This window comes from Phascolarctos cinereus, unplaced genomic scaffold, assembly GCF_003287225.1.
Source record: "Phascolarctos cinereus isolate Bilbo 61053 unplaced genomic scaffold, phaCin_HiC Scaffold_726;HRSCAF=1367, whole genome shotgun sequence".
NCBI classification, from domain to species: domain Eukaryota; kingdom Metazoa; phylum Chordata; class Mammalia; order Diprotodontia; family Phascolarctidae; genus Phascolarctos; species Phascolarctos cinereus.
This window is the reverse complement of record NW_027556098.1, coordinates 40,160,555-40,268,915: the sequence shown is the minus strand read 5'-3', so window position 1 is coordinate 40,268,915 and position 108,361 is coordinate 40,160,555. Positions and strand designations below refer to the sequence as shown.

Sequence of the window (108,361 nt, the reverse complement as noted above, 5' to 3'; positions counted from 1 at the left end):
TTGATTATGTTGTTAATAAAAATGTTTAGTATTTCTGACCTTCCACATCTTTTCGTGAAATTTTTATTCCCCAAAACGTGCTAAATTTTTGTAAAGGTACCATTCAGGGCTGACAAATATGTATATTCCTTTCTACTCCTATTCAAGAAAGTTATCATCTCTTAGTTTGTCTAAAGTTTTATTTAGGTCCTTTGCTTCTTTCTTGTTTGTGTTTTTGTTACATTTGTCTAGATATGAAAGGACTACAGCAAAGTCCTCTATCATTATTGTTTAACTATTTCTCCACGCAATACTGTTAAATATTTCCTTTAACTATTTAGATGATGTGCCATTTGCACTCTCTCTCTCTCTCTCTCTCTCTCTCTCTCTCTCTCTCTCTCCATATATACACACACATATGCATATATGTGTATATCTATACATATAGATGTATATATATATATATTCCATATTTATATTGATTTGTTGTCTATGATGCTTTTAAATTTAAAGTAGTTTTCCTGCATATTTCTTTTTAACATGTCTATTTTTACTCTAGCCTTATCTGACATTGTAAATATCTCAGCTTTTTTTAGTCTACCTGAAGCATTTTAAAATTTTTTGTTCCAGTCCCTTATTTTGACTCTTTTATCCCCTTTCATTTTATGGGTGAATTTCCCCACTTATGTCCGTGATTAGGATTATTAATGTTGTATTTTCCCTCATTCTGCAACCTTTCTTTCATGTTTGTATAGTCTTCATTATATACATCGCTATTGTATGAGATAGTGAAATCCCTCCCTAACTTCCTCCTTACCTCACTCATATATTACCCTTTCTCTAACTTTTTCTCTTTTCCTAAGACCATTCAAAGAGGACAAAACCACCAATGCATGCTCTCTAGAGCTTCTTTAATTTTCTCCATGGCCAAAAAAGACATTAAGGATTCTGAGAGAACACTTGTTTCTTCTTCCACTACAATTCAGCACTATGTAGTCCTTTTATATTGATATATTATCAAATACATATTATATATCAAATATGTTTACATTTCTATATTTCTCTTGACTTCTGTGTTTGCATTTCAAAATCTCTACTCAGTTCTCAATTTTCAAATAGGAATGTTCAGGAGTCCTCTATTTCATTAATAATGCATTTACTAACCAGTAGAATTATACTAAAATTTAATATCTAAGTTATTCTTTAATATTTAATTTAATTTAATTTAACCTTTTGGAATATTGTATTTCAAGCTTTCCATTTCACTAAAGTACCAGCTGCCAAGTCTTGTGTGATCCAGACTGTGGTTCCTTGCTGATTTGCCTTTTTTTTTTTTTGGTCTGCTTTTAGCATTTTTTTTTACCTAACAGATCGGGATTTTGGCTATAACATTCCTAAGAGTATTTATTTTAGGATTTCTTTGAGGAGATGACAATTGGATTCTTTCTATTTTCATCTTGCCTTCTGGTTCTAATAGATCTGGGCAGCTTTCTTTCATGATTTATTGAAATATGATATACAGGGGTGTTTTGTCATGGTTTTCAGGTAGTTGGACAATTTTTAGATTCTCTCTCTTTGTCCTATTTTCCAGGTAAATCTTTTTTTTAATATATACATATTGTGTATACTTCTATTTTTCAATCTTTTGATTTCATTTTCACACTTCTTATATTGTGGAGTGATTGCCTTTGGCCTTTTATTTTTAGCAAATTCAATTCTAGGATAAGGGTTACCATTGTCTATAATTTTCCTCACCATTCTTTCCTTCTTGGTTGTCCTTTCCTGTAACATTAAATTTATATTTCCTTTAACATTACATTTCTTAGGGGCAGCTAGTGGTGCAGTGGATAGAGCACCAGCCCTGAAGTCAGGAGGACCTGAGTTCAAATCCAGCCTCAGACCAAACACTTGACACTTACTAGCTGTGTGATCCTGGGCAAGTCACTTAACCCCAATTGCCTAAAAAGAAAAAACCAACAACAACAACATTACAAATCTTACACGAATAAAGTGGTTTGCAAATCATGAAGCATCATACAAGTGCCAGCTATTATATCCTACTTCATTTTTTCCAGGTACTATTCTAATTCTTGTGGCCAGTAGATTCTTTTCTCTGAAGCTCTATTTAGATTTCTTATGGAATTACTCTATTCTTCTGAGTTTACCTCTTGGGCCTTTTTCAGACCCTGGTATTTCTTCATTTTCTTTGATTTATTGATATCTTCGGCCATACTTTCTGGCTAGGATTCTGTGCTTGGGTTCGAGTCCATTCCCTCTCATATTCTTTTTTTTGGGGGGGGGAGGAGGCTAGGCAATGGGGTTAAGTGATTTGCCCGGGATCACACAGCTAGTAAATATCTGAGGCCAGATTTGAACTCTGGTCTTCCTGATTCCAGGGTCTATGGTCTATTCACTGTACCAGCTAGCTGCGCCCCTTCTCATACTCTTGAATGGTGTGTGAGACTAGGCTTCTCCTAATATAATCCTTCAGTTTTGGCTTCATATCCCAATGGCTTAAATTAGGCTTTAGCTTTGACTACTCCTCTGTTTCTCTTTGCACAACTTTTAATCCACAACTGGCTAGTTTCCCTTCTATGATCATGACAGACACCTAGCAAACATTGCTGTTCATGCAGGCCTCCTGATTTGCATTTTATGTTTTCCTAGCCCTTTTTCCTGTTGTGACTCTACTTGTGTCTTGGCCTTGTGTTGTTTGGGCACCAGGCTGGCTGGGTCCTGTGTTGCCTGGGTCTGAGCTGTGCTACCTGGGCCTTGGTATTAAGATACTAGAGCAATGGTATGACCCTGTCTCCTTTTGTGCCTCAGGAAAGAGTACTTCTGGGCAATGTGCTGCCTGAGAACTGCTCTGTCCTTATCTTCTGCCATGGCTAATGTTAGGCTGCCTGAATGATGCTGTAACCCTGTCTATGGATGGGTATTTGTCTGGCCCTCATTCCTGCCTAGGTCCTGCCTTGTTTACATCCACCTATCCTGGTTTGTTGCATTCAGAACTTCTACAGGAATGTTGCAGTCTTTTTACATAATCCTGGATTGGCTGGAGGAGCTAATAGCTGTTTCTTTTTTGTTTCCTATATCATTGTTCCTTTTCATGCATTTTTAGAGTTTTATTGGGGTGTTTTTAAGGAATTTGGACTCCCCTAATTCCTAAGATGTTGTTATCTTACTACACTTCCTTAGCCAGTATTTATCAGATTGCCTTCATAATTCCATAGGTCATAAGATGAAGGAAACAATGAGGAGAAATACTTTTCTGCACCTAATTCCCATTAACAGGGGTAAATGGGTTATTGGGGTAGAAATGATGGGAACATTGGAGGTTAGCAACCATTCCATCATAGGATCTGTGGGGAAGAAAGGAGAGGAAATGTGAGCCCAGTCTAACATTCACCTTAGATTTTAAGAAAGCAGATTTCAAATAGTTCAAAGGAAAGAAAGGTCAGATAGAAGATTCTCAATAATGAAATTCTGAAGAAACAAAGGGAAGCAATTCCGATGAGGAGAAAAAGGGGGATTTATATGAAAAGAGCAATTTGTATGCCAGCCAACCAATTTAGATTTTTGTAAGAAATGTACATTGTGTTGATCAGAGTTCTTATGTCTTTTAGAATAGTTCAGTATTAACAATATAGTCTTAACATTATAGTATAAATTGTTCTCCTGGTTCCTTTTGTCTCACTCTGCATCAGTTCTTATAAGCCTTCCCAGGTTTATCTAAATTTGTCTTTTTATTTTATTTCTTACATTCAACAGTATTCCATTATGTCCACATACTATAATTCATTTAGCTATTCTCCCATCCATGTACACACCTCTTAACTTACAAATTTTTGCCATCACAAAAATAGCTGCTATAATTTTTTTTTACATATATGACTTTTTCCCTCTTTGATCTATTTAAGGTATGTGATGAATGCTGCTTTCCTCATTATAGAGAGATGATGGACTAATGTACAGAATGAGATGCATTTTAGGATGTGGCCAATATAGGATTTTTTTGCTTGATAATGTTTATATGTTAAAATGGTTTTGAATTTCTTTTTCTCTCCAATGGGAGTAGGTGAGAGGTGTCACTGGATCATAAAATATATCAGGGGGTATGAGGTGGAAGGCTAAAAAGATGGGAAAGTAATCAGGTTAAAAAGGGCTTTGAACAACAAAGGATTTTATATTTGATCCTGGAAGTGATAGGAAGCTACTGGAGTTTATTGAGTAGAGGTGGGGGGTAATATGATCAAGTCTTCACTTTAGGAAGATCACTTTGACAGCTGAGTGGAGAATGGACTGGTTTGGGGATAGACTTCTAATAGGAAAAGCAACTAGTAGGATATTGCAGTAGTCCAGGCATGAGGAGATGAGAGCCTGTACCAGGGTGGTGGCAGTGTCAGAGGAGAGAAGGAAGAATATTCTGAGATGTTGTGAAGGTAGAAATGATGGACCTTCACAAAGATTAGACATGATGGGATCAGAGGAAATCAAGGATGACACCTATTTGGGAGTCTGGATGAATGGGAAAATGATGGTGCTCTTAACAGGAATGGAGAAATTTGTAAGAGGAGAAGGTTTGGGAAGAAAGATAATGAGTTCAGTTTTGGGCATGTCAAATTTAATGTATCTATGGAATATCCAGTTCAAGATGTCCAAGAGGCAGGTGGAAATGTGTGACTGAAGGTCAGTAGAAAGGTTAGGGCTAGAATCTTGGGCTATTTTAAGAAAGGTATAGCTTCCAGTAGGGAGGCAATAGTATTATATTCTTCCCACTTCAGATATCTTCTGTACTGAAATTCTGAGTACCATTATTTAAGAAGGGAATTGATAAATTGGATAGAATCCAGAGCACACCAACCAGGACAGTGAAGGGCCTCAAGTCTATAATACATGAGGATCAACTGAAGGGACTTAGAATTTGTAGCTTAAACACTTGGAGGGACAGGAAGATTTTTTCAAGTATTTGAAGAACTATCATGTGCATGAGTGATTAGATTTGTTCTGTCTGGTCCCAAAAGGCTGAACCAGCAGCAATGGGTGATAGTTACAAACAGACAAATTTATGTTCAATGTCAGGAAAAACTTCCTAATAATTAGAGCTGTTCAAAAATTGAATGGGCTGCCTACAGAGATGGTGGGTTCCTCCTCTTGCTTGGAAACTATCAAGCAGAGGCTGGACAACTACATGCTGGATATCTCATATTGGGGATTCTTTTGGTATATGTATTAGATGAGTTGGCCACTGTGATTCCTTCAAGCTCTTGGCCCTCTCCAAAGATTGAGTTCTTGGTCTCTACTTGGACCATTACTTCTATTTCCTTCCCACAAGTAATCTGGACTTGCTCCTAAATCCCTTGGATCTGAAGGTCAGATTTTGCCTTATTTTTCTGGAGCTTGGACCACTTTTTGTGGTTTCCATGTCACGCCATCATGCCTCTCAACCCTTTCCGGTTCCCATTTATATGTTATGTTCCATTACTATGTAAGTTCCTTGACTGCCTTACTAGCTTGTCTTTGCATCCTTAGCATTCAGCATAGTCTGGCATGTAGTAAATGCTTTGAAAGTGCTTTATTTATCTATCATCTATATCTTTATCTCAATTTCTGTGATTCTATGATTCTGTTTGAGGTGGATGGGAAGATGATAATGGAAAACAGAAAGATGGCAGAATTATTCAACTCATATTTCTGTTTACTCTGCCAAGAAGAGTTATCTTTGGGTCTGAAGAGACAGAACAAAATGATTATTAGGGTGTTACAATCCAAAATAAGTAAACAAAAAATAAAAGGAGAATACCTACATGCCTGTATATTTTTAAGCCACCACCTCCCAAAGTATGGGAAGAGCTAGTAGATATGCTGGTCTACAAACAATGATCTTTAAAAGAGAATTTATTATGAACTTAGTAACCAGCAACAAAAATTAACAAACATATGAAATAAAGATTAAAATCTTCTACTTATCATGTAATAGAGTAGAATCAAATGAACTAACGAGCAACAAATAAACAAAAAATACTTTATTGAGTGTTCTTTTCCATGGCTGCCTGATATTTTGTTACCTTGGTTCATAGTCAATCACTCAAAAAGCATTTATTATGTACCTACTATATCCCAAGCCCTGTGCTAAGTAGTGAAGTCTCCCCTACCTCCTACTCCCTGTTCATCACATTTGGCTCCAGTCCTTACAACTTTAAATGATAATTTATTTCCCTATTTTCCACCTGTTGGACGTAAGGCTGTTTCTAATGTTTAGCTTTTGTAAATAGGGCAGCTGTGAATATTTAATCAATCTAAATACAAAGGGGAGATCATGGTAGCATTGCTAGGTTACTAGAATAGGTTTCTTTTGCTAACCACACATGCTCAATTGAAGCTGTCTCTGCTAAGCCATTAGTCATACATACATGTCCCCCCACTTCTCCTTGGGAAGTTAGTTTCTTTCGGAGTTGCATAAAAACTCTATGAAAATAACAAGCCCTCCAAGTCTCCCATATTGAAAACTGCTATTTAATCCCAGTCTAGTGACTTTCTGAGTTTATTATTTCTCTCACACAAGGGACAGAACAGGCTTAAGGATATCTGCTATCATTGGTCCTAGATGTTTCTATGAGACTTATGAAAGTCCCACAGCAATCTCCACTTTGTTTATATCAGCTCCAGTCCCAAGTGCAGCTCTGATGGACAAAATATCTCTCATCTCTAAAAGGGAACTTCCACATTAAGTAAAATACAACAAAGAACTTAAAGTTTTGCTAGCCAAAAAGTTTCATCATATTTAGTGAAAGTGAACATTTAGGAAAAGACTGAATTTTCAATTCCTCTCCAACCTACTGACTTTCAAACAGCCTAGTAGGAAGTTAATATGAGTCAATAACCCAAGAGACATTCAACACCTCTCTACAGAGAGAAGAAGAGGGAAAAGGATGAGGATAGGGTAACAGTATCTCTTCCCACTCACCTGCCTGCCCCCGCCCCTCAAGCATGATTCAGCAATATAGATCTCTCCCAGGTCACTCTCCAGAACATCCCTGTTGATTGAGTCAGTATCATTATTCTGCTTGTGCTGGCTTGGCCCTGGTAGCTGGTAAGAGCTCCTCTCAACAATCACTGCTAATGATTCTTTTCCACAGGCCCTTTCAAGGTCAGAACAGGCCCTAAAACTTGGGAATTTGGATAATTGTTGACTAGTCTTCTCCCCCAAATTTCTCTGGCTCCTGTGATCATGAACAAAGACAGGTTGAATAAAGATGGGTCCTTTTTTCCCTTTAAAATTACTTATATGGGAAACAGTATTTATAGCCAGTGTTTCTGATAAAGGCCTTATTTCTTAAATATATAGAGAACTGCATCAAATTTATAAGATTACAAATCATTCCTCAATTGATAAATGGTCAAACGATATGAACAGGCAGTTTTCAGAAACATATGAACAGATATGAACAGGAAGAATTTAAAACTATCTATAGTCATAGAAAAAAATGCTCTAAATCATTATTGATTAGAGAAACACACATTAAAACAACTCTGAGGTACCACCTCACAACTTTAAGATTGGCTAACATGTCAGAAAAGGAAAATGATAAATGTTGGAGAAGATGTGGGAAAATTGGGACACTAATGCGTTGTTGGAGGAGTTGTGAACTGACCCAACCATTCTGGAGAGTAATTTGGTACTATGCCCAAAGGGCAATCAAACTGTGCTTGTCCTTTAATCCAGTAATACCACTACTAGGTCTGTATTCAAAAAGATTGCAAAAGAGGGGAAAGGACCTACAAAAATATTTATTGCAGCTCTTTTTGTGGTGGCAAGGAATTGGAAATTGAGGGAATGTCCATCAATTGGAGAATGACTGAACAAGTTGTGGCATATGAATGGAATGGAATACTATTATATTGTGAGAGATGATCTCTCAGAAGTGAAGCCTCCTCAGGGGATCAATAGTTCTTGTTAATATTTCTTGATTGTTGCTTTCAAAACCCTCCCCCTGCTCAGACCCTGTTTTTTTTTTAATGCTTAGCAGAAAGAATAGCCCTGCCCCCAACCTGAACTGCTTGCCCTTTAAAAAGCTTCCTGCCTTTTCTTTTCTCTGGGATAAGGGGGAAGGGGGTTAGGGAGGGGAAATTGCAGTAAATTTAGGTTTCCTAGGAATTACCTAACTTATGTGAATTCGGCCTTAAACCCCCTCCTGATCACCACACCACTGCTATGTCAGCATTAGGTTTACTAAATAAGGATATGTATGTTTGGATTGGCTATACCCTGTTTTCTTGTTCTTTGTCTTTGAATTTTCACACCTATAATGTAAGCCTGCCTGCCCAGCCAATGGGAGTAAGGGATAGTGGTGGGTGGAGGTTTTTTGCTTTAGGGTATATAATCTCATTTTGCTTTCTGTGCCTAGCCTCTCTCCTGCTGGAAGCCTACCAGAGGAGCAGACATCCCTTCTCTCAAGATTGTAATAAAAAAGTAACTTTTGCTTCCACCTTGAGAAGTCTCTGAGTTTAATAGTTTAATACTATAAGAAATGACGAGCAGGCAGATTTCAGAAAAACCTGGAAAGACTTACATGTCCTAATGCTAAGTGAAGCGAGCAGAAGCAGGAAAACATTGTATATAGTAACAGCAACATTGTGCGATAATCAACTAGAGACCTAGCTCTTCTCGGCAATTCCAAAATACTTATGATGGAGAAAGAACTATGGAGTCTGAATGCACATCAAAGCATACCATTTTCTCTCTCTCTTTTCTTTTCATTTTTGTTTCTTCTTTCTTGTGGTTTTTCCCTTTGGTTCTAATTCTTCTTTACAACATGACTAATGTAGAAATATGTTTAATATGATTGTACATGTTTGGCCTATATCAGATTGCATACCATCTTAGGGAGAGGGAAATGGAGGAAGGGGTAGAAAATTTAGAACTCAAAATCTTATAAAAGTGATTATTGAAAACTAAAAAGAAATAAAAATTTTCAAAAATAAAATAAAATGGAAAAAAAAAGACTCATGAAGGAAAGTGCTATCCAAATCCATAGAAGGAACTAATGGTGTCTCAATACTGATTGAAGCACACTATTTTCATTTTTTTCCTGTGTATTTTTTTCCTTTTTATCTGTTTCTTCTTTCACAACATGACTAATGTGGGAACGTAATTAATATATACATACATGTATATATAATATATACAGACATATGGTTGCTGTCTTGGGGAGGGGAGAGAGGGAGAAAAATTTGGAACTCAAAATCTTATAAAAATTAATATTGAAAGCTATCTTACATGTAATTGAAAAAATACTATTTACATTTAAAAAAAAAAAAGATTGCTGATAGGATAAAGTCCTCCTATCTTATTGTTTCTGTGACCTTGGTTAAATTGTGTAACTTTTCCGGGCCACAGTTTCTTCATCTGAAAAGTGAAGGTATTAAACTAGATGGACTCTGAGGTCCTTTCCTACTCTCTTTATATGACCCTATGAATACTCATTTATATTTAAAAAAATTTTAAATGGGAGTAAATGTACATTCCCTTAACATAAAAAATAGTTCCTATCTAAAACCAAAAGCTAATAGTATCTCTAAAGGATAAATGTTATAGGCTTATCCAATAAGATCAGGGTTAAAGCAAGTATATCACTATTATTGTTTTATATAATTCTAGAACTGCTATGGCAATAACAAAAATAATAGTACTTTAAGGTTTGCAAAACAATTTTATTTTTAGGCAATTGGGGTTAAGTGACTTTCCCAGGGTCACACAGCTAGTAAGTGTCAAGTGTTTGGTCTGAGGCCAGATTTGAACTCAGGTCCTCCTGACTTCAGGGCCAGTGTTCTATCCACAACATCACCTAGCCGCCCCAAAACAATTTTAAAATATCATTCCATTTTATCCTCACAACAGTCCTGAGAGACAGGCACTATCATTTCCGCATCTTACAAATGAGAACACTGAAGCTGATACAAGTTATGTGACTCGCCCAGCTATTAAGTGTCAGAGGCCAAATTTGAACACAAGTCTTCCTGACTCTGGGCCGGTGTTCTATCACCTGTGCCCTTTAGCTGCCTCTAGAAAGAAACTGAGGAAAGTAAGCAAAAGCACAGCAGAAACAAAAAGCATTTGCTTTTTTGCAGCTGATAACGATGGTTTACTTAAAGAATCCTAGAGTTTCAATTAAAAATTGAACCAATTAACAAGTCCAGTAAAGTAGCGGAACAAAAAATAGACCCCCAAAAGCATTACTCTTCCTATACATCATCATGAAAACCCAGTAGAGAGAAAAATTACTACAGAATGGATGAAATATCTAGAAATCCTCTTACGAATACATACGCAGAAAGGATATAAACTCTTCATAGAAATAAAGTATTATGAAGGATCGGCCGATGGGAGCTTAGTCCTTTGATGATTCAGTGTGCTCTGTCTGCTGCCTAGTTACAAATGGGGTGGGTTTGGGGGATGGTGAAATACTTCAAAAGCCTGTTTCTAAGAATATGGAATGGAAGGCCCTTTCCTCAACTTCAGAGCCCACACAGGTATTCTTTCACTGTTTCCTGTTTACTAAGCAGTGGGGCCTTATTGGCTACCAACCATCTGCATACAAAAAACTCCAATGAAAGAACTTATTTTCTCTCCCTGGCAGTTTCCAAGTGAGGAAAGAGCCGTTCTAAGTATCTAGATGAGGAAAGGGGCAGCTACTTAGACTAATTCCCTACTCTGAAAGCCACATGGACCTGCTATTTCTTCTGTTTCCATTGTGTTTATTCTTTTCTGCTCTTAGGGAGAATAATGAAGACAGAATGACCTTGTAAGCTTTAAAAGATTGGAAGAACCAAAGATTCAATAATGGGAGTCCATGGCAGAGACCACCATAATTGCTATAGCTGAGTCAGGTAAGGAACCAATCTCAAGAAGCAACATGTGTGACCTAGCCCAACACTAAATCAAATTGGAAGTCAAGACTCTGTCCTGGAAACAAGAGTGTTATGCTACATTCTGAAGTAAACTTCATGGCAGTAATATTTGTAGCAAACACTGTAAGTTTGAGTCTATTCTCTCCGGGAACAAAGGTGGTAGAAGTGAGAGTGTGCCTCAAAGGGGTAATATTTTTATATTATGGTTCTTGCTATACATTTTAGTAAATATCCTTTTGTAAAAGCAAATTGATGTTAATTGCTTATTGAATATATCAAGACGATATTAACCAGTTAAATGATCGTGGAGAACTGGCTGGCACTGGCAAATGTTATTGGAGCAGTAATCACTGGCATTTGATATGAGGAGAACATATTACAAGGGGGGAGGGGGGAGAAAAGCATTCAATAAACTCCATGGTTCCTCGGGAAACCACTAGAATCCTGAGGGGAGATAGAGCAATAGCCTTGCTCTAGGGACTTAGCCTACCATTTGGAGTTGGGAGAGTGAGCTCACAGCCTACGTGTATTTAAAAAAAGAGAGATATTTAAATCATCACGAAGATATTAATTGTGCATGGCTAGACTGTTCCAGTATAAAAAAATACTACATAAATCAGTTTGTAGATTTGTTCCAGTACCAATCAAATGGCCTTATTATTTAATAGGACTAGAAAAAAAATTTTTTTAATTAAATGGGAAAAACAAAGTGTTAAAAATTTTAAGAGAAATAATGGAGACAAAGTATCAATGAAGGTAGTTTACATTGTATCTCAATAGAATAGGTTAGATAACTTCCAATCAGGTCTTTTCTCTTCCAACAGACCTTTTCTTTTTTGTACTTGATACAATTTCTTTACCAGAAAAAGAATATAACAAGGTAAGGTAATTAGCAATGTGGATAGAGCCCCTTAGTCTCATTCTAGAGTTAACTTCTTTTTAAAAAAATGTCCTTTTATTATTATGAACTTGACATACATCAACAAATGTGAGCATTTCTTTATATAAAGAACACAAAAAAATTATACATGAAACTATCATGTACAACTTGTTTTTTAAGGTATTTTAAAATCTAATATTCTGCTTATTTTGCCCCCTGGGGCAAGACAGATCAAAATAATCCCTTCTCCCACACAGAACTCTTCTAAGGCTTGAGGACAGCAAGTCTTCCACATCAATAATAACATTTTTTATTAAGTGCTTACTATATTCCAAGCACTGTACTATAAATTCCACTACAATTCCAAAAATATTTATTAAATACAACAGAGAAAAGAGCAGTTTTGATAAATGCTGGGGAGATAAAAATTAAATGCAACTTCTATACTCATAGACTGATAATCTCTAAAATTGTATATAATAATATTTACATATGTATATATAAGAATACTGTCATATGCATAAAAAACATGTGAGGTAAGAGAAAGAAAAAGATCATGCTTTGGTGGGAGATTCTTTCCTCAGAGATTTCTGTAGAACTGGGCCCCATTTTTTTTCTGAAGTTAATATGAGCATTTGTTTGTATTCCTAAAATATTATGCTTTACAATTACCTGGTAACTAGTTCTGTAAGCCTTTTAAATTGTATTAAAATACTTAAATGCATACCTATGTTCTCAAGAAGCTCCCTACCCCCCTCCATTTATATGCTGCATTTTACCAAGAAGTCTTCTTGCCAGAAAGCACTTAGACACCCCCAAGAAAATTTAGTGGCATGAGCTGAAAAGTGATTTTGATAAAGACAGGAATTTTAAAGTGCCTCATCCCTTAGAGGCCTATGAAACTAGACCAGACAGAGAACCAGAGAATATTTCTCTGCAGAAAATCTTATTCTCTAGGAGTGGGGCAAAAAATGCGGATAGTTACTATGGATATAATTCCTCCTTATTTAAAAAAATTTTGCAACAGCAAAAATAGTTTATATTTAATTGTACATAAAGGCAAATGGGGAATTCATCATCACTTATAAATGTTTTGGGGGGCTTTTTAAACTAATTGTTGTACTGAGCACTCATATAATTGAGTGTTTAGTGTGATGTGTTAGTTTTAAAAGATTCAGAATTGCATAGTGTAAACCCGTGTAGATAATGGAAGAGGGAAAAGGTTTAATGTAGAACTAAGTTTTGACTTTTCACCTATGGTTTTGGTGCAATTATTATGCATCATTATGGTTTGTACTTTATATGACTCTAGGTACATTTGTAATCTATTTATTAAAAATATATGACAGTCTGATGAGTTCCTATTAGTTATGTTATTTGGGTTTTTTAAGCCCAAGCATATAAAATCAAATATCACTTCCATTTCTTCTCACTCTATTTGCCAGGAAGTAATGGGATAAATTGCCTGATCTTAGGTTTTTTTTTCTATTTTAAGCTTCAAGATAGCTTTTACACTCTCCTATCTCACCCTCATCAAGAGGCTTCTTAATTCCTCTTCCCTTTCTTCCATCAGGGTGTTATTGTCTCTTTATCTGAGATTGTTGATATTTTTCCTGGCAGCCTTAATGCTGGCTTTTGATTCATCTAGCTTGACATTTCATATGATGTACTCTGCATGTAAGTGAAATAGATAAGGGGACAATATACAGCCTTGTCTTCCTTTTGCAATCAAATCAATTAGTTGTTCCATGTTTGGTTCTAACTGTTGCTTGTTGACCCACAAACAAGTTCCTTAGGAGACAAGTAAGATGATCTAGTACTCCCATCTCTTTGATGACTTACCACATTTTGTTGTGCTCAACACAGTCAAAGGCTTTAGTGTAGTCAATGAAGCAGAAGTAGATGTGTTTTTCTGAAATTCCCTGTCTTTCTCCATAATCCAGCAAACATTGGCAATTTGGTCTACAGTTCCTCTGCCTCTTTGAAAAACAGCTACACTGAGGCAGCTAGGTGGCCCAGTGGATAGAGCACCAGCCTTGGAGTCAGGAGGACCTGAGTTCAAATCCAGCCTCAGACACTTGAACTTACTAGCTGTGTGACCCTGGGCAAGTCACTTAACCCCATTGCCTAGCCAAAGGGAAAAAGAAAAGAAAAAGAAAAACAGCCCACACTTCTGGTGATTCTCAGTTCACACACTGCTAAAGCCTAACTTGCTGAATCTTAAGCAAAACCTTACTGGCATGTGAAATAAGCACAGTTGTTCAGTAATTTGAACATCCTTTGGCATTATCCATCTTTAGGATTTGGATATAAAGCGGTCTTTTCTAATCCAGTGGCCACTGTTGAATTTCTTTTATTATTCTATAATTAATATTTCTAGCACTATTATGGCACTAGAAATAATGAGTGATGGTGGGTATTCTTTCTTTAACCCTGATCTTATTGGAATGCTAACTAATTTTCTATGTTATATATATTATATGCTCTTGGATTTAGGCAAATATTATTTACTATATTAAAGTGAAGGTCCAAGACACATGAGTAAAAGGAAATAGTACAGCTCATCTCTCTTTCTCCTTCCACCACTAAACAACCCAATTCACTCCTCACCATAGATAAGCAATAAATACAACCTAGATCTTTAAAGGAAGACTGTGCAAGTGAAAAGCTTCCTGAAAAAAAATCTCAAGAAAAATTTTAAAAACACCCTGAAAGATGAAAGAAAAGGTGAAAGACAATGTTTGAACAAAAAAACCCTAAGTTGTAAGAAAAAAGCCTCAGTGGGAAGAAGTCTCCCTTGCAACAAAAATGAAAGTGGTTGGTAGAATTGTGAACTGATCCAACCATTTTGGAGACCATTTTGGAACTATGCCCAAAAGGCTAAAAAATGTACATACCAGCAAATACCTTTTTTCTAGGGCTGTATCACAAAGAGATCATAAAAATGGGGAAAGGACCCACATGTACAGAAATATTCATAGCAGCTCTTTCTGTGGTGGCAAAGAACTGGAAATTTAGGGAACGCTCATCAATTGGGGAATGCCTGAACAAGTTGCAGTATATGAATGTAATTGAATACTATTGTACTATAAGAAATGATGAGCAGGTCAACTTCAGAAAAACCTGGAAAGACTTACATATCCTAATGCTAAGTGAAGTGAGAACATTATACATAGTAACAGCCACACTTTGGTATGACTAATTTTGATAGACTTAGCTCTTCTCAGCAATGCAAAGATCTAAGACATCTCCAAGACTCACAATGGAAAATGCAATCCACATCCAGAGAAAGACTATGGCGTCTGAATGCAGATCAAATGATACTGTAGAGTTCCACTTCTGGGAGCCAAGATGGCAGAGTAAGAAGTAAGTCGCTCTTACCATCCTTTATTAACCTCTGAAAGCCCATAAATTATTGCCTGAGGAAAAACCCTGGAACAGCTGGACGGGGTGCAGCAGTCCAGTAGCCCAGGTAGCTTGAGGGATTAATGGGAAAGGTCCCTTTTGCCTGGGGGAGGGGGAGCAGTACAGAATGAGAAGTGTCCAGCAAGCTAGCTGAAAGCCACACCTCAGCATACCAGGTGGAGATCCTGAACCCTAGGTGGTGGAGCAGGCAAACACTAACACCAGGACCCCTGAGTGCCTCAGTACAGAGAGGGGAACCACAGGAAATCATCTCAGAAAACCAACATGTGCCATGGCATTCTATGCCAACTCACTCCTAAATCATCTATACTCTAAAGGAAACTTGGACTCCATCCTTCTTTCTTTGATAGGTCAGCCCTTTGCCTTGTCTTACTGGGAACCAGGCTTCTACACTGTTACCACTTCCTGCAGTCTCCATGCCATGATATCCCATAGTCTTTCCTCCTTCCCTCTTCCCTTCTACTAATTTCCAGCATCCCTTTATTTGCTGCCTTCTATAATTAGAATGAAAGCTGTCATAGGTTAGAGACAGTGCTATTTGCTTTTATTTATATCTTCAGTGCTCAGCATGATGCCAAGAACATTGTACATGCTTAATAAATGCTCTATCAATATAACCCAAAATAATTACAAAAGACGAAATCCTAAAAACTAAGTGTATAGGCAAAAGAGATAAATTGGAAAACTAAGAAATGGTAGAACTAATAAAACTAAAAACCTGTTCTTTGGGGGGAGGGACTAAAAAATTCAAAAAAGCTTTAGTTGTTTTTTTTAAAAAGATGACAGAAAAATAAATTAACAAAATAAAAAATGGACAAGATTAAATTACAGCAGAGAATAAATGAAAGAATTATCAGAATTTATTATATGTAGTTTTTTTAAAAAACTACCAATAAACCCTAAGAATCCAAAAGAAATAGAGGATCATCTACAAAAACATAAACTACATCTATAAAAACAATATGGATCTTAAATAATTGAATTTCAGAATTGAACTATATGTAAAGGAACTACTACTACAGGTGAGGCAGAGAGATACCTGTGGCAGATAGATTTAAGAATTTTATCAAATTATTAAAGAATAATCAATATCTATACTACATAAATTATTCTTAAAAATTGAGAAATAAAACATTCTTTGAAACTTTTTAATAAGATCAATACAGTTTTAACAGCAACCCAAGGAAGGCTAATGCAAAGGAAAAGAACTATAGATCAATATATTTAATGAATATTGATTTGAAAATTTTAAACAAAATCCTGGCAAAAAAAAAAGGCTACAGCCATTCATCTAAAAATTATTTCTTCTGACAAGTTGAACTTACACCAAAGATAGTTCAACATTTGGAAAATAATTAACACAATTAACTATATTTTTAAAAAACAGTGAAAAACATGATTATAACTATAATTGATGCCCCCAAAAACCCTTTTTTATACACAATACTTATTTAAACTAAACACCCTACAAAACATAGGAAAAGAAGGTCTTATTTTAATGTAATAAGTAGTATATATCTAAATCCAAAAGTTCGTAGTATTGTATGCAGTAGAAAATGCTAGAAGCTTTCCCAATAACTATAGCAATAAAGCAAAGATAAACATGAAAACATAAATTAGTTGAAGAAGAAATCTCTATATGAACAAGAATTGTGGGGAAATGGCAAAGATAAAATTTAGGTCAACATATTACATTATATAACACAACAATCTCAAAATATATATCTTATATGAGTGTTAGAGACCATACCATTAAAAATAACAAAACTAGATCAGGCACTTTTCATAGGAGATGAATGTTTAAACTAAAAAGGGAGAAGTGATCACAAAAAGATAAAAGAGATCATTTTAGTTATATGAAATTGGAAAACATTTGAAAGAAACAAAATTAATGCAACTAAAATCAGAAGGAAAGCATTCAATTAGGAAAATTCTGTGGATCAAACGTCTCTGAAAATAGTCTGATAACTAAGCTATGTAGGTAACTATCAAAAATGTATAAGACTGAAAGCTATTCCCCAATAGATGGGATATGAAGCAACAGTTACCATAAAATACAAGTTATTAAACAACAATAATGTGAAAGAATGTCTACATCACTAATAAAGGGCAGGTAGGTGGTGCAGTAGAGAAAGCACCAGCCCTGGAGTCAGGAGGACTTGAGTTTAAATCTGGCCTCAGATGCTTATTAGCTATGTGACCCTGGGCAAGTCACAACCTGATTGCCTCAAAAAAAATCACTAATAAAAAAAAAAGTACATCAAAAAATTCCCAATTTTCACTCAGCAAACTGGCAAAACTGGCAGAAAATTGGCATGGTCCGTGTTGGATGGAGTTTTAAGAAGTAGAGCACACTAATGTGATTTGGTCCAACTATTCTAAGAAAGTTTTTGGAATGTAACTAAAATGCTTACACCATTTCACCTAGAAATTCCCCTTTCAAGCATATGCTCAAGTAAGATAAATTACAAAAAGAAAAAAAAAACATTGACTAACATATTTTTAACAATTCTTTTTGTAGTGGCAAAGAACTGGAAACATGTAGTTACCCATCTATTGGACAAAAGCCAAAGAAGTAATACATAAATGAAATGGACTATTGTTGCACTGTAAGATGTAATGAATATGTTGAAATCAGAGAAAGAAAAAACTTAAATTCACTGAAGGAGAAATATGAACCAGGAAAATGAGATACATGATAGAAATATAAACAATACAACAAAAATTGTGATATTTAATTACCAGATTTGGCTCCAAAGAAGAAATATTAGAAGATACTTCTCCTACCCATCCTTCTTCTTTGCAAAGGTGAGAGACTATGGGTGTAGAATACTACATAAGATACCAGAAATTTTGATGTACTCATTATTTTTTCAGAACTATTTTTTCTCATTTTGATTCTTTGTTGCAAAATATGATTCTATTGAGGGTGGGGGTGGAAATCTTTTGGAAAATTTAAACGATATAAAAACAAAAAAGTTCTATAAAATTAATTTTTAAAATAATATTGTTCACTATTATTAACCAAGATAACAGAATTTAAAATTGAAAATTACATTAGGTCTTAACTCCAAAATCAGTCGAAAAGATATTTTTCTTCACATATACTTCAGGTTTTCTAGCTATGCCTGTACCTCAGGTCCTACCTCAGTTCCTAATTATCCCAATATTATCTCTATAAGCAGGCACCAGACCAGATCTCTTTGTCTTAAATTCCAATTTTATTCAAGCACTGACAGACTGCTTTTTATCTGGCCACTGATTTCTACATCTACTCAGTCACTTTCATAATCAGAAAAACAAATGAACAAACATATTATAAGGCACTACTTATCAAAACTATTTGGTACTGGCTAAGAAATTTTTTAAAAAATAGGTGGATCCATTAAACAGAGTACACTTTCAACACACAGAAGTAAATTATTATAGTAACTGTGTATTTGACAAATGTAAAGATTTAATCTTTTGGGATAAGAATACACTATTTGGTAAATATTGTTGGAAAAACTGGAAAACAGTCTGGCAGAAATTTGGTATAGACAAATATCTTATGCCATTCACCAAGAAAAGGTCAAAATGGATGCATGGCCTAGATATAGAGATATCATAAGAAAATTAGAAGAACAATGAACACATTACCTGTCAGATTTATGGATAGAAGACTTTATGAATAAACAAGAGATAGAGAGCATTGTGAAATGTAGAATAGATAATTTTGATTACATCAAATTAAAAAGGTTTTATACAAATAAAACCAATGTAGCCAAGATTAAAAGGAAAGCAGAAAATTGGGAAAAATCTATACAGACGGTTTCTCAGATAAAGGTTACATATCTCAAAGACATAGAGAATTCAGTCAAATCTATAAGAGTACGAGTCATTCATTTAAGAATGTAAGTCATTCCCCAGTTGATAAATGGTCAAAGGATATGAACAAGCAGTTTTTAAATGAAAAAAAATCAAAACTATATATAGTCATATGAAAAATCACTATTGATTAGAAAATTGTGAATTAAAACAATTTTGAGATATCGTCTCTCACCCTATCAGATTGGCTTAAAATGATAGAAGAGGAAAATGACAAATGATGGAGATGATGTGGAAAAATTGGGACACTAATACAGTGTTGATAGAACTATGAATGAATACGACCATTTTGGAGAGCAATCTGTAATCATGCCCAAATAGTTACAAAACTGTGACCCAACAATACCATTATTAGGTCTGTTTCAGGGTGATCACGGAAAAAGGAAAAGAGCTGGTGCAACTAGGTGGTGCAGTGGATAGAGCACTGGCCCTGGAGTCAGGAGGACCTGAGTTCAAATCTGGCATCAGACACATAACACTTACTAGCTGTGTGACTCTGGGCAAGTCACTTAACCCCAATTGCCAAACCAAAAAAAAAAAAAAGGAAAAGAACCCATATATTCTAAAATATTTATGGCAGCTCTTTTTGTGGTGGCAAAGAACTGGAAATGGAGCTGGCCATCAATTAGGGAACTGCTAAACAAATTGTAGTATATGATTATGATGGAATACTACTGTGCTATAAGAAATGATGAGCTAGTTGATTTTAGAAAAACATGGAAAGACTTGCATGAAATAATGAAGAATGAAATTAGTAAAACCAAGAGAATGTTGTATACAATAACAGCAATATTGTTTGAAGAACAACTGTGAATGACCAAGTTATGCTGAGTATTATAAATACTCCAATCAACTTAAAAAGGACCTAGCTATCCACCTCCAGAGAAAAAACTAATAAATAAAAGTATGTGTAGTATGGTTTTACATATAATTATGTATCTGTGTGAAATGATGGCCTTCTCTAGTGCAGGGTGAAGAGGGAGGGTGACAGTTCAGAGCTTAAAATGTAACCAAAAAAATAAATTAAATTAAAACCAAACAGACAAGAATTTATGTGTTGTTTTGGGCACTACAGAAATTCAGGCTTCTGGGAAATATGGATTTTATTCTTCTTCCTTGGTCTTCCCTTGGTTGGTCCCCAGACGGAACTAATTATGGAGTGAAAGTGAGAGTATTTCATGACACAAGTGGAAGCCCCTTGGGGCAGTCAGTCAGTCAATGAACATTTATTCACTGTCTACTATGGTGGCAGGCATTGTGCTAAGTGGTAGGGAGAGAAAAAACTAATGGAGGAGAGAACAAGCAAACAAATATGTACAAACAAGCTATATATAGGATAAATAGGAAATAATTAAGAGAGGAAGGTCTTAGAATCAAGAAGAGTTAGGAAAGGCTTCTTATAAAATATGGGATTTTTGTTGGGACTTTAAAGAAGCCAGGAAAGCCAGTAGGTGGAGATGAGGAGGTAGAGCATTCTAGGTATGCGAGCAGCCATAGGAAAAGCTGAGAGCTGAGAGATGGATTGTCTTCTTGAAACAGAGAGGGCAGTGTCATTGGCTCAGAGTACATGATGAGCAGTAAAAAGTAAGATGACTGGAATGTTAGGAGGGGGCTAGGTTATGAAGGGTTTTGAACATGAGATGATTTTGATCCTAGAGGTAATAGGGAGCCACTGGAGTTTATTGAGTGGGGTAATGATATAGTAGGACCTATGCTTTTAGAAAACCACTTTGGTGGCTGAATGGAAGATGGATTAGAGTGGCCAACTTTTGCCATTATCTCTACAATAAGGTGCCTTCCGAAGAATGAACCTTGAGTTCCTGAGGGTGAGACCCTTATTTTTTGTCTAGTATCTTTCCACCAGTCATCAGAAAAAAACAAAAAACAAAAAATCTGAAGGCAAAAAGGATTTGTTTAATGCAACAAAGTTCACGTACACTGGTGGTGCACTTACTGCTCGAAATCCCAAACTATCAGCTCTTATTTGACTGTGGCCCAGCTTACCAGGCATGTATCAGAAAAAGCATTCATTCCTTCTATGGCTGTCCTCCTAGCTTTGGAGTCATGTGGCATAAGAAGCAGAGCCTTTCATTCATCTTGGGACTTCTTCATCAACAGTGTTAGCTAGTGCTGCTACTTGTAGGCAGCATCCAACTTACTGTATGTTCACAACTGCACCGTAATTCTACACAGACAGTGGGAGGCCAAGTCTCTTACTCTACTAGTAAATACAGCAATTTTCAAGTCACCATTAGCCTCCTGTTACAGAACTGCTACTAAATCTTTCAAGCTAGCATAGGCAGGTGGCACAAAGGAGCTGGATCATTGTCTGCATAGGCCAACATTAGTGTAAACATGAAGCACCTGACCAAGTCATTAAAACCTTGTACAAAAACAAGATTACCAAGTCATTTAACAATTGCTGTATAGTTCCTTAAAATTTTGTTATAATTGCTACTTAAACCTCTAGAACTCCTTAATTCTCAAAGGCTCTTTACATATAGCCAGCTGAGAAGTACTTCTACTTTTCTAGTAAGGGCTCACTCCTTGCTGAGATGCAACCCACATACTCTGGCAAAGCTGGTAATGGTCAATTGATAACCTCAGACTAGTTTCTTCTACCTGATTAACACTTTCATCAGTTTTTCCTAATTATTTTCTAATATCATTCCAAAGATAATTAGATAATCGAGATATACCAACATTTGCATGTCATTCATATCTCCAACTACTTTCTCCACAAGCCATAGAAGTGACAGGTAGGTTCTCCCAAGACGTCTAGGGGCATACTGTCACACTGGTAAAATCTAGCTAAGCAGAGCTAAATTTCTTGTCTTTCTCTACTACTAGAATCTGGTAGGACTGAGTTCCAGTTAAAATGTTGACATGGAAGGATGAGGAGTCCAACTCTCCCATACCTATGGCAGCAAATATATTAAAAGAACTCCAGATAAAGTGATGATAAAGAAAATCAAAGAGAAGCAAAAAAAAAAAAAAAGCTCTTCTACCTATTCCTAAACTACCCAAGAAGATAACCAGAAGGTGGAATAGGGTAAGTGAGGTATTGCACTCGGGGAACCAGTGCAAGTATTGGTGAATGGGACAGAAAAACTGAAAATTCTTTGGCCAATGTTTGTAAAGCTGCCATGCACAATTGAGAAATGTGAAATTTCCCTTCCATTTCCATTCAGTGATCAGAAATCTATCATATCTCACTTTTCTAAAATTCTATTCTGGTCATTAAATTCTTTCCTAATTTTTTTTTAAAGATTTGTCTGTGTCTTAAAAGTACACATTGAAGTCCCCAACTATTGTAGTTTTGCTTTTTACTTATCCCTAGAACTATATTAACTTTTCCTTTTGATTTAATTATTCCATTTGGTGAAACATATACATATATACATATTGTGTGCATATGTGTATGTATTTGTGTGTGTGTAAAGTATTGATGTTATTTCATTATATATGGTGGTTTAAGCATAATGTAGTTTCCCTTTTTATTTCTTTTAACTGTGTCTTTTTTTAGTGTTGCTTTTTCTTTTTCTTTTCTTTTTTTTTAAGGCAATTGGGGTTAAGTGACTTGCCCAGGGTCACACAGCTAGTTCACCTAACTGCCCCAGTGTTGCTTTTTCTAACATTACTATTGCTTCCCTTGCTTTTAAAATTTAGCTCAAACATAATAAATTCTGGCCATCCTTATTGAACAGTTTCCTCAGTTATAGCTAAAAAAATATCATTTTGTTAACTATCAGATCTTGTGCAAGTGTTTAATTTCATTCCAATATCAAACCTGAGATACCAGATCAGCCTGGTCAGCCCTGGACTGCAACAGTTAGTGACAGCAGTTTTGGAATGGAATGATCTTCCTGAAGTGGAAGATGTATGGTACATAGGAAGGTGAGCTCTGGGTAGCCTCCATACTTCTGGTATTGCTTCTGGTGATACCTCAGATGATGCTTCCTGTGAGGTACTTCTCATTATCTCTGGGAGATTAGAGAGTAGATCATCTGTAACCATTAAGTGACTAAAGACAGATGTGAAGATTTTCTGTGTCTTAAAGAACTGTACCCTTAAGGTAACTACAGTAAACTTTCTTTTATTGAATGTAAACAATTTTTGTATTTGTGAATGATAGTTATCTCTAGACTTATAATTCTGAGCTATCTGGTCTGGTAATATAAAACTTATCTAAGTTCTTCTAAGGAATTTCCTCAGAATTTAAACCATTAAGGAAGCATCTAATTTTGGGGATAGGAAGTTTTGTTCTTGTTTTTCACTAGGAGAAAAAAGGCAAACACTAAAGAATGAAACCTGCCCTGATCTTGCTGGAACTGTATGGTTTTGTATTGCTAATGACCATCACCTAATTATGTCTGGAAACCCTCATTCAGGGTCCATCCATAAGGGCCAAGACCTGCAGTTGAGACCAAAGATGACATCAAAAAGGTAATTGTAGCCATCAAGAAAGTGCAGAAATGGGAGAAGTGGATAACTGTGTATGACACATCCCTGTGGATATTTGAATAGATCACAGTAAAGAGAAGGAAAAATCCAAATAAAGCTATTCCAAGATTTAAGAGAACGTTCTGTAATTTAAAATTGTTTCTTGGTGATTTAAATGAATTATTTTTATCTTTTTGATCTTATCATTAGATTTATGTGTAAATGAAGAAACAACTATTGAATGGCTTTTGGGAAAAATATAAATGCAGCTGAATAAATAATCTTCAATTTTGGGATGATATGATGTAACCAACAGTAAAAAAAAATGTGTTTCAAGGCAGAGGTAGTGTGTGATAATAGGGTATCTCCCAGCCTGGGACCACTCATGTATGGCTAGCCCCAGATGAGATGTCATATACTAGGATATGGCATAGCCAGCCTGTTAGGATATGGTCTCTGCCTGTGGCTCAATAATTTGAGGATTATATAAAAATTGTGATGAAGGAACCTCTTGGGATTGTTTACACAGCATTTGAGAGGCCATTGGGAATTGTGCCATGAGAATTTTGTTCCACCTTTTTAAACCAAGGCATGAGAATACACTTTAGAGAACAGCGATTCTCTATAGGATTCCTGAGACCTTTCTGGAATTAGAGGTATGGACAAATACACCACAGTTACATGGTAAGAGGGGGAGTTGCTCCTACTTTAAAAGAAAGGTAGCTTCTATTCTTGGTCCAGAACTGTGAACTGCATCTCTCTCTCTCTCTCTCTCTCTCTCTCTCTCTCTCTCTCTCTCTCTCTCTCTCTCTCTCTCTCTCTCCCCACACACACACATACAGGTAAATGTATATATTTAAAAACATATGCAAATATATATATTCATCTTAGAATTTTGTAGTGATGATTTCCCACTCACTCTTCCTCCTTTCCTCTTCAGGATAGTCCTCTATTATTCCTGTTTTTTCCTTCTAACATTCTAACATTTCCTTATAAATTCTTTCCTTCCTTCTAATTAAAATAGAACAAAACCACCCAGAAATGCTCTGTCATTTTTACCTTTCTCTAAGACCCTTAAAGATATTAACGTTATGAGAAGGCACCTGTTTATTTTTCCCCTATTAATGTGCAAACAAGACATCCTCACATATTCCCTTTCAATTAAGCAAATATGATAACTTTCTATATTTCTCTCGGTGTCCATTTCAAAATGTCTGCTTAGATCTGACTTTTTCATTAGGATTGCTTGGGATTCCTCTATTCCCTTAAAGATCCACTTCTCCCCACAAGATTATCCTTGTGTTGGAAGTAGCTCTAATACTAGTAATGTTGGGATGAAATGATACACTCATAAATCATTGAACAATTAATGGAAGAGGTCTTAGTTTGCCCTAACACAGTTAAGTATATAAATATGGATACAGTGCTACTTAGCTTCTCTGAGTGTGGGCCTCCTTATCTCCATATGGAAAATCATCTGTACAGTAGGGCAGCATATAGTAAAGGACGTGGTAATTCCAATGTTCTTAAGAAATCCACCAAGTGGGGCAGCTAGGTGGTGCAGTGGATAGAGCTCTGGCCCTGACATGAGGAGGATCTGAGTTCAAATCCAGACTCAGAAACTTGACATAACTAGCTATATGGCCTTGGGCAAGTCACTTAATCCTGATTGCCTAGCCAAAAAAAAAAAAAGAAATCCACCAAGTCTGAGGGGCCCAACTGCCTATGACTGGGATTTTTTATGCTTTTAGGAAGCTAGGGTCGATCAGGTTCCAGTAGTAGTCTCTTTTAGAGGAATGCTAATCCATCAAGATTAGGGAAGAAAAAGTCTAGGACTCTCTATTTGGGGGGAGGGGAGAGGAGAGCAAGGGGAAAGAAATTGCATCAAGGAAATGGTGGTAAATATCAGTCCCATCACACCTTGATTGTAAGCTTTATCTCTTACCTTTTAGAATATCCTCTTCTAAGTCCCCTTTTCCCCAGTAGCACTAAGTCTTATGTAATGATTATTGTGGCTCCTGGGTACTTGATTACCTTATTGCCTGCTTGTAGGTTTTTTAAAAAATTTTTTACCTGAGACACTTGACACTTACTACCTGTGTGACCCTGGGCAAGTCACTTAACCTCCATTGCCTCACTAAAAAAACAAAAACAAAAACAAAAAATTTTTTTACATGTAAGCCCTGGAATGTGACTTTCATGTTCCTGGGAGCTTTCATTTGGGGACTTCTTAAGGTGACCAGTAGCTTCTTCCTATTTTCATTTTTTCTTTTGGTTCTCAGAGTTGTGGGTAGTTAACAATTTTTTAAAAATTCTATATAAGTTACCCATATATTTAAAAAATTATGATTTTCAGATGTTCTGCTTACTTTTAGATTATCTCTCCTTAACCTGTTTTCCAGGTCAGTTGTTTTTTGATATAATTTTTCTTACATTTTTTCTGTGTTTTTTTTTCTAACGTAAGGGACAAGGTATCATGCTCCCACAATTTAAGACAACCTCTGACATCTTACAACATCAGCAAAGAAGTTACATTGTTTTAACAAGCATGCAAAATCTTGAAAGGGCAAGCCAATGAGAAGAACCTTAATCTTTTAATAGACCCTAAGTTCTAGAGGGCAGAACCGGTTTTAACTGGCCCTAAGTAGGACAAAGGGCATGGGTTTTTGATGATGAGGGATTGGGGGGGGAGACATGTCAAAGGGACACAGGATGGGGGGACTTAAGATTGTAACCTGGAAAGGAACAGACCAATCCAGGCCTGGAAGGGAGGAGTCACGGCATTCTAACAGTATAAAACTTTTTCTGGCTTCTGTAACTGGCTCAATCTCTTCCCAGAGGTTTGCCCGGTTCTCCCTGGCAAGAACCGTAAATAAACGATTCTTCACTCCGAGCTTAGTTTCGTTTTTAACTAGAAGGCCTCATTTCTCTAAGGCTTTATTTCTAACACTAACATTTTGATAATGCTTCAATATTTCTTGATGTCTTATTGAGTCATTGTTTTCTGTTTGGCCTATTCTGGTTTTTTAGTCATTCAGGTCTTATTTGTATTATTAAGAACACAACTCTTATTTGTATTATTAAGCACTTAAGAACTGTTATTTGATATTTCCTACCAACTAAAGTGTCAAATTTCCTTGTTCTTTCTTTCTTAGCTTTTTACAGTCTGTCCTTCTTGTTTCCTTTTCAAGATACTCATGTAGTACCTGTGTCCAGAATGTTTTTTTCTCTGAGACTTTACTTTGACTTGTGGGGTTGCTGTACTCCTTGGGGTTTATTCCCTGGGCATCTCTCAAACCCAAGTATTTCTTCCTGATAGTCAGCATTTTCCTTGGCTTACTCATTGACATTGGGAGACCTGGGCTTGGGTCAAATTTCATAACTGAATAATGTGGGCAGGGCCAGGCTAGTCCAGGGTGTGGTGGCCCAGACTAGGCTTCTCTTTAAGGGACTCTGGCTGCTGCAGGGCTGGGCTGTTCTTCGGGGCTTTCTCTTAACACAGGCCTCTGGTACTTTTCCTTGATAAAGTATCTACCCCGGGTCTTTCCTCATTACTAGGGTACAAGAGCTATTCCTGTGCTGGGCTCTAACCACAGGCTTGTAGGTACTGCATAGGTCAGATTTTGCCTAGGGCCTTTCTTCTGCCATGCTTTTCCCACTCATTCTACTTTGAATTCCACTTGGAACTCCCAAGGCTCCTCTCTTGGATTGGACTCCTGCAACCAAGTATCTGGGGCCTCAAGCACCACTCAGCTCTGGTTGGACTTGTGTCTTTGCTGGGCTTGTCACACTGACCTGCCCAGAGCTTTGCACAGCTGCCTGCTCTCTACTTTCCACCAACCCTAGTTTGTCTTCAGCAATCACGAGGGTTCCCTCTGGTTCTTTGGATAAGCAAAGGAGCCTGAAGTTGATTCTTCTTGGAGTACATTTCTAAGCCCTGCTGAGGTGTTTGTGGGGGATCTGGATTCCTCTGCAGTAGAAATGTCAAACACTTGGCTGACAATACTCCGAAGTCAGGCCTGAACCAGATTAAAGCATGATTGGGAAGTATTTAACAAAATAAATAAAAATACAATAAAACAGAAATATTGCATTTTAAAACTAAGTCAATATGTGGCTCGTAGGGATCCTTATGTACAGTGTAGTGGTCCCGATTTCTACCTGAGTTTGACATTTCTGTTCTACATGGCACACTGCCATCTTCTCACCACTAATTAAGCCTCAACAACAGTTGCAATGCCTTTTAAGGAAAAACTAGCATCACCTATGAGGAGTATGGCCTTAGGAAAAGACCGTAGGAAATACTGCTAGTATCACACCAGGGGGACATGTTCCTTGAAACTGACTCCTCTCTCTGGTAACTGCCTCTCTGCATCCATAACCATCTGGAGTGTATGTTTGTGCTCCTGCTGATAGATGTAATGTTGCCTGATGGTCTAGAAGCCACCTTCTAAAGTTACATGAGCAATGTGGAGATGGGAGCAAAAAAATCTCTCCTCCTTCACCCCTTCAGGCCGCTTCTAACTTGCAAAGACTTGGAGCTACAGAACTCAAACTGCAAGATGGGATACCCCTTGATCTGCTGCTAGACTCTGTGACTGTTAGGAGGTGGGGGGAAAAAGAGAAATCCTCTAGCTCCCCTTGAGCTCTACAACTGCTCTTAGGCTTCCACAAAAGGTGTGACATTTAAAACAATGCTGTCAAATTCAAATGGAAATGGAGCCTCTAATCTATAGATAAGGATCCCTGTGAGCAGCATTATGATTTAGTTTTAAAATGTAATATTATCTATTTTTTATTATACTTTTACTTATTCTGTTACATATTTCCCAATTATATTTTAATCTGCTTTGGCCACACTTGGGAGCGTCGCAGGCCACACGTGACCCCGAGACACTTCTGATTGAGAAGCTTCTTGGGCTTTGTAGTTCAGTGCCCAAAACTTCTAAGACTCCTAAGGAGATGGGATCAGTCACACAGTTTTGGACCAGAATGGGTGGGATTATACTGTCTAGGAAGATGGAATGGCACTGAAAAAGAAAAAGAAAGAGAAAGAGAAACATCCACGCACTTGACTCTGGTAACCAGAGCAGTATGTGGACAACGCTTCACCTGGGGATTGACCATAACCATGAGTAGCCGTAGACTTTCTTTGTTTACTGATTGATGTCATGAAAGAATTTGCAAGAACTCTGACTGCGCCCATGATGCTTCTGAGACCTTGAGTGTGAATTTCATCACTGTCTACTTTCCTCTGCTTTTGTGCTGCCTAGCAAACTGGAATTGCTTACCCTTGAGTATCTGCCTATTCTTTTAAATTTTGCTTATTTCCTGTTTGTACTTTTTATTCAATTAACACACATTTGTTTCTCTCCTTCCCAATTCACTCTCATTAAAAATATCAAATCCTTGTAACAAATATGCAGAATAAATCAAGACACATTCCCGTATTAGCCATGTGCTTTTTGTACTTTAATGTTTTTTTTCCTGCAGACAGAAAATTAGACCATTTTAACTGAATTCTTAGTTAATATCTTTACCATAAATAGATAGATGAGATAGTCAGGTTGGGGAAGGAGCCAGTGGCTACTTGATGATGCAAAACTGACCCAGCTGAAACGTCTCATTTTTAGGCTGGTGAAGACAAGTCATCTGAGAGGAAAGAGAATTTTTTAAAAAAAATTAACAATAGGCTTATATGTACTTCCCAGGGACAGGGGAAAGGGTGACCACAGGAATATACTCGAATAAAATCTTGAGCTATTCTCTTTTGTCTCAAGCACACTGAATCTCTTAGAATATGAGAGCCAGGCCACCTGACTGGTCTCCTGCCTGCCCCAGGATGAGAAGAAACATCATTCTATCCTGCATTAGGCTCCTGCCTTGGGATTAAGGGGGGAAATACCATTCCATGATGCTAGATTTCTTGCCTTCTCTCTAGCTTTCCAATAGAAGAGGAGAAACACCATTCCATCACATCTCCTGCTTGGTCTCCTACCTCTCATTCCTTCAGTCCACTCCTCCCCCTAACTACTTTTTCCCTCCTCTGAGCCTCCTAAGACTCTGAAATGACTCCACCCTAAGGCAAAATCACTGAGGATATTATATTGATAATCTATCTGAATTCATTCTACAAATAATTACAAACTCTCTCCCCATCCTAGTGATTCTGAACTTCTCCTATCATTCAAACCTCTTCTTTCTTCCCCTGTTGACCAATCCCTTATTTCCATTCCCCTCAACTTAACACTCCCTCTCCACAATGTCCCATTATAAAATTACCCATTCTTTCCACTATGATGTCTGGAATATGTATTCTATAGGTAATAAACATACTTTCATCTTAAATCTTTTCCTTTCCCACTCCTTTCATCTTCTGGCTCTCACCAAGACCTGATTCCCTCCTAATGCCACAGACTCTTTGGTCACCCTTCCAGAACTGGTTGCATTTTCACTCATTCCCCTCCCTACCCCATCTACTGAAGGTAGGAGAGTTGGACTATAGCTTGATCCCCATTGCCATTTTCAGGTATTCCCTCTATTACCATCACTCAGTAACTTCTCCTTTGAGGTTCACTCAATCCTATCCAATCAAAATTCTTGAAACTGTTATATAAGAATCTCTAGTACATTCTCCTTTCCTAGATAAGTTCAATGCTTGGCTTAGGTCTTTCTTTCCTCCCAACTCCTGCCCTCATATTAGGGTACTCCAATTTATATATTCATAGTCCCTCAAAAACCCTAACTTTTGAATTTCTCGATTTATTCATTTCTGTTACCTACTCCTCCAGCCTATTTCAGCTACACATGAAGTTGGTTATGCCCTTGATCTTGTCATCATTCACAAATGTACTTCTTCCATGGATGTAACTGAAATTTCCTTATCTGATTACCATCTATTGTCACTCCATCTTTCCCTCTGCCCTGCAACTCCAAATTCTGTAATTTAGCCTCACCATGACTTCCAATCCCTTAACTCCTCATTATTACCCAGACTATCACCCCTGCACTTGCTACATTTTTCTCCCTTCCCTATCTTGTACTCTTAGTCAACTTAGCTCAAATATACACTGTCCTCTTTTTTCAAATCTCTTTTTCCCATCTCCATATTGCTGAAACAATCCTGCCAAGCTTCAACCTCAGATTACTTCCATCCTTCAATGTTTTTGTTCCTACATATATACTGCTGGACAAAGCTGGAGAAAATCATGGAAACTGTGATGAATAAGTGCACTACAAACTTATGTTACATAATTCCAACTGGGCTCTCACTATGGCAAGGCAATCTTATTATACCTCAAAAAATAATTCATTATCTCATTCCCCCCCCCTCCTTACCTTTTCAGATGAGGACTTGCCTAACATTTCATTGAAAAAATTGAGACCATTAGCTGAAAACTCCTTCTTCTTCATTCCTCTTCATCTCACATCTCTCAGATTTTTTCTTTTACTATTTCCTCCTTTGCCTCTGAATTTCATTAAGACATATTCTCCTTATCAAGGCAACCCCCCCAAGTTCTGTTTCTGGGAGCCAAGATGGTGGAGTAAGAACTAAGTCTCTCTCACCATCCCTTATTAACCTCTGAAAGCCCAGAAAATATCACCCCAGGAAAAACCCTGAAACAGCCAAGCCAGAAGTAAGATGGGGTGCAGCAGTCCAGTAGCCCAGGTAGCTTGAGGGATTAATGGGAAAGGCCCCTCTTGCCCTGGGGGAAGGTGAGCAGTATAGAATGGGAGGCTAAGTCTTAGCAAGCTAGCTGAAAGCCCCACATCAGCATACCAGGGGGAAATCCTGAACCCCAAGTGGTGGAGCAGGCAAAGACCAACACCAGGATCCCTTAGTGCCTCAGTACAGACAGGGGAATGAATGGAAACCATCTTGGAAAATTACCACATGCCATGACATTGTATGGCAAACAAGTCTCCCAATACCTCAGAAAAACTCTGGGAAGCACACCTTCAAGGGGGAAAGCACCAGGCAAACAAACATCTGGCAGCAGGGAAACATACATCTGAAAGGAGCCAAAGAAAATGAAATGAAAGGCCCCAGAGGCCAGACTAGAGTTCCAGTCTTGCTGATTCTAGTCCAATACCAGGTAAGCTATCAGAACCCTACAGCCTCCAACTGCCAGCATTAGGAGGACCCAGCACACAAAGCCAGTGACCAGGCGTGGGCTCCCAGCACAAGAAGCATGGGTCATTGCCCTCCCAGTAGGAGAGCTCAATTTTTTTTAAAGGCCAGGAAATAAGCAAACACCATGAGCAAAAAGAAATGTACTATAGATTATTATTATGGGAAGAGTGAAGATCAAGGCAGAAATTCTGAAGAGGACAACATTGTCAACAAACCCACATCTGGAACCTCAAAAAGGAATATGAACTAGTGTGAAGCCCAAAAAGCCTTCTTAGAAGAGCTCAAGAAGGATTTCCCCCCCTATTTATTTATTTATTTTTGGTATATAAATTTATTTTTTCCACAAGATTTTGAATTCCATATTTTCACCCCATATTGCCCTTCCCTCCACCCCAAGATGGCATGCATTCTGAATAACTCTTCCCCTAGTCTGCCCTCCCTTCTATCTCTCCCCGCCCTTCTCTTATCCCCTCCCCCTTCTATTTTCCTGTAGGGCAGGATAGATTTCTGTACCTCATTTCCTGTATTTCTTATTTTCCAGTTGCATGTGGAAACGTTTTTTTTTAAACATGTGTTTTTAAAACTTTGGGTTCCAAATTTTCTCCCTTCCTCCCACCCCACCCACCCTCATTGAAAAGGCAAGCAAGTCAATACAGGCCATACATGTGCAGTTATGGAAAACACTTCCATAGTAGATGTGTTGTGAAAAACTAACTCTATTTCCCTTAATCCTATCCTGCCCCCCCATTCATTCTATTCTTTCTTTTGACCCTGTCCCTCCTCAGAAGTACTTCCTTCTGATTACCCCTTTCACAATCTGCCCTCCTCTCTATCATCCCCCTGCTCTCTTGTCCCCTTCCTCCCCTATTTCCTGTAGTAAGACAGATTTCCATACCCAAGTATGTTATTCTCCTTAAGCCAAATCCTATGAGATAAGATTCCCTCATTTCCTCTCACCTTCCCCTGTTTCCCCACCACTGTAAGAACCTTTTCTTCTATTTTTTGGGCAAGATAATGTACCCCATTCTAACTCTCCCTTTCACCTTCTCCTAGTATAATCCTCTCTCACCCCTTAATTTTTTTCTCCAGATATCACCCCTTCATCTTCAACTCACCCTGTGCCCTCTATCTATCTATCTATCTATCTATCTATCTATCTATCTATCTATCTATCTATCTATCCATACATATAATTTTCCCCCTCCCACTACCCTAATACTGACAAAGGCCTCATGAGTTATAAATATCATCTTTCCATGCAGGAATGTAAACAGTTCAGCCTTAATAAGTCTCTTATGATTTCTCCTTACTGTTTACCTCTTCATGTTCCACTTGAGTCTTGTACTTGAAAGTCAAATTTTCTATTCAGCTCTGGTCTTTTCATCAAGAATGCTTGAAAGTCCTCTATTTCACTGAATGACCATTTTTTCCCCTGAAGGATTATACTCAGTTTTGCTGGGTAGGTGATTCTTGGTTGTAATCCTATCTCCTTTGCCCTCCAGAATATTATATTCCATGCACTTTGGTCCCTTAATGTAGAAGCTGCTAAATCTTGTGTTATCCTGATTGTGTTTCCACCATACTTGAATTGTTGCTTGCAATATTTTCTCCTTGACCTGGGAACTCTGGAATTTGGCTACAATGTTCCTAGGAGTTTTCCTTTGGGGATCTCTTTCAGGCAGACATCAGTGGATTCTTTCAATTTCTATTTTGCCCTCTGGTTCTAAAATATCTGGGCAGTTTTCCTTGATAATTTCTTGAAAGATGATGTCTATCTTTTTTTGATCATGGCTTTCAGATAGTCCAATAATTTTTAAATTCTCTCTTGGGCCTCTTTTCCAGGTCAGTTGTCTTTCCAGTGAGATATTTCACATTGTTTTCTAATTTTTCTTTCTTTTGGATTTGTTCTACTGTGTCGTGATTTCTCATAAAGTCACTATCTTCCAATTGCTCTATTCTAATTTTTAAGGAAGTATTTTCTTCAGTAAGCTTTTGGACTTCCTTTTCCATTTGGCCAATTTTGCTTTTTAGGGCATTCTTCTCCTCATTGGCTTTTTGGACCTCTTTTGCCATTTGGGTTAGGCTATTTTTTAAGGTGTTATTTTCTTCAGTATTTTTTGGGGTCTCCTTTAGCAAGCTGTTGATTTGTTTTTCATGATTTTCTTGCATCACTTTCATTTCTCTTCCCAGTTTTTCCTCTATTTCTCTTACTTGCTTCTCAAAAAATCCTTTTGAGCTCTTCCGAGGTCTGGGACTGATTCATATTTTTCTTGGAGGCTTTGGATGTAGGAGCTTTGAGTTTGTTGTCTTCTGGTTGTATGTTTTGATCTTCTTTGTCACCAAAGTAGGATAATATAGTCTGACTCTTTTTGTGAGGTTTGCTCATGATCCCAGCCAATTACTTGAGTTTTAAACTCTTTGTTAAGGTCAAAAGTCTGCTTCCAATGTGGAGAATGTATTGTCCCAAGCTTCGGGGGTTTATATAGCTGTTTTCAGAGATACTTCTAGGGGCCTGTAAATTTTCAGTTCTTCCAAGGTGGTATGATAAGGGTCGAGGTGTTTACTCTTTTCCTGGCCTGAGCTCTGGTCTTTGAGTGACCGGCCACAAGCAGTCTTTTCTCTCTTGGAACTGTGGGGGAGGGTTTCCTCTCTGCCTCCACTACAAGCTCCACCGCGCCAGCGCTCCTCCTCACCCCAGGACCACCACCCAGAACTGTGACCCAGATCCAAGCACGAGCAAAGCAAGAGATTCCTGCCTCAGTACCAGCAAAGAGATCCCTGAAGTCCCCCTCTGATCAGCCACTCGATTCCCCCTCAGTCTGTGGACCGGAAGCTCAGGACATAGCTACTGCCTGGGCATCCGCACTCTGCACTCTGGAACTGGCTCTGACCTAGGTCTTCTCTCACTGCAAAAACAGACTTCTCCCACTGACCTTCTAAGTTGTCTTTGGCGTTCGTGGATTGAGGAGTCTCGACACTGCCACAGCTGCCCGTGATTCAGTCCTCTGAGGCCTGCTCCAGGTTTGCTGTAGCCTGCACGCCCTAGCTGTGCTGTGCTCCGCTCCCAACCTGGCATGATAAGCCTTCCCGATCAACCATCCAGGCTGTCTTGGGCTGGAAATTTGTTTTACCCTGTCTTTTTGTGGGTTCTGCTGCTTTAGAATTTGTTTAGAGCCATTTTTTATGGGTATTTAGAGGGGTTTGGAGGAGAGCTCAAGCAAGTCACTGCTTTCATGCCACCATCTTGGCTCCGCCCCCCTCAAGAAGGATTTTAAAAGTCAAATAAGAGAGGTAGAAGAAAATTGGGAAAAGAAATGAGAGGTATGCAAGAGAGAGTCAATAGCTTGGAAAAGCAAGGACAAAAATTAACTGTAGAAAATAAGTCCTTAAAAATACAATTGGCCAAATGGAAAAAAACACTGAAGAAAACAACTCCTTAAAAAGCAGAATTGGCGAAACAGAAAAGGAGACACAAAAACTCACTGAATGGGGATAGAAAGGACTATACCTTTTTTTCAGTGGTATGTGGCACACACCCAAAAATTGACTGTGTACTAGGGCATAAAGACTTCACAATCCAAGGCAAACCGTCTACATGTCCAAAGGATCCTATTGCATCCTACTCCAGCAGATTTCCCAAAATATCATCATTACTTTTCAACTTCAGTCTCTCCTTATATACTGTTTCCCCACTGCCTACAAACATTCCAGTGTCTTTCCCATCTTAAAAAAAACCTTTCACTTTTTTTATTCATCCCCTCTAGCTATCATCCCATATATTTTCTCCCTTATATCTAAACTCCTTGAGAAGGTCATCTACGATTGATTCCATATTTTTTTTTCCTCTCACTCTTTTTGATTCTCTACAATCTGGCTTCCAACCTACCTGTTCATTCAACCAAAATTGCTCTCTGTAAAATTACTGATGATCCCTTAATTCTCAAATCTAATGGCCTTTGATCTGTTAATCATCATCTTCTCCTTTATACCCCCTTCTAAGTTTCTTTGACAATACATAATCCCAGCTTTTCTCCTACCTTCCTGAGCTACCCCTTCTGTTTCCTTTGCTGGATTTTTATCCAGGCCTACTAAAAATGGATATCCCACAAGGTATCAACTTTAATGGATTCAACTGTCATCTTGATGATGATAACTTTCATGATGATGGTGGTTCTAAGGTCTATTTATCCAGCTCTAACATCCAGGCTTGCATCTCCAATGCCTATTAGATACTGCAAATTGTATGTCCTGTAGATACCTTAAACTCAAAATGTCCAAAACTGAATTCATGTTTCACTTCAAACTCTCTCTTCTCATTACTTCCCTATTATTGTTAAGGGCACCATCATCTTCCAAGTCACACTCCCACTAGGTGTCATCTTCAACTCCCCACTTTCTTACTTACCATATATAATTAATTGTCAAGTCATATTGATTCATAATATACCATAATAACTTCTCTTCTCTGACCCTGACATTACCCTCATGTGGCCCCTCAGCACCTTGTGCCTGAACTATTGCAAATAATTTTCTTGCTGGTCTTCCTGCCCTAAGTCTCTCCACTCAGCTATCAACATAATTGCCTAAAATGCAGACCTGACCATGTATCCCTTCTCCCCCTCCTCAATAAATTCCACTGCCTACCCATCACCTTCAGGATCAAATGTAAGATCTACTTAGCATTTAGAGTCCTTCAAAATCTGTCCCTATCCTTCTAGTCATGTTACATGTTATACTCTCCTCCTTCACCCCATCCCCAACTCTTCAATACAATTAAACTGGATTCTTTAACAAGACACTCCATCTCCTGATTCTGGGCATTTTCAAGTGACTGGCCCCCCATGCCAAGAATTCTCTGCTTCTTCATTTCTACCTCCCAATTTACTTCAAGTTACAGCTAAAATCACGCTTTATATAAGCCTTTTCTGATCTCTCTTAATGTCTTACCTCTACTGATTATCTCCAATTTATCCTATTTCTTGTTTGTATATAGTTGCTTTCATATCCCCCATTAGACTGTGATCTGGAGAGCAGAAACTGTTATTTGTCTTTTTCCAGTATCCTCAGTACTTAGCACAGTGCCTGGCACCTACTAGGAGATTAATAAATGCTTATTAACTACCTGTCTGAAACAAGAACTTCTACCTTGTCAGCCCAGCACAAAAGAAAGGACTGGAAACAAATATAAGACAGAATGGTGGCCAAAGGAAAGGTTCTATCTAAAGGCTAAGGCCTGTGAGCAGAGATCTAGGAGATTTAGTCCCACTCCTTTTGGCTAGAAGGGTAAAGGCCTCGGCTAAATATTGCCCTTCTCACCAACATCCACTTTATAGAAACACACATGTACATATGTAAAAATGTTTGTTGTTGTGTCCAACTCTTTGTGACCCCATTCAGAGTTTTCTTGACAGAGATACTGAAGAGATTTGCTATTTCCTTCAGATGAAGAACTGAGGCACACAGGGTTAAGTGACTTGCCCCGGTTCACACAGCTAGCAAGTGTCTGAGGCCAGATTTGAACTCAGGAAGATGAATCTTCCTGACTTCAGGCCCAGCGCTCTATCCACTGTACCATCTACCTGCCTTGATATAAATACAAATATAATATATATATATATATATATATATATATATATACACATATATATAAATACACATACATACATATGTGAGTATATATGTATGTATATACACATATATACACATACATATGTACGCACACTATAAATACTGACATACATATACATACATACAGACATACATATATTATATTATATATGTGTGTGTGTGTGTGTGTGGATATCATTCCAAGTAGCATGAAGTCTTAAAATACTTAAATTGACTTATTTTTTAAAGCTAAGCTCATCTAATTGAAAAGAAAACTAATTGTAAATTTTTAATGAGGGGTGAGGTGGAGAAGGTCATTTAAAATCTTTGCATTTTAGTTTCTCCATCTAAATAATTCTATCTAGTTCATGTGTCTAGGAGTGAGGGAAGGGCATATACACACCTCTCCTCACCTCATGTAAGTCCATTAGTTAAATAGCAATTATTTAGTACCTTCTAGGTGACAAGCACAGGGTTAAGAACTGGGAATAAAATATATTTGAGGGGAAAAAGACAGTCCCTGCCCTCAAAAAGCTTACTTTATAAGGGACAAAGACAACGTATTAAAAGAAGCTGTGAAGGTTAGTTAGGTAAGAAAATACCTCAGTAAGGGTTATGGTAGAGGAATTATTGGCCAGAGAGAGAGGGAGACACCCCCACCCCCCTACACACACCCACACACCCACACACACACACACACACACACTGAGACAGAGACAGAGACACAGGGAGAGAGATTCAAGGGCTGGAGTGAAGTTTTTGGGTGAAGAGCTAGAGTATAGTAGAGGAAATCTGGAGCATAGCCTAGAAAGGAATGAGACATGGCTGGCCTGGGCACCCTTCTTGAATGTAGCTTCTTCCAAAAATTTTTTTGTATTCTTCACATTTATCATATTTTCAGCATAATAATATTATATTATATTTATAAACCATAATTTATTCAGGCAATTACCAATGCTGGACTATTAAGATCATTTCATTTCTTTGCAATTACAAATAGCAGCTATTACTATTTTTGTACAGTTTAAGTCTTTTTCCTATTTTATGATGGGGAGGGAATGGACAGAGTAAGGTATGATTAGTCTTCTACCGCTTATTTGTCATATTGCTTTCCAAACTATTTGTACCACCATTCCATCAACAATTGGAATAAAATCCACATTTCCACAGTACACACACATACACACACACACACACACACACACACACACACACACACACACACACACACACAGCCTTTTCATTTGGGGATGTTTTTACGTTCCATTAGCTATAAGGTGGCATCTTAACGTTGTTTTGATTTTGCTGATTATTAGGGAATTTAAGTATCTTTTCTCATAGTGGTTAAGTTTCATTTTATTTATATACAGCATAAAATGCATTAATGTCCACTATCACATGCCACTTGTGAGCAGATAATTTCCAGCAAGTGCCTCACTCCACAACACCAGCCTGGCCACAGGTCCATAGTCCAGGGAAGATGCAACCAGACAATTAACTCTCTTTACAGGTGTTCCAGTATCTATTTCCTCAGCAACTACAGCCAGGAAAGAAAGTTTGTCATTGTTGAGAAGGAAAGAAAGTTCTTAACACCCAAGTTCACTGTCAAAAGGCTTAACATTCATGGAAATGAAACCAAGGAAGATATATTACCACTGACCTCACTGCTTCACCCAAAAGCCTTTAAAGGCCTTGCATTTGAAATCCCTGTGTGTGTGCTGTCTTCCTTTATTAGAATGGAAGATATGGAGAGCAGGGCCCATTTTGCTTTTCTACTTATATTCCCAGAGTTTAGGACAGTACTTCGTGCATAGTAATCACTAAGTAAATGCTTTTCATTTAATTAGTTAATGAATCAATTAATTCCGCCTCTCCATAATTGAAACAGGTACATTCTTGAAAAAGGAAGAATGTACTTTTTCTTGTAGTTTTAAATTATTTTCAAAAAATTCTGCTCACTGCTCCAATTTATTATTGTTTGTGTTGTGACATTGCCTTTCTTCACAATTTTTCCTCAGTTTTTCTTTTTATTCTTGTATGTTTTTCTATGTGAATTTATTATTTTGTTGAATTCTAGGAAGTATTACTCCTTAATTCTAATCTAACAAAGTATAGCCTGACTTGATAGGGTATGTAAATATTGCCTAGTTAGGAGACCATCAAAATACTGAACCTGATTCTTTGCACTGATTTTATAATGTAACACTCATCAGCCTACCTTTAAAAAGCAGAATATTTTCAATCCAGGAATTTTTTTCCCCAAAGGGCAAAAAATATAGTTACCCTGTGTCTCCTTCAAAAATCCTTTTAGATTTTAAATTAAGGAGAACATTCTTCATTAAGTGAAGAAAGAATTAAAGAATGCAAATGCTTTTTTGTCCTTGCACTGTACAACCTAGGCACTCAATACTTGCTGAATCGAATTGAATTAAATGGAATGAAACGGAATTGGATCTTGCAGTCTGCAGAGCCAGACTATACATTTGTCACTTTCATCCTTTGGGCTGCTATTTAAATATGATTTCCATGTGAAAAGTTCAAGAGAGTCTCGTTTGAGATAGCAATTATACTATGTATTATGAATTTATCATTTCATTTGGGATTGAATGAGAACAGTAAATTCTCTACTCTTTCTAACCTTTGTTCTGAAAAAAACAAGGAAACTTTTTAGTATTTCCTGTCTGAATCAAAATGTGCCCTTTAAGTTACAGACACCAGACTGGAGCAACTGGAGCCCAGGAAATGATGTCATAGCTTGGTTAATGAATACACCTGAGTCACCTGGGCTGGGAAAGACACAGCCTTCCGTACTGTGGGAGAAAGCAGCCAGGAAGTTTGGGAAGTAAAGGAAAGTAGAGAAACCAGATTTGAAGAATTTTGTTGGTAAAAGATGGAAAAGGAGAACAGCTCCCCTTGGGAAATGGGGCTGCTGAGAACATTCGACTCCAGTGAATTCATTAGCTGGGAGAAGATCGGTTCAGGGGGATTTGGACAAGTTTACAAAGTACGACACATTCACTGGAAAACATGGCTAGCAATCAAATGTTCTCCGAGTCTTCATGTAGATGAGAAGTAAGTAACTTTTAGTGACTTGTTTTTCTGAAAACTGTCTTCTATAGTGTGATATTTATACTTAAAATCTGCAAAATAAAATGATGCTTTGCAGTCAGGAAGCCTTTTTTTTTAAAATCAGTTATAAAGGAGAAATTGTTTTTACACAATATAACTAGATGGTTTCAATGCTTAGGATAACTTTCTGGATTTTAGGGGATTTTTTTTTCAGTTTGTAGTAGATTAAAAGTAAAGATATCTCTGGACTCTTTCAGTAGCAATAATAATTATGCTTCCTGACTTTCTGTAAGTGGTTAGCAGTCAATTTTTGCTAATTTGACGGTACATTTAGACTATCTGAAACGTGTTTCTTGGTACCAGTTTTTTTCTAGCTTAAACTAGAAAGACTTTGTGTAATTTAACATACCTTTTGTAGTTCTAAACTATGAAAGTGGTTAATTTGCATTTAGCTATCTCTCAAATTTCATAGTTCAAGACTTTTTGATTACTTTTGTGTAGATTTGTTCACACTGATCTATGAAATTTTCAGGTTGGTAAAGTGCAAATTTTCACCCCCACACACAATGCCGAGCCCATATGAAGCACTTTAAAAAAAAAAAAGACAGCCAGATATGAAATGATTATCTTAAGCATGTTAAAACATGATCTCGGAAGACAAGTTCTGGCTAGGGTAAAAACAGTACAATGACTTAGTGTGTTTTGGAATGGGAGATTTAAAACCTTTTTTTTCTTATTTATCCTTTGTGTTTTGTATGTTGGCTTTTGGACATCCTGAAAAATCAGTTTATACAGGCCTTTGAGTTATTACTGCAATACAGAATCTGTAATCCTTTTTGCTACTTCTAATTTTACTCTTTAAATACCAATTGGTATAAGAAGAAAATTACCCATGTGAGCAGCCAGAGGCTTGATTAAAGTCAAGTAGGCCTTTCTTCTGAAACTAGACATTTTAATGTTTACTGTCCATGCCTCATGACTGTCTTGAGGGGCTGGAGAAAAAGAGGAAGTTTGTGGTGGGAAAAGTAGTAGGGCGGATTTTTCTTCATGAATTTATGGCTGCTTTTGTTTGCAGATGTAAAAATATCTAATCAAGATTCTAGATTTCATACCTTTCTCAGTAGCATATAGTCACAAAAGTGCTTCAAACTGACAACTTTTAAAAGAAGGTGGTCTAGTTGAATACAACGTTGTACTAATTTTGAATTGTTGATGAGGGAGTTTGCAAAGAAAAAGGGTATTTAAGATCATTGCATCTCAGTTTCTCCATCTAAAACAGATAATACCTTCCTTCGATCTACTTCTAGACACGTTAAGAATTGAAGAAATGGAGACATTTTTAAAGGGTTTTGGAACACCAGTCATTAAATGCGTGAACTAAGTTTTAGGGGACGAAATTAAAAGCAGTTTTATCTATATAGCACGGTGGTAGCTTAATTTAATGCATGAATTTTGTAGGCACATTAGGTGGATGTTTAAAATTTCTACAGCACAGAACTCCTCTAAAATTTTCATTCATACCTGGAGGATTCTCTATCTGAACTGTTGTGGCTTTTAGCCACAAACCTTGAACATAGGATGTCTTAAAACTTTAGGCACGAATGTAGCAAAAGCTTACGAGAAGTAAAACAGCTTTTCATTCTTAACTCAAGCAAAATAAAGGGTAAGGTCCTTACAAAACTTAGAATCCCGTGTCTAAACGATTTCTTCTAATTTGCATTGCTACTTCTATGAACCTTACTTATTCACTCAGCAAACATTTATTAGATAACTATATTTGAGGCACTGTGCTAAGTGTAGTGGAGGATACAAGGAACAATCACATTGCTTAGGAAACGACATGCTTACAGCCTCAAAATCCAGAGAAGCTTCTCTAGGTATAGTTCTCCTATTGCTCATTTCAATTATTATTTGTTCCATAACAAAGGAGGTATTTAAGAGCACCTTTTTAGTAAGCCCTTTCTAGATTTCTGAAGTGAGCTGTATTTGTTAATAAATTCTAGATGTAACCAATGTATTGATTTGTTTTGTTGGACAATATGTATTTGTCATAAGGGAATGCCTCTGAGGAGTGGATTAGTGATAGCTAGTCAATAATAAATGATCAATAAGCATTTATTAAGCACTTACTATGTGCCACGCACAGTGCTAAGAGCTAGGGCTATAAAGAAAGGCATAATTCAGTCCCTACCCTAAAGGATCTTCTGATATAATTTGGGAAGACTGTACAGAACAAGAGACTGAAAGGGGGGATAGGGAAGGAGGTGAGGTTTCCCAGCTTGATGAAGTCCTGCAGCCAGTAGTTAGGGTGAGAAACGGATCTGAGGTGGGGAGATTTTCAGAGTTAATTTCATCTATGCAAATGATGAGTTTCTGGAAATCATCAAGTCCAGTAAAGTAACAGGATGGGAAATGATCAGGTGAATTCTCTGGGCACCCTCCTTAAATGGTGGAGGATCTGGGAGGTCCTCTCCATTGTCTACCTTCCACCTCTTCTGTCAATGGGAGGGAGGGGCACCAGGGGCTGCTGAGGAGGAGTGTCTCTGCTTTGTAGAAGCTTACCTTCTGCTGGGGAAGGAAGATGTAACATGTATAATGTAAGTGTAATGCAGACTAACTACCCTGGCTCTCACTGCCTGAAGGCCAGGTGAGTTATATTTTCACCTCACCACCCAGGGTTCTCCGAAATCTTTGTGAGGATTGGGGGAAGGGGGTGTGTCTAGACTGTGCAAAATGCTCCAGTCTACACCTATGTTGTTCTCTCAGTTGTAAGGGGTGGTCTTCTGCATCCCAGTAACATTTAGCCATTAACAGTCATATTAACTTTTACACAGAAGTATTTACTTCAAAAGGTATAATCACAAATATACAAACTCATTTCCTTAATAATTGGGAGGCATGCACCATATCAATGGGGGAAGGTGAGAGTGTAGAAAGGGGTAGCTCAGTTCATATTGAGCACAGTCTCTGTTCCAAGCCCCAGACTCACCTTAGACTCAAGTACCAGACACCCTGGCTTCTCAGGGCTTCCATGACAGGCTGGTTGCACTCCTGGCTCTGACACTGTCACCATGGCTCAGACTCCTGTATCCAGTGGGGATTGCTGCTGGACACCTGAAACAGAGAAGGACAAACGAAACAGACCAGAAACAAACACCTCCAGGGCCATGTCTTGAAGCTAGAATAAGAGCAGGGAAAGTCTGTCAAAAAGTATGTTTTTTTAAAATGCACTTAAGAAAATAAAACGTGCATAAGTAGATCAATGTTGCTACTTTGTTGAATTTAGTGTTTAGTGAATTTAGTGTGTATGTGTATATTTATGTAGATTATACTTAGAAAAATTATTTATCAAATTCATTTTTCTAATAAGAGCCTCTTACCTGCGTATTGTTTAAGTTTACAAAGAAATTTTAATTTAAATTTAGAATTATTTAATTTAAAATTCTAATGCAAATTTTATTTGAGTAATGGAGGGCGTATTTTTGTGGCAGAATTTGACCTGAGTAAATAGAACTTTTAGAGTATTTAATCTAGTTTATTGCATTTCCTGGGGTGACTTACTAGGAAGAACTTCTCTGTTTAAGACAAATCACTTCGGATTCTTCTGAGCATGCTCAAAAGATGTTTTGTCCTTTAGCTAGAAGTCATACCTGCCCTTCCCAGATTGGGCAGGTAGTGACTTGTATGAGGTTGCTGTGCAGTTTTAGAGGTCAAAAGTGTCCCTAAACAGGAAACACTTCACTTGCAGTTTTATGAAGAGCAGAAAAGAAAGGGGCAGAATGGAGTTGGGTTCTGTGTTTTAAGAACATAGAATCTATGGTAAAGAGAAAGGCTGGGCTTTTTGTTTTTATTTTTTTAAAAAATCAAACATTTGCAAGTGATTTACTTTATTACATTAATTTAGCTTATATTTCTGTTCTTAGGAACGTTATTTCATTTTACCTAAATAAGGTAAAAATGGCTGTCTCTCAAATCTGAACTTTAGTTAAGTCTAAATAGTGGCCAGAGAGCCTGCAGCCTGCCATAGAGTAAAGATGCACTGGGTTCAAGTCCTGTCATTGACATATACTAGCTGTATGCCCCTGGGCAAGGTCTTTAAATTATCTGTGCTCTATGCAACTCTCTTTAACACTATAAAATACAGAGAAAGTGTAGACTTGCACTAGTACAGGCATTTTCATTATCTAGGAATGAAATCACATGTTCAATACCAATCCCTAAAGTGCCTATTAGTTTTATAGGTTAATCTTGGCACTATTTTTAGGTAGTATGTGAAATTTACAGCCACAAATACCTGTTAGTATGGTGTGTCCATCTCCCTGTGCCTAAGATGGCTTATCTAGTGTGGGAATAGAATTTCCTTGAGCTGCTTGGCCAGTCTCAGGATCCACAACTATGAAGTTAAGGCAGCTGGGGAGTTTGGTTGGCTTTGTACAAAGCTCAGGTTTACTTTCATCTGCCCAAGGCCACTATAACACTATAGGGCCTGTGATTACATTGGTTTTCCTTAATGAATAGCTGTACTGAAAATGATAATTTTTGCCCGTGGCTGCTTCTCCCTAGGGTGGCAAGCAGGTGAACGAGGCCTCATATAGCTGCTAAACAGGCTCCTACTCCCCTGCTTCCCACTCTTTCCCAACTTTGACTCTGGCTTAGTCACCACCTCCATCTCCGAGATAAGGCTTTGACCTGTTACCTCAGGGTATATCATAATTAATGGATCTGGTCCTCTTGTCTGTGAGGTCTCCTGTGCAGTGCCCCAGGGACGTGTGCTGTGCTGTTTAACATTTTTGTTTTTAAAAAAAATTAGTTTATGCTGTTTAAATTTTTAACATATGCAGTTTAACATTTTTGTTAAAAAAAATTGGATTTGGATAAAGGAATAGATTGCATGTTCAATAGATTTGCTGGTGTGACAAACCTGAGAGGTATAGACAATGCACAGGAAAATAGAATAAGGATCCAGCCACAAAGAAGAGATGGCTTGGGGGATCGAGGGCTATGATTGCTTTTTTTAGGTATTCGAAGCATTTCCATGTGGAAGGATTGAATTTATTCTGTTTGCAAGAGGGCAGAACCTGGTGCAGTGGGTGAAATCCATTTGTTTCTTGGTTGAATTCTGGAGCATTTGCATGAATAAGAAACTCCAACAGTAACAAGAAAAAATAATACACATTATGGTTTAGCTAGATCTTCGCCAAAGGGTCTAATATAATAAGCCCAGCTAGTAAGGACAAGCCTGAGTAAACTATGAGTTGTAACTATAGTGTAGTCAAGTGGACAAACCCATTACTGGGACCTTTTTAAAATAGCTGTCATGGGAACATTTTTGAGGTTCTTTAGAAAGCTTGGGAAGAGTAATTGGATTGGGGGTGGAACAGAAAACTCTAGCTGAGAGGTATTATCTAACCTTTTATTTGTGTGTGTGTGTGTGTGTGTGTGTGTGTGTGTGTGTGTGTGTGTGTGTGTTTTCTAAAGGTGGTTCCCAGGGTTTTTTTTCCTTCTGAATAGTTCTTTGTTATACACACCCTGTTTTTTCTGTTCCTGTTTTACCTTTATAATACAATGCCCCCAGGACTCTGTTCTTTCCCCTAGCCTAAAACAAAACCTACCTGACGCTTTTCTAGGAACAAAATCTTCTTGACTTTTCTTAATTTCCTAGACATTTCTTTGAGTACTAAAATAGGAATCAGAAAACCTTTTAGGGCTGCCACTAACTTGTGTGATCTTCGGCAAGTTATTTTACATCACTGGGACTCCATTTCTTCATCTATAAATGAGGGATTTGGACTAGAAACTGTCTCAGGGTCCCCTCTTCCAGCCCTAGAATTTTGTGATTGTTTGTATTATATTACTTTTTTTTTCATAAGAGTCTTGCATATTTTCACATTGAACATAAATCCCACATGAGATTTACCAGAAATTTACCATTAAAGTTACCCTATTGAAGAAGCTACATCTTCACCTGGTTCAGTCAAAGCTTCACATTTGTAGTCCCTGTAGAACCTCTAAGGGTCATCGAGTCTTACTTCAAGGGTAGAATACGAAATAGAAGCTTTCTTGCTTTGAATGAGGCACAATAACTTCCCACTTGTGGAGTGTCCTGACCTCATTTTGGATTTTCTTGGCAAAGATACTAGAGTGGTTTGCCATTTTCTTCTCCAGCTAATTTTATACATGAGGAACTAGGCAAAACAGGATTAAATGACTTGTCCAGGGTCATGCTGCTAGTAAGTGTCTAGAGCCAGATTTGAATTCAGGAAAATAAGTTTTCCCAACTCCAGGGTTGTCACTCTATCCACTGAGTCGCCTTACAGCACAGCTAAGTTGGCAGTTTTTAATGAAAACAGTTAACTTAATGCTTTCCTTTTCTCCACTAAGTAATATATTAATTAGCTTAATATATAACATTTTAAAAAATAAATTTTATTACTTTTGATTTATATCAATTAAATTTCCCAATCCCCTTCTCTCCTCAGAGAGCAATAACTTATTTAAAATGTTTTAAAACAAAAGAGGAAAAAAAACATTTCAGTAAAAATAATCAACTATCAAAGAAATCTTAACTATATGTAGTATTCCATATTTTTAGTCCCCTACCTCTGCAAAAAAGCCTAGGGAGGTGCCTTCTTATGAGCCAAGATTAGTCATTATAATTTCATGGGATTCATTTGATTGCTTTGTTCTTGTTTTTCTTTTTCTTTTTTTCCATTTACATTGTTGTGTCACTATGTGCTGTTTTCCCAGTTCGGCTTATTTCACTTGTATCAATTTATATAATTCTTCCCATGCTTTTTTTTTTATCATACTCATAATTTCTTACAGCAAAGTAATGTTTAATTAAATTTCATGTACCATAGTTTGTTCAGCCATTCCTCATTTAATGGATGTATATTTTGTTTTCAGTTTTTTTGCTCCTATAAAAGGTGATGCTATAAATATTTTGCCATTCAGGAGGCTTTTTTTTTTGTCATTGATCTCTTTGAAGTAGTAGAAACTCTAGATCAAAAGGTACTGCTACTTTAGTCACTTTTTTTTTTGCATAATTCCAAATTGTTGTTCAGAATAACTGTACCATTTCAGCTCCACCAACAGTAAGATCAAATTGATTTTTTTAAATTTTTTTTGCAATGAAAAAATTATTTTCTTTTCCTCCCCCACCACTGGGGCTGGGGAAAGGGAAAAATAAAATCCTTGTAACAAATATCCAGTTAAGAAAAGCAGATTTCCACGTTGACCATGTCAAAAAAATATATAACAGATCTCATTCTGCACCCCAAATACATCACCTCTCTGTCTAGAGGATGGGTAGCATACTTATTTTATCATCCGTCCTCTAGAATCATAGTCGATCATTACTGTGATTACATTAAGACTTACTTTGTTTTTTATAATATTATTGTATAAATATTTGGTGTTGCTCACTTCACTCTTTATCAGTTGATACAGGTTTTCCTTGTTTTTTCTGAAACTGTTTCTTCCATCATTTCTTCTGGCACAATAGTATTCCATTACATTTATATGCCACAATTTGATAGCCATTCCCCAATTGATGGGCACCCCTTTAGTTTTCAGTTAACACTACAAAAAGTTGCTATAAGTAATTTTGTACATAACGAATGGTTTCCTCTCTTTTTAATCTCTTTGAGGTATAAATAATTGTATTTCTGGAGAGTCAAAAGGGTATATACTCAGTTTAGTAATTTACGGCATATTTCCAAAGTGCCAGTTTGCCTCTCTCTCTCTCTCTCTCTCTCTCTCTCTCTCTCTCTCTCTCTCTCTCTCTCTCTCTCTCTCTCTCTCTCTCTCTCTCTCTCTCCCTCCCTCTCCCTCTCTGTCTCTCACTTTGCCAATCTGATGGGAACCTCAGAGTTGCTATAACTGACATTTCTCTAATTATTAGTGATTTGGAGCATTTTTTAAATATTGATAGCTTGAATTTCTTCCTTATTACCTATGTGTCCTTTGACCATTTTTAATTGAGGAAAGAATTTTATTCTTATAGATTTGAATTAGTTCTTTATATATATATATATATATATATATATATATATATATATATACATACATATATATATATATATATGAAATCATACTCTTAACAGTGAAACTTGCTGCAAAGTTTTTTTTCTTCAGTTACCTGTTCTCTTCTAATATTAGCTGAATCAGTTTTATTTGCACAAAACTTTAATATTATACAATCAAAATTGTCCATTTTATCTTCTGTGATTCTTCCTTAATTAGTCATAAATTCTTACACTGTAGATCCACAAGGTAATTTCTTCCGTGGTCCTCTAATTTGCTGTTGTTATCACCCTTTATTTGGACCATTTCTTGGTATAGGGTATGAAATGTTGGTCTATGCCTAGTTTCTGCCAGATTGCTTTCCAATTTCTTACTATATTAACACTTCATTAAAACCATAAATAAAACTGACGTTTCTTTTCATAATGGGTGCTAGTACTTGTACCTGTTCACTCATTACCAGAAACCCACTCATTTTATACTTAAAATGGGGGGGGGGCTTTTGCTTACAAATATGAATTGCATATCCAACTCCCAGCCTTTCTTCAGTCTACATGAAATCAATTCACATTTTTTTTAAGGACAATTGGCACTTTCAAAACATACCTTGAAAAAATTATAAATAAACCCTGTGTTCTATAGCATTGACATCCACCCTAAGAAGGTATATGCTGCTAAGGAAATTTGGCACCATGGTATTGTCAACTCATGCAAATTTGCTAACCTACTTTATTTTGTATTTTGGCTATCAGTGACTAAAATTCAGAATAACTGACAACATTTTCTATTTGCAACCTTTAAAAAAGAACTAACAAAAAGTCTTCCAGTCTTTTTAGCAAAGTCTGCATAATTGCTTCTGCCAAAATGTGCATGTTACCTCTAATTTAATGTAATTTTGTGCTATTTGAGAAAAGAACTAACAATTTATTTTGTAGGCCTGTCAAAGAAAAAGCTAGAAAATGTCTTTAACTAGCATGAAAGCCATAGCAGTACGATTAAGCTCTGTGAAACCTTTCCTAATTCTACTTCTCCATATCCTAGAAACAATGTTGTTCCCTCCCCCAATCTTTCTTTGATGGCTCTGTATAGGTAGTATTCTCTTGTATTATAGTTATTTGGGTGTCTGTCTCATCTTTCTAAATAGGCCTTAAGGGGCAGGGACTGTGCCTTATTCATTTAGTATTTCCAGTGCCTAGCTTTCTACCTCAAATGCACATAGTAGACTTTTTAAAATCTTGTTTTCAAATAAAGTTCTACTCTTTTACAAAATGAGACTAGATTCTGTCAAGGTCCCATTTACTTCCAAAAAAATTGTATAATTCTATGTATTGTGGTTATTTTCTGCCGCACAGAACTCGTTTGTGTAGTCACAGGTGCTTTTAAAATTATTTTGGGGGTTTCATTTGTTTTCCAAATATTACTTCATCAGTTTCCTAAAACAGTTCTAGGCCGGCTGAATAATTTTTAAATAAATGTATAATAAGTCAAGTTAAATACTCCTTAGACTACTATCATCACTTTTGGATAGTAAAACTAAGTAATATTTCAGACAAAGTACTTTGGGAGGTATAGCTCTACTGAATATGTTTTGGCTCTGCAGTAAACTAATGATCCATAAAATGTAAATTTATTTGTGTGTTTACTAGCAATACTAAATGTGTAATATAAAAGACATAGTGAGCTAAAACACAGACTTCTTTAGAAAGAAAATTTTATGACAAAAAAGGCTAGGTTCACATTTTAGCACCAATGTCATCAGATTTTTGCTAGATTCAAAGAGATTAAGATTTTCTTTATAAAACTTTAAAATGTTATGTACTATTTTTCTTGAATTTATCAGAAAGTTTTATTTTGCTTATCACCTAGGCCTTTACTCTTCAGTAGAAGTTTAAATAGTGTTTGAATGAATGAATTGACCCCTTAAGAACAATTAAATTAAAATTATGGTTGGGAAGGAGAGAGTCACTCTCAAGTTTTTTTTTTTATAGATAAGGAAACTGATGCTCAGTGAGGTTTAGTACCTTGCTATAATGGGTTGCTGAGAACAATGGATTATTTATAATCCACTGGGAAGGTTTTTTTTAGTGTTATTATTTAATATCCAGATGACAACATTCAGAAGTTTTTAAAACATGACAGTGGTGAAGAAAAACAAATCTTTTCAGGTCATTCAGCTAGTAAGGGGACTTAGAACTGAGACTTGCTCTGGGATTTTTGACATACTATATATATATATATGTATGTATATGTGTATGTATGTATATGTATATATACATACATACATACACATAGATCTATCAGTAAAAATGCTTTCCTTTACAACTCTACATTTTTTTTGTGCATTTAATGCCATGTATCTGCTATATTGGATCCATTAATAAATACTTTATTCATTTGTTGTTTCAAAATGCATTTGTTTAACAATTGGTGAAATACAGATAGATGAATGTTGTTAGTTTTAGTTGTGTCTGACTCTTTGGGGTTTTCTTGGCAAAGATACTGGAGTGGTTTGCCATTTCCTTCTCCAGCTCATTTTACAGATTAGGAAACTGAGGCAAACAGCATTAAGTGATTTGCCCAGGATAACACAGCTACTAAATGTCTAAGGCCAGATTTGAATTTGGGAAGATAAATCTTTCTAACCCCAGGCCCAGCATTCTATCTACAGCTAGTCCTTGCCTTATTTAAAGTGAAGAAAATCTATGTGTAAAATAAGGTATTCAGGTATTTTTTCTAGAATGCAAGAGCACAACTGTTCAAATGGGGTTTCAGCATAAATCATAACAGGAATTAGAATAGAAAGGGCAAGAGAATGTTTCAACTTTGACTTTTATTATCCCTCATATCTGGCACAGTGTCTATGTTATATAAATGCTTAATAAAGTTTTAAAATTGTAAATGTCTTTTAACTGTCCTAGTTTTTCAATAGAGAATGTTGATAGACCTTTAGGCATACTATTTACTATCAAAATCCATGAGTGCAAGGGATAAACTGAGCTCTAATAGATACCAGTTTCTTTTTTTTGTTTTTAATTGATTAATTTTGTTTAAAATGGAGATCAAAACTTGAAAGTACTGTTTTTCCTAATGCCAGCTATTATAGCTTTAAGGAAATTTATAATTTTCTGAGGTTCATCTGAAATATCCAACCTTGGCCACTTTTCTTGTGATACAATAACATTACATTGTTTTGTTTTGTTTTGTTTTTGAGGCAATCAGGGTTAAGTGACTTGCCCAGGGTTACACAGCTAGATGATGTCAAGTGTCTGAGGCAGCATTTGAACTCAGGTCCTCCTGACTCCAGGGCTAATGCTCTATCCACTGTGCCGCCTAGCTTCCCCCTACACTCTTAAGTAATATTCTGCTCAGGGTGTTTGGGTAGATCTTGTAGATCCTGCTTGTTATTATTAACCCATGAAACTAGCAGGCTTATTTGAGTTACCTATATGGATAATGCATGTGGCTGCAGAGGCTGGGGTTGATTTTTTTTTTCATATTTTGGCACTCCCTTTGTAAGTATCTATGCAAGCAGCCACTTCAAAAGTGCTAGAGCAGGTAGTAGGAGCCACCAATGGTATAAAAGGATGAAGAAAACAAAATAATAATAACTCACATTTATATGTATTTAAAGGTTTTCAAAAATCGAAGTGGCAGATTTCATATAGAGGGAGGGAAAATCTGTCAGAATCGTGGTAGAGGCCACTAGGGTTTGGTTTCTGAGGATTTCTGCTTTTCTGAGACTGAAACATCTGGCACTCAGCAGATCCATAAAAATATTAAGTAATAAAGAAGTCAGGCTGATCGTATTTTAGCCAGATAATAATTTAACTTAATGATTCACATCTGTTAACTGTATTTTCTTTCAAAAATCAGTGGAATTCAGTGCTTTTTTTCATGCCAGACTTGTAACTTAGAAAAAGGATTTAAAGTTGAGGTACTGAATGAATACCCTGATTCTTTAGCTTTTGTAGCTCTGAGATAACATTGTAAAATGGTCTGCATATAGATACAGTGAAAGAGAATCAGTTTTGGGAAAGTTAGCAAAATTCAAGATAGATGAACTGTTCTCCCTTGACCATTCTCATTCCCAGTCCTTTAGGTAAAAAAGAAAAAAGAAAAGACTTTATGTTCAAGCTGTAGTCCAGTCTGAGAAAACTGGACAAGTGACAAAAAGTTTTTCATTTGAGGTAGTGCAGTCAGAGGTCTGAAACCGGCTACTAAGTTGGAGCAGGTATTAAGATTTTGTGCTGCTGCTTGTTATTAATGAATATCAATCACCAACAGAACACTGGACCTTGAAGAAAACAGGCTTAATCGAAATACCTTCTCTGAATTTTACCTAGTGATTCTAATTGTAATTTAAGTTACGGCACTTATATGCCTTTGCACATGGTGAATACTTCATAAATGTTGAGAAAATAACAAAGAGAATAACTATTCTAAGTCATTTAGAGCAGCTTCATATTTTGTTGGATAAAGCCTGTTTTTATATGTGGAACAGATTAATTTAGGCAATCTATTTATCAAGATGACTTCTGAGAAAGAAGTATTTCAACTTGTGGTTCTGGAACAAAATTGAAACTCACTGAAGACTTTTAAAGGTGGATTGTTATGATGAAAAGAGGACTGGACTTGGAGCAAGAGAACTGGATTTTGGTCTCCATTCTGTGGCTTACTAACTGTGAGATCTTAAGAAAGTCACTTACATAACTTGATAAATGAGTTAACTGAGTTTCAGTGTCTTCATTTTTTATAAAATGAGGATAATACCTAGCCTACTTCTCAAGATTTAGTCTAACAATCAACTAGAATGAAAGAACCTTGTACCGTCAATAACTTAAGCCATGAACACAAACCAAGCTGGCAGGATGGTTGTATGCCATATGTAATATGCTATTAATTTAAGAATGAGATTAAGTTTCAGCAGATGTAGGTATCATCAGTAATCATGGTTCCTACAATGATTATTTGTTACTTTTCTTTGAAATCTATTCCAATCTTTCCCCTTAATTAAAAAGCAGTCATTGTCATCTTCTATGCTGGATTTAATTTCAACCAGAAATAATATTAAATCCAGCATAGAAGATGACAATGATTTCTATTTAATTAGGGGGAAAGAATGGATATTAAACTAATTTTAAAGTTTCTTACCATCACAACTTGTGGGGGAGGGAAAGAAAAGCACTGTTTGAGTAACCTTGGGATTGAAGACTTTGGAAGGACTATTATCTTAATTATGTGAAATTAAAGCAATAGATATTTGTGTATGTGTCACTAATTTGCCATTAATCATAGATCTATCGCCACTTGTAAACTGACCCAGTATCATTACATATTGGGAAACAGTGTTAGGTTGCAAGTGTGCCTGAGGCTCTGTATGTGTCCAGAGGTGAACATTAAGTGACATTGTTGACATGTTTGGTTCTCTCCCTTTCTCCTGATCCTCTTCCTGCTGTCTGACCATTCCATCTTATTCTTTACCAGATAATGTTCTATCTTATTCTTTACCAGATAATGTTCCAGTATCCTCATTGATCACAGCTTCTACTCTCCCTTTTCTAATATATCTTCTTGTTCTATTTTTTTCTTTTAATTCTGAACTTAACACTAAATAAAATCAGCTTTTCCAAATATATTGTGGGACAAAGAAAGGATTGTAGATGAAACTGTGAATGTCAGTTGTGTAGAGTATGTGTTTCTTTTTAATTATATAACAATCATCCCTTTTAGGGGCACAGGACACTCATGAATGTGAAAAACCACAAGTGACTCTAGGTCCCACCCCAAAAACAATACACTGTACCAATAAAAAGTTGCAGTTTCTAGTCGAGAGAGATATAATATCTCAAACACTACCGAATCTTCTGTTATCTCCAGCAGCAACAGCTTCATGAATTTCCTTCCACAGAAAGTGCTTGGGAGAAAATCAGATGACTGAATCTGGATGGTAAAGAGACAAGGGGGAAAACATTCCCAAAGAGAGTTCATAGACTAGAGTTTTTTAGTGCAAAATAAAACTGTATAATAAGTTTATATATGTATACTTATGGTAGTAAATTATAAAATAGATTAATAATATACATTTATGCATTTATGACTTTTTTGCTGTTGAGTCACTTTTCAGTTGTGTCCAACTTGGAATTTTCTTGGCAAAGATACTGGAGTGGTTTGCCATTTCCTTCTCCAGCTCATTTTTTAGGTGGAGAGCTGAGGTAAAGGGGGCTAAGTGACTTGCCCACAGCTCTCTAGTGTCTGAGGCTGGATTTGAACTCATGAAGATGAATCTTTCTGACTTCAGGCCCAGTGCTTGTCATCTGTGATTTTCCCTAGTACTCTGCAAATCCCCAAAAAATTCCTATTTAATTATCAATGGCCAACCTGCGAATAACCAAAACTGCAGTTGTGAAAGCTGCAAATGTTGAGGGATGACTGTAATAAATTCAACATTACTTTCAAAGCTGAACTGCTTATCTCTGATTCTTTGGGGCCTTCTCCACACTTTTTTTTCAGGGGAGGAGAGAACTCTAATTCTCCTCTCCCTACCACTCCCACCGCCCTTGGTAGGGATTGGGGATTGAGGGAACTTGTAATATGCATAGCCAAGCAAAACAAATTCTTGCATTGGCTATGTAAAAAAAATATGTGTTTATTCATCTTGAGTCCATCACCAATATAGCCTCTGGCAAGAAGTCAGGAGTAATCAGTCATTTATTACATGCCTAGTGTGTGCCAGGCACTGGGCTAAGCATACAATTAAAAAAAAAAAAAGCAGTCCCTGCCCACAAAGAACAAACAATCAAATAGGGGAAGATAACACACAAAAGGAAATTGAAAAGCAGAGTGAGTTGGGCCATGGAGGGACACATGAAACCAGGTGGGAAATTGAGTTATCTGAGATGTCTGTCCTGTCCCATCTCCTTAAATGGAGAAATTTATATAGCTCCACCTTCCAGTCCAAGGGGCAGAGGGTTTGAGGAGGCGTGAGTAATGAGGCTGATTGTACCTGGAAAGATCATGAGATTTCCCAATGATGAGTTTGCTGGGAGCATGATAGAGAAGTTAAAGTCTAAAATGAGTGCAGCCAGGTGGGAAATGCAGAGATGATGTAGCATGCTTCATCACCTCTTCTCTGGAATCATGGTTGCTCATTAAATTAATCAGAGATTTTCAGTCTTTCAGTTGTTTGTCTTTACAATGATGTTTTTATCTCATAGATTATTCTACTTGTTCCTTTCACTTCACTCTACATTGGTTGATACATATCTTCCCAGATATTCACATTATTTTTTATTGTGATATATTCCATTATTCAGCACCTCCTAAATTCATGGACACCCCATTAGTTTCTAATTCTTTGCCACTACGTAAAGAGCTACTATAAATATATTTTTTATAAACATAGATCTTTTTTCCACTTTGTAATCTGTGTAATGTATAGTTCTGACTAGGTCATTCGCTTTATTCATGAATCTTCAAAGGCTCCCAGTTTTTTCTAAAATTAAACAAGTAAACTATGGGGATTTATATTTTAAGCCCTTCACAGTCTGACTCTCTATTTTTCAGAATTAATTCATATTGTTTTCCTTTACATATTTTATATTCTAGCCTCTATTTGCTATTCTACTCCAGCTTCAGATGCAGCCTTTCTTGCCAATGTCAACTTCTTTCTCTACATGGCCCCTTACTCTGTTCTACATCATTACCACTCTCTTCCTACCACTCTCCCTATCTAGAGATCCCTTCCCTTATTCCTACAAACATACCTATGTCCCACCCTTAAAAAAAAAAATCAAAAACGCTCACTTGAGATCCTACCATCCCCACCATCTATTGTCCTAGGTCTCTCCTCCCCTTCATGGATAAACTCCTTAAAAAAGGTTCTTAATCTAAACCCTTGGCAATCTGACTTCATAAATTATCATTCCAATGAAACAACCATCTCCCGGATTACTAGACATCTGGTAATTTACTTCTCTCCTCCTTAAATTTAAATTTTAAAATTTTCATGACACTGTTCTCACCTGGTTTTCTTATATCATTCCTATCATTCCATAAGATTTTCCTTTGCTGGTTCATGGGAGTCCACAAGAGGGTCTGTACTGGGGCTCCTTTTCTTTTCACTCTATACTGTCTCATTTGGTGATTTCTTCTGTTCCTATGGTCTTGTCAGTCAAAAAGCATTTATTAAGCATTTACACTGTTCTAAGCACCTAAAATACAAATACAAGTAGAAAGTACAAACACAAAGTAGAAAGACAATCCCTGTTTACATTCTAATGGGGGAAGACAGCACATAAAAAGGCAGAAAGGGGGAGTAGGGAGGGAACAAAGGTACCCAGAGCAATGGGGGTAGAAATTAGAGTACCATCTGCAGAGGAATGAGATGTGGCTGCTTTGGGTGCTACCCTTAAATGGAAATTCTGGGAGAAGTCATCCAATCAGAGGGAAAGGCTGCAGGGTCAGCTTATAAATTCTAGGGCTGGAGTGAGACTTAAGTGTGAAGAGCTAGAGCATGTTCAAGGAAGTTCATGGGTTCCATTATCATTTCTATGTAGATTAGCCCTAGATCTATATCAGTCTTTCCAGTTTTCTACTTCACACTCAATACTCTGGTCACACTGAACTACTTGAAGTTCTCCACATTCCCACCTCCCATCTCCGTGCTTTTGCATTGTCAGTCTTCCATGTCTGGAAAGCACTACCCCTTCACCTTCACCTGTTTCTCTGACTTCAAGATTCAGTTTAAATCTACCTTCCAGGATACCCAGCTGTTAATATCTTTCCCTCTCAAATTATCTTTCATCCATATCTTTACATCATCTATGTCTCATCATACTATGTCTTCAGTGTACCTAGTTTTTTATACTTTGTTTCCTTCATTTGAATGTAAACTTATAAGGGTGGGGACTTTTGTTTTTTTTTAATTTGCCTGAGTGCTGCTATCTCTAGAACTTTTTATAATGCCTGGCATATGGTAAGCATTTAACACATATTTGTTGACAACTGACTGACTTGCTCTTTCCCAAATTCATTGTTTGTGTCTACTCTCCATACCCATGTATAAATAGTCTCTCCTGATATGTGGAATGTATTCCTTCCTCATTTTTGCCTCTTAGAATACTTAGATTTTTTTTATTTGTCTTTTTTTTTTTAGGCAATTGGGGTTAAATGACTTGCCCAGGGTCACACAGCTAGTAAGTGTCAAGTGTTTGGTCTGAGGCCGCATTTGAACTCAGGTCCTCCTGACTTCAGGGCCAGTGCTCTATCCACTGCGCCACCTAGCTGCCCCACTTAGATTTTTTTTTAAAAATTAGTTCAGATCTTATAGGGAATTGTCTTTTCTTATCTTGGTAGTTATTACTGTTCTTACCTATCTCAAATTATCTTGTATTTATTTACTTCTGTACAGTTATATTCTCAATTCCAAGTAAGCTGCATGAAGGGCAGGAACTTGAATTTTCATTTGGAGATTTTCAATACCCACTACAGTGTTTTTATGTTACATAGTAAGCTCTTAATACTTATTGAGTTTAATTCAACTGAGTCTCCAAATTTCTTTTTCAGAGAGCGTATGGAACTTTTGGAAGAAGCCAGGAAGATGGAAATGGCCAAGTTTCGCTACATTTTGCCTGTTTATGGCATTTGCAGAGATCCTGTTGGATTGGTCATGGAATACATGGAAACTGGGTCACTAGAGAAATTACTAGCCTCGGAACCTTTACCATGGGAACTCCGTTTTCGGATCATCCATGAAACAGCAGTAGGCATGAACTTCCTACACTGCATGTCTCCACCACTCCTCCACCTGGATCTCAAACCTGCAAACATATTGTTGGATGCACATTACCATGTCAAGGTTTGGTCTATTACTATTTTTAATTTGGTAACTATATTGTCAAGTTGAATAGAACTGTTTTGCTTAAGTGCTTTAAAATGCCCGGTTTAATACCTTCTACAGGGTCTGCTGTGGAATGTAACCTTAAATTCTGTATAAAAAGAAAAAGGTATAAATTTTGGGAAAAAGTCAAAGCCTTTCTGCTCTAAATGGCTCAGTGGATAGAATGCTGGGCCTTGAGTCAAGAAGACCTAAATTTAAATTCAGAATCATACACTTACTAGCTCTGTGACAGACGGGGTTAAGTCATTTAACCCCATTTGCTGTAGTTTCCTTATCTGGAAAATGAGGATAATAATGGCCCCTTCTTCCCAGGGTTATTGTGAAGATCAAATGAGATAATAATTATAAAGCACTTAGCACAATGCCTGGCGTATCATAAGTACTATATAAATATTAGTTTGTTATTATTATTGTTGTTATTGTGAGTTTCCTTTATGTGGAGTTTCAGTTACTGGGGAAAACATGTGAGTTTAGCAGGGAGCCCCCAACTCAGGTAACAAGAACAAGGCATAAGAATGTGGTTTGGGAAAGAGTGCTGCCCTGTTATGCTGTCTGGCATATCTTGCACAAGTATGACCTCAGAGTACAATTGCCTTGACAATTTGAGTCTTGCTCCAGTATGTAGCCTACCTACATACTGCCAGTCACCATTGCTTTCCTTTCTTTAAAAAAAAAATCCTTCCCTAGACTCTACCCTTCCCTCAAAGTATCATCCTTGATTTTATGTCCCTGTCTTAGCCAAACTTTAAGAAAAGGCTAGCTAGTCTAAATGCCTTCATTTATTCTCCTCTCACTCAACTCATTGACCCCCGGCAATGTGATTTTGATCTCAAAGTTATCAATGATCTCTTAATTTCTGTATCTGATTGATGTGGTCTTTTTCCAGACCTTAGCCTTTTTGACCACACTGTAGCATCTGACTCTTCAATGTCTTCTACCTATGGATTCTCTCTGAATTTTTCTGATAATTTCTCTTTGTTCTCCTATCTATTTAATTACTCTTCAGTCTCCTTTGCTGGTTTATCCTCTAATAGAGGATATAGAATTTACATCATGCCATGGTGTTCTTATTGTGGGTGGAAACCTAACTGTGGGCATGCCTCAAAGTTTTTTCTTGGTCTCTCTTCTTTTCTCTTGTTATACTCTCTTCCTCAGTAGCTTCATCAGCACTCATGGGTTTCACAGAATTGTAGAATTTTGAGTTAGAAAGGACCTCAGCAGATATCTAGTCTAACCCAAAGGAATTGGCCACGTGGCCTCTGCTGGAAGACTTCCAAAGTGTGTATGTGGTGGGGAAGGGAGGAATCTGCCACCTGGAAACAACACTTTTAGATACCTCTATTTTCTAGGAAGTTTTTCTTGTTATCAAGCCAAATTTGCAACTTTCTTCCATTGTTCCTAATTTTGCCCTCAGGGGCCAAAAAGACAAGGCATATGCCTTCTCCATGTGACAGTTTTTTAAATCCTTGAACACAACTGCCATGTCTCCCCTGAGTAATCTCTAAGCTAAATGTTCTCAGTTCCTTCAGTCTCTTCTCATATGTCAAGGACTCAAGGCCTTTCACCACCCAAGTTTCATTTTTATGGATGCTGTCCTGCTTGTCAACATCCTTGAACCTTGCTATTCAGAACTAAACATAATATTCCAGCTAACTTTTGAGGAGGACAGGGTATAGTGAGACTTTAACCTCCCTATTTCTGAAAGCTATGCATGTCTTAATCCAGTCCATGATTGCATTAGCCTTTTTGGCTGCCACTTCATCCTGTTGATTCATTGAGCTTGCAATCTACTCTTTGTGGCTGGTGCTTAGTACAACTCCTGATGCAGAGAAAGCCCTTAATAAAGCTGTTGTTGACTGACTATGCATCTAGCATCAAATTGGTGGAGGCTTCATTCCATTGTGTGTCAGTCCCCTGGGCTGGCTCCTCCTTGTTTTCTCCGGGACCTTTCCTGCCTGCAAGGGACAGAGAGATGCCATTTCTTTCTACTTCTTCTACCTGTTTCCTGGCCTGGCCTGCCTGTAGAGGTAGGAGAGAAACATTATTCTCTGATTCCTTCCTAGTCACTTTTCCTGAGCTACCTAACACTCTGAGGGGATACTCTCCTACAACAGAACCCTTCCTCTTCTACTCATTGTGCAATTTAACAAACTTCCACCTAGTTGTAGCTTCACCATTCTCCACTGCTCCCATTCTCCTCCACCCAGTGTCCCCAGTGTTTAACTTAAAACTACCCACCCTTTCCACTATGCTCTCTGGAATATGTGTTCCACAGATAACAAATTTAATTTCATCTTAAACCTTTTTCTTTCCTACTTCTTTCATCTTCTGACTCTCATAAGACCTAGCTTCTTCTCAATGATAACCTTCCTGGCTACCCTTTCCATCACTGATTTTACTTCTACTCATTCTCCCTGACTCACTGTGGAGGAGTTGGAATACTCCTTACTCCCCAAGGCCACTTCCATGGTCTCCTTCTACTACCATCACTCAGTAATGTCTCCTACTCCTTTAAGATTCACTCAATCCACATCAACAACAAATCAAAATTCTAGTAGTTGTGATCTACCAAACTCCAGGATACTCCCTTTCCTTCCTCAATGAGCTCAGTGCCTGTCTCACAATCTTTTACTCCTCCTCAACTCCTCCCCTTGTATTGTAGGATTTTAAGACAGACAGACAGATAAATAGACAGACAGATAGACAGATAGATAGATAAGTGATAAAGATACCAAACACTCTAACATATAGATAGGTAGATAGATGATAGATAGACAGACAGACAGATAGATAGATAGATAGATAGATAGATAGATAGATAGATAGATGGATGATAGATACAGATACTCCCTTAAACACTTTAGCAGATAGATAGATAGACAGATACTCAAACACCATAACATCTGAATTACTCTACTCACTCATTTCCTATTACATATTCCTCTACTACACTATAGCTATATACTGAATTGTTTATACTTTCAATCTTGCCATCACCCATATATGCTCCATTTCCATATTTATGAATTGCTGAATTTCCCTTATTTTGGTATTCCATTCTCACTCTGTCTTAAAACTCCAAATCCTGTTCTTTGCCTTCACTTCAACCTCCAATCCCTTCACCTCTTTAAATGTCTTTATACTGGCTACACACTCCTCTCCTACTCATCTTGACCCAGAGTGAACTAATTCAGCCTTACATTGTCCTCTTCTCTTGATTCCTTTTTTACATTATAGTTTCCCTGATCTTTCCCTGTCTATCCTCAACTTTGGATTACTCTAACCCTCCTCTGCCATTGCTTTTACTCATGTGCTGCTTAATGAAGCAAGAAAAAATCATAAAACTGTCCTAAGTCCACTACACATTTAGGTTACATAATCCATCTCAACTGGGCCCTCACTAAAGCAGGCCAATCCTTTTACACCTCCCTAATTATCTCACTATCTCATTCAACACAATGGCTTTTATAAACCTTTTTATCCTTCTTAGTTTTCCCTTTCTTCACCCTCTACTGAGAACTCCCAAGAGCTCCCTCTTCTCCTTATCTCACATCTCCCAGATATTTTCCCCAACATCTCCTTCACTCCTGAATCTCATGAAGAAGTGATCCTTTTCCTTGCCAAGGTAAATACTTCTACTTGCACAAATAGTCCCATTCCATCCCTTCTCCAGCAGATTCCCCCCCTCTATCATCTCATCTTTCTCACATCAATCTCTCCTTGTGTATTCCTGGTTCTTTCTTTATTGCTTATAAACTTACCCAGTGTCTTTCTTTCCCATCCTTGAAAAATTTCGCTTGCTATCATCTCTCTCTCTCTCCTCTCTCTCTCCATAGATAGATAAATAGATAGATCTTCTCCTTTTTGTGGCTAGACTTCCTGAGAAGGCCATTTAAAATTGGTGCCTATACTGTCTTCCCTCTCATTCTCTTCTTAACTCTACAATTTGGCTTCTAATCTCATCATTTAGCCAAAACTGTTCTCTCCAGTTACCAATGATCTCTTAACTGCTAAATCTGATGGCCTCTTATTAGTCGTCATTTTTCTTGACTTCTTTCAGGCTGGCACTATCACTCTTCTTTCCTTGATACTCTGTTCTCTCTAAGTTTTCATGACACTCCTGGTTCTCTTCCTCCTACCTCTCTGACCACTTCTTCTCAGTCTCTTTTGCTAGATCTTCATCCAGGTCAAGTCCTGTACAGGTGACTATCCCACAGGACTTTGTCATGGGCTCTCTTCTTCCTTCATACTATTTCACTTGATGATCAAATTCATCAGCCACCCTCAAATCAATGCCTCTGTGCTGATGATTTGCAAGTCTACTTATCCAGCTTCTAACCTCTCTGCCAACTTCCAGTTACTTCCAACTGGATGTCATGTAAGCATCTTAAACTCAAATGTCCAAAATGGAAATGATTAGTTTTTCCTAAAAGCTCTTCCTTTTCCTAATTTCCCTATTACTGTTGAGGGTGCTAACTAAGGCTCTCAACCTAGATGTCATCCTCTTCTCCTCACTTTCTTTTACTTACCCCCACCCCCCGTGCCCCCTGCCCATCCAATGTGTTGCCAGGGCCTGTCAGTTTTACCTGTCTGACATCTCTGCTATATTTGATCTTCCTTCCTCTGACTGTAATTACTCTGGTGAAGTCCCTCAATACCCTCACACCTGGACTACTGCAATAGCTTACTGATTAGTCTTCTTGCCACCAGTCTCTGCTCACTCCAGCCCATTCTCCCCAGTTGCCAAAGTGATCTTCCTATAGTTAAGATCTGACCGTGTCACCCTACATAAACTTGCAGTGACTCTCTGTCACCTTCAGCATCAAATACAAAGTCTTCTGTTTGACGTTCAAAGACCTTAATAACCTGCCCCACTGCACCTTTCCAATCTACTTACACCTCTCTCTTGTGCTCAGATCCAGTGACATTGGCCTCCTTCCTTTTCCTCCCACAATAAGACACTTCCTTTCCCCACTTTGGGCCTTTTCTCTGGTGCTTTTCTATGCCTAGATTTCTTATTCTTCTCATTTTCACCTCCTGTCTTCTTTTGGCTTCCTTCAAGTCTCAGCTAAAATCCCACATGTTACAGGAAGTCTTTTTTTCATCTAACTCCTTAATTCTAAGGCCTTCCCTCTGTTGATTATCTCTAATTTATTCTGCATGTAGCTTGCACACAGTTGTTTGCATGTTTCCCATATTAGATTATGCATACCTTGAGAACCATTCTTTGTATACCCAAGTATTAACACTGGCTCATAGTAACATAGTAGGTACTTAATAAATTTGTATTGACTGACTTATCATGTAAGTAATAGTCCATTTCCATTTTCAGTTCTGTTTTTTGTTTTTTTAAATTGCTTCCACCAAGTCTCACTGATAGTACAAAATTGCATGCTTTGTGGTAAGGTGATGATAATATTGAGAGACAGCATGGCCTTCAGTTCAAGAAGAGTTGGGTCCGAGTCCTGCTTCTGATGCCTACTGGCTCTGTCTTTAGGCTGGTCATTTAATATTTCAGTGCTCCAGGGAACTATAAATTACAGAGCAGTTTGATTCTTCATTGGTTGAGTAAGCTTCCTTGAGTTACTATACCAAATCCAACTAAAAAAAATGTTTACAAGATGCCATTCTACAAATATTAACAGGCTTGCTTTCAATGTTAAAGCAATGTCATTGGCTATATTTTGTCTTCTTTGACCTAATTGGCTGCGTGCAATTTTTTTTCTTCCTCATGAATGACTAAAAAAAATACTTGTTTGAAGTTCTGGCTACTTTGTGGTAACTTTCAATTATTAGGTGAAGGTTCCTACAGGAATTGAAAAATGAGGTGATTTAAATGAGTAGAATAAATGCTTCATAGGAATCATCTTTATGAAACATTTGAGAGGAAACAGAATGAATTCAAATTTGAGGGGATTGGTTTTTCCTTAGTGTTAAGAAAGTTTCGCTATGCACAACCTCATCTTTTCTGAAGGCAGTGTTCGTATTTTAAACCTCAAATAAGAATAGATAACTTTTGTGCACCTCCCTGGTTGGCTAGGTGCAGGAGGCTTCCTTTAACAAGCCTTAAGCAACAAAATGTAATCACAATATTTATTTTTGTAAATAGCCAACATGGTGGTGTAAAGCAGAGGCGTCAAACCTGGCCAGAGCAAACCAGATTACAATGTAATTGGGAAATGCTTAAATACAATAAATAAATACAGCAAGACATAGATAACATTACATTTTAAAACTAAGTCAATATGCTGCTGACAGGGATTTTTATGTGTGAATTAGTGACTTTGGGGAATTCTGTTTAATATTTCAACCTTTTCCTTTAGGTCATCATTGAGGAAAAATATTTTGTATATATATTGTATGTAATATATATACACATACATATATACATATACACATACATATATATACATATACATATATACATATATATACACATATATATATTTGGCTAGGCAATGGGGTTAAATGACTTGCCCAGAGTCACACAGCTAGTGAGTGTTATGTGTCTGAGGCTGGATTTGAACACAGGCCCTCTTGACTCCCGGTCCAGTGCTCTATCCACTGCACCACCCAGCTGCCCCAGAAAATTATTTTGTAACCTTAAATCATTGTACTGTGAGCTATTTTTTCACTGTGTAATTAATTTTTGTGGTTTTTCAAATAAAAATTTGAAGCATTACATTTTAATCATTAACGCAACACCTTGAATATACTTACATTTTTACAACTGTATGTTAAATTTCCTTGTATATATAATTATGAATAATGGAAAATTCAGTTTATAAGTTCAATATGCTTGCAACTAACATTAATGTTTCAGTTTTTAATCTAGAAATCAAACTACATTAAAATGTTTACCTTATCAAAACATGCTGTGTCATAGGAATACACCAAGGAAATATTTTATACTGTAAAGAGGCTCTTGAAAATGTTTGTTTTCTCTGAGTCATCAGCAAAATCCTCTCTAAACAGTGAAGTGTTTATTATCTCACTATAATCTTGTCAAAGGTTACTGACATAATTAGAGAGATTTTGGAAATTAAAATATTCACACTAAATATAAAAATCAATCTGTGATGTCATGGGTTTGAGAGTTCCCCACAGTGATGCAGATCTCAACCCAAACTGTTTGACTCTTGTTCATATTGTCCAAAAGTTGCTTCTGGGAGGTCCACTCAATGCTCTGGAGGCTTTCCTCAATTTCTTCTGATATTCAGAGGGCCCCAGTGGAGTTCTCTGGTCATTTGCCTGTCATATCTTTCTCTTGTTATGGGACCATGTTCTGTCATACAATTCCTTGGTGACATTCTTTACTCTTCTTCAAAATTCCTCACTGGTTATGATATACCCTGTTTCCCATGCTCCTTTCCACTGCTTAATGCTTCTCATCTTTAGTTTTTTACAGGTGGTAGTGTTTCAGGTATTGCTGCCATTAAGCAACACAGATGTAAAATTTTTTCATTGTAAAGATGGATCTTTGCTGTTTTTGAAACTTGGGGTCATTAAAAGTGCTTAGCAATTTTCTGAAATAATCCATTTTTTGGTCTCTTTTTCAACTCTGGACATAGCTGTTTGTTTGTCCCTCTGTATTTTCTATCCTAATATATACACTATTGGACAGATAGTCTCTAGAAGGTGTCTTATCAGATGTATTGTAAAATTTAGGCAATAGAGAATCCTTCATCCACTCAGTCTTTCCTGCTTGGATGGAAAGTCCACAATGAGTAATTATAGATCTCTTGCAAGTGGATTTACAATATCTTGGAACTAGATGCAGTCAGTACAATGCTGTACACAAAGAGGAGCATGTGGAGGACTTTGTGATCCACAGGGAATCCTTCTCAAACTGGACTCCCAGCTGAAGGTCACCTGTCCCAGTGGAAAATTTGGGCAAGCATACATCTCCCTGTTTTAGTCCTCACCTGATGTTTATGATCAAGAGGGTCACTGAACAGGGTTATTTCTGTTATATCTTCCACAGAAATTAAGTTGGTCTTCCTATGTAGCTTGCGGTAAGAGAATCTGTAAGGTAGCATTTTCATTCTAGGGAACTGGATGCTTTTTCATAATCAACAATAAGCGCAATAAGATCTTAAATGTTCTCTATATCTTCCTGTCAATTGTGAGATGGTAAAGATGTTGGCACGGGCAGCTAGGTGGTACAGTGGATAGAGTGCTGGGCCTGGAGTCAGGAAGACTTACTTTCCTGAATTCAAATCTGGCCTCAGATACTTACTGGTTGTGTGACCCTGGATGAGTCATTTAACCATGTTTGCCTCAATTTCCTCATCTGTAAAATGAGCCGGAGAGGGAACCAAGAAAATCCCAAATGGGATCAGAAAGAGTCAAGCATGGCTAATTGACTAAACAACAAAACAACACAGATATTGTCCATTGTTGAATAACACTGGTGAAATTCCACTTGTTCCTCACTGACATCCTCTTAAAGGATGTTATCACTTCTTGTATAGAATGATCAGTGCTTCTTAAATATTTTCCCCTCATGACCCCTTCAGCATTTGGGGTCGAGACGCACAGTTTAAAAAGCATTGGACTATAGGTGCCCCTTGAAGATTTTTGTAAATATGGAAGAGAAGGCACATCAGTTGATAGGCATTAATGTTTCTCAGTCAATTTTTTAAAATTGGAATCAATAAGGTATCAGATTTTTTTCCCACACTTTTTGTATCTCTACTCCTTTAATGCCCTGACAAGTGTATCATTTCTAGCCTGGGTCTATTCTACTTATGCTTGATCCAATCTGATTGCTTTCCCCATCTTTGTTCACCTTAGTGACATTTCTGCTTACTATATAAGCACTTTAATGACTGTGATGTTAGAATGTGTGATGGTTCCACTGTCCTTGGTGGAGAAAACAGATTGTTGTAATATTTTTATAAATCTTTTCCATTCTTCTTCTCTCATTCTTCTGTTTTCTTTCCATTTTTATCCTTGAATTCCTTTGAGATATTTTGATTAGTTGAATATCTTGCCAAGCTTTCTTTTGACAGGTTTTATCTTTCGCTGTTTCTGCTTTATGAGATGCCCTCAAAAAGTTTATGATTGCCCATCATCCTTATTCAAAAGGTTTTACAGATGAGTTTATATTTAACTTTGGCAGATATTTCTCTCCATTTGGCAAGTAAATCATATATGTTGACTAAAGTGCTTTCTGGGTTCCTTGGGTCTCTTTTTAATTGACACTGGTCTAATACCTGGATGAAATTGTTCTAGTTGATATTGATAGCTTTTCTCTTGTCCATCTCTAATTTTTGATATTCCATGGCTTTCAAAATTATTCAGTATTAAATCTCATTAATTATCTTTTTCTCATTTCTTAATTATAAATTCTGATTTTATCCCTTAATCAATGGTCTGACTATGCAAAGTTAACTCAGTAATAACTCCCACAGCCATAATAAGTCTTTCCCTGTTCATTAAAATTTCTTTTTCATTCTTTTTATTGTTGTTTGGTACTCCACAAAGCCAATAGCTTTTTCTGAAGGAAGTGTTCATGATATAAGCTCTTGTATAATTTATAAATCTTTGGCCTCTATCATTTCTTTTTCTTTAATCATATTTTCCCACACATTTCTTTTCCCATCCTCATCTTTACCTACCTTTGCATTGAATTTGCCAACAGAATATATGTTGATTTGATTGGATTTGGAGGGCTTTGAAGGTTCCTCATAGAACTTTCCTACCATTTTGTTCTGAGCAACCAATGCTGATACATAAGTTACAAGTATTTTCATGATTATCTTTTTATAAGTACTTACCATATTCATACTTCAATACATGATGACTAAATGCCCATTAAATAATATTTCTTGTAGATTTGGGGCATACAATAAAATCTAGTCCAAAGAGTACCCATAAACCATTCTTACATTTGGCTGCATCTTCCTTCTTCTGATTTCATTCATATAAATAATGTCAAGATTAATAGGATTCAGCTCCTTCATCTGTATTTTCACTCTCATCATTATATGAAAGCCTCACATTGAGTGCCAACAATCAAGTTAAAATTTTGGGGTAGTCTAAAATCTGACTCTTAGCAATCTTTTCCCCCTTTCCACACTGCTCTGCCACCATCTCTGCAAAGGCAAAACACAGGACTTAGAGCCATTAATTAAAAATAACTTTTGTTTCATTGGTTGTCTTATACAAAACTATTTCACCACCTGGTAGCCAGCCTACTGGTAATATGCCTCTGGTTGATTAGCTAGGCTGGTGTTGAGAAAACACATTTACTCTCTCAGTAAGTTCACCCTTGGAGGCCTTTCCAACATTACAGAGCCAGCTGGACCTCCAATGCTGATATGCATAGCCTTTGATGCATGGCTAGAATCACCTTCCCATTAGGATAAGGCATCAGAAGTAGGACTTTTGCAGAGGTATTTGAAACATTTGTGGTTCAAAGTTCAACGCAGTTCTATTCGTCCTTACAGTATACAAAGATGAGCTTATTGAAGATAATTCCTTTAGGAGACTAGGCCTCTATATCAATGCCTACAGTTAATCTGGCTGTGTGTGGTAAAAAAAAAAGTTACTACCAAAGTGACCTAAGAGAGAGAGTGCTTGTGACAGAGATAATCATGTTAATTCGAATCATTAGTGGAAGGGAGAAACACCTAGTCAGAATGTCCCTTTCTGTTTTCTGACTTTCTGAGACCTTGCATAGAACCAGAGTTGATATGTCCCCAAGGGGTAAGATTGCATTTGAACTGGCCAGGTTTGCCCAACAATAAAGAAGGTCAAAGGAAATTTTTAGATGCATAAACATCTTAAAAATTATTCATATTTAGTCACTGCTGAATGGCTAATATTTTGTTTTGAATAAGCTTAAATATTTCTATTTTGAAACTCGTTTTTAAATAGATGGATGGAAAGGATAAAATTGTTATATGTTGTCCTAATCATTTTCTGTCTTCTAGTTTTTGAAGCATTACAGGGTTAAATTGGAAGCTTTAACCCTGGAAAGACCAGCTCTCCAGGTTAAGAAAGCAATGTTTTGTCAGCAAGAGTTGAACAATTAATTTTGGGTGCCCAGAAATGAATTATTGGCTAGTTGGTAGATCCTGTCAAACTGGCTTTTACCATATGTGCACAAACCAATAATAAATACCCAAAGCCATGTGCTTGTCTGTTCTTGTGGTTTAGCTGGTAGTGTCCATGACCAATTAGCAACATCCTCACTGTAAGAGCAAGTCTAAGGGCTGAATTAAATAGTATGACTAAGTTCCATTTCCTATCATTCAGTAAGAGTGTTTGAGGAGGAGTCCTATCCATTAATTAAAAGGCTTAAAAAAAATAAAAACTACTCCAAATTCCAAAACCCTTGAGGCAGAATATAAAGGATATAGTTTCCATCTGTTACCCCCACTCCCACTGATGTTAATAAGTTGTCAGAATCTTATACACAGTGTTTCAGGTTGACTTCAAAGGATCTAATTTAAACTTCAAAAATCCAGGAAACCTTACTCTGTTTTTAAGAATTAGTAGTGCTGGGTTCAGAGACTAGATGTTTACCAAACTTTCAAACCATGTATTGTTTTGATAAAGGAGCCAGCAGAAAGTGGTACTGATATGTAGTAATATGTATGATAATAAGTGTTTTACCTTTTATAGAGTGTTTTCCTCATGATAACACTCTGAGGTAAGTTGGAAATTATTGACATTTTGCAGGTGCAGGAACCGAGGCTGAGAGGTGAAGTGGGTTGCCCAAAGTACAGATAAAATTAAAGTGGGTCTGTCCATAATTCAGTCAGCACTTGTTTATTAAATGCCTATTAAGTGTACTGAGTGCTAGAGATGGCTTTTTGAAAGCAGGACTGTCTTGCCACCACAAAAAGAGATGCTATAAGTATTTTTGTACATATAGGTCCTTTTCCTCTTGTTCTCTTTGGGGTAAAGAATCAGTAATAATATTGTTGGGTCAAAGGATATGCACCTCGATAGCTTTTAGGGTATAGTTCCAAAATGACTACACCAGTTCACAGCTCCACCACAGTGCATTAATATATGTTTTCCCATAATCCTATAAGCATTTATTATTTTCCTTTTCTTTGGTTAATTTTGCCAATTTAATGGATATAAGTTAATATCTCAGGGTTATTTAAACTTTCATTTCTCTAATTATTAATGACAAAGTATTTTTATATGTTTATTGATAGCTTAGATTTTTTTCCTCTGAAAAATGCCTATTTACATCTTTTCACCATTTATCAATTGGAGAATGGCCCTTCATATAAATTTGACTCAGTTACCTATATATGTTAGAAATGAGATGTTTATCAGAGAAACTTACTGTAAAGTTTTTTTCCCCTCAATTTACCACTTCTCTTCTAATCTGAGCTGCATTGGTTTTGTGTAAAAAAAAATTTTTATGTAACCAAAATTAAGTATTTTACTTCCTGTGAACTTGTTACTTATTTGGTCATGAACTGTTTCTCTACTCATAGTTTTAAATTTGTCTATTTGTGTAAAGAATGTTTTGTAATTATGTTCATATAGTTCCTCTGTATCTTGGCAGATAGATTCCCAAGTATTTTATATTGGCTGTAGTTATTTCAAATGCAATTTCTTTGCTCATTCTTTGGTAATACACAGAAACATTGAATGTTTGTATGGGTTTATTTTATATCCTATAACTTTGCTGAAGTTGTTAATTATTTCCATTAGTTTTTAATCTAACTCTAAGGTTTTCTCAGTTTCATCATAATCTGCAAAAAGTGATAATTTTGTTTCTTCTTTGGGTGGGCATATTAAAAAAATGTTTTTCTTGTCATTGCTATAGCTAGTGTTTCTAGTACAATTCTGAATAGCAATGGTGATAATGGATTATTTCTGATCTTATTATAAAAACCTTTAGCTTATCACCATTACACATAATAGAGATTCTTGGTTTTATTTAGATGGTACTTATCAGTTTATGGAAAGCTCCATTTATTTTTATGCTTTCTAGTATTTTTTTTTAACAGGAATGAAAGTAGTGTTTTGTCAAAAAGCTTTTCTCTTCATCTGTTGATATAATAATATGGTTGGTTGTCTTTATAATTGTCATAATATTGGACCAGCCATACATCTCTTGTATAAATTCGGCTTAGTTATAGTGTGATATATCTTAGTGATATACTGCTTACTGGTATTTTATTTAAAATCTTTGCATTAACATTCATTTGGGATATTGATCTGTAGTTTTGTTTTATTTTTTCTTCTCTATTTTGACTCTCTGGTTTAGGTATTTAGACAACTTTTGTGTCCTAGAAGGAATAGGATGGAACTCCTTCTTTTCCTCCTCTTCCCCCACCCCAAACAGGTGATATAGTAGTGGAAGTAATTGTTCTTTAATTGTTTGTTATAATTGACTGGTAAATCCATCTGATCCTGGGTTTTTTCTTTGGGAAATAATTAAAGTTTGTTTAACATATTTTTCTAAAATAAGTATTCTATTTCCTGTTCTGTTAAGCTGAGCAATTTGTATTTTCCATAAATATTCTACAACTTTAGATTGTCAGTTTTATTGACATATATAGTGTAAAAGAAGTCCTGGTGATTGCTTTTATATCTTCATATGTTGTGAATCCATCTTTTTTCATTTTTGATATGGATAATTTTTTTTATTCAGATTAGTGAATGGTTTATCTTTTTTTAACAGCTCTTATTTTTATTTATTAATTATTTATTTATTGTTTATTAATTCAATGGGGTTTTTGCTTTTATTTTGTTAATCTCTGAATTTTTAATTTCTATTATGGTATTAAATTGGGAGGTTTCATTTGTCATTCTAGGTTTTTTAGAATTGCATACCTAATTCATTAAAATGCTTTTTTCTTTTATTGATAAAAGCATTTACAAATAAAAAATTCCAGTAAGTACTTCTTTGTTTCTATCCCCAAATTTTAATATGCAGTCTCATTTTTGTCAGTATTTTTTATGAAATTCTTAATGGTTTTTATGATTTTTTCTTCTACCTACCTATTCTTCAGGATTAAGTTATTTTACAATTAATTTTATATCTTTGCTTCAAATTCCTTTATTGGATGGAGTTTTTTTGTTATGGTCAGTAAAAATGTGTTGAGTATTTTTGCTTTTCTGTTTGTGTACAAGGTCAGTTTTTGTGATTATTTCATGCATGGCTGCAAAGCAGGTATATTTCTTTCTATTCCCATTCATTGTCCTCCAGAGGTTCATCATATCTAACTTTTCTAAAATTTTATCAGGTCCTTTGTTTCTTTTTTTTACTTAATATTTTATTAGATTTATTTTGGTCTGAGATGGGTAGAAGTCCTCCATTATTACCTTAATAGGACAGAGAAGCCATGATAAAGTCCTAAGGGGCTATATATATCATCTCCCTATATAAAAATGTAAACAGTTTAACCTTGTTTAGTTCCTTTTGATAGCATGCTCATGTTTATCTTTTTTTCATGTTTTTCTTGACTCCTGTGTTTGCCAAATTTTCTACTCTTCTGAGGTTTTTACATCAGGAGCATTTGGAAGTCTCATATTTCATTAAAGGTCCATTTTTGCTCTATAGCTTCATAGTCAGCTTTGCTAGGCAAGTAATTCTTGGTTGTAAGCCTAGATCTGTTGCCTTCTAGAATGTCTTCATAGGAGACAGGCATAGGAGGAGTTAGCAGAGGAAGGAATCTGAGTGATGTGAGGTTAGGAGGAAGGAAAAGAGGAAGCACTTGGTGAATAACCTCAATTTTTTCTTTGAATTATGAGGTACCACCTCTATTTGTGAAAGGAAGGGGAATAATGGAAAGTTTGGGAAAGAAGGAAAAGATTTGGAAAAGCTCCAGTGGTAAGTGGAATAGTGAATCAATTAGTCAGGTGTAAAAGAATGGTCTTGCAACAGTGAAGACCCATTTGAGATGACATAATATAAATGGGTAGTTGTTTAGTTGCTCAGCCATGTCCAATGATACTTTATGACCAACTGTCCATGGGGTTTTTTTTCACAAAGATCCTGGAGTGGTTTGCCATTTCCTTCTCCATTTTTATGCAGGTAGAGATTAAGTGACTTGCCCTTGGTCACACAGTGAACAGATGAGGTCAGTCTGTTCTTTTTGACTTCAGGCCCAGTGCTCTATCCAATGAGCCACTGAGCTATCCCAAAGGGGTAGTGGACCCAGTCAATATAGTTGTTCTGATTTTTCTCCAACATAATTCAGCAGTGGTAGGAGTGAAGGCAATGGAAGGTGGAAGTAGGGAAAGGCTAGGGCAGAGGTGGAGCTTGGCAGGACAAGGTTTGATTGGATAAAATGGCAGGGGACTTTAGAGAAGAAGACCCCTTGGCCCATTAAGGGGTCAAGATGGAAAAGGGAGGGAAGTGTAATCAGTGCAGTGATGGTAGCCTGGGAAAAAATTTGAGGTATGGAGGGATTGGAGGACGAGATTTGAACAAAGAACAGAGTTTGGGGTTGTGAGGAGGAGAGAGAAGTAGAATGACAGGAGATTGTGATTAGATAAGGTCACTTCAGAGTTCATGGACATGAAAGTTAGAACACTTTTAGGTTATGGTTAGATTCAGTGTATGGCCATTTTTCTCTGTGTAGCTGTGATGGGGTTATAAGATGGAGAAATAAGGTTGTGGGAAATGAGTAAGTTGAGGAACCAGAAAGCTAGGATGTTTGAGGGATTGTCTGTATGTATGTTCAAGTTCCCCAGTATAAGAACAGGATTTGGGGATGAGAGAAAGGCTTTGAGCCACATATTGAACTTTGTGAGGAAATAAAAAGGTGGTAGATAATAGCTACTAATTCTTAATTGGCTAGTAAATATTGATTGAGTGAGCAAGGTTTATCCCAACTCCCACAATATGGGGGAGCTATTGAGGTATGAGTGAAAGTGCAATCTAGGCTAGAGAGTAGCCAGGGAGCCTATTTCATTAAGAGGGAGCCAGGTTTCATTAAGTGCAGTAAGATGGAAGAAGCAGGAAAGGAAAAGTTTTAAGATGAAAGCAAATTTGTTATGGAGCAGGCATTCCAAAGAGCATAATAGAAGGGGTGGCCAGCTTAGGGTAAAACATTGGCAGGATTGATTTGAGGGGGACAGGAATAAGGGAATAGCCAGTGGGCAGGGACAGTCAATCAGTGAGTCAGACAATTTATTAGGTACCTACTACGTGCCAGGTGCTATGCTAAGTGCTGGGGATCCAAAGACAGGAAAAAGACAGCTTCTGCTCTCAAGCAGTTACAGTCAAATGGGAAAGACAGCATACAAACAAACATGTGCAAACAAGCAATATATGGGACAAATCTGAAATAATCATCAGACAGATGGCACTAAATAAAGGGGTTAAATCAAAAAGCTTCCTGTAATGGTGAGATTTTAGCTGAGACTTGAAGGAAGTTACAGGAAGGCAGAAAGTGCAAATGAGGAGGGTAAGAAGTCTAGGTATAGGAGAGCACCATTGAAAAGGCCCAGAGTCTCCACTCTGTGGAGTGGAGTGTGTTATTGTGGGAGGAAAAACAAGGAGGCCAGTATCACTGGATCTGAGCACAAGGGTAAGGTGTAAGGCACAAGGAGATTGGAAAGGTGCAGTGAGGCAGGTTATTAAGGTCTTTGGATATCACATAGAAGACTTTGTATTTGATCCTGAAGGTGACAGAGAGTCACTGCAAGTTTATGTGGGGTGACATGGTCAGACCTGCACTTTAGGAAGATCACTTTGGCAGCCCAGTGGAGGATGGGCTGGAGTGAGCAGAGACTTGGGCAGGAAAACCAATCAAGAAGCTATTATAATAGTCCAGGAGTGAAGTGTTGAGGGTCTTCACCAGAGTAATGGCAGTATTAGAGGAAAGAAGTGGGAGTATACCAGAGATGTCACAAAAGTAAAATTGACAGGCCTTGGCAACACTGGATGGGCAGCGGGCATGAGGTGCGAGGAAGTAAAAGAAAGAGAGGAGTAAAGAATGACAGCATATTTTACTGGGAAGCTTGTGGTACCTTTGATAGTAATAAGAAATTTAGGATAGAGGGAGGGTTGGGGGGAAAGCTAATGAGTTCAGTTTGGGACATGCTGAGTTTAAGATGTCTGTGGGGAATTCAGTTCAAGATGTCCAATAGGCAGTTGGTATTGTGAGACTGGAGGTAAAAGTTGGGGCTGGATAAGCAGATTGGAGAAGTATCAGCATATAGATGAGAGTTGAATCCATGGGACCTGATGAGATCATCAATTGAAATTGCATAGAGTCTTGTGAAACACCTATCTGTTGTGGGCCTGACCTAGATGAAGATCCAACAAAGCAGAATGAGAAGAAAAGAGGAGAAGAACCAAGAGAGATCAGTGTAACAAAAAGGTAGAGAGAAGAGTGTAAAAAAAAGAGGGTCGTCAACAGTGGTAAAGGTCAAGTAGGAGGATTGAGAAAGGCCATTTGATTTGGCAATTGAGATATTATTGCTAACTTTATAGAAAGTAGTTAGATGAAAGTGGTGGCATGTATTGTAGATAGCCTTCCCAAAAGGGAGGAGAAATATAACAGTTAGTGGGAATGACTGAATTAAGTGGGTGTTTTGACATTATTTGTATGTAGTAGGGAAATAGCCAATAGTAGATCAGGAGAGTTTGCAGATAAATAATAGTGGGAATGATAGAAGGAGCACTCTACAAGGAAAAGTGGAAAAATGTGGTATTTTTTGCATGTAGGACAGTTAAGCTTGGTAAGGAGAAGGGCCATCTCTTCATGTGAGACAGGAGTGAATGAAGGCTGTGGTAGTGGAGGAAGGCATCTAGGAGACATTCATTGAGGAGGAGATGAGAAGAGGAAGCTTTTGGTGAATGACCTCAATTTTATCAGTGAATTATGAGTCAAGGTTCTTAGCTGAGGGGTTAGGGAACAAGGCAACTATGGGAGATTTGAGAATGGATGAAAAGGTTTGGAAAAGCCCCCGAGGGGAATAATGAATTAATTAGGGAATTGTAAAAGAATTGCCTTGCCGTAGTGAGAGCCCATTTTGAGATTACATAACAAAAATGTGTAATATACCCAGTCAGCACAATTATTATGATTTTCTCTAGCTCTGTTCAACAGCACATGAGTAGAATAATCCAAGGGCATGACAGGGCAAGGTGGCAAGGGACTCCAGAGAAGAGGAGAGGGCAGAGTTAAACTTATTCACTAAGGGGTTAAGATGGGGGAAGGAGGAAAATGTAGTCACTGTAGAGGAGTCAGGCCTGGGAAAGAACTGAGGGGTGGAGGGATTGGTGGTTGAGGTAAGGACAAAGAACAAACAGAGTTTAGCATTGAAAAAGAGAGGGAGAATCAAATAACTATAGATTTTGATAAAGTAAAGAAATTTCAGAGTTCATAATCTTAGAAATGGAGCATTTGTGAGTGACATCCAGATCAAGAGTGTGGTCATCTCTGTGTGTAGTATGAATAATGGGAAATGAGCAAGTTGAGGTATTCAGAAGTTAGGATGCTAGGGGAAGCATCGATATGTATTTAAGTCCTGTAGGAGTTGAGGTGAAGAGAAAGACTGTAAGCCAGGTTACTGAACTCATTTAGGAAAGGAGAGTGTCTTGGAGGTTGGTAGATAACAGTTAACAGAGTTTTGATTGTGTGCTAAATATGGATTGAGTGAACCTTAAAGGAGAGGTTAATGAGTGATGGAGGTAAAGGGAGAGCTGGAAAGTGGCATTGGAGAGTAAGGAGTACTCCAACTTCCCAGCCTGGACCTGCGAGCCAAGGGGAATGATTGAAAGTGCCTCCAGTGCTAGAAAGGGAGGCTGTGTCAGGAGAGAGCCAGAAGATGAAAGTAGGGGGAAAAAAAGATTTAAGATGAAAGCAAGTTTGTTACTCAGGGAGTGTGTATTCCAGAGATAACAGTGGGAAGAATAGATAGAAAACAGAGTTTTACAGCAAGCCACATGTGCGAACACCAAGCTAGTATGTGTCAAAGATGAGTCTTGAACTAAGATCTTCCTAATTCTAAGGCCAGACCTCTATTTGGAGCCAACGGAATCTTGAAATTCTTATCAAACTTTCATTTTGAAGAGAGTTTCCTTTTGTAGTTGAAGAGAGACTGAGTTAGAGAGAGAAAGCTGAGAAAGCAAACTTGCTTCCTGAGAGAACTGTATTTAATTTGAATCTTGCAAAGAAACATAAAAAAAAATCTTAAAATTTTGGCTGGTGGAACTATATTCTAGAAATTAAAAGTCAAGAGTAGCAGTGATGGTTAGAGATGATTCTGGCTATGATCTTTCTTATGGCTGAAACATTGTAGGCAATAGTTTGTCTTTGTTTTATTGTTTAGCCAGTACCACTGATGCTTCTTCAAGCTTAACAGACTAGAGGTTTTTATATTTAAATAAGTAATATTTAATAAACAGGAGTGGGGTGCTCTCGGAACTATTTGACTAATGAGGTATTCCAGTGCTAGTAAATAATAAGGAAATATCTAAACATATGTCTTCAGAATGATGGGAATAAGTATAGTAATGAATTAAGTAGCTGGCTGCGGGGTGACATTCCAGTTAAGCTACACATGAAAGTGTTTGGCCCTAAAACCCTGCTACATAAACATATATATGTGTGTGTGTGTATAGCAACCTTATTTCTGTGCTTATACATATATATATATATATATACACACACACACACACACACACACACACACACATAAAGGCATTCTGTATGATTTGTCTATATGCAGCGTATAACCCCTGGAGGATAGGGAAAGATCTTAAGACAAATTATATTGATTTATAGGGCCATATGAGACAGATGTAGTTCGAGTTTTTGGTGTGTTTTAAAAGGCAGTTGAAAACATGTTTCCACAGAAAAAGCTTGCGTCTACTTGTTTGTTCACTTAATAGGCCATATTACGTAATTAGATTCACAGTGTTTGATGCTGTCAGTTTCTCTTGTCATCCCTTTAATTGGGGGGTTTCATTGCTGATTTTCCATTTTGTCAGGCAAAATGGCAGAAATGTGACTTCACAGAAATAAAACAATTTGCTATATCCTTTGTAAGGTAACTTTCTTCTGCATTTGAACATGGGGAAAATAGATTTTGTTTTGAATTAGAGTAAATTAAGCCTGTAAATATGAGAGCACCCTTTCAAAAATGAAAAAAAAAACCACCTTAGGTGATAATTATTTTACAGAACTTCAAAAGTGAAAGATGCTTCCAACCTGAATGTTCTAGAAGTGCTTGAATGCTACAAAATGGAGATATCCTATAATTTGTGTTTAACGTAGTGTAAGTGTTCTAACTCTTCACTTTATAAAGCATTGAAACATGCTCTATTTGGAGTTTAATTCATTTACTTTTTTATCTGTTTGCTTTCCAGATTTCAGATTTTGGATTAGCCAAATGTAATGGCCTGTCTCACTCCCAGGATCTCAGCATTGATGGACTTTTTGGTACAATTGCTTACTTACCTCCAGAACGTATAAAAGAGAAGAGCAGATTCTTTGATATCAAACATGATGTGTACAGGTTGGTGCAAAAACTTCCTTTGCAGGGGCAATCTGATTGTTTGGGACAACTGGTTGAGAAATTCTTCTAGAACTTAACAAATTCCTCTGAGGTAAATATCTGGAAGAACCTCCAAACCAAAGACTTGGTTCTTTGCTCATACTAAATAATTACGTATTTGTTTCATGGATCTGAATAAGTCAGGTCTGTTTAACTTTTGTTGAGGGGCTTTTTTTAGATTATGACTGGCTTGGAAGGGCATGGAAGATTTTTCTTTTTTTCCCATTTTAAATGCTTCTTAGCTGCGAGTGAAAAATATTCAACAGTTTGTGGAAGTGCCAATTAGAGTCACTTGTGTTACTGGACTGACAAGTTATGACTTTTTTTTTTTTGGTCTGGCATTTTCACAAACTGCAGGTTTTATTTGTTGAGAGTTTGTGGAAATTTGTTGCTTTAAGTATTCATGCATATGCCTGTGTATAGCTTCAGTTTAGTATTATATGAAGAGCTCTTGATACCCAATAATACCTGGTACAGTTATTTTAGATAAATAGATGTTGGAACATATATATGTATTAATTCAGTTATCTGTCCTTTTTCCTTTCTCAAAGCCTAATGGTCTTAATTCCCTGTACTTTTCCTAGGAAAGGGAAGATAAAAGACCGAAGTACTTCACTGATGTTTTGATGCTTAGCAAAAGACCGATTGTCACTTTTTACTTTTCTACGAATTGTTGTGGAAACTTCTTTAACAACTATTGATTCTTAGAACTTGGTTGCCTGGTTTGAAATTGTCTGTGTGTGTGGGTGTGTGTGTGTGTGTGTGTGTTCTTAGCTATACTTTTTAGTTGGACCTCTGTTAATGAATTAGACTTCTGGAACTAGTTACAGCTTACAGAATTTGAAAAAAAAAAGATTTTCTCTATTATTTCAAAATTTTGTGATTTAACTTTTGTGCTTACAAATTTCAATTTCCTATATGTCAAGTATTCTCTTTCAAATTCTTCTCAAGTTCTAATGAGATAACTCTCTAACACCTAAAGTGATGAGCCTTACTTCTGTAGTTATTGTCAGCTCAATACATACTACTTAGATTTTTGTTCTTTTTAATGGACATTTAATGAGCCTTTGACTTAAATGGCTTGTATTAATTTTTAAAAAGTTGATCATGAACTAAATGCGTTATAAGTTAACTTTAAAATTATCATGGACAAAGCTCTTTTTTTTTTCCAGATTCTAGATTTATTCTTTCAGAAAGTGTTTCACCCATATGACAGTACTAAGCATATTCCATAAAGATTAAGCTAATGAGACAAACAGCTCCTAAACATATTTTTCTTTTTCAGTTTTGCCATTGTTATCTGGGGAGTACTCACACAGAAAAAACCCTTTGCAGGTGAGTGAAATTTTCTCTTTATGTTTGGGTTTGGTATATTATGTTCTTGGACATTTTAAAGCTGTTTTCCACATTAGTACACTTCCTTCATTATGGAATAATAAATACAAAGTATCTATGAATACCTTGTGCTATGCAAGTTCCTTAAAAGGGACAGTGAACATGGAAGACAGGTTAATTTATGTCTGCTTTGTCTCTTTTGGGGTCTCTGACCCACCTACCAGACCAAGAATTGATTACAAAAATCTTTAGAATTTTGAGCATGCTAGAGAAAGAAACTTACTTTTTTCCCCATTCTGCAGAACTTTTCATTTCTATATAAGGGATTATTTGATAAAACATAAATTCTCTTTACTACTTGGAGAAGAAATATGGATCAGTCATTCTGTAGCTCATGCTTTTAATATCATCTTTCTTACCTAACTAGCATCCTAGGAATCAATATTTAAAATAAATGATGGAGAAAAAAAGTCTTTGAGAGTATTACATGTTATAGATCATCTTGGCAATTATTACTACAAATAGAAAGGACTTGACTTCTAATGCTTTCATTTATACAAGAAAACAATTATTCACCTTCATATCACCAATCATCATTCATCCTTTACAGGTTTCTTTCCCAGTCCCTCTTGTTTTAGACTACAATCATATAGTCACATAGTTTGGATGGCAGAAGTCCAATCTTTTTTATGTCTTGTGCAGATGACAGCTAAAGTTCCAGGTACATGACTATAAATGTCAGGAATAAAAGGCCCTTGTGTTAGATGTCTATGAAGATGCCCGCCAGAAAGCTGAGATTTTATCAGGCAATCCAGTTGGAAATGCTTGATGTTTTTATGTTCCCTAGCAATGTGATTTAGAAACATCTCGAATGTTGGAAGTTGGAGATTTTAGTAATCAATAAAATAGTGAGAATATACTTTTAAAGGTTAAACTTACACACAATTCTGTATGAAGCTAAATGAAGTACTAATAAGAAAATACTCCCACTGATTTTAAACTGAAAAAATAATCCACATCTGTAATGATGTACTTTTATGGCTTTTTCAAAGAAGGGCTCAGCTTAGGCTTTAAATCATATGCTACCATGTCAAAGTCTGTTTCTTTGTGTTAATTATAATTCTGGTCACAAAGACAAAAAGACTGGACTCACACTAGGAATACCCTTTCTCCAACTTGAAGGTTGTTGTCTCTTTTAGTGTTTATCCTCCACTCCCCTCCCCATAAACTTACTTGTAAATTCCAGGATTTTGCTTATCTGCCCGTCTCATTTTATAGTTCAGGGATCAGGCAGAGAGAGGTAAAGTGACTTCCTGATGGTCACACATGTAGAAAGTAGCAGACAGAAATTCATAAACAGGTTCTCTGACCTCAAATGCATTGCTCCTTTTACAGCATAACATTTGAAAGAGATGATTAGCAGCAGTCAGAATCCCATGGCATCCAATGGAATAATATTTAGAGGGTATCTATGGGTACTTTTCATCTTCAGATTACTACTTAAGACTGCTTTATCTCACTGATTTGATAAAGAAAGAAGTCACTTGTAGGATTTCCTGCATTTGTGTCCCTTGTCGTTGACTGGCATTAGTCAGTGATTATGTATCAATTAAAACTGGCTAGATCAGGAGCTCTTAACATGAAATCTATGGATAGATTTCAGGGAGTCCATAAACTTGGATGGAACAAAAATTACAACTTAATTTTCACTAGACTGAAACTGAAACTTAGCATTTCTTTCAGTTATGAATGTAGACAACAAACATTCTGAGAAGCGGTCCCATAAGCTTCACCAGACTGCTGAAGAGGTCCATGACACAAAAAAGATTAAAAATCCCTAAACTAGATGGGTGCTGATCAACTGCTCGGCTAACTAATGACATGGAGAGGAAAGATCTTCCTATATTTTTATATGTCAGATTGCCTTATTAATTGAAAATACAAAATTCTTAAATGTAATTTTTTTTAAAAAAATCTTCCCACTTATCTCTGATTCTAGTCCTTCTGTTCTCCAATCTATTCTCCGCAAAATAATCTTCCTAAAGATTACCTTTCTATATTTCCTTGTTCCAAAACCATTACTGGTTCCCTAGAATAAGACACAAACTCTGTAGCCTGGCATTTAATGCTCTCTTGTCTGTCTTCAACTGCCTCTCCAGACTTATTCTGCATTACTTTCTTCATGTACTCTTTAAAAAAAGTTTTATTGATTTTTTTGTCCCATTACCACTGTCACTTCTCACTGACTACCCCCTCCCATCATAAAGCTCTCTTTTGTAAGAAAAGTCAAGCAAAATACATAATGTCAGAAAAATCTATGTCTCATTCTGAACCTTTAGTTCATTACCTCTTCTGAAGTTAAGATTGATCACTTCATTGATCATAATTATGTTTTGGATATGTTAAATTTGAGATGTCTACAGAACAACCAGTCTGAAATGTTCACTAGGCCATTGGTAAGGCAAGACTGAAATCAAGAAGAAAAGCTACAGTTAAATACATAGACCTGGGAATCTTCTGAATAGAGATGATACCTGAGACTATTAGAGCTAATGAGATCCCCAGGTGAGAAAGTATTGAGGAAAAAGAGAAGAGGGCCCTGGACTAATCCTTGGAATACCTGCAAATAATGGGCATGTTATGGGTGAAGATCTACTACAGAAGACTGAAAGGGAACCAAGAGAAAATACAAAACCCAAAAAGGAAAGAGTATCTCTTTGGTAAATTTGGAGAGAGCATTTTCATTTGAATCATGAGCTTAAAGTCAGATTGCAGGGAGTTTAATAAAGAGTAAGAGAAGTGGTGACACTAAATGTAGATGACTGTTAAAAAGTAGTTGAATAAGGAAAGTCAACATATAAACTAGTAGCTAGCAGATATAGTAGGAAATAGTAAGGGATTTTTTTTTAAAGGATGGTAGAGTCTTGGTCATGTTTGCAGGCATTAGAGAATGAACCAGTAGATGAGGAGAGACTGAAAGATTGGGGGGGGGTGATGATAGGGGCTATTGATATGTTGGAGAAAAAGAGAGGAAATGAGATCTAAGGAATATATAGAGTGTGTGGCTTTGGCAAACTGGAGAACAACCTCATTATCAGAGACTATAATGAAAGAGGAGGATTTGTTGAGTTGAATTGCATATAATATCACCTCCATTGAAATCATTCTTCTCTACTTCATTGTGGTATGGACCAAAACAAGTTTTTTAAAGCTATGTTCTGGAAGATGCTATCCACAGATAAAGGCTTCAAGTATTGTCCTAGTAACCAATTGTGACTATCGTTGCAGAACAACTGGAGGTAAATTCACAGTGAGTCATTATCAACTGCTTGACTACTGATTGACAAATTTTTGTTTTTCACAACTCCCAAAGCCCATCTTTGGGTGGTCAAATCAACAACTGGTTAAATGCCTACTTTGTGTCAGGCAGTTTGCTAAGTGCTGGGGATAAAAAGAAAGACAAAACAAAAGTCCCTGCTCTCAAGGAGTCCAGTCTAATGGAGGAGACAACATGTAAATAACTATGTGCAGACAAGATACATACAGAGTAAAGCAGAGATAATATCAGGGGGAAGGCACTAAGATTAGGAGGACTGAAAAAGGCATCTAAAAGAAGATTAAGTGAAAATCTGCATAGTGGAGAGATAAGAGAACCCTGTGAGGAGCTTAACATCCAAAAAAGGGTTAAACAAAGATATATGCAACACTATGGAAAATTTTATTTCCATAACACTTCTGTTAATAGCTCAGTAATCTAAATTCGATAGTTCTCTGTGCTTTTTCCCATAGTTATCTCTTTTAAGCCAGAGATAAAAAATTCTCCTTTTTTTTAATTAGATCTGCTGTAACTTGTTTGCCTTTACTTTTCAGATGAGAAAAACATTCTGCATATTATGGTAAAAGTAGTCAAAGGCCATCGCCTGGAGCTACCCCCGATTTCCAAATCTAGACCTCATGCCTGTAATAACTTGATTAGACTCATGCAGAAGTGCTGGCAAGATGATCCCCAAAGTCGGCCAACCTTTCAAGGTAATGTGCTACCTGATAATATAGCTAATGTCTATCCTAAAATAAGATGCCCTAGCATTCACTTCTCTTCAAAATGTTATTAGTTTTACTGCTCCATTGAACTTAAGGTGACAAAGTTCAGAGTAAGAATAGGTACATAGGGACCTTAGAGGTCATCTGGTTTGGTCACTCATTTTACAGATGGGAAACCACAATGTGTTTGAATTAGTCATGCAAACTGCACAATACAGCTAGTTGGTCAAACTAGTACTTACTAAGCATTTACTTATGTGCCAGGCACTTTGCTAACTGCTAAGAATACCAGTAGAAAGAAAGACAGTCCTTGCCCTCAAGGAGCTTACATTCTAATGGGAGAAGACCACACATTTAACAAAAGGAAGATTAAAGGAGGGGAGGGGAACAAAGGGGAGTGGGGGAGAAAACCACACTAGAAGTAGTATATAGTCCAGAAGGTTGCCTGTAAAAGAATTAGATATGGCTACCCCTAGGTGTGCTACCCTTTAATGAAAGCTTTGGGACAAGACATCTAATCAAAGAGCGAAGCCATAGTGGCAAAGGGTACTTCCAATGTGTCGATTCCAGAACTTGAGAAAGGTTTCAGTCAGAATAGTAGAGGAAGCCTGGAGAGGATCAGAACACAGAAAAATATAGTCCAAGATTAAAACCTGAATGAAAATGTTAGCTAAGGCAGCAGCATAACATTTTTATTTCCAACACCCAAAATGAAAATACTAGATGTAAAGGTCACCCTAGTCCTTTAGGGCTAGCTTTGGCAGAGCAAAAGATACTGCATTTGAACACCTGATATTCTGGCATAAACTAATTATAAAGAATATTGAAATAATATTTGGCACAATAGCCTTTTTTATGTATAGCATTAAGGTACAACTGTGGTCTTGTTCCTTTGAGAAAGGGACCATTTTACAGAAAATAAATCTTAAATAAAGGGAATTTTGATTTGTTCCATTTTAAGACAACTATCTTTGACTAAAGATAGTTCTTTTTCCTTCTATGCAAAGAATACCTAACACAAGCTGAATGGAGGCATGTGTGGCTTTAGTGAATGAATAATTAATTCATAGCAATGTTTATTATGTGCTAAGACCTACACTAAGCACTGAGGATACAATACAAAAAGTATGATAGTCCCTACTCTATGGACGAGGACTAGAACTTACTTTCTTTTTTTATTATTATTTATTTATTTTTATCCCAATTACATGAAGGCAAGTAATTTGATATAGGTTATTCATGTGCAGTCATGCAAAAAAACATATTTCTATATTAGTCACATTGTGAGAAAACAAAACCAAAAAAAGCAAAAACAAAGTTTAAAAAGTATACTTTCATCTTCATTCAGATTCCATCTGTTCTTTCTCTGGTGATGGATAGCATTTTTCATCAGAAGTCCTTCAGGATTGTCTCAGATCATTGTATTGCTGAGCTAAGTCATGCACGGCTGATGATAGTACAGTATTGCTGTTACAGTACAATCTTCTGATTCTGCTCACTTCCCTTTGTGTCAGTTCATGGAAGTCTTTCGAGTTTTTCTGAGAGCATCCCTATTATAATAGCACAATAGTATTCTATCCCAATCATATGTCACAACTTGTTCAGCCATTCCCCAATTGATGGGCATCCCCACAATCCCCAATTCTTTGCCACCACTAAAAGATCTGCTATAAATATTTTTGTACATAAAGGTCTTTTTTTGTCTTATTTTTTTGGGATACAGACTTACTAATGGTATTGCTGGGTCAGTGGGTATGCATGGCTCTCTAGCCCCTTGGGCATAGTTACAAATTGCTATAAAAATGGGCAAATCAGTTTACAACTCCACCAACAGTGCAATAGTGTTTCAATTTCCTTATGCCCCTCCAACATCTGTCATTTTCCTTTTCTGTCATATCTGCCAATCTGATAGGTGAGGGATGATGCTTCAGAGTTGTTTTAATTTGCATTTCTTTAATCAATAGTGATTTAGAGCATTTTTACATATGACTATAGATAGCTTTGATTACTTTGTCTGAAAACTTCCTGTTTATATCCTTTGGCCATTTACAACTGGAGAATGGATCTTATATTTATAAATTTGATTAGTTCTCTATATATTTGAGAAATGCGTTTATCAGAGGTAATCGCTATAATTTTTTTTTCACAGTTATGATTACTGACTTTATTTCCCTCCAGCCCATTTCACCCTGTTTATCCTACACTCTCTCTTCTGTCACCTTGTTCATCCTCAAAAATGTTACTTCTGACTACCATCTCCCCCATCTGTCCTTTCTTCTATTTATTTAGTATTGTATTTTTCGTCAGTTACATGTAAAAACAATTTTTAACATTCCTTTTTAAAACTTTGAGTTACAAATTCTCTCCCTTCCTCCCTCCCAACCCTACCCCACAATGAGAAGGCAAGCATTTTTATATAGGTTATACACGTGTTATGTAAAACATATCCATAATAGTCATGTTGTAAAAGAAAACATAAACAAGAAAAAAAACTCAAGAAAAATAAAGAAAGTTAAAAAAGTATGCTTCAATCTGGATTCAGACACCATCAGTTCTTTCTCTGGAGATGGACAGCATTTTTCATCATAAGTCCTTCAGAGTTGTCTTGGATTGTTGTAATGCTGAGAATAACTAAGTCATTCACAGCTGATCATCTTACAATATTGCTGTTACTTTGTACACAATACATTTCACTTTGCATCAGCCCATGTAAGTCTTTCCGGATTTTTCTGAGAGCATCCTGCTCATAATTTCTTATAGTACAATAGAATTCCATCATAATCACACACCACAACTTGTTCAGCCATTCCCTAATTGATATGTCCTGTCTTCTATCAATTCCCCACCCCTTTCTTCTCTTATCCTCTTCCCCTCCCCCCCCACTTTCCTGGTGGGTAAGATATATTACTCAACTGAGTGTATGTTATTCCTTCTTTGAACCAATTCTAATGAGGGTAAGGTTCAAGTGCTCCTGCCCACTTCCCCTATCTTCCCTTCCAATGTAAAAGCTCTTTCACGTGACATTATTTACCCCATTCTACCTCTCCCTGTTCTCTTCTTCCAGTGTTCACAGTGCTCCCAGTTCTCTTTCTCACCCCTTAATTTTATTTTTTTTAGAAGTCATCCCATCTTAATCAACTCACACCAGTGCCCTCTGTCTATGTAATACTCCATCTAACTGCTCTAATAATGAAAAAGTTCTTAGGAATTACAAGTATCACCTTCCCATGTACAGATATAAACAGTTTAACCTTATTGAATTCCTTATGATTTATCTTTCCTGTTTACTTTTTGTGCTTCCCTTGAGTCTTATATTTGAAAATCAAATTTTTTGTTTGGCTCTGGACTTTTCATCAGAAATGCTTGAATGTCTTCTATCTCATTGAATGTGTATTTTTCCCCCTGAAGGATTATACTTAGTTTTGCTGGGTAGGTGATTCTTGGTTATAATCCTAATTCCTTTGCCCTCCAGGATATCATATTCCAAACCCATCAGCCCTTTAATACTAAATCTTGTGTTACCCTGACTGTTGGCTCCATGATATTTGACTTGTTTCTTTCTGGCTGCTTGCAATATTTTATCCTTTACCTGGGATCTCTGGAATTTGGCCATAATATTCCTGGGAGTTTTCATTTGGGGATCTCTTTCAGGAGGTGATTGGTGGCTGTTTAAAATTCTATTTTGCCTTCTAGTCCTAGAACATCAGGGCACTTTTCATTGATAATTTCTTAAAAGATGGTGTCTACGCTCTTTTTTTCATCATGATTTGCAGGCAATAGAATAATCCTTAAATTACTTTTCCTGGATCTGTTTTGCAGATTAGTTGTTTTTCCAATGAGATAGTTCAAATTTCCTTCTATTTTTCATACTTTTGATTTTGTTTTATTACCTTTTGATGTCTCACACAGTCATTAGCATCATTAGCTTCCACTCATCCAATTCTAATTTTTTAAAGAATTATTTTCTTCATTGAGCCTCCTTTTCCATTTGGCCAATTCTATATTTTAAGGAGTTCTTTTCTTTAGTAAATTTTTGTACCTTTTTTCTTTTTTTTTTTAAACATTATGCCTATTCTGTTTTTTAAGATGTTATTTAAGGTGTGTTAATACTGATATGAGGGCTCCTGAGTCCTTTCCAGGGCTGCTTTCCACCTTTGATGTCCACTTGATTCACCTAACTCTCACCTGTGGCTCCAAGAAGCTGTAGCATGCCCAGTGGCCACACTCCAGTAAGCCTTTTGGACAGTTGGGCTAAACGAGGTTGAGGAGAACTGAGGGGGTCTCAAACCCTTTAGTGAGTTAGGGAGGTGTCTAGTCCAAACATGTGAATAATTCCTCTGGGAGAATGAGCAGATTAGAACAATTGGTTCCAATGGCTATGAAGATGGCTGAAGCAGGCACTGTGGATCGCTCAGAGCTTGGTTAGACATCAAAGGCACAAAGCTCATCTACTACATCCCAGGCCATCACCAGTCATCCTGAGTTTTGTTTTTCCACTAGATTCTGATGATTCTGGAAGAGAAGTGAGGCCAATGACTTCACACACTTTGTCACTTAAATCCAATTTATGCGTGAATAAAAAGACATCACCCGTACCATTTTTCCATTTTTACCTACCTCAAAATCCTGCAGCAGTATGCAAGTGACAAAGCAGCAGAAGAGGATATACTGGGAGTTGTAGTCACAACTCTGCAGGTAGGTGGCCCAGGTCATAGGGTCACCTTCTCACTGGAATGAAACAGCAATGGGATTTAGCAGCCCCTGTGTATCTGAGTAGCTTTTTTTTTAAATAGTAGTTTTATTTTTTCCCTCAATTCCATATCAAGACAATTTTTAGCATTCATTTTTACAAGATTTTGAGTTCCAAATATTTCTCCCCCTCCCCTCTTCTGGAAATGGTAGGAAATTTGATATAGGTTATACATGTGCTATCATGTAGAGCATATTTCCATATTAATCATAGTTGTAAAAAAAGTAACAGACCAAAAGGGAAAAAAACACACAAAAAAGAATAAAGTAAGTGAAAAAAGTACACTTGGATCTACATTCAGAGTCTATCAGTTCTTTATCTAGATGTAGATAGCATTTTCCTTCAGTGAGTCCTTTATACTTGTCTTGGAACATTGTGTTACTGAGAAGAGCTGAGTCATTCATAGTTGATCATCACACAATGTTGTTGATACTGGGTACAATGTTTTCCTGATTCTGCTTATTTCATTTTGCATCAGTTCATACAAGCCTTTCTAGGTTTTTCTGAAATCTGTTCATCATTTCTTATTGAATAATATATTGCATTACATTCATATACCACAGCTTGTTCAGCCATTCCTCAATTGATGGGCATCCCCTCAATTTCTGATATTTTGCAAACAAAAATGTTATAGCTATAAATATTTTTGCACATGTAGGTCCTTTTCCCTTTTTTTAGGATCAACGGTATGCACAGTTTGGTTGCCCTTTGGGCATAGCTCCAAATTGCTCTCCAGAATGGTTGGATCAGTTCACAATTCCACCAATAATGCATTAGTATCCCAATTTTCGCCCATCCTCTAACATTTAGCATTTTCCTGTTTTGTCATATAGCCAATCTGATTGGTGTGAGGTAGTACTTCAGAGTTGTTTTAATTTGCATTTCTCTATCAAAAGTGATCTAGAGGACTTCTTCATATGCCTAAAGATAGCTTTGATTTCTTGATCTGAAAACTGCTTATTCATATCCTTTGACTAATTTATCAACTGAGGAATGACTTGTATTCTTATAAATTCAGTTCTCTTATATATTTGAGAAATGAGGCCTTTATCAGAGGCAGTTGATGCAAAGATTGTTTTCCAGCTTTCTGGTTTCCTTCTAATCTTAGTTGTATTGGTTTTGTTTGTGCAAAAGCTTTTTCAAAATGATCTGTTTTACATTTCATACTGTCTCTATCTTGTTTGGTCATGGATCTGTAACTCACTTAGCTTCCCCTTTAAGAATTTGGATGCTATACTACTTGGTGCATACATATTTAGTATTGATATTATTTCATTGTCTATGGTACTTTTTAGCAAGATGTAATTACCTTCCTTATCTCTTTTAATTAGATCTATTTTTGCTTTGCCTTGTCTGAGATCAGGATTGCTACCCCTACTTCTTTTTTTTACTTCAGTTACAGTAGAATATATTCTACTTCAAACTTTTACCTTTATTGTGTGTATGTCTCTCTGCTTCAAGTGTGTTTCTTGTAGACAATATATTGTAGGACTCTGGTTTTTTATCTACTCTGTTATCTGTTTCCATTTTATGAGAGAGTTCATCCCATTCACATTCAAAGTTATAATTATGGGGCACCTAAGTGGCGCAGTGGATACAGCACTCAGAAGGACCTGAGTTCAAATACGGCCTCAGACACTTGACACTTACTAGCTCTGTGACCCTGGGCAAGTCACTTAACCCTATTGCCTAGCCAAAAAAATAAAAAGTTATGATTACTAAATATTTCCCTCCATCCTATTTTTCCTCCTGTTTGTCCTCTCTGTCCTTTCACCCTTTCCACCCGCACCAGTGTTTTGCTTCTGTCTACCACCTCTCCTGATCTGCCCTCCCTTCTGTCAGTGCCCCCCACCCCTTTACTTAATATCCTCCCCTCCTACTTCCCTGTCAGGTAAGGTAGATTGTTTATTATTTCCCTCTTTGAGCCGACGCTGATGGAGCAATATCCATCGCCCACCCTCTCATCTTCTTCTCCACTGTAATAGGTTTTCTGAACTTCTTCATGTGAAGTAATTTACCCCATTCTACCTCTCCCTTCTGCACCCAGTGTACTCTTCTTTCTCATCCGTTAGTTTTTTTTTAATGTCATTCCCTTGAATTCATCTTATACCAGAACCCTCTATGTATATTCCTCCTAGCTGCACTGTTAATGGTACAATTTTTTAAGAATTGCCAATATCAGGGGCAGCTGGATGGCACAGTGGATAGAGCACCAGCCCCAGATGAGGACCTCAGTTCAAATCTGGCCTCAGACACATAACACTCACTAGCTGTGTGACTCTGGGCAAGTCACTTAACCCCAATTGCCTCGCACACACACAAAAAAACAACAATTACCAATATCATCTTCCCATGTGGAAATATAAACAGTTCAACTCCATTGAATTCCTTATGTTTTCTTTTCTTGTTTTACCTTTTTAGGCTTCTCTTGCATCTTGATATTGGAGATCAGATTTTTTATTCAATTCTGATTTACCCCTTAGAAAGTGTGAAATTCTTCTATTTCATTGAATACCATTTTTTCTCTTTAAGTTTTATGCTTATTTTCACCAGGTAGGTGATTCTTGGTTGTAGTCCTAACTCCTTTGCTTTCTGGAATATCATGTTCCATGTCTTCTTCTTTAATGTTGTAGCTACCAAGTTCTGTGTAATCCTAATTGTGTCTCCCTATAATGTTTTTTGGAGTTTTTATTTTGGGATCTCTTTCCTGAGGTGATTGGTGGATTCTTTCAATGTCTATGTTGTCCTCTGGTTCAAGGGTATCAGGGTAGTTTTCCTTGATAATTTCTTGAAAGACGCCATCCAGGTGATGTGCTCTATAAGCAATGCAGAATTTCAGTAGCTCAAAAGACACATGAGATGAACAAATTTAGAGACATCTATACTCCAAATGTTCATCTGGACTCTCTGTGCCCAACCTGTGGTAGAACCTTCTGAACTCATACTGGTCTGATCAGCCACGGTTGGACACATTGTACCTTGACTCCAACATAGTGATGTCATTTTGGTCCTCTTCAATAAGGAAGGACAAGAACCAACCAACCAAACATATTCTTCAGGATTTTTTTGCACCTCTTTACCAAGCTTTCACTCTTTTTTCATAATTTCCTTGCATCACTCATTTCTTTTCCCAATTTTTCCTCTACCTCTCATTTAATTTTTAAACTCCTTTTTTAACATCTTTCAGAAATTCTTCTGAGCATTGAGACCAATTTACATTATTCTTTTGGGCTTTTGATACAGCGGTTTTGACTTTGTTGTCTTCTTCTGAGTTTGTGTTTTGATCTTCCATGTCACTATAGAAACTTTCTATGGTCAGGATCTTTTTTTGTTGTTTGCTCATTTTCCCAGCCTATTTCTTGACTTTTGATTTTATACTAAAATTGGTCTATGTTCCCAGGGTGGAGGGTGCACTATCTTAAGCTTCAGGTTTTTGTGCAGCTGTTTTCAGAGCCGGCTCTGGGGGGGTGGGGGTGGGGGGTCTGTAAGCTTTTGGTTCTTCCAAGGTGGTATGTTCCAATGTGATATATGTGTGTTTACTACACTGCTGGCTTGTGTTCTAGTGTGTGAGTGATCACAAGCACTCTTTTCCTCCCTGGAAGTGTGACCAGGGTCTCTGCTCCCCTGTGGCCACAAATTCTGATGTGCTAGTGCTCCTCCTTGCCCTGGTACTGTGAACCAGGACTGCAACCCAGATCTGACTATGGGTAATGCAACAGAATCCTGCCTCCAGTGCCAGCAGACACCTCTGTAATTTCCTTCTGACCAGTTGCTCAACTTCTTTACCATCTGCAGGCTTACAGTTCCTTAGTCAGTTGCCCCCCAAGGCCTGCTGCTATTTTGCTGTGACATGACCTGTGCTCTCACAGCCTGCATTGGGCTGAGCTCCACTCTCACCCTGGGGTGACAGACCTTTACTGCCAAACTTCTAAGCTGTCTTGGGATGGGAAAATTGTTTAACCCCATGCTTTTGTGGGTTCCACCACTCCAGAATTTGTTTTGAGGCATTATTTAAAGTTGTTTGGAGGGAAACTTGGGGGAGCTTAGGTGAGTCCCTGCCTTTTATCCTCCATATTCTGGAGCTTACTCTCTTAAGGGTGTAGCTTACATTTTAATAAGGAAGATAACACTTTTGAGGAAGAGTTGGTCCCCAGATCTTGGAGAAGTTCTTTAGTACTAAAAGTTGTTGGGTAGGTGAATGACACACCCCATCCAGAATAGTTGGCAGAAATGTTAATTTGATCATGATTCATAATCTAATGAAACAGTGAGGAAAGGGCAAAGCATGCAATTGTGTTGAGAAGGGTGTGAAGGAGGTGGCAGGAGAAGCTTGAATTTCTTGAAATGATGATCCAGGAGAGGTAGTCACCACCAACTCTTGGAAGGAGGGCCCCCGGGGCAGAAGTTCCTTCCTGTCTCTGATGCAGGTGACAAGGTAATTGCAAAGAGGCTATGGAAGAAGTGGCTGGAGAGGATGGAGTGACAGTGGAACTTTTCCACGTCCAAATAAGCACTGTAGAATGGCTTATTTTATGTAGTGGGCCTAACTCTCCAGCAACCCAGCTGAATGAGAAGAAGGGGGAAATGGAAAGGAATAAGCATCCTTATAGTACCTACTATGTATGAGGCACTGGACTATTATCTCTTTTAATCTTCACAACAACCCTATGAGATAGGGCTGTTACTATCTCTATTTTACAGTTGAGGAAACTGAGGTTAAGTGATTTGCTTAGGGTCACACAGCTAGTAAGTTTCTGAGGCCAGATTTGAAGTCAGGTCTTCCTGAACCCAGTCCCAGCACTCTATGCATTGCGCCATCTAGCTATCTCTACAACTTCAGGATTGGAACCAACTCAGACTCACATGTTTAGCAGAGGACATATTCACAAATATCTTATGTGGTTATATATGTATTTTTCACTATTAACCATAGCTAGGTGGGTTCTTCAGAATATCTGTGCCGTGTGTAGAACTTTTAATAGTTGACATTCACCTTATATCTGTTCCCTGGCTAAGTAGAAGGCTTAATGTTATTGTTATTTTGAGTAGTTAATAATATATCACTAAGTACGGAAAGTACAGATTGAATATTAACTTCAGTATTTGGAGGAATAATATGTTCTCTCTCTTTCAAAGAAATTACCGCTGAAACTGAAGAGCTATGTGAAAAACCTGATGATGAAATAAAAGAAACAGTCCAAGACCTGGATATAAAAAGCCCCCAGGAGCTAAAAACTGAGGTTAGTATTTTTTCTTGAGATTAAATTCTTTAGAATTGGCTTCACAATCCTGAATTATCAAACCTGCCCTTCTAGCACTTTCACTTTTGTCTAAAACTTCTCAGGGGTAGTTTGGTTTTGTTGTTGTTGGTGGGAGTTTTTTTGCATACTGTTGACCAATGTCCAAGTTCTTTTTACACATGGCTAATACAGAAATATGTTTTACATGACTTCATATGTATAATGGGTAGCATATTTCTTGCCTTTTCAATGGGTGGGGTCGGGGCTGGAAGAAGAGAATTTGAAACTGAAAATTTTTTTCTCCCCTTTTTTAATTAATTTATTTTTAGTTTACAATATTCATTTCCATAAGCTTTTGAATTTTAAATTTTCTCCCCCTCTTTCCCCTCCTCTCTCTCCAAGACAGAATGCAATCTGATACAGGCTCTACATATACATTCCTATTAAACATATTTTCACATTAGTCATGTTGTGAAGAAGGATCAGAAACAATAATAAGAGGGACCACAAGAAAGAAGAAAGAAAACAAAACAAAAGAAAAAAAAAGTGAATAGCATGCTTCGATCTGCATTCAGACTCCATGGTTCTTTTTCTGGATGTGGATAGCATTTTCCATCATGAGACTTTTGGAGATGTCTTAGATCCTTGCATTGCTGAAAAGAGCTAAATCTATCAAAGTTAGTCATTATACAATGTGGCTGTTACTGTGTACAATGTTCTCCTGAGAACTGAAAATTTTAAAAACATTTTTTTAAAAGGTCTTGTTATAGTTCTCTAAAATGCATCTCACTATGGAAAGACTATGCTGGCTATAGAGTCAGAAGTTCTGTGTTTAAATCTCGCCTCTGATACTTACCTAGGTGAAGCTGAACAAGTCAGTTAACCTTTAGAGACATTAGTTTCTTCTTCTGTATATTCAGACAAGTGGGACTAGATGGCCTCTTTTTAAATTCTTTTTTTATTTTAAACTTAAATATAAAATAAGAAAGAAAAAACCAACATTGCCTTGTACATGGCAAAACATAGGAGAGGATTCAATCTAAAACAATAAATTTCCATTTCAAGAAAGCCCTGTATAGTAAATACTACTCATTTTATTCAAAGCTGTCCATCTTTTCTTAGCTTCCTTTTGGGTTTTCTTTTGTTCCCTGCTGTACGCATCTTGCTTTATCTTTTTTCCCCTCTCCTCTTTCCCTCACCCAAAGAAGACTACAATTAAGTGTGGAGACATACACACACACACACACACACACACACACACACACGTGTGTGTATATGTAGATATGTGTACATATATGTGTATATATGTATATGTATGTGTGTAGTGTGTGTGTGTGTGTGTGTGTGTGTGTGTATATATATATATATATATATATATATATATATATATTAGTTTGTACCATGCTTATCTCTACCTGCCATCTGTTTCTCTGAAGATGGATAGCATCCTCCTTCATAAGTCCAAATTTTTCCATGCTTTTCTAATTAAACCATCTCATTATTTCCTACATCATAGCAATATTCCAACCCAATCATATTCTGAAAGATTGAAGTTTCTGACCCTTTGTTCATCCAAATAAACTTTTTAATTATTTTTTTTAACTCAGATAATTTTTAGTAATTTAATTGGGATGGCATTACATAAATAGATTAGTTACATAAAATTATCATTTTTAAAATATTGACTTTACTTACAAACAGTAAATACTACTTCAGTTATTTAGATCTTACCTCATAAGTATCATTCTAACTACAAATTTATGAATTGTATGCATGTTTACTGAAGGTCTCCATTTCACAAAATGAAACAATAAGTTCCTTCATTCTCCAGGTCCCTGAGTCAAGGGTGGCAAATCTGAACTAATTTCTTACTTCTCTGCATTTCCCACTGTTCCTCTCCCTTTCCCTGAAAGAATGATATTAATGATGTGAGTGCTTGATCAATGTCAAACTACAGGACATTGACATTTTGAAGCATAAGGCCCCAACCTTTTCTAATGAGCTTTGTTAATTTGGTCAAAAGACTATATGACTTGTTTTTTTATATCTATGTTAGAACTTAAGATGCAGAATCATTTTTTTACTGTTCAAAATGTGATAAAGGGTACACTATTCACTCTTAAATCATTAAATAAACATTTATTCAATGTACCAAGCATTGTTCAAAGCACACAGTTAAACAACTTTAGGGTCATAAAAGTGTAGCAGACTGCCTAAAGAAGACTGATAAATAGATCATCTGATATTAGGTGAATCATTCCAAGTCCCTTGAAAATAGGGGAATGGATAACAAGATAATAGAAAATAATAATAGCAGGTCACATGTTTTATAGACATAAGTATTTTGTAGACCTAATCTCACTTGGTCCTCAAGGAGATGTCCCCATTTTACAGATGTAGGAATTGAAACCTAGAGATTAAATAACTTGCTCTAAGTCACGCAGCTAGTAAATGTTAGAACTGGATTTGAATCTAGGTGTTCTGACTCTATATCCATGGGTTTTTCCATTGTCACATGTTTAGTGACATGGTACACACATGAAAATAACCCAGTAACGCTTAGGAAGTGAGGCTGTCTTGTCAGACTAAACCTGTGCCTTTTCCTTAGAGCACTGAAGGAATTTTACTGCATTTGCATTCTTATCTGGTTTTTTTTTTCATTATTGATCTGTTTGAAGGTACCTTAGGCCTTCTTACCAAAGATTTATGCTTTTGTTAAGGGTTTTAGTATCCTTTGTTAAGGGCTTCAGTGTCCTTTGAAGAAGCTATATGGGCCAGTGGATAGAGAACTGGGCCTGGAGTCCAAAAGCCCAGCATTCAAATCTAGACTTAGACACTTAACTAGCTATGCCTAGCTTGATGCTAAGCAAGTCACTTAACATTTGTCTGCCTCAGTTTCTTCAACTATAAAATAAAGATAATAACAGTACCTACCTTTCAGGGTTATTTGAGGATTCAGTGGGATAATGCTTTGTAAAGTGCTTGGCACATAGTAGGTGCTGTAGAAATATTTATTCCATTCCCTTTCCATTCCCTTCTTTTGTTAACCCAGAGTATAAAACAGTGAACATTCTAAAGTTCAGGAGTCACTCAACTCAGTTAGTAGTCCTGAAAGAGTTTGCCTGCTCCTGGTTGGACATTATTTGGGAAACGACATATCAAGAATTAGAACAAAAGGACAGTATTATAGGCTATCACATGCTTGTATTATATCTTCTGCTTTATTCATAAACTATAACTAGGTGATTCTGTAAGTGAGAGCTATTGTTCTCTTCTTTGAGTCTTGAGCGATGTAAGCAAGATAGGCAAGAGCAAATGAATTATAGATTAATTAGAATAGAAATGTTTGTGGGAACCATTCAGTAAAAGGATTTTGAATTAGACAGTTAATCTGGAAATTATTATTGTGAGTTAAGCATCAAGCAGTGGCACTGTGGACTTCAATATAATTCTTTGATCTGAAGTTAAGGGAAAAGATTATGAACTATCCAAATTAAGTAGAAAAGTCACTGTAAGCTACTATGATGACAGAGATTTTAATCATGCTGAATTACAGTATGAGATTGTAATTCTGATTTCTCTTGTGCATAGGTTAGACTACATGGCCTCTATTAAAAGATCCCTTCCAACTCTGAAATTTTATGATTCTGTGTTCACCTAACAGGGAGCACTATATTTCTTTCATAACCTGTGGATAGTTATGTTGTACTAATTGGTAGTCCAAAAGTTTAGGAACTAATTTGCAGGATTCTAAGAGGAGATAATAGGTTTGGTCATAATAAAGGAATCTAGCACCATTTCTAGATTCTCCCATTAAATCTTGCAATTAAACCAACATTTATTAAATACCAATTATGTGCGTGATAACTGTGCTATTCTTTGGAAATACAAAGACTGAAAATATAAAAAGGTTGGTGTTCCATTCTAAAAACCACAGACATTTCCCTTTCCTTTACCATCCTCATCATTAGAAAATACCAGACATCATGCTATTTTTATACTTTATGATATCCATCTGGTATTGTGATAGATGAGAGTGACTCTTGAAAATTGTTCGCTGCATGTATTGACAAATCACTTTGCTCTTTTCAACTTTTATTCTGTCTGTAAAAATGATGTACTAATATAATAGCTCACACACACACACACACACACACACACATATATGTGTGTGTGTGTGTGTATAGTGCTTTAATGTTGCAAAGCCCTTTACATATATTATCACATATGTGTACATATAATACACATACATGAGGTAGCTTTTCAAGCCAAATACCTTTATAATGGTCTGATCGTATAAGATGTTTTTCTTAAGATATTTTTTCTGTCTTTGTTATATTTGTATCCCCAGTACTTAGCACAGTGTCTGGCATGCAGTAGACATTCCATAAATGTTTATCAAGTATTAACAATAAGGAAGTTGACTACCATACATTAATGTTGTATTTTCAGAATACTTATGATTTCACTGGTGTGGGCATTCACCTCTTTATCAGTGGAGATGGCAACCTCTCCATAACTTGCTTTCACTAAATAATGTGCAGCAGCTGATGGCCAGAATTCTGGCGATGGGCCTTTCAGAATTTAGCTTGACCACTTTTTCTGCAAAAGAAACACAGTTTATTTCTAGACCAGTATCACAAGGGGTTTCTAGCTTTGGTGATACTTCTCAGGGCTTGTGTTCTAGTAGTACAGCTTTCAAGAAAGTAGAGTCACCTCCAAACTGCATTGCAGAATACTTAAGGGAAGGGATACTTAAGGGGTACTATTCTATATGTTATGCACTGTGCTCTGCACATAATTATTCAGTCACTGCCTTCAATTAGTCTTCATTCTATATATACATGTAACATGAAAATATGAGGGATGTAGAAAATGTATACAAAATAAAAAGTTAATTTGGAAAGAAGATAGATGGATGGAGTGAGGACAGGTTCAGGAAAAACTTCATGTGAAAGGTAGCACTTGAGTCTTGAATGAAGTAAGGAGTTATAAAAGACAGAAGTGAGCAGGTGAGTGCATTCCAAGCATCGCTGTGCAAAAGCATGGAAATAGAATATAAAATATCTTGCAAGGAAACGTGTGAGCAAAAGTGCCAGTTGGGCTGAATGAAGAAGGAAGAACTGTGTATAATAAGGCTGAAGAGTGGTCAGTTGGGACCAGGTTGTGATGGGCTTTAAACACCAGAGAAGTTTACATTTTATCCTAGAGGTAATAGAGAGCCTCTGCAGTTTACTGAGTAGAGGAGGAAGGTGGTCAAACCTATGTTTAAGGATTTCATTTCGGCAGCTGTGGGAAAGATGGCTTAGAATGGGAAGAAATTTGAGGCAGGGAGACCTTCAGGAAGTTATTGCAATAGGGTGAGAGTTTATGAGGGGTTAAACTAATGGGTAGCCATGAGTAGGAAGAAGCTGGATGTGAAAGATAGATAGAAACATCAAGTTTTAACAACTGATTATATGAGGTGAAGGGGAGTGAGAAGTCAAAGATATTGATGGGCTTGTGAAGCTGGGTAATTAAAAGAGTGATAGTGCCCTGGATAGTAAAGTAAGGAAGTTTCAAAGTTTATAGGATCCTAGATTTAAAGCTTGAAGGGATTTTTGAAGCTGTCAAAATCAACTCCCTCATTTTATAGATGGAAGTCATACAACTAGTAAGTATATAATACATCACTTGAACTCAGATGTTTGTAACTTCAAGCCCAGCTCTCTATCCATTGTGTCAGTTTTGACTTGTTGAGTTTGAGATGTCTGTGGGACTTCCAGTCTGAAATATGCAAAAAACAGTCAGTGATGCAAGCCTAGAGGTTAAGAAACAGTGTTAATATACAGATTTGGGAGTAATTTAGGAGTAATCAGCAAAGTTGTAACTAAACCCATAAAAGCTGATAAAGTTACCCATTGAGAAAGTATGTAGATAGAAGAGGATTCAAGAAAAGATATACCTTGGGATACACCTACAGTTAGAGGGCATAATATGGATGAAGAAGAGAAGGTAGCTAACAAATCAACAAGTATTAATCACTGAGCAGTGTGTTAAGCCTGGTGAAATTTTTTTTTTTAGTGGAACTGTCTTCAAGAAGTTTACATTTTATATTTGAAGGAAATGACAAAAGCCAGTAGTGAAGATGGTGATCTGGGTGGTGTACCTTACAAAAGTAGCAGGTTTCTGTAACTTCAATAAGGCCAGAACGTGAGGAAAAGAAGTCTTGTACATACGCTTTTTTAAAATTTACTTTATTTTAAATTAAATTAAATATTTGTTAGAAATATCATTACCTAGAAATAACTTTTTATTAATAACTATTAAGATTTGAATTAATTACAGTTTATTTTAAATGGGTTCCCAAAGTGGGTGATACCTCCCCCTGGGGAGCATTAGACCAATGCAGGGGTGTGGTACCAGCCTTCGGTACAATTGGGGAGTATTGAATAAAAATAATGAAAGAAGAGAAGATAAGAAATCTTGAAAAAAATGTTCATACATGTTTCATCTGTTGTATAACAGAGTCAAAGCTGTAGTAATTACATTATTTTCCAAATAAACATACAAAATGAAAGCTATAACCCGTCAGTGGTCAAGTCTGCCAAAAGGTTTTAACAAGCAAGTATTGGCATGTTTCATGCACTGTCAGGAAGTCCAGAATGCATTGGCAGGAATATGTGCATGTAATAACTTGTTTACAATATGATACTACACAGTTACATGACTTAATATTGCATCATCAAAATTTCAATGTAAGAAAAAACCCCACAAATTTACAATAAATTATTAAATTAAATACTTTTCCGAAATGATGCAAATTTTTAAAAAATTAAAGGGTTAAAGGAGGTTGAGCATTGAGAAAAGGCCATCGATTTGACAAATAGATCACTGGTAACCATTGAGACCAGTTTCAACTGGGTAATGAGTTCAGAAGCTAGGTTGAAAAGAATGAGTAGTGATTGGACAGAGGAAAGTGTAGACAGGGTTGCTTTTGTTTTTTAGGAGTTAGTCCTAGAAAAGGAGGAGAGATGTAGGATAAAACTTGATGAAAAAATTGGGCATATTTGTAGCTCTTAGCATATCCCAAATCTCTGTACATCTGGCCATCTGGAAAAACTGGTAGAGAATTCAGGGTCTGACAAATAGCCCAGGGGAGAGGATGAGCCAAATAGTGAGGCCTTACAAAAAAATCTTGCCCGACCTCCTCATTCCTCATGCAACTTGATCCCAATCTTTATCCTGAACCTACACCTAAGTGGTGATTGTAAACCGCAACTTTGTGACTTTGAGCAAGTCACCTTTCTGGACCTCAGTTTCATCTGTCAAATGGAATGAGATTGAGTGATTCCTAATGTCCTTTCCAATTCCCAGTCTGTGACCTTATGAGGTAGCCAGAAGAATTATAGTTCTAGTAATAGTGCTAGATGCATCTTCAGATTATTAGCCTATACTAGCCTATACTTCCTTACAACTTAGTTTCTTTTGGGTCTTCTTACCAATTTAAAAAAATGATGCTTTTTGTTTTGACATCACATTCATTTCTGAAAGTGGCCTCCCCCTATCCATCCTGGAATTGAACTCCCTTTTCAACAGTGACACCAAAAAAAAAACAAAACACCAAAATCCTACTTTATTTTAGTCTCTTGTTCTATGGACTTGTTAAGGTTCACTCCCTAGTGAAAAAAGTGATAATAATAAAACTAAATTTTAACAAAACACAGTGATAATCTAAACTCCTTAGAAGTGAATTAAAACATTGTCCTCTCCAGTCTATAGTATCCTGGTTTTTGCCTTCCTTACCTCTCTAGTAATTCCTTACAGTTTTATATGTTTATATGAGAAGGCTAGAGCAAACAGGTGGGAAAGTTGACCTCTTATTTATTTTTCTCTCCCTCCTTTTTTAAATAGGTAATGTCTATCCCAGCTCAATTTAAGGGTGCATCTACACCAACATTTGATAAAGACTATAGTCTTTCAGAGTTACTGTCCCAGCTGGATTCTGGAATTTCTCAGACTATAAAACACTCAGAAGAACTGAGCCGCAGTTCCTCGGAATCTAAACTTGCATCTTCTAGCAGTGGCAAAAGACTTTCTGGTGTATCTTCAGTGGATTCAGCCTTTTCTTCCAGAGGATCCCTATCTCTCTCTTTCGAACGAGAGAATTCAACGAGTGGTAAGTAAGACACACGTTGTCTGGGAGACTGAAATATGATAATTAGAGGACAGTTATGAAGTCAAGAGTGCTGAGTAGTCTGTGAACAACTGCAGAGTATAACATTTAATAGCTAGATATTTAACAACAAAAAAAGTGTAATTATCTCTTTCATTTTTTCTCTCATCCATTTAATTTATAATGATATCCTATACAGTCAACAAATATTTTAAAAATATGACTCATCTCCTTGATGAGTCTTTGATTTAATATTTGAATATAATTATAAAAATCACTTTTGCCTGAATTGAGAGGATGAGGGAAGGCATCATGAAAATTGGGGCCTTGAAAGATATATAGGATTTCAACAGGTGGGGATGGGGCATCTGAGCAATGTGCAAAGAATCCTGTGGATTTATCCCAGTTTGACCAACAGTACAAAGGTGGACAAGTTTATGTGTCATGCTGGGCCATATAGGAAACTGGAAAAGTAAAGTTGGGGTCAGATTGTAAAGGAACTCAGAAGATTTGTATATCACGGTGATATTCAACATGTAATTACATTTAATAAATCATAAATGCTTAGTAATAGTCTCACGTGTGCAATATATTATAGTAAGTGCTCAGGGAGATACAAAGACAAATCATGGTCCTTATGCTCATTTAATGTGATATTTTAATTTATATGATAATTTATATGATTTAATATGATAAGGTATGTACATAAATAAATGATACAAATTAAGTCATAGATCACATGAAGGATAATTTCCGATGGGAGATCAAGAAAGGCTTCATGGAGGAAAAAGTGGATATAAGAGTTTTGAGGGATGCAGGTAGGATGTTAAGGACTGATTTTAGAGGCAGGAAATATTACAGGCTTAGAGGACAACATGAACAAAGGAATAGAAGTGGGAACCTGTGACATGAGATGCATTTTGGGAACATTGAGTTTATTTGGATCATAGAGTGCATGAGGAAAAATAGCATGAGATTCCATTGAAAAGGGTTAGATTTCAGAGATCCTTTAAATGCCCTTGATGAGTCTGAAAATGTATTTTTTGTAACTAAAACTTTGCTTTCCATCTTTTCTTTGTATGTCAGCACTTTTTAAGATCTTAGGTTCAATTCAGAATGCTATTCCTAAAGCCAAACTTGGTTTTAGCTGCTCCTCCCTCCTTCATGAAGCCTTCCAAATTTCTTCCCTTTGGAAATGATCTTGCTTTCATCTGATTTTTGACTTTGCAAGTTGTATTACATAGCCTAATTTGTATCATGTTTATTTGTATATAATTCTTATCTTACTAAATCATATTCTTGAGGATAAGAAGCATAATTTGTCATAGAGTAAAATCAATTGTGTGTGCCCAGAAGGGGAGTGAATAGAATTCTCTTAAAAATTTGAAGGATGGGAATCTTATTTTCACAAGTTCAAGAAAACTGGGTTAAATATTGAATTCAATATTGAATGTAAACCTTAAATTGTGAGGCAAATATTGGTTAGTTTTTATTACTGAAATGGGAGATTTGTTATTTGCCAAAAAAGAAAGGGGTCATTTTACAGCCATCTGTTATTTTGTACCATTGAAGAGGAGAAAGGTCCCTTCTTTACAGTTAGCCTTGACCTTTTACCATAACATTTTTTAGCTTTAGGGAGTGAGCTGTCGTTGTCTATATTGCAGAATTAAGCTTTTAAATATTAAATTTATTGTTTGTGACTTATCTGTCTGTGGATCCTTTGTCTTCAACATGTATGGAAAGCTTGCTTTAAAAATACTTTTATTTAAATGGAAGATTGAATATTAATTTAAATTAGATTTTAAGCAATGTTACCTCCTACAAGAAGTCATCAGTTTCTCCCTTCCCCTATCCTCTCACATAGCTCCTTCCTTGTATCTCCCTTATATCCTTATCATGTTTTACCTTATATTATAGTTATTTGTGATTATTCCATATCCTTCTATAGTAAACTCCCTAAGAGCAGAGACTATGAAATGTGGTATAATGAATGCACTGGTCTTAGAAGTACAGTGCTGGAGTGCTGGACTTGGAATTTAAAAGACTTAAGTTAAAATCCTCAGACACTAGCTGTGTGACTAAGTCACAAAACCTCTTAGCCTGTTTCCTTATCTGTAAAATTGGCATCATAATATCATCTAACTCATCAGATTATATCAAACGATATAATAGATGTACAGAACTTTGCAAACCTTGAGGCACAGAATAAATTCTAGCTATTACTACTACAGTGAAAATACCTGGGTTCAAATCCTCTGTTATTTACTAATTATAATGACCCTGAGTAAGTCACCCATTTCTATAAACTTGTTTATTCATCTGTAAATAACTTGGAGGTAAAAAATACCACCTACCTCAGAAAGGATTTGTGAGGAAAGTACTTCTAAACCATGAGTTGCTGTAGACAAGTGAGATGCCTAAACTTTTGTCTTTGTATAAAATAACAGGATAATTTACTATCTCAGGTGAGAGCACTTATATGTTCTTGGTCTTTGAAACCTTTAATGTGGTAAAAGATTGAGCGTAATAGAATACAATCTATCTTATTTACAAATAGATTCCAGGCAAAAAACTGGGTTTCTCTTTCTTTCCCAGATATTAGTACAACTGATATCCAGAAAAGAAAGCTTGCAGAAGCAATCATGTCTGGTGATACTAGCAAGTTGATGAAGATCCTACAGCCCCAGGATGTTGACCTGGTCCTCGATGGGAATTCCAGCCTCCTTCATCTGGCAGTGGAAGCAGGTCAGGAGGAATGTGTCAAGTGGCTCCTTCTTAATAATGCCAACCCCAATCTCACCAACAGAAAAGGTTCAACCCCTCTTCATGTGGCCATAGAAAAGAGAGTCAAGAATGTTATTGAACTCATTCTGGCCAGAAAGATAAATGTCAATGCCAAGGATGAAGACCAGTGGACAGCTCTGCACTTTGCTGCTCAAAATGGGGATGAATCCAGCCTTAGGCTCCTGTTAGATAAGAATGCCTCCTTTAATGAAGTAGATTTTGAGGGGAGGACTCCTATGCACATTGCCTGTCAGCATGGGCAAGAGAACATTGTACGTATCCTTCTGAGGAGGGGTGTTGATGTGACTCTCCAAGGGAAGGACGATTGGATGCCTCTTCATTATGCTGCATGGCAAGGTCACCTACCCATTGTGAAGCTCCTCGCCAAACAGCCAGGTGTGAGTGTGAATGCACAGACCCTGGATGGGAGGACCCCACTACACCTGGCAGCCCAGCGAGGCCATTACCGTGTGGCACGAATTCTTATTGACCTACAGTCAGATGTCAACATGCGGAATCTGCTGTTGCAGACTCCCCTCCACATTGCTGCAGAAACTGGGCACACAAGCACCTCAAGATTGCTTCTCAACCGAGGAGCTGAGAAGGAAGCTATGACAGCAGAAGGCTATACTGCCCTCCATTTGGCTTCTCAAAATGGACACCTTGCCACCACTAAGTTGTTGATGGAAGAAAAAGCTGATATCTTAGTTGGGGGCCCTCTTAACCAGACAGCCCTCCACCTTGCTGCTGCCAATGGGCATTCTGAAGTGGTGGAGGAACTCCTTACTTCAGATAACATAAATCTGTTTGATGATGAAGGGCATACTGCACTGCACTTGGCGGCCCAGGGCAGGCATGCAAAGACTGTGGAGATCTTGTTAAAGCATGGGGCACATATCAATTTTCAAGGCCTCAAATTTCAGACCAGTCAACAATTGATGGAACAACGTGGCAATGGTCCAATTGCCACATTGTTACGTCGAAGTAAGACTTAGATTGATCCCCAGTGAGTCTTTGTCTTATGTCTCAATCTGTAGGGTGAGGAAGGGCCTTATTTGGGGTTCTTGCCACATTCTTTTGTTAGTAGAATGAGAGAATGTTAAATAGCTGTCCAGCTATAAATGACTTGTCTCAGGAATTCAGGTATCATTGGCCAAGGATGGATATAAGAAAATGAGTGTCTAAGCTATCAGCGTTGTAGTCACCATTTTTTTTTTCACTTTTAACTTTTCTTTGGGCACATAATCTGTTACCACGGAGAAGTTAGTGGAGTCTTATCTGAAGTAATGTTGGTTGGAGTGTCTTTTGGCTTCTTACATTTAAGATGAGCAGTGTGATATGTGTGAGAGATGATGTACCTATATGATCGGTCTTTCAGTTTCTACCTTGGTATGTTCATGAAACATTGGTAACTAAGTTACCTACAACATTAAGATGTCTGTACTGAAAAGCTGAGTTTTCTGATCACTCAGTGTAGACGTGGGATGGGGGAGGAATGATAGGTGATTTTATGTCAAACTATAATTGTAAGACAAAATCTTGGATATGTTAGAATAAGCCTCTCTATGCCTCCAGTTTGTTTTAGTTCTGGCATACCAGTGTTCTAGGAAACTCTCCAAGAGTATATGTTGCGGAGAAGGTGGTGACCTGAGGAAGCTTCCTCACCTGGGAGTTCTCTATACTAATGAAATTAGAGGTCAAATCCCTATGTTTTTCCATATTGTAAATAATGGTTGTATATTTTGTAAAGTTTTAATGTCAGTTTCAGTAAGCATATAATGTTATGTTTTACATTGTTTTTAGGATGACAAAAGAAAAAACAAATTTATATTTTCTAGAAGTAGAAGATAATCCGTGAACTACTTACTATATTAAGTCAATAGTATAATGAGACTTTAAAAAAAATCAGAATTTATGTTCAAATGAGCTGCCTTTCAAAGTTAGTCACTCTAGGTAAGGCTCCACACAGTGCACAAATATTTATTCCAGTGATGGTGATGTAAACAAAATATTTGAAAACTCATTGCTTTTTTCATTAACTTAATTTTCTTTTAAATGAAAATAGTACTATCCACTTTTGAACATCCACTTCTGATTTGTTCCAAATGATTTTTGGTGAAAGTGAGATTTTATAAGGCTTTTAATCTGTTTCAGAAGGCTACTTCAAAAGATGAATTCCCAAAATTGCAGCATTCTTGGAATATGTAATCTTTCATGAGACAACTTTTTAATGGAAATATTTCTTATTTGGATATATAAATTTTGACATTTGGTTAAAAGCCAGTCTAATTCTTTTTAATCAGTCTCATTAGAGAAGTTCTGTTATAGTAAGACAAACAAGTTATTATAGGACTTGCCTCAGTGTGTATTCATCCTACTTAGAATGAACTGGTATGCAATGTATTGATAAATGTTAATATACTATGTATACTTTTACTGGCTGTATACATATTTTCTGTGATAGGAAATATCTGAACTGTTTAGAACTGGCTATGTTTTAATATGCCCCCTTCCTTTTTGTTTTTTAGAGCTCAGATGACAATAAAGTTTATTACTGCTATATTTTGATGTCCTATTGATTACATTGAGTTTTTTAACTTTTCATTGAAAGAGCTCAAATGATGTGTTTGGTTTTGGGTTTTTTAAAACTAGTGGTTGTATACAACTGCTTAATCAATTTTGGCTTTGTCCTTTTGATGAAATTTTATAAGATAAAATTTAGGAATGGAAGAGGTCTTACAAAGTAAAATTGGAGCCCAAGAAAGGTGACATGACTTATACAAGGTCACACAAGTAATAGATGGCACTTAGAATTCAAATCCAAGTTGCTCTTAACTACAAATTTGTGGGTTTTCTATTATACCACACTCTTTCACTGCAAGTGAATTGGGAAAGTAGGGAATTTAGGAGGTAGAAGGAAATCTAAATCCTCCGTAGTGGAAATGCCTTCTTAACCTCCTGCTCAATCTCTTCCAAACATAAAGCTCAAAAAATATGACCAAGGATATTTGAATCAGAATCACTGAGCAACAAGGCTCTGTACTTCAAGAATCACAGAACTTGGTAACTGGAAGGGATCTCAGCAGGCATCTAGGCTAACGTATATACAAAAGAATACCTGTTATAATGTACTTGATAATTGGTCTGCTTGAAGACCTCCAGAAAGGTGAATCCCATCACCACTTTAGGTAGCCTATTCTGCTCTGGACAGGTCTAATGATTAAAAATTTTTTTTCCCAGTATCAAGCCCAAATTTGCCTCTTTGTATTTTCTGTCCATTGTTTTGACCACTGGAGTCAAACTGAACAAGTCTAATCT

General features: G+C 36.8%; 1 protein-coding gene across 1 annotated transcript; it reads left to right on the top strand.

The window, feature by feature from the left end:
- The first annotated feature begins 40,029 nt into the window (after positions 1-40,029).
- On the top strand, positions 40,030-107,605 carry RIPK4 (receptor interacting serine/threonine kinase 4). Its single transcript, XM_020976260.2, has 8 exons — positions 40,030-40,319; positions 57,906-58,197; positions 78,551-78,699; positions 80,024-80,073; positions 83,944-84,102; positions 94,001-94,104; positions 101,998-102,262; positions 104,855-107,605. Exons 1-8 carry the CDS (start codon positions 40,138-40,140, stop codon positions 106,036-106,038), a joined length of 2,385 nt encoding a protein of 794 aa, XP_020831919.1. The 5' UTR covers positions 40,030-40,137; the 3' UTR covers positions 106,039-107,605.
- Positions 107,606-108,361: the final 756 nt, after the last annotated feature.

Excerpts from the sequence above, each read along its gene's own strand:
- RIPK4 (XM_020976260.2), top strand. The coding sequence starts at position 40,138 with ATGGAAAAGGAGAACAGCTCCCCTTGGGAAATGGGGCTGCTGAGAACA. Across the intron at positions 58,198-78,550 it reads ATGCACATTACCATGTCAAG|ATTTCAGATTTTGGATTAGC; the intron begins GTTTGGTCTATT and ends TTTGCTTTCCAG. Across the intron at positions 94,105-101,997 it reads CCCAGGAGCTAAAAACTGAG|GTAATGTCTATCCCAGCTCA; the intron begins GTTAGTATTTTT and ends TTTTTTAAATAG.